This window comes from Berghia stephanieae, chromosome 12 (genome assembly GCF_034508935.2).
Source record: "Berghia stephanieae isolate SIO BIC M18660-M18661 chromosome 12, UCSD_Bste_1.3, whole genome shotgun sequence".
Classification (NCBI taxonomy): Eukaryota; Metazoa; Mollusca; class Gastropoda; order Nudibranchia; family Aeolidiidae; genus Berghia; species Berghia stephanieae.
The window spans coordinates 33883625-34027803 of NC_088371.1; the positions used below are offsets into that span (position 1 = coordinate 33883625).

At 38.2% G+C, this 144179-nt stretch overlaps 3 protein-coding genes and 1 long non-coding RNA gene across 8 annotated transcripts; 1 reads left to right on the plus strand and 3 right to left on the minus strand.

Annotated features, from left to right (window-relative positions):
* Positions 1 to 13047: 13047 nt before the first annotated feature.
* LOC144957640 (uncharacterized) lies at positions 13048 to 13494 on the minus strand. Its single transcript, XM_078888985.1, has one exon. The coding sequence runs from the start codon at positions 13492 to 13494 to the stop codon at positions 13048 to 13050; it is 447 nt and encodes a 148-aa protein (XP_078745111.1).
* Positions 13495 to 31785: 18291 nt separating this feature from the next.
* On the plus strand, positions 31786 to 65362 carry LOC144958384 (condensin-2 complex subunit G2-like). 2 transcript variants are annotated; one of them, XM_078890371.1, is made up of 17 exons: positions 31786 to 31915; positions 33349 to 33454; positions 34680 to 34814; positions 36442 to 36592; positions 40378 to 40535; positions 42995 to 43129; positions 44073 to 44167; positions 45687 to 45756; positions 46161 to 46253; positions 46756 to 46848; positions 48583 to 48708; positions 50662 to 50757; positions 51821 to 51904; positions 53342 to 55764; positions 58446 to 58546; positions 61088 to 61181; positions 65144 to 65362. In XM_078890371.1, the coding sequence occupies exons 2-17, from the start codon at positions 33350 to 33352 to the stop codon at positions 65214 to 65216; spliced, it is 4032 nt and encodes a 1343-aa protein (XP_078746497.1). In that variant the 5' UTR covers positions 31786 to 31915; position 33349; the 3' UTR covers positions 65217 to 65362. The 2 variants fall into 2 exon arrangements, with proteins under 2 accessions (XP_078746497.1, XP_078746496.1); XM_078890370.1 differs by lacking the exon at positions 31786 to 31915 and adding an exon at positions 32573 to 32646.
* Positions 65363 to 73727: 8365 nt separating this feature from the next.
* Positions 73728 to 96106, minus strand: LOC144957715 (xylulose kinase-like). 4 transcript variants are annotated; one of them, XM_078889095.1, is made up of 12 exons: positions 95993 to 96065; positions 93565 to 93643; positions 93066 to 93148; positions 90072 to 90222; positions 87881 to 87967; positions 85508 to 85600; positions 83997 to 84098; positions 83559 to 83690; positions 81911 to 82239; positions 80562 to 80727; positions 78147 to 78302; positions 73728 to 74076 (listed from the first exon to the last, which is right to left on the minus strand). In XM_078889095.1, the coding sequence occupies exons 4-12, from the start codon at positions 90162 to 90164 to the stop codon at positions 73819 to 73821; spliced, it is 1416 nt and encodes a 471-aa protein (XP_078745221.1). In that variant the 5' UTR covers positions 90165 to 90222; positions 93066 to 93148; positions 93565 to 93643; positions 95993 to 96065; the 3' UTR covers positions 73728 to 73818. The 4 variants fall into 4 exon arrangements, with proteins under 4 accessions (XP_078745221.1, XP_078745219.1, XP_078745218.1 ...); XM_078889093.1 differs by having other exon boundaries at positions 93060 to 93148; XM_078889092.1 differs by lacking the exon at positions 93565 to 93643 and having other exon boundaries at positions 95993 to 96106.
* Positions 96107 to 117204: 21098 nt separating this feature from the next.
* LOC144958001 (uncharacterized) lies at positions 117205 to 142440 on the minus strand. The gene is made up of 3 exons (XR_013642287.1): positions 142263 to 142440; positions 123771 to 123848; positions 117205 to 117241 (listed from the first exon to the last, which is right to left on the minus strand). It is a non-coding gene; the product is annotated as an uncharacterized LOC144958001 (long non-coding RNA).
* Positions 142441 to 144179: the final 1739 nt, after the last annotated feature.

Below are 144179 nucleotides of genomic sequence, written 5' to 3' on the forward strand. Positions count from 1 at the left end.
TCGTAAAAAAGTGATTGCTTCTTTATGAAACTAGCTGAATCCCGCCGAAAACCATAGTCTCAGGTTCACTCCCCACTGGTGTACACTTCACTGAGTCTCAGGTTCACTCCCCACGCTTTGCCTACTTTCCACAATTTTGCCGCATATTGTCGGGTTTCGTAAAAAAGTAATCTCCCCCCCCCTATTTTGTTATTGCTTTTTTAAAAAACCCAGAGTCCCAGGTTCACTCCCCACTGGTGTACACTTCCCTGAATCTCAGGTTCATCCCCTCCTCCCCCCCCCCCCTACACACACACGCACACACACACACGCTGCTGCCTACCTCCCATAACTTTGTCGGATATTGCCAGGTGTCGTCGGGTTTCGTAAAAAAGTAATTGCTTTTATTACGAAACCCGCCGAAACCCAGTCCCAGGTTCACTCCCCACTGGTGTACACTTCTCTGAGTCCCATATTCACTCCCACAGCTGCACTCTTCCCATAACTTTGTCAGGTTTCGGAAAAAAAACACCGTATTATAGTGCAAAACCACTATTCAGTGTCAGATACTGAATAGTGCAAAACCGCTATTCAGTATCTGATACTGAATAGTGCAAAACCCCTATTCAGTATCAGATACTGAATAGTGCAAAACCACTATTCAGTATCAGATACTGAATAGTGCTAGCCTTGTTATTACAGTGACCTATATATGTCACTGCTTCCGTGACTTTTTGTGTGCGCCCATGTTATCTATGTAATTAACTGGAATTACAAAATCTGAGTGTTCAGTCCTTCACGTCTTCACTTTTTTAACGACGGTTGAAACGTAAGCATCGTTATGAGTATGAGTAGAAGAAAAGCATATTATTCTCTCTCTCTCTCTCTCTCTCTCTCTCTCTCTCTCTCTCTCTCTCTCTATTTTCCCGCTTTTATCTCTAATTTCTTCTCTCCCTCCACCTGTCTCTTCCTTTGTATTTTCCTCTCTTTATCTCGCTATCATCCGCTTTCATTTCTTCACACACTCTCTCTCTCTCTCTCTCTCTCTCTCTCTCTCTCTCTCGCTCTCTCTCTTTCTCTCTCTCTCACTCTCTCGCTCTGTCTGTCTTTCTTTCCCTCTGTATTTCTCTTACTCTCACATACTCTCTTCTCTCTCTCTCTCCCTCCCCCCCCCCCCCACTCTCTCTCTCTCTCTCTGTTTTTCTTTCCCTCCGTATTTCTCTTTCTCTCACATACTCTCCTCTCTCTCTCTCTCTCTCTCTCTCTCTCTCTCTCTCTCTCTCTCTTTCTGTCATATTTTCCCCCTTTTATCTCTAATTTCTTCTCTCCCTCCACCTGTCTCTTCTTGTATTTTCCTCTCCTTATCTCGCTATCATCCGCTTTCATTTCTTCACTCTCTCTCTCTCTCTCTCTCTCTCTCTCTCACTCTGTCTTTCTTTCCCTCTGTATTTCTCTTTCTCTCACATACTCTCTTCTCTCTCTCTCTCTCTCTCTCTCTCTCTCTCTCTCTGTTTTTCCTCTCTGTATTTCTCTTTCTCTCACATACTCTCTTCTCTCTCTCTCTCTGTCATATTTTCCTCCTTTTATCTCTAATTTCTTCTATCCCTCCACCTGTCTCTTCCTTTGTATTTCCTCTCTTTATCTCGCTATCATCCGCTTTCATTTTTCTCTCTCTCTCTCTCTCTCTCTCTCTCTCTCTCTCTCTCTCTCTCTCTCTCTCTCTTTCTGTCATATTTCCCCCCTTTTATCTCTAATTTCTTCTCTCCCTCCACCTGTCTCTTCCTTTGTATTTTCCTCTCTTTATCTCGCTATCATCCGCTTTCATTTCTTCACACACTCTTTCTCTCTCACTCACTCTCTCTCTTTTTTTCTCTCTCTCTCTCTCTCTCTCTCTCTCTCGCTCTGTCTGTCTTTCTTTCCCTCTGTATTTCTCTTACTCTCACATACTCTCTTCTCTCTCTCTCTTCCTCCCCCCCCCCTCTCTCTCTCTCTCTCTCTCTCTGTTTTTCTTTCCCTCCGTATTTCTCTTTCTCTCACATACTCTCTCCTCTCTCTCTCTCTCTCTCTCTCTCTCTCTCTCTCTCTCTCTCTCTCTATCTCTCTTTCTTTCTTTCTTTCTTTCTTTCCATGTTAAAAAAATTGAGCTTTTGTATAGCTCAATAGCCACTAAATGTGCTCAAAGCGCTTTACAGGGGGTCCCTGACCAACAGCAACAACATGTAGAACGAAACATGACGCCTGTTAGGCGATATTTTTTTTTCTGACAACGCTGTCAAATCATTTTACACCTGAGTACGGTGAGAAGTGAGTAAAGAGTCTTTTCCAAGGACTCAACTATTTTCTTCTTTTTTACTGTCATTGATATGACCTAAATAAATGTGTCGCAATCGCCGTTATATTTGTATCTATGTGTATGTACGTATTTATGTATGTATGTGCGTGTATGTTTTCGTATGTTCTATGTATAATTATGGCACGATTACAGAAGATGTAAACTCGTAGCCTACTCGCCTATATCATTTAAAGAAAAAAAAAGGTACTGAGAGAGAGAAAAAAAAACCCACACAAATACACCAAACCAAAAAACATTGCAGATAATGTTAAGGCATAAGTCAACTTATCTGTCTGTAATTATACTTTTTAGTATCAAATCTTAAATTGAATCTTCCTTTCAAACTAAGAAAACAATATAATTTCTGTTTGTCAATAATATTGATCAAAATATTAATAACTGCCACTCTTGATTAGCTTTTAAATTCAGATCTACGAAATATTTGAAACGGGACATCAACAATATTTCATTCAACTTTTTTCATCTCTTTGTAAAACGAAGTACCACAAGTGTTGGAACGGTCAATTCAGATTTTACAAATTTCCACGAAGTAACCTAATGACACTATAAGCGCTGGTAAACTAACCTAGATCCCAGTGGAGGGAACTTCCTTTCGAGACAGCAATACCTGTCTCGGGTTCATCGTAGTGCTGGGTCGAGTTTGAAACGATCAAATCGAGCGGGTTTTCGATCGAGTCCTCTAAAATCGAGCGGGTTTCGAGTCAGTGACGTCATCGAGCAGTGATTCGTTTGAAAAAAAAAACACGAGCAACTCGTTTGCCACAGGAAACTTCACATACCCCTCCCTCTCTTATGTCTGTGGCTGGCTTGACTGCAGCTGGTTATGATGGGGGCTGCCAGATGGCCAAGTTCAAAATTGGTTACTAAGAAACGCTTTTCTATTATTATTCATTTTAAAAAAATCTTTTATTTAAAAAAAATGAAAAGATAAGTTTATCCAACTGTAGTCGATTGTTTTGTTAATCAAAACCAATGAGTTTTTCAAGGGAGTCAGAATGCTTGTGGTGTTTGGCTATTTGGGGTCTATTTGACTACTTGGGCAAGAAGAAATCTGGCTGTCTGGCAGCCTTAATTATGATCGTTCGTCGCATCACACACACATACACACACACACACACACACCCACACACCCACACCCACACATCCACACACACACGCCATCAAACAGTTGTTGATGGTGAAGGGTTGAGACCCCCCCCCCCCCCTCCCACCACCATCATCCCGCTGTCACCTTAACATTTCATATTTATGTCGCGCCAAAAGTTGTCGGCCGCCCCCACCTCCCATAATTTGTCACTGGTCGTCATCGCCTCTTGTGTGTGCGGGAAAGGTCGTGCCTTTCATTTCATTATTTGAAAAATAAATGAACAAGAATGGTGTGTTTTTATTAGGTAGGTAGATAATAATAATATTTAGCAGGTTCCACACCCAGACACACACGGATTGCCCGGACACGATGATAACGATGCCGACGACAATGGATGACGATGATGATGATGATGATGATTATCGTGTTTCTGTTTAAAAATTGAAATACTTTAGCAGGTTCCACCCCCACCCCCCCACACGGATAGACCGGACCCGAAGATGATGATTGTGGTTTTGCTGGCTGTTACGGCTGTGATGAGGATGATGATAAATGATGATGATGATGATGACGATGGCGCAGATGGTGATTATTTGTTCGGTCGCTCAGTGGTACGGTGTCTCTTGTCACAAAATCAAGCCTTGTCAATGGCCGGATGAGTGACAGTGATTGTTGAAAATTGTGATCCAGACGTTAAGTCCGGGTGTCAGGCACTTGACTCAGGTGTGAATGTATTCTTATCTTATAAGCAATGACGGGTATTGTAAAGAGCTTTAATACAAAAAGACTCCAAACAGCGATCGGTACCTACTGTACGAAATGGATGTATGGTCGATATGGCGTGCCGGAGGAATAAATTAAATTAAATATTGTGAAGTTCATTGAGCATGGTAAATCCTTGGAAATGCGCTTTGAACTAATACACCTGCTAGACAACTCCGATTCCAATATAAACGACTGATTAATATTCCCATATATAAACTACAGTTAGCTGAAAATCTTTCTTTGTCGGGACTCCAAAAGTATGGAACGAATTAGACAAAGAAATCAAAGGGTCTTTTAGGAGCACTGATTGATTTTAGATTGATTATTACATTGAAATGTGTTGATATTTATTTTATCCATTATTATTAGGGTGGTGGTGGTGGTGGTGATGATGATGATGATCCCGCTGATATGATGGTGATGATAAATAAATTAAACATAATTCCCTTTATTCAGCCCATAGGGGAGATTCGTCTTTCGGGTCTATTCTAAGGGAAGACTGGAATAACCCAAGCGATAGCCGCAGTGCAGCGCCGCAAATTTAGTTAGGGCAAGGTGACTTGCTCAAGACCACTCAGCGGCGGGTGATCGAACTCGGTACCTTTCGGGTGCCAACCAAAGACCGTACCGCTGCCCCTGATGATGATGATGATGATGATGATGATGATGATGATGATGATGATGATGATGATGATGATGATGATGATGATGATGATGATGATGATGATGATGGGAACTAACAAAGAATACACAGGCATCTAAAATTGAAACATTCCATATTCAAAGCTAATGTTTTACTTTAAAAAATTGAGCTTTACAATATCCACTAAATGTGATCAAAGCGCTTTGTAAAGGGGGTCCCCGGTCAACAGCAACATTTAATATGTAGGACGGGACATGCCGCCTGTTAGGCGATATTACAATTTTTCAGACAAAGACAACGCTGTTAACGGCCAGGTACTCATTTTACACCTGAGTACGGTGAGAGAATGTGAGTAAAGAGCCTTGTCCAAAGACTCAACTATGCACCGAGCGCGAGGCTCGAACCCAGGACTTTCCGATCCCAAAGCGGGTGTCATACCACTAGACCATTATAATGCACGAGACCCATGGTCGACTCGAGTACTACCTATAGTTACGTCATGACTAGACCACATAGCCGCACTACTGTAGGAGTGTTCATTGATAGATGGATGCGTGTGTGTCATAGAAATAGCCTTAGTGTGTGTGTGGTGTGTGTGTGTGTGTATGTGTGTGTGTGTGTGTGTGATAGTCAAACTTTAGTAGGTTTAATGAAGTCTTGTCACACACGCGTGATACACCTATACGAATTTCCCTGCCACTGCCACCCAGACCGTGACCTTCGTTATATCACGAAGGCCACGCCCAGACACACTAACATCTGACAAGGAGTGAGGGCTGTGGAAGAACCACAGACTACCGTGTGCAAACATTGGCGATTGGTATCGGATGGCAAACTGTGATCGTTTGAATTTGAAATGATTCGAAACACTCGTTACCCCTCCGCTCGCTCGAATCCTGATCGTCTCAAGCTCGTCTCACGTGTCAAGATCGTCTCAAGCTCACAACCCGCCTGATCGTTTTACGATCGAGTGATCGTTTTACTAACTCGCTCTTCCGGCATTGAGATCGAGCACTGACTCGTGGCTTGGCGCTCGATCGTCGATCGAGTAAAAGCGATCAAATAACCCAACACTAGTTCATCGTAGACACAATTAAATAGGGAGGGTTGGACACGCCAAAGGATTGAACCACCCAACTTCCTCTCCCACCCAACGTCCTCCCACTCTGTACTCTTTCTTTTTCTTTTTCAATGGGGACGATCTACATTAATTTTCCACGTGCTTGAGTCATTGGTCACATTGCAGATGTGCTCAAAATGGCCTCGATAATAAAACGTTCACAGTTCTTGAAATATCTAACGTCACAATATGATACTTTTCCAGTTTGACCGATGAGTATGTTTACAACTTTCATAGACAGAGCAGCGTGTTTACTTTTATTAAGAAAAGATCAACCGTTAGACAGACCTAATCATGTGACTCAGTTGGACTAAAACTTGATTATAGATCGCTCTCATTTGGATTAAAATCTTAAATCTATGAGAGACCTAGATCAGAGTAGAAATCAGGTATCCAGATCAAATTTGGTTTTATTTTAATTTCATATATACGAAAGCTAAATTAATTATGAAAGTATAATCGACAGAATGTGATGTAACAAAATGAGACTCGTTTCATTTTTATAAACACACTTGTAATATCTAACCTTCCACATATCTATATTCAGCCGCTTCATAAAATATGTTTTTTCATGAAATACAATGAGATAAAATTAATTTCTGAAATTAGACAAATATACAAACACACACAAACACACTCGCACGCACGCACACACACACACACACACACACACACTTAATTTATTATTATTATTATCAACTTTTTCTGTCCTTTAAATGCTGCTAAAGATAGATATTTAAATAATATTACAAAGTTAAAATCTTTTATCCTCCCCCCCCCTCTCTCTCTCTCTCTCTCTCCTCTCTCTCTCTCTCTCTCTCTGCACCTACAGAAACCACAACCACCATCCCCGTTCGTTAAATGCTCTCCCCCTGTGACTGTGACAATGATTAACGATGTTTTAGTTCACGCTCATTATCAAGTCTTGTCAACCGCCCCCTCCCCCCCCCCCCCCCACACCTTCTTACCAAGCTGTATAGTCTACGGTCTATACGATATCTTCTTTTCTTTCTTTCTTTTTTTTTAACCTATGGCGGGACGGAAAAAAAATTGAAAAAAACATCAAATAGCAGCATTGAGTTTTTCAATAATAAATGGGTCACAGTATTCGTTATTCCCCTTCGCAAAAATTATTCGTACGTAAGTCTAAGCCGTTTGTAAATTTTAGAACTGCCAACTTCAACGAATAAAAAAAAATATTCGGAAGTTTGCAATTAAACAAATATGTGATGGTGGTGACCTTGTTACTTGTTATGGTGATGATGGCGATAATGACGCTCTGGGCCCGTTTTTTTTTAACGTGGACTAGCGCTTAGTCTTTGATTTTAGCCAAGGACTTGAAAAAATCGAATTATATGTGAGCTGACCAAGTATTTCCCAGACTAAAATCACGTCACCTTCAGACTAAGTTTGATTAAGTTTTAGTCATTTATTGCTGAGGCCGGACTTTAAGCTTAGTCTGAGACTAGTTACTCGGATACGTAATATCGTCGATAAGCTATTTTTAGATAGAGAGAGCTTCGATTCGGAAGGAAAATACTTCGGTTACGAATGACAGAGGCAAAAGGTGTCCTGCTGGTATTGTCACTACTTTTTAAAAAATGTAAGAGTAAGATATGCGCAGACCGTCGAAAGTACAAATTTTTGTGAGTAAAAACTAGGGAAAAAACCCGGAATCTAATCGGTTAGCAGGTTGCAAATGAACGGAGACTCGAAGTGGAAGGGTTCGCTTCAAAGAACAACCAAAAAAAACAACAAACAAACAAAAAAAAAACAAAAAAAAAACAAACAAAAAAACTAACGACTAGAAAGTATAGTGGAGACAAAAGTTATTCTGTTGGCATGACACTGACTGAAATAATGTGATTCGTCAGAACACATTTTCCGTTGTTTTTTGCTGTTTTTATTAAAAAGTTCAATTCGTTTGATGTTCACTGACACTTTCATTGGCCTAAATATATAATTGACAGTCGACCATGAGCATCATTGTTGTCTGATCAGTCGACAGTCAATATCACGTGATTTCATTAATCACGGCAAAAAGTAAGTTCAAATATGAAACGGAACGGAGGTGTTGCTAATTTCTTCTTTGGAAATCTTTTGCGTTGAAAATATCAAGGCTGGTGTCTTACTTGCCATTGTGTAGTAGAAAGCTTGATGTTACAAGCACAAAATAACTGAATTAGGCACTGTCCTAACAACGCCCACTTCTCGACAAGAGCCTCGCTAGTCAGAGACTAGAAAACGTTCATGAGATCCCACTTTTTAGTCACTTGTTCCGCCTCGGCTTAAGGCTAGCAAATCATTTACTAGACTAGTAAATAACTAAATCTAGTCTGCTTACATAAAATTGGGCCCTGGTGGTGGTAGTCGATGTTGAGGTGATAGTAGTTAGTAGTGCTAGTGGTGGTGGTAGCAGTGATGATGCTGTTAATTTTGTTGTTTTTGTGATGGTCGTGATTGAAATGATGATTCCTGATTGAAATGATGATGATGATGATGATGATGATGATGGTGGTGGTGGTGGTGGTGGTGGTGGTAGTTACAAAGCTGATGCATTGGTGATGTTGATAGTGATAATAAGAATAATGTGGTGGGGACGATAACGACCATAATTTACTTGTAGTGGTGGTGTCAATGATCAAGAAGCTGAAGTGATAAAGTTGAAGGCAATGGTGACGCTATACCTGTATACGCCTGTGATATTGGTATTTAAAATAATTGTTTTCTGGAGTGGTGGTGGCTGACATGATAGTTATGCTTTTGCTAGTGGTGGCAATAGTTGATATGACCATGGTAATGGTAGGTATAATGCTGTGGTAGTGATATTGATGGTGGTGCTGATACGTATGATATTGTGCAAATGATGGTGGTATCGATTCTGATGGTAATGAGGCTGTTGTAAAAGTGCTTGTGGTACCTAGTGATTATTGTCTGTGATGGTGATGGTTTTTAAATTGATATGGATCGACGTGCACTTATTTTCAGGTCTGATAACCCATTTCTTTATTGGCTCATTGTTGTAATGGAAATCTAAAAAAAAGACGTAAAATACTGCCCATTATACAACAATGTTAAACTAGGCCGAAAAGTGGGTTCGGATGTCAGACCTGCGTATTTGTACACGTCGATGGGGATGATTTGTTAACCTACAACGCAGCACAAATCCCTTTCGAAATGGTATTCTGCCATCCAATACAATAAGTCGAATGCTTGGCAGGTCTGTATCACTGCGTACATAGACACAAGTTAGTATTAGTAATATCTATTGAATTACCATCTTGAGTGGTGATAAGCCAAATTACACATCTGGAATACAACATTTGCATACAAAGTTGTTTGAATACAGAATTATTGAGAAAAATCGTGTATTTTTTCTTGTAACCATTTTTTAAAATATATAAAGCTTATTATGTATATATTTCCGTGTTTTTATTTTTCAAATTTGAACTAAAGTTAGAAATATATTTTTGGCCAGTAATCTTACCTTTATCAGACGTTAGAGACGTTTCTAATATTGATGTTGTTATCTATAGACCCCTACCCAGATCAAAAATATTAATCCCAACACCCCTGATGACATTACCCCTTGTTTTGATTTTAAGAACATAGGCAAATTATTGTTCTTAGGCCGAACTGGGCTTTTATGTTCTGTATCATCCTATTTCATCCAGTTTCAACCCGTAGACATTTTAAAGCCCAGCCCGTTGACATTCTAACTTCTCGTCAGGGCAAAAGTGGATACCAAATACTTAATAGTATTAGCTAACGAATGGAGTACTGAAAATATTGAGGACTTGGTATTAGTGTCCTTTATTAATCTTTAATATATTTGACATCGTATATGGAGATTAGATTAAATGCAACGTTGTGCTTTCGGCTTTGGAATTAATTTGCGTGTTGTAAAGCCGCCAATATCCATACCGTCTACAGTGCACTCTGGATACGTCGACGTTGCCTAAGTCGATTTTTACCCAAAGTCGATTTTTTTTCTTGGTCCCTCCCCCTTCTTCCTATATAACATTATTAAAAAAAAAAAAAACTCCACATAAGTCGATGTCGCTTAAGTCGATGTTCTTATCACTCATGACTACAAAAAAAATCACAAATAAACAAGTATTTCCTTTGGTTAAAAAAGCTACCAGTAAGAATTTTAAGTGGTTAAGAATATCCGCGAACGATTGGCGCACATCGATGTGATGTCGGTGATTTGCCTGACGTCCGTGTTCAATGTACATGAGCAGTATTGAATAACTTTAATTTCTCCATCTCAAATTTTACATTGTCGCAATTTCAAGTTCAAGATTTTCTTGGTTCTAATCCCAGGCCATCCTATGTAATGGCCCTCTTAATTAGTATCAATTTTATCAAGAGGAATTCAAGTCAAGTCTACAACTACAATGGCAAACCTATCGCGGAAAAGGAAGATTCGATGCATTTGGAAAGTTTGGTATGCGACAGAAAATCATCGCATAGGAAATTGGCATACCAGCTATTTCTGTCTCAACGATTTACAAGAAGCATGACCTTGACCTAGAGGCTCCTACCCTTCCGCTTTTCGCGGAATAATTTCACTTAATTGGTATACATTCCACATTCTCATCGAGGAAAATTTTAAAAAAAAATCTCTAGCTAAAAAAAAGTGAGCTCTGGCTTATTTCGTCATCTCCTATGGTCAATCAACACACATTTTGTATGTCTGATTAGTCTCTTCAAAGTGTGTGCTGCTGATGTCGGGGGGGGGGGGGGGCGAAGTATTATTATTATTATTGTGACTCCAATTCGTGAGGTCAATGACCTTGGTAATATTATATGTTGGCTTCAATCGGTAATAACATTATTTGAGTACGGTCAGCTTCTTTCCCTATTTAATTTTAGACCTGTGTCCGCGCGTGTGTGTGTCTGTGTATGTGTGGGTACCGGCACGCGCGTTTGCTTGATTAGGTGTGTGGGGGGGGGGCGGAGGGGGGTCCTGACAAGGTTAAATCCATCCATTCAATGCTTTGCTCTCAGACGGCCAGGACCTGTGTGTTCTCTATTATTATTTGACCCCATTCTTAGTCTTTACACAATCTGTACATTTTTACACATTTTTTATTTTTAATCATTTGAGTACTTTTGGATTGTCTATTACATTTTCTGTTGCAAAGTATGTCATAGTCAATAACAGTAAGTTGATTCCGCTTTTTTTAATCTCAAATTCCGATTTTTATGTATTCTGATTCCTCTACGGGACTATTGGGGGGTAGGAGCCTCTCATGACCACTACAGAGACCGCGCGATATGAAGGGACATACTTATTCTAGATTGGTTTGCTTTGTTCAAATGAGTTTTTGCTCATTTGGTTACACTCCGGTTAAGTTGATTTTCGGATAAGTCGATTTTTTTCTCGGTTCCCCTCGGCATCGTCTTATCCGGAGTCCACTGTATACCATTACCTCGTTCACTGCCACTAACTCATTGAATTCTCCGTGGATTAAATCTAAAATTCTGTTATACAGCTCGTCTACTCAAGACGGTACAACTTATAACAAAATTTTCTGAAGTTAAAGGACATGTATCGACATTGTTCAAATAAATGAAAAATGTTGGCTAAATTCAAACCAATATTGATGGCCCTCGCTGAATTATCAAGATTTTTTAAAAACTGCTTCTTAAGAGATACGTTGATGTTATTGGGCTGCTTATATTACTATGACTAATATAATATTTTGACAATTTTAATACTAGTCATTTAAAACAAATAGTTATTGATTGTTAAACCACTATCATAGATAGAAAAAATGTAATAAAGGCACCCCCCCCCCCCCACACACACACAGACACATACACAACCAAAAAAAAAAAAATTTTTAAAGAAGAAGAAGAAAGAAATATTTAAAAATCAACCCCCCCCTACCCCCCACCACCAAAAAAAGAAAGAAAAGAAAAAAAGAAAAGAATACCTGACGAATCTTCCTCTGTGCCCAACCAACCCAAACTTTCGAGCAGGCATTTGAATAGGATACTTGCCAAAAGGAGAACACGAAAATAGTTCCTAATAGGAAACGATCACCATTCTGGAGAAGAAAAATCCCAGAAGAAAACCAAAAAAAAAAAAAAAAACAACCCCCCCCCCCTCCCCCCAAAAACAGAAAACAAAAAACACCCCCCCCACACACACACACACGAAACTAACGCATACACGCGCACACACACACACACACACACACACACATACACTCAACTGATTATTTGACTCGCTAACAAAAAAATTTAAGACGATACGGATATGTCATGTAATTACGTAGAATCGAATCTAGCTCAGTACAAACAGAAACGGAATAGTGCCCAGCTGTGGTGTGAAGTACGAATAGTGCAAGCAACACTATTTGTCCTTACGGACGGCAATGGCGGTTGATGCTATTCGACCTTAAGGACGAATAGGGCTACCCTAAATCAGTTGCAATATGTAATATGGTGTTTTCTTCGCACATAGAGGACAGGGATATAAATTAGAAAAATAATACTAAATGATTTTTGAGTTTTAAGTAACATAAAATGAAAGTCATTTAATTCTTGAGCGCCTCTCAGGTAGCTGGTCCGTTTCCTTCAGGCCAGGCTTGTTGTATGGCTGGAGGGCCATCAAAGCGCGGGGCAAGCGAGCTGTCCTAGGAGGTGGAGTTCCTCCTGCATCACCGGCTGGTATGTTAGGTTGTTCAGCTGGGACGATAATTTCGTCAGTAGGACCGTTGCTGGGTGGCTCTTCGAGCGGTGGAGCATCGGGTTGTACTGTCTCTGGAGTTGCTTTCTGGCCTGCTGAGTTGGAGACCATCTTGGGTGTTGCAGGCGTTGAATTATTGCTCTTTGCCACTGTTGTGGTGGGTGTAGGCAGTGTGGCTAGAGGGGCCCTGACAATCACTGGGTGGTGGAGGCGCAGGAATTTTCTGTTTCTTAGTGTTATTCTGCCCGATCCATCAACTCTGACGACATACTGGTCGAACTGACGGACTTCAATAACGATTCCTGTTTTGTCCCATTTCGTGGGAAATGGCCCTGTCTGATTTTGTATCCTGACGCAGTCTCCAACAGTAAGGGGGGGGGGGGGGAAGGGTAGAATGCTAGTATGGGCAGAGAGTCTTTCTGTCTGGCGTGTTACGATACTGAAGGATGACGCATTGGAAGGAGTCTGTGTCAAGGTTCCCGTCACGACCGATGTTGTCCATGATCATTCGTGTGATGGTCTTGACGCCAATCTCTGCCCTGCTGTTGCTGTGGAGGAATGCCACTGATGAGAGACGGTGCTGGCCCCCCCCCCCCCCCCAGTTGCGCAGGAACGTTGTTGTGGCTGTAGAGGTGAATTTTGGGCCACCGTCAGATGAGAGTTCATCACTGATGCCGTAAGTAGTGAAAGTGCTTCTTAGGCTGGTAATGAGGCCTGTGGATCCACCATGTGCTCTTTCCACGATGGGCCAATTGCTATATCTGTCGACAATTACTAAGTAGTTATGTCCTGCATATTGGAAAAAGTCTGCACAGATACACTGGAAGGGGTATTGGGGTTGCATTGGCGGGGTAGGGGGAGCACTTGAGTTGGGGCTATGCCGTTGCAAGACTGGCACTTCGTTCGCATTTCACTTATTGCAGCAGTCATCCCAGGCCAGAAAAATGAGGCGTCAGCGTGGGAGAACATTTGGGACACACCTTGATGAGCTGAGTGGAGGGCTCGGAGGGCTTTGTCGCGCATCCTAGGAGGAATAATTATGCGGTCATTGGACAAAGCCACACCGCCGAAACTTGTAAGTTTGTCTCTGAATTGAAAGTAAGGTCTTAGTTATGTTGGCAAATTGTCTTTTGCATCCGGGAAGCCATTTTCTATCAGGTCAATTAATTCAACCATTGAGTGGTCAATGCTGGTGGCAACACGAACATCGTTCCTAGTGATTGAGCTGATCCCTCCAAGGGATATTTCTTCATCTGTGTGTAAATTGGGGTTTGCAGGTTGTGCTCTGATGGCCATGAGGAAGTCATGAGGCAGAGTAGGGTGGCTGAAGTCAGTGGAGATGGGGGTTGCATCGTCGGGTAGATGGAGGTGTTCGGCTTCGCCCACTGCTTTGCGTGAGATGGTGTCTGCAGCAACATGATGGACACCGGGGATATGAATGATCTGGAACCGATATTTCAGTGTCTTTTCTTTTAAGTTCCTGAGTCGTGGGTTTGGGATGGCATCCAAGTTCCTGTCACCGAACACCTTAAGGAGGGGTTTGTGATCAACTGCGATAATCAGGTTGGGACAGCCTAGCACGAAATGACGAGTTTTGTTGAGGGCATCTATCACAGCCAGGGCCTCTCCTTCAATTGGGGCGTATCTTGCCTCTGCTGGTGATGTAAAGCGGCTGCCCACTAATGTCACTTTCCACCCTGTTCGGCAGCAGAATGGTTTGTTTGATGCGCATGTGCAATGCTTTTGTAGTAGCCAGAATCCAATGCCATCTTTGCTGAAATCAGTGGCTAGACATGTCGGTTTGTTTTTGTCAAATATCTCCACGCATCTCTGAATTTCTTGGACGATGATGGCCTTAGTTTCTTCAAAGAGCTTGTCTAGATCTTCAGTCCACATGAATGGTGTCTTGGGTTGAAGCAGTGTGCGGAATGGTTGCATTCTTTCTGCTGACGCAAAGGCATATGCGACCTGCCTGGTTTACAAGGCCAAGCCAGCTTCTCACGTCGGTGATTGTGCGGGGTTTGGGAAATTTCTGAATTGCTTCTAAGACTTGCGGGCATGGACGAACAGTTGTTGGCGTAATTTCAAACCCTGCGAACTGGACTGTTTATTTAGCAAAGGAGAACTTTGACGGGTTAAGAATGACCCCATTCCTTCCATATGTATCCAGGAACTTGGCTGTTTGGAAGAAACTGTCTTCTATGGATTGGGACCACATGATAGTGTCATCAATTACTTTTGTCTTGTTGCCGATGTCACTAATAATCTCGTCGAATCGTCTGGTGTAGGCATCGCCAGATGAAATGTACCCTTGAGGGCAAACGTGATATCTGTATCGACCCCAAGGGGTTATGAAGGTAGTCAGGTGTCTGTCCTCGGGGTCTAGTGCTATGCTGTGATAGCCATTCCAGGCGTCGAAGGTACTCTTTCTGGTGTTGTGTGGAACCATGCGGGCCTGGTGGAATGGCGACTGAGTGTGGTGCGTCTCTCTAGTGGCATAGCGATTAAGGGCTTGGAAGTCCACGGTTCGGCGAGGTTTTCCCAATTTCTTAGCGCAGACAACCATCCGATGACACCATGACACTGGGGTCCCGATTGGAACTGGTTCCAGTACGTCAAGTTGATTGTCCTGATCAAGGCCAGCCTTAACCTGTTCCTGCCAGTAGATGGGTACTGGGATAGGGGTGTGGTGTGCAACGGGTGTGGCCTCATGGTCGATAAGGAGTCTCATTGGGGGTCCAGACATCATTGGCAGCCCTTGGTGCTCACAGACATTGAAAGTGCTACTTTTGTAGTAGTCTAAGAGCCATTGTTCAAGCTTTTCTCTGTTTTCTTCCATGGCTGGGAAGGGCAGGATTGTTGGGAGGGGTGGTGGTTTCTGGCGAGGGGGACAATCGCAAGGGTCTTTGTCAGCGGTATTATCAGATTCACTATGTAGGACAGATTGGATTGTCTTCATAGAGTCTGTTATTATGGCTGATTCTATTGAAGGGAATGAGTGGTGTATGATACCAAGGTCTTTGCAGGCTTCCATTGATAAGAAAAATGTGTCAGTTGCTTGCGAGATGTAAACAATTTGACGCGTTGTTTTCCGTTGCATGGATTGTGTGAAGCCTGTTATTCGAAGGGCTAGGGCACCCACGATCTCGATGGGGTTTTGATTTGCAGCTCTCATCTTCATTGAAGTAGGGGTGAGGTGGGCAGTGGTTAAACCTAGCTGTGTAAGGAGTGAGGTACCAGTACCAGCAAGACATGATTGGCAGCCGGTGTCTGCAATGGCCAGGGCTTTTGCCGTACTGGTTGGGTTGCACAGGGTGGAATCGATTCCAAGGTCGTTAGAATCTGACGGGAGGGCTTGAATCTCAATTTGGACTGTCGGCTGTTGTGCAGATGGGCGCTATTCCCATGACTCGCGTGCAGAATTGTAGACGTGATGGTCAAGACGATCGATTGAGCATAGTGCTTCAAATCACTGCTGTTGCAGAGTTGCCTTGCCTTTTCTGTTTTGGTTTTCTGCAGACATTTTCAAAGTGGTGCGGAATGTCACAATTGGTGCATATATGACCATATGCAGGGCAATGGTTGACTGTCTTGTTTCTTAGTGCCATGTCCATCTCTACCACAATAGCCGCATTTCCTTTCAGGGGGTCGGTTTTGCCCAGTGAGATGTTTTCTTTCCATTTGCTGCGTTGACTGATGTAGGGGTGAGCGTTAGAGGAAGGGGGTTAATCCTGCCAGCCGAGCGCTTCCCGCTTTCCTTAGCCTCAATAAAAACGGATGGTGTTGTCGAGTGACATGTCTTGGTCAGCCTGCCCCAGCACATTGAGGCGAATGTCGTCGTCTGCTAAGCCGATTATCAAAGTGTCCCGAATCATCTGATCACTGTAGGAGACATTGACTCCACATGTGCACTTCAAATCGTACGGACAGACACCAGCTTGACCATTGATGCGTGCGGCAAATGTCCGGGCTGGTTCATCTCTGTCTTGTCGCATCTGCTGGAGTTGTAACCTAGCCACCATGACGTTTTCTTGGCGAATTGCGAGTTTTTTTAATATTATCGAGGAGAGTATTTTCATCACATGACGTGAGGTTAGTGAAACTCCTTGATAAGTCTCTACGGAGGGCCTTGTCGCAGCATTCAAGGAGTTGAAAACTGATGTCCTGGCCGCTAAGTCGCATGGCGAGCTTATATTCCGACCACCTCTGCTTGAAGTATGTCCATTCCTCGCTTGTTCTTGACACAGAGATGATTGGCCGCTTGACTTTTTCAGCTTTGACCCCTGTGGCCGTGGGCGCTGTTGCAGGGGATGTAGTCGGATGAGCAGTCCTCTCGTGGATATCGAGGAGTCTGAGGAGGACGTCTGAAGGGATGTTTGATGTCCATGATTCTAGACAGCCTGGGGCAGGACATCTTATTGCAGTGATCTCCGCGAGATCTCTAGCGTCCGTCATAGCTATTGAACTTTCTTACTTTTAGTTTCTTCGATATAAATGAATAAGGCCTTGTCCTTTTTCAATCTCAATTTTATTTCAGAGATACAGAATATCGAAGAAAGACAATTACATCATCTGTGAACAATAAATACATAACAGTGAAACGTAACAATAACTGATATCGTAAGGCTTCTATAATTCTCTACCTTCATCTCTAGCTCTTGGTTACAATATTTTTCCATGTATAAAATATTCCGTTTTGACCCTGTCTCAATCTCACTATTTCGATCGTTAGTGTTATCCATAATCCATCACAATTTAATATCGTCTTTTCGTCGTGTCTTTAATTTTAAGTGCAATCAAAAACAGAACATTTTCGAGGCATTTTCGGTAATAATAAATGATAAAATTTATAATTTATTATTTGCTTAAAGTTAAAAATACATTGTTGAATCCACTGTACAAGGATAATGAGCAATAAACAACGGCGATCCACAACTACAACAAAACTTAATGGTCACTCCAAGAAAATGAACTATAAGATAACACAACTACAAGTGGTCAAAAAAAGCAAGACTGAATTCTGAAAAGTGCCACATACGGAACTACTCAACTCTCGTATGATGATGCTATGTGTGTATGTATGTATGTATGTGTGTGTGTGTGTGTGTGTGTGTGTGTACGCGTGCGTCTTAGTCTCAAAACTCTAGATTGCTTCGGTATACGAGGGTGTGTTTGAGTCATGTAATTTAATTACTGCCATACCATACTTGTAACCGGAGTAACTCAACTTCATCCCTTCCCTCAGCTAAAAAAAAACAAAACATGGGCCTTCCAGATTTTTTTTGGCCACTGTCGCTCGAACTGCACGTCTCTCGATTGCTATGGTCTCGGCCTTACAAGCACTACTGCCAACCTGTCACCCACCCCCAAAGTCTGACTCATGGCAAACTGAGTAAAACTGAAGCATGTGTTCTATGTATAAAACATCCCTAAACAAATCATTGTTTTATTATTGAACACTCTAAACCAATTAAAAGTAAAAGAGCATAGGTAGTTCAAGATTAATAATAACAATAATATGTCCGTAAAAGGGTAAATGAATGTACGTAGAACGGATGCACATCATGAGGTATAAAATGTGAAATACTCTGCAAGGTTGGAGAGACAGATATATAGAAAGAAAGAACGAAAGAAAGAAAGAAAAGAGAGAGAGAGAGAGAGAGAGAGAGAGAGAGAGAGAGAGAGAGAGAGAGAGAGATAGAGAGAGAGAGAGAAAGTGAAAGTGAATGTGCGAAGTGTGACTGAGAACTGGTCCTTGCTTCGTATCCGAAAGGTATCGAGTTCGATCACCCGCCGCTGCGCTGTGTGGCCTAGATCAAGTCACCTCGCCCTAGCTAAATTTGCGGCGCTGCACTGCGGCTGACGTCTTCCCTTGGAATAGACCCTAGTGACAAATTTCCCTTATTTAATGGATTTTTAATTATTTATTGTTCAATTCCTGGCGAGGCAATCCAAATTTTTCTGTACGTCATCATTCTTTTGCTCACTCAAAATCTTCAATTTATTAGGACAGCTCTCAGAAACTATAAATATTAATATTAGGCCTTGGCCGCATTATAACACTTAACATTTATATCCTAAAGTATAGATCATCTTCATAATTAATATGCACAATCACTCCACCAACTACCAACTACGATGTCAAGCAATGGCGTTTTAAAAATTCGCAGCGTTTAAAATTTACAAACTTCTGACTTGCTTTATTCATCATCATATCTTGTCGCGCCAGTGAGTCAGCCAGTCCCGGGCAGTCTGGTTGCATTCCCTCAGGTCAGCATTGGTGCAGTGAGGTCCCAGCGAGCATTCGGACAGGATGTGGTCCATGGTCTGTCTGGGTGACCGCATGGGCATTCAGTGCCCGGTGAGATTTTCCATTTAAAGAGGTTGGTGGCGGTGTTTCCCACCTTTGCTCTAGCTCTGTTCAGCGCCACCCATTCTTTTCTTTTGAGGTCTGTGCCTGCTGGGAGCTTTTCTGTTGGGGGCTGGGGGGCATCGTTTGCTGTCTTGTCCCATTCTACCCATTTGTCCAGGCGGAAGAATGCTGAGTGGTCTGGGTGAAGGCTCTCTACTGTGAGGAAGCTTTTTCTTGATTTGAGCCTGCTTTTGGGGCAATTGTGGTCATGAAGGGGGTGTCTCTGGTCCATTTCCTGTTTGCTTTATTAAAACAAAATAATACTGAACATGTCTATATTAAGACTAATGATTCCCAAGATATACTAACACTGCTTTTATTAACAGTTACCACATAAATTAAATCACAATGAAAAAGTTCAAGTATAATTCAGTAAGAAATATCAGATGAAAACAACGTGAGAGTCAAACAATGAACAATTAAACAATGCTTTCAATTAGGTCATGCATGCAATGAATGATAACATTGCCAGACTACTGTTATCCTTAAAGTTAAACTACCTATGGAAAAGGCCAGTTTTGTTGATCGAGACCAGACCCTTAACTTGGCCGAAAATTTGTAAAATAAAATTAAAGATTCTTCTTTCTATTTTTTAAAGAAGTGATTTATTAGGAATTTGACTGAAATCCTGAAAAAAAGTTCCAGAGTTTATCCCTAAATTGTCAGCAAAAAGTCGATTTGGACATCCGCGGCCAAACTGGTAACTTCGGTCATCTCGAGTTGACCACACGCTTACACACAACACACACGCACACATGCAGAATACACAAAACGAAAAACTCGTCAGCCTATCAAAAGTGGGGGATAGAAAGCGGTGGCCAGACCTGTAATAGAGGATACTGTCCTCTTCGCTTGACCGATGATTTGAATCCAATCAAATCAAAGTGATTTATTTATCATCTCTCTCTCTCTCTCTCTCTCTCTCTCTCTCTCTCTCTCTCTCTCTCTCTCTCTCTCTCTCTCTCTCTCTCTCTCTCTCTCTCTCTTCTTCATCTATCTATCTATCTATCTATCTACCTATCTATCTATCTAAATATCTGTCTGTTTGTCTATTTATCTGTCTCTCTAAGAACACATTTTACCGCCCAGAAGAAGCCAAAGATGGCAAAAATAAATTTGTCTGCCAGAAAATTTTAAAAAAGGTGAAATAATGGATAAACTTGCGCTCCTTAAATTGTTGTCGAGCACTCCAGATGATTCGTGTATATCAACTTCTATAGATAGTTCGAAGTTGACGTCACTCATGTCTTTGTTATTGGTTTGTTTATTTATTTATTTTTTTTTTTGCCATCCACGTTTGTGAGTAATTCTCACTTAACACAGAGTTTTGTATGTTGGCCCGTTAGACTTCCGGATGGCAATGACGCTAAGCGAATACCATCTATATATGGCTAAGAAGCTCAAAACATTGCCATTTCAGAGTGTTGCATGCCACATGGTTTGTCTTTCCTTCTAGAACAACATGACAATATTTAATAGATCTTTTCCCCCTTTTTAAAATCGACATTTAGCTATTGGATATTAAGAATATACAATAGTATTTTAGGAACCTTTGTAAAATGTGTGTGTGTGTGTGTGTGTGTGTGTGTTTGCTAGCGCGCCCTGCGCGTGTGAATTATACTTATACTAATAACAATCAGTGGACTGGATTCAACGAGTGTAATGATATAAACATATTATAAGATATACTCCGTAGGCGGACTGAATACACACTTCTTTGACAGTTTACTACGGAAACTAGTGCTGGGTCGAGTTTGAAACGATCAAATCGAGCGGGTTTTCGATTGAGTCCTCTAAAATCGAGCGGGTTTCGAGTCAGTGACGTCATCGAGCAGTGATTCGTTTGAAAAAAAAAAACACGAGCAACTCGTTTGCCACAGGAAACTTCACATACCCCTCCCTCTCTTATGTCTGTGGCTGGCTTGACTGCAGCTGGTTATGATGGGGGCTGCCAGATGGCCAAGTTCAAAATTGGTTACTAAGAAACGCTTTTCTATTATTATTCATTTAAAAAAAATCTTTTATTTAAAAAAAAATGAAAAGCTAAGTTTATCCAACTGTAGTCGATTGTTTTGTTAATCAAAACCAATGAGTTTTTCAAGGGAGTCAGAATGCTTGTGGTGTTTGGCTATTTGGGGTCTATTTGACTACTTGGGCAAGAAGAAATCTGGCTGTCTGGCAGCCTTAATTATGATCGTTCGTCGCATCACACACACATACACACACACACACACCCACACACCCACACCCACACACCCACACCCACACACCCACACACACACGCCATCAAACAGTTGTTGATGGTGAAGGGTTGAGACCCCCCCCCCCCTCCCACCACCATCATCCCGCTGTCACCTTAACATTTCATATTTATGTCGCGCCAAAAGTTGTCGGCCGCCCCCACCTCCCATAATACCGAGTTATAGTTGCTCACCGAACGGACACCGAACGAACGACTTACCGATCACGTGATCAGTTTTTTCTCGCGTCCTCTCGTCTAATCTCGTCACTCCGGAATAGAAAGAGGAGGCGGAGCTTATATGATATAACGCAATGAAAGTTCTGTCCGATGACGGGTGGGGGGATATCACCTCTCCAAAACTTACCTTATTATATGAGATCTTGAGATTCTTATCCAATCATCGATTGCTCGTTTGACAGTTCGCTTGTGAACAGTTAGGAGACCATCTCTTGATTTATGGGCAGGCGGCTTTGCGTAAAGGCGGTGAGTGTTGTATACATCAAAGAGTACCGCTGACCGATGGGTAAATAGTGATTGTGTAACCCAAAAGCCCTGCCGACTCGACTGCAAGGTCTTGTATGTAATAGTTGCGTCACCATATCAACGCTCAGGAGGACTCTCAGTATATATATATTTAAAAAACAAACAACGCTTTTGAATCACACGAGATACATCAGTGTGCTCGTCGCATTGAGAATTGAAAAATGAGATATAAATCAAGAAAACCGACCGGAAAATAAAGAAACTATCATTAAATTTAAAAAAATTGAGCAATATTTTTTTCAAAATCAATCTACTAGAAAAAATTTTAATTTCTAAACCTATTTTTGTGAAACAAAGATAAATGTTCTCCTTTTTGCAAGCTGATTCAACAATGTGGTTTTCAAATTTATCGTATACGTAATCATTTGGAAGCTCCCGAGAAAGGTATTTTTGTGTAATCTCTTTCACACACACACGCGCGCACACACACACACACAAACACACACACACATATACAAACAATACACAAACAATACACATCCCTGGTCATCTATTGCCTATATTATTAATGTTAATATATACATCCCATGCTGATTGTCACTACCCCCCCCCCCCCACCCCCCAACCATTTCCACCATCCAAGTACCAGCTGCCTTTTCTCTTTGATTTCGTATCATGGTCTACCCGAAGCCCAACACCTCGATCGTTTGTGGGTCAACCCCCCCCCCCCTCCCCCCACCTTCGCCCGTAATCAATTTATAATTTTCTCTCTGTATAGAGGGCCACGTGCACAATTATATACTATTGAATGACACTGACCTTGCCCTTCCCCTAACACAAGCCAACAGCAACCCAAGCTATCCTCTATCACGTGACCTTAGATCCGATGCTGCATACCGCTTGAGAGTCTTCACTATCCAGATCTCGTTCATGGTCACGTGAGAAGGCTATATCCGTTCGGGTTCGGCGTTCGGCGTCTCGTTCGACCCGATTTCGTTAAAAGCCTAATTTGTCACTGGTCGTCATCGCCTCTTGTGTGTGCGGGAAAGGTCGTGCCTTTCATTTCATTATTTGAAAAATAAATGAACAAGAATGGTGTGTTTTTATTAGGTAGGTAGATAATAATAATATTTAGCAGGTTCCACACCCAGACACACACGGATTGCCCGGACACGATGATAACGATGCCGACGACAATGGATGACGATGATGATGATGATGATGATGATTATCGTGTTTCTGTTTAAAAAATGAAATACTTTAGCAGGTTCACCACCCCCCCCCCCCCCCCCCCCCCCACACACACACGGATAGACCGGACCCGAAGATGATGATTGTGGTTTTGCTGGCTGTTACGGCTGTGATGAGGATGATGATAATGATGATGATGATGATGATGACGATGGCGCAGATGGTGATTATTTGTTCGGTCGCTCAGTGGTACGGTGTCTCTTGTCACAAAATCAAGCCTTGTCAATGGCCGGATGAGTGACAGTGATTGTTGAAAATTGTGATCCAGACGTTAAGTCCGGGTGTCAGGCACTTGACTCAGGTGTGAATGTATTCTTATCTTATAAGCAATGACGGGTATTGTAAAGAGCTTTAATACAAAAAGACTCCAAACAGCGATCGGTACCTACTGTACGAAATGGATGTATGGTCGATATGGCGTGCCGGAGGAATAAATTAAATTAAATATTGTGAAGTTCATTGAGCATGGTAAATCCTTGGAAATGCGCTTTGAACTAATACACCTGCTAGACAACTCCGATTCCAATATAAACGACTGATTAATATTCCCATATATAAACTATAGTTAGCTGAAAATCTTTCTTTGTCGGGACTCCAAAAGTATGGAACGAATTAGACAAAGAAATCAAAGGGTCTTTTAGGAGCACTGATTGATTTTAGATTGATTATTACATTGAAATGTGTTGATATTTATTTCATCCATTATTATTAGGGTGGTGGTGGTGGTGGTGGTGATGATGATGATCCCGCTGATATGATGGTGATGATAAATAAATTAAACATAATTCCCTTTATTCATCCCATAGGGGAATTCGTCTTTCGGGTCTATTCTAAGGGAAGACTGGAATAACCCAAGCGATAGCCGCAGTGCAGCGCCGCAAATTTAGTTAGGGCAAGGTGACTTGCTCAAGACCACTCAGCGGCGGGTGATCGAACTCGGTACCTTTCGGGTGCCAACCAAAGACCGTACCGCTGCCCCTGATGTATGATGATGATGATGATGATGATGATGATGATGATGATGATGATTATGATGATGATAATGATGGGAACTAACAAAGAATACACAGGCATCTAAAATTGAAACATTCCATATTCAAAGCTAATGTTTTACTTTAAAAAATTGAGCTTTACAATATCCACTAAATGTGATCAAAGCGCTTTGTAAAGGGGGTCCCCGGTCAACAGCAACATTTAATATGTAGGACGGGACATGCCGCCTGTTAGGCGATATTACAATTTTTCAGACAAAGACAACGCTGTTAACGGCCAGGTACTCATTTTACACCTGAGTACGGTGAGAGAATGTGAGTAAAGAGCCTTGTCCAAAGACTCAACTATGCACCGAGCGCGAGGCTCGAACCCAGGACTTTCCGATCCCAAAGCGGGTGTCATACCACTAGACCATTATAATGCACGAGACCCATGGTCGACTCGAGTACTACCTATAGTTACGTCATGACTAGACCACATAGCCGCACTACTGTAGGAGTGTTCATTGATAGATGGATGCGTGTGTGTCATAGAAATAGCCTTAGTGTGTGTGTGTGTGTGTGTGTATGTGTGTGTGTGTGTGTGATAGTCAAACTTTAGTAGGTTTAATGAAGTCTTGTCACACACGCGTGATACACCTATACGAATTTCCCTGCCACTGCCACCCAGACCAACAAGATATGAAGTGAATAGAAAAGTGCCAGAAGACAATAGAGAATAAAATTTTTTTCGCGGCGGTGGTGGGGTTTGAACCTGCGACCTTATTGGTACGACAACTCCGCCTGGCAGGTGAGAGCGTGGCTCTACCGTGTGAGCTATCCACGAACACAAAAATATTCGTTTCAAACTCAAAGTCATTACTAGATCCCTCTCTCACCCACTTCTTGAGACCGCCGATTCGTTCGTACACCACCATCGCGAATAATTTTGACCAGCAGTTAAGCTTAATAGCCAATATTCTCAACACAAACATATAACATAGAAACGATTGAGACATTGAGTATGCTCCGGTGTATGGGGTGAATTTTTAATTCAGAAAAGTGAGTGGAGCAGGCACTTATGTTGGTAACAACAAGATATGAAGTGAATAGAAAAGTGCCAGAAGACAATAGAGAATAAAATTTTTTTCGCGGCGGTGGTGGGGTTTGAACCTGCGACCTTATTGGTACGACAACTCCGCCTGGCAGGTGAGAGCGTGGCTCTACCGTGTGAGCTATCCACGAACACAAAAATATTCGTTTCAAACTCAAAGTCATTACTAGATCCCTCTCTCACCCACTTCTTGAGACCGCCGATTCGTTCGTACACCACCATCGCGAATAATTTTGACCAGCAGTTAAGCTTAATAGCCAATATTCTCAACACAAACATATAACATAGAAACGATTGAGACATTGAGTATGCTCCGGTGTATGGGGTGAATTTTTAATTCAGAAAAGTGAGTGGAGCAGGCACTTATGTTGGTAACAACAAGATATGAAGTGAATAGAAAAGTGCCAGAAGACAATAGAGAATAAAATTTTTTTCGCGGCGGTGGTGGGGTTTGAACCTGCGACCTTATTGGTACGACAACTCCGCCTGGCAGGTGAGAGCGTGGCTCTACCGTGTGAGCTATCCACGAACACAAAAATATTCGTTTCAAACTCAAAGTCATTACTAGATCCCTCTCTCACCCACTTCTTGAGACCGCCGATTCGTTCGTACACCACCATCGCGAATAATTTTGACCAGCAGTTAAGCTTAATAGCCAATATTCTCAACACAAACATATAACATAGAAACGATTGAGACATTGAGTATGCTCCGGTGTATGGGGTGAATTTTTAATTCAGAAAGTGAGTGGAGCAGGCACTTATGTTGGTAACAACAAGATATGAAGTGAATAGAAAAGTGCCAGAAGACAATAGAGAATAAAATTTTTTTCGCGGCGGTGGTGGGGTTTGAACCTGCGACCTTATTGGTACGACAACTCCGCCTGGCAGGTGAGAGCGTGGCTCTACCGTGTGAGCTATCCACGAACACAAAAATATTCGTTTCAAACTCAAAGTCATTACTAGATCCCTCTCTCACCCACTTCTTGAGACCGCCGATTCGTTCGTACACCACCATCGCGAATAATTTTGACCAGCAGTTAAGCTTAATAGCCAATATTCTCAACACAAACATATAACATAGAAACGATTGAGACATTGAGTATGCTCCGGTGTATGGGGTGAATTTTTAATTCAGAAAAGTGAGTGGAGCAGGCACTTATGTTGGTAACAACAAGATATGAAGTGAATAGAAAAGTGCCAGAAGACAAAGAGAATAAATTTTTTTCGCGGCGGTGGTGGGGTTTGAACCTGCGACCTTATTGGTACGACAACTCCGCCTGGCAGGTGAGAGCGTGGCTCTACCGTGTGAGCTATCCACGAACACAAAAATATTCGTTTCAAACTCAAAGTCATTACTAGATCCCTCTCTCACCCACTTCTTGAGACCGCCGATTCGTTCGTACACCACCATCGCGAATAATTTTGACCAGCAGTTAAGCTTAATAGCCAATATTCTCAACACAAACATATAACATAGAAACGATTGAGACATTGAGTATGCTCCGGTGTATGGGGTGAATTTTTAATTCAGAAAAGTGAGTGGAGCAGGCACTTATGTTGGTAACAACAAGATATGAAGTGAATAGAAAAGTGCCAGAAGACAATAGAGAATAATTTTTTTTTCGCGGCGGCGGTGGGGTTTGAACCTGCGACCTTATTGGTACGACAACTCCGCCTGGCAGGTGAGAGCGTGGCTCTACCGTGTGAGCTATCCACGAACACATGATGATTGTGTCTTTTGCATGGTCTGTTACCGGCTGTAAGAGGAAGATGACAATGATGAGTGAGTGAATGAGTTATGACGATGGCGCAGCATTGGTGATTATATGTTCGGGGTCGCTCAGTGCGCTCACGGTGTCTCCTCTGTCAGAACAAATTCACGCGGGGGGTGGGGGGGGGGGTCAATGGCGCCGGACACATGGAGTGACACACACACACACACAGTATGACATTGTTGAAAATTGTGATCCAGACGTTAAAGTTCCGTGTCAGGGGCACTTGAACTGCAGGTGTGATGATATTCCTTAGCTATAAGCAATGGAACGGGTATTGTAAGAGCGCTTCTGAATACAAAAATGACCCAAACAGGATCGGTACCTAACTGTACGAAATGGATGTATGGTCGATATAAGGCGTTGCCGAGGGGCAATAAAATTAAATTAACATTGTGAAGTTTCATTGAGCATGGTAAAATATCCTTGGAAATGCGCCTATTGAACTAATACACCCATGGCTAGACATCTTGGACTTTTCGATCCAATATTAAACGACTGATTAATATAGGTTCCACATATATACAACTTATATCTTACTGAAAATCTTTCTTTTCGTTGTGTCGGGAACTCGCAAAGAGTTGGCACGAAATTAGAGACAAAGTGAAATTCAACGGGTCTTTTTAGAGAGCACTGATTGATTTTAGATTGATTATACATTGAAATGTGTTGATATTTATTCTATCCATTATTTATTAGGGTGTGGTGGTGGTGGTGGTGATGATGATGATCCGCTGATATGATGGTGATGATAATAAATAAACATAATTCCTTTATCATCCCATAGGGGAGATTCGTCTTTCGGGTCTATTCTAAGGGAAGACTGGAATAACCCAAGCGATAGCGCAGTGCAGCGCCGCAAATTTAGTTAGGGCAAGGTGACTTGCTCAAGACCACTCAGCGGCGGGTGATCGAAACTCGGTACCTTTCGGGTGCCAACCAAAGACCGTACCGCTGCCCCTGATGATGATGATGATGATGATGATGATGATGATGATGATGATGATGATTATGATGATGATAATGATGGAACTAACAAAGAATACACAGGCATCTAAAATTGAAACATTCCATATTCAAAGCTAATGTTTTACTTTAAAAAATGAGCTTTACAATATCCACTAAATGTGATCAAAGCGCTTTGTAAAGGGGGTCCCCGGTCAACAGCAACATTTAATTATGTAGGACGGGACATGCGCCTGTTAGGCGATATTACAATTTTTCAGACAAAGACAACGCTGTTAACGCCAGGTACTCATTTTACACCTGAGTACGGTGAGAGAATGTGAGTAAGAGCCTTGTCCAAAGACTCAACTATGCACCGAGCGCGAGGCTCGAACCCAGGACTTTCCGATCCCAAAGCGGTGTCATACCACTAGACCATTATAATGCACGAGACCCATGGTCGACTCGAGTACTACCTATAGTTACGTCATGACTAGACCACATAGCCGCACTACTGTAGGAGTGTTCATTGATAGATGGATGCGTGTGTGTCATAGAAATAGCCTTAGTGTGTGTGTGTGTGTGTGTGTATGTGTGTGTGTGTGTGTGATAGTCAAACTTTAGTAGGTTTAATGAAGTCTTGTCACACACGCGTGATACACCTATACGAATTTCCCCGCCACTGCCACCCAGACCAACAAGATATGAAGTGAATAGAAAAGTGCCAGAAGACAATAGAGAATAAAATTTTTTTCGCGGCGGTGGTGGGGTTTGAACCTGCGACCTTATTGGTACGACAACTCCGCCTGCAGGTGAGAGCGTGGCTCTACCGTGTGAGCTATCCACGAACACAAAATATTCGTTTCAAACTCAAAGTCATTACTAGATCCCTCTCCACCACTTCTTGAGACCGCCGATTCGTTCGTACACCACCATCGCGAATAATTTGACCAGCAGTTAAGCTTAATAGCCAATATTCTCAACACAAACATATAACATAGAAACGATTGGGGACATTGAGTATGCTCCGGTGTATGGGGTGAATTTTTAATTCGAAAAGTGAGTGGAGCAGGCACTTATGTTGGTAACAACAAGATATGAAGTGAATAGAAAAGTGCCAGAAGACAAATAGAGAATAAAATTTTTTTCGCGGCGGTGGTGGGGTTTGAACCTGCGACCTTATTGGTACGACAAATCCGCCTGGCAGGTGAGAGCGTGGCTCTACCGTGTGAGCTATCCACGAACACAAAAATATTCGTTTCAAACTCAAAGTCATTACTAGATCCCTCTCTCACCCACTTCTTGAGACCGCCGATTCGTTCGTACACCACCATCGCGAAAAATTTTGACCAGCAGTTAAGCTTAATAGCCAATATTCTCAACACAAACATATAACATAGAAACGATTGAGACATTGAGTATGCTCCGGTGTATGGGGTGAATTTTTAATTCAGAAAAGTGATGGAGCAGGCACTTATGTTGGTAAAACAAGATATGAAGTGAATAGAAAAAATGCCAGAAGACAATAGAGAATAAAATTTTTTTCCGGCGGTGGTGGGGTTTGAACCTGCGACCTTATTGGTACGACAACTCCGCCTGGCAGGTGAGAGCGTGGCTCTACCGTGTGAGCTATCCACGAACACAAAAATATTCGTTTCAAACTCAAAGTCATTACTAGATCCCTCTCTCACCCACTTCTTGAGACCGCCGATTCGTTCGTACACCACCATCGCGAATATTTTGACCAGCAGTTAAGCTTAATAGCCAATATTCTCACACAAACATATAACATAGAAACGATTGAGACATTGAGTATGCTCCGGTGTAGGGGTGAATTTTTAATTCAGAAAAGTGAGTGGAGCAGGCACTATGTTGGTAACAACAAGATATGAAGTGAATAGAAAAGTGCCAGAAGACAATAGAGAATAAAATTTTTTTCGCGGCGGTTGGTGGGGTTTGAACTGCGACCTTATTGGTACGACAACTCCGCCTGGCAGGTGAGAGCGTGGCTCTACCGTGTGAGCTATCCACGAACACAAAATATTCGTTTCAAACTCAAAGTCATTACTAGATCCCTCTCTCACCCCCTTCTTGAGACCGCCGATTCGTTCGTTTCACCACCATCGCGAATAATTTTGACCAGCAGTTAAGCTTAATAGCCAATATTCTCAACACAAACATATAAATAGAAACGATTGAGACATTGAGTATGCTCCGTGTATGGGGTGAAATTTTAATTCAGAAAAGTGAGTGGAGCAGGCACTTATGTTGGTAACAACAAGTATGAAGTGAATAGAAAAGTGCAGAAGACAATAGAGAAAAAAAATTTTTTTCGCGGCGGTGGTGGGGTTTGAACCTGCGACCTTATTGGTACGACAACTCCGCCTGGCAGGTGAGAGCGTGGCTCTACCGTGTGAGCTATCCACGAACACAAAAATATTCGTTTCAAACTCAAAGTCATTACTAGATCCCTCTCTCACCCACTTCTTGAGACCGCCGATTCGTTCGTACACCACCATCGCGAATAATTTTGACCAGCAGTTAAGCTTAATAGCCAATATTCTCAACACAAACATATAACATAGAAACGATTGAGACATTGAGTATGCTCCGGTGTATGGGGTGAATTTTTAATTCAGAAAAGTGAGTGGAGCAGGCACTTATGTTGGTAACAACAAGATATGAAGTGAATAGAAAAGTGCCAGAAGACAATAGAGAATAAAATTTTTTTCGCGGCGGTGGTGGGGTTTGAACCTGCGACCTTATTGGTACGAATTTTATTCTCTATTGTCTTCTGGCACTTTTCTATTCACTTCATATCTTGTTGTTACCAACATAAGTGCCTGCTCCACTCACTTTTCTGAATTAAAAATTCACCCCATACACCGGAGCATACTCAATGTCTCAATCGTTTCTATGTTATATGTTTGTGTTGAGAATATTGGCTATTAAGCTTAACTGCTGGTCAAAATTATTCGCGATGGTGGTGTACGAACGAATCGGCGGTCTCAAGAAGTGGGTGAGAGAGGGATCTAGTAATGACTTTGAGTTTGAAACGAATATTTTTGTGTTCGTGGATAGCTCACACGGTAGAGCCACGCTCTCACCTGCCAGGCGGAGTTGTCGTACCAATAAGGTCGCAGGTTCAAACCCCACCACCGCCGCGAAATAAATTTTATTCTCTATTGTCTTCTGGCACTTTTCTATTCACTTCATATCTTGTTGTTACCAACATAAGTGCCTGCTCCACTCACTTTTCTGAATTAAAAATTCACCCCATACACCGGAGCATACTCAATGTCTCAATCGTTTCTATGTTATATGTTTGTGTTGAGAATATTGGCTATTAAGCTTAACTGCTGGTCAAAATTATTCGCGATGGTGGTGTACGAACGAATCGGCGGTCTCAAGAAGTGGGTGAGAGAGGGATCTAGTAATGACTTTGAGTTTGAAACGAATATTTTTGTGTTCGTGGATAGCTCACACGGTAGAGCCACGCTCTCACCTGCCAGGCGGAGTTGTCGTACCAATAAGGTCGCAGGTTCAAACCCCACCACCGCCGCGAAAAAAATTTTATTCTCTATTGTCTTCTGGCACTTTTCTATTCACTTCATATCTTGTTGTTACCAACATAAGTGCCTGCTCCACTCACTTTTCTGAATTAAAAATGCCACCCAGACCGTGACCTTCGTTATATCACGAAGGCCACGCCCAGACACACTAACATCTGACAAGGAGTGAGGGCTGTGGAAGAACCACAGACTACCGTGTGCAAACATTGGCGATTGGTATCGGATGGCAAACTGTGATCGTTTGAATTTGAAATGATTCGAAACACTCGTTACCCCTCCGCTCGCTCGAATCCTGATCGTCTCAAGCTCGTCTCACGTGTCAAGATCGTCTCAAAAAGCGATCAAATAACCCAACACTAACGGAAACGGAAGTAAACAAACGGCGCCGAAAACGAAAGCATTTTTCGTTTTGGAGCTTTTGTTTTTGTCCTTTGTTTTTCTTTGCGTGTCAAATTTGAATTGGAGACATTTGAGCGAAATTGCGGTTGGGAATCAATGAAGGTATGAACAATATTGTATCGTTTTCCACTAAGTCAATTTTGAAACAGTAAAACTAATTCAGCTTCATTTATTTCACGAATTATAATAATAATGTTCATCATAACTCATTCACATTCCCACCCCTTCAGTCACCACAGCGTCTCAGTTCTCAGTCACACTTCGCACATTCACTTTCACTTTCACTCTCACCGTCTTTCTTTTTGACATTTTTATTGTAATTGATTTTCCATTTATTTTTATTCTTTCTGCCATAACGAGATCTATATCTCAATTATCATTGTGATTGTGACTTCTACTTTTACTTCTGACTCTTACTCTTCTTACTCTTAATTCTTGATTTTAATTTTAATGGTGGGTTTGAAAATAAAAAAAAAGTGACCGAAGAAGCCGTTGCCGTTGTGGGTGTTTGTATTGTTATTGTTACTTTACTCAATAGGTACTTTGGTAAAAAATTCAAATTGGATTGAGCTCAATCATTTTAAAATGCTTTTCAACACGATTCTAGTGATACCAAAATTGTGAAAATCAGATAAGCAGAAAAAAAGTTATGTTAGTTTAAAGGCTGAAAAATGGTCTTCTATTTGCCTTTGACTTTGTTATTTACTGACGGACTTTGTGACCTGAAAATTGTTTCATTTCCGGTAGTAACCACCATTTGGATTTCAAAACTGGTCTAAAATGGTCGCTAAGATTTGAGTAAGGATTTTACTGGAACGAATTTCATGGATGCGGTATACAACTTTGCTCTGAATTTAATTTTATAAAAAAGTTAAGATGTTAAATAAACGTGCCAGCATAAAATTTTGATTTACCAAGTTCTAATCTTTTAATTATCCAAAGCTAAATTATACCCTATTTTATCCATAATCAAAAGTTATACTAAATTGTCATTGATTTTAAAATAAACTACACCAAATGATAGAGTAATTTCTCCTGAAGAAAATAAGACATCAATCATTAAAATCCATCCATAAACAAAAAATCTATGGAACTTTTTCTGAGACCCATCACTCAAAAGTCAAAAAAATCGGGTCACAGCCACTAGGCCATTTATCGGCTCCCTGCTGGAGGGCCAAATGGACGTTTACCAAAGTACCTAGTGATGACACCAGCAATTTTTAAAATATAAAACTAAAACTGTTATAATAATTGAAATAAAATAGAAAGTTGATCTGATACTTGAGTATGGTGGAATAGTGAAAATATAAGAGACTTTGAATTTGAATGTTTTAGTTTTAGTTTGTTTGACATCATCATTGATCAACCGTTTACGTTGCACTACTGAGACTACTGGACTCCAGGTATGCTTGGGAGCAGGGCCTAATACTGATAAATTAGTAGAAATAACACTCATTCTGAATCAACGGAATCTAATTCTTGTAATTGTTGTAATCTAAAATTAAAATTTTTTGTTTTTTGTTTTTTGCTTTCAGAATGTCGGGTCAGAGGCAGAGGGGCGTGATCAATACCCGCAAAAGGGATGAGTTGATGTCCTCTGTAGAAGAGCGTAACATTGATCTGTTGATTGGAATCGTCAGGGTATGGAAAGCAAACACTTATCATCTTTGCTGCAGCTGCTGCCATCAATATTATTGCTTCTACAGTTGAAGACACACAATATAAAAACTTTCCATTTTCCTAAATCATTTGAATTAATCAATTTACAACCGGTACCTTCAGATCCTCCGTAATTGTTACGGAAATTTTATGATAATGATAATCACAGACTTATGGAAATGGTTGAAATATTAGGGATTTTTGGGTTCACAGAAATTTTGTCGCAGTTAGAGTTAGAGTAAATAATTATTTTTCTTTCTTAAGTTACCACATTTTTAAGGAGAAAATAAATTCTCTATAAAATTTTCTTAAAACTTTTATAGTCTACAGCTCAGTTTCAAACTCATGATAGCTATGTCGATTGCTAACTTGTAATGGTGGCTGTCAACAATAACGTTTATTTTATGTGTATAAAATTTTGCATGCAGCATTTAAAAAAAATTGTTCTTTGGTATTTCTAAAATTTTACCATTTGTGTGCTGGTTTGGCAAAATGTGTTGGATGTCAGAATAACTTTGAAACCCACGTTAAAAAATATTTGAATAGAGGCACCAATTCTGGACATAATGTGCAATGCTAAGGAAATTTTTGTCAAATCACACTCATTTTTGACTGATGAATTTTGTGTTGGTTACTGATTTTGAAATTTTCAATTAGGCAATTATGAGTTTAGCACATTGCCTTAATTATTGAAAAATTCTATCGAAGACTAGATTAATCCCTTGTGGTGCTTATCATATTTGTGATACAGATACTTCTCAGTTATTTTTTATATCGCATCGTCATAGTGCCTACCTGTCCCGATAAAATTGTGATGATTTGGGAAGCTGGAAGGGAGGAAAAGGGGGAAATATTAATGACTAATAATGTGAATTTGATTGTTTATATTATTATTATTATATGTCCTTATCTACGATTTAAGGGTGATGCCATTTGATAAAGAGAACCTGTGCGCAAAATATTGTCATGGTCTTTACAATAACTTTCAGGGTTTTCTGATTTTAGCAAAGGGCATATCTGATTTATTTATATTAAGATATTTTTTTTTTCTTTCTTTACTTTATACTTTTGAACATAGAATTCTTTTTATTTCTTTCTGTGTCATTCTAGGGTAGAATTAGAATGTGAAAATATAGATGAAGTCTTTGTCTTTATCAACTTTGACCAAGGTAATAGTCATAAATTTCTATATTCTGTATTTTGACAGTCGGCTACGACTTGTGAATTGACTGATACTGTAGCTGAATTGAGCAATGCCAAGTTGGAAGATTTCTGGCAGTGTGTGTATGGAATGTGCACATCGTCATTATTAAGTGACGAGAGTGACCTGGACGACAGCGAGGTTGGTGGTAATTTTGCTTTTTAGATTAATAAGTCTTATTCCAGTCTCGAGGCAGATGCCAATTTTCCATTGGAAAAGCAAAGCAAGTTATGCTTTATTGTTGCAATATCTTTTTTTACCATTTTATTGCAATATCTTTTTTTTTATCGTGTTATTGCAATATCTTTTTTTACCATCTTATTGCAATATCTTTTTTTTATCGTGTTATTGCAATATCTTTTTTTACCATTTTATTGCAATATCTTTTTTTTTTATCGTGTTATTGCAATATCTTTTTTTACCATTTTATTGCAATATCTTTTTTTCACTGTTATTGCAATATCTTATTTTACCGTGTTATTGCAATATCTTTTTTTACCATTTTATTGCAATACTTTAGTACGAGGTGACTGGGCAAGATCTTTTTGGTGGAAATTTGCATTTTTTTATATTTATTTAACCATTTTATTGGGGCAATATCTTTTTTTACCATTTTATTGCAATATCTTTTTTTTATCGTGTTATTGCAATATCTTTTTTTTATCGTGTTATTGCAATATCTTTTTTTACATTTATTGCAATATCTTTTTTTTATCGTGTTATTGCAATATCTTTTTTTACTGTTTTATTGCAATATCTTTTTTTATCGTGTTATTGCAATATCTTTTTTTACCATTTTATTGCAATATCTTTTTTTTATCGTGTTATTGCAATATCTTTTTTTACCATTTTATTGCAATATCGTTTTTTACCATTTTATTGCAATATCTTTTTTTACTGTTTTATTGCAATATCTTTTTTTTATCGTGTTATTGCAATATCTTTTTTTACTGTTTTATTGCAATATCTTTTTTTACCATTTTATTGCAATATCTTTTTTTTATCGTGTTATTGCAATATCTTTTTTTACCATTTTATTGCAATATCTTTTTTTTTTACTGTGTTATTGCAATATCTTTTTTTAATTGTGTTATTGCAATATCTTTTAAAACCATTTTATTGCAATATCTTTTTTTTACCGTGTTGTTGTTTACTGTGCCCCAGTGGATCTGATATCATTTTAAAGAGCAGAGATAAAATCTCTTTTGGAGTGATTTGTCTGAATGGCTTCTTCTACTTCGTCTTTTAGCTTATCTCGTCTTTTGCAGGGTTGCCATAATGAATGCCACATCTCCATGCATCTCGGTTCATTGCATCATCTTCCATGCCCAGTTCTTTTCATTTCGTCCTTTACCCTATCCATCCATCTAGTCTTTGTATATCTAATATTTTCTTTCCCTACGTACTCCGTCTCTCGTCTCTTGACATGGCCAAACCATTTCAATTAAATGGGTACATTCTCTCAACAGTTTTTGTAGATGACAAAAGTGTACCATTTAATAATTTTTCTAATTTTTTGTCAGGCAGCGAGAGACTCAATGTGTGGTCGAACAAATAGGTGCAGTTTCCAACTATCCACAAGTTAGCCAGAGTTTTGTCTCTAAAAGTAGGGGTTTATGCAGTGAAAATGGGGCTTAAATGCAATTGTTCAAAATGTTTTACTTTCTGTAACCATCAGCTTCGATTATTATTATTGTTTGTGTGTGTGTATGTTTGTGTTTTATTATCATGTTTGTTTATTATATTTTTTTCTTTTTCATCTTTTCAGTATGGCAAAAGAGTGCATCTCATTTTTAAAGCCATCACTGATTTGGCCCAGGCAACCGTCACGGCTCTTCTGGCACAAAGGTCGATTGATGGAGATGGAGATGTTTTGGGAGTTCCGCAGTCCTTAAAGGAAACTGCCATTTTATTGCACGGTAACGTATCGTCAGTTTACACTTCTAGACACTTTTCTTTGTCTCTCTATTATCAGGAAATACTAAACCAGACCTTGCCATTTGTGCAGATTTAATCTGTATATGGTGGGCAAGAGGTCACTTGCTAAGTCTTCTATCCTCCTCTATCTGTTTTCCAAGTTGCTTTCTGTCTTTGTCTTGGAATGGGATTGCTTGGTTTTGTCCTGGCTCTTGCTGGAGTCCTTCGCTAGTAGTTTTGGGAGATGATATTTTTTCCCCCTTGTAAATTATCCCTTTGTTATGTATTGTTAGTTATCTGTATATATATTCTTTAACCATAGCTGCCAACCCTTCACATTCCAAAAGTGGAATCAAAATATCAAAAAATCGGAATTTGAGACAAAAAATCGGAATTTGTAATTTTATTTACCACAATCACTGCATCACCATGGTCAAGCTATTTAGTCGCCTTCTACGACACGCAAGCAAAGCGGCAGTTCTATTCTTATTCCGGGAACTGCACAGAAAAGATGGTAATCTACTGCTTTAATTGTTCCTGGCCATCTTTCTTCATACAGAGGACGGTATTTCTGCATGATTCTAGGTTTCTTTGGATTAGACATGCTTTTAGATCGTTCCCACAAATACAAAGACACAAATCACAACAGAGTCCAAAGTCAACGAAGTCGAGTAATTGTAACTGAAATATTAATATCTACACAAAATTGTCCGATTGTTCTCAAACCTGATTAAATAAAAACACAATCTACTGATGAATGTCACAAAATGCTAAGTCAATAAACTCCAAGAGAAATAATGAATTTGAAAGAAGAGAAAAGAATCAACAAATTAATCCAGCGATGATTGCATGTGTGCGACTTTGAATCAACTGACAACTGACCAACAGCTGAAGACTGAAGAAGACAATGAAAGGGCGCCGGAATCAAGCATGTGCCAAAACCTAGCACTATAAACCGCCAAATTTTACTAATGGATAATTCTCTCTCAAAATTACCACCAACTTTGCCACTTAACACATGAAAACGGGATTCTTGCACAGCTGGCAACACAATCACGTGTGTTAGAGGTGGAAGTGGGGTGTGTGTGTGTGGGGGGGGGGGGTGATTAATTTTCCTACTTACCTCCCTTTTGAAACTCGTTAAACGTATAGTTTTATTTTCACCTTTTCCTTATGAGTGTTTTTTTTTTTTTTTTTTTTTTTTTTATAAATGTTCCTTTTGGTTGTCATTATTTTTGAAAATCGGAATTTTAGAGACTTTGGCGGAAATGAAGGGTGAAAATCGGAATGATTCCGCCAAAAGCGGAAGGGTTGGCAGGTATGTTTAACTATTTGAGTGTATTCCTCTCAGTGAGATCCTGTGCTGGTGTGTGGTTGAGGATTTTAGTTGATCTCAAACTAAGTACACTGATTGACAGCATGCTCTCGGAATCTACATTTGTTCCCTATTTGAACCATTCACCTTTGTCTTACTTTATCTCGTAATTCTAGAATTTTTGACTGTTCTATTTTCCTTTGCTGAAATGACCTAAATGTTTTGCAAGGGCTGTAAAACCTTTAAAACAAATAATTCATAGATATGTAAAGATGGTTTTCGTTAGATTCCTTACAAAAATTCTCCATTATTAATAAATTTAGAAAAAGTATGTTAAAAAAATTTGTTTATCAGTTTCTCTGGTTCGATTAAAAAAAAAAAACAGAAAAAAGTGGGGCTTTTATATAGCGCAATATCCACTAAACATGCTCCAATCGCTTTGCAGAGGTCCCTGACAAATAGCAACACGTAGTATGTAGAATGAGGCATGCTGTCTGTTAGGCGATATTACATTTTTTTCTGTTAACAGCCAGGTACTCGTTTTACACCTGAGTGTGCTGAGAGAATGTGAATAAAGAGCCTTTTCCAATATCTCAGATATGCGTCGAGCGAGGCTCGAACCCAGGACTTTTGGAGTGTCATACCACAAGACCACATAGAATCACATTATATAAATAATGAAAAGGAAACCAAAAATTGTTGATCTGGCTGCCTTAAAATGAGCAGAAATGGTTTTTGCAAGTCTCAAAAAAATGTGTTGACAAATTTACTGCTTTGTGACATTTCACACAACAAAAACTTCTATAATTTTGATGATAGATTGTCAGTTTTTGCCTTATTTTTCATTATTTAACTCAGAGAAATTGATGAAAACGAATTTTGTCCTTGGTTATTCAAAGCAATTTGGTATCTGGGTTATTTTAGTAGTGATTGTTATGAATACGACCTGTTGACAGTGCTTTGTGCGCCGATTAAATTGGTATGTACAGATTTTTTGGGGAGGACAATTTGGTCAAATTCAGATTTGATTTCATCCAGATTGGGATTTTCATACATGCCGAATTTTTCGTAATTTTACGAATTTTAGACAAATTTCATGGCCAAATACTAAATTTTATGGAAAATTACGAATTTTTAATTCTTAGTAATACTTAAATGATAATAAAAATAATAATAATGATAATGATAAGAAGACGAAGAAGAACTACTACTACTACTATTACTACAACTACTACTATAATAATGATGATGATAATAATAATAATAATATTGTGGTTGTTCATACACAATTTCAGAAATTACGCATTTCCTTGTCAAATTACTAAAAATTGACATTAAAATTACTAAATTTGAAGTTTTCAATTTGGCAAGTCTGGATTTTTAGCTCTCTCCTTGCCAGCCCTTTACAATATTTCCCACAAAATATCATCCAAAACCAACACTAAAATTGTTTTTGTTTTTTTAATTCAAACCTAAAAGCATACCAAACATAATTTTGTTCTACATTTTTTCTTCATTAACTAAACAAAGATTTTTCTTCCAATTTTTTGATGTACAAAATAAATATCTGGGTAATGTAAATGTTGCTGCTCGATGTGAAATTGAATGTAAGCTTTAATTTAATGTATGAAAACAGATAGAATGGACATTTCGGGTTTCCCCTTTATCAACAAAACAGGATGAATGAATGAAACACTACAGTTGAATTAGATAATGTGGTAGTGGCTCTGTTCAGATTCATCTCTATTTGTGCCTCGCTCATGTTGTGTTGAATATTGATATTATGTGAAAAAGTAGACATTATTTTACACAAGCAACTGAAAGTAACTCCGATAGTGGGCAGGGGGGTACATACGGTGTCTTCTAACTCCTTATATCTGTTTTCCAACGGCCTTTCTGTCTTTGTCTTGGAGCAAGATTACTTAGTTTTGTCATGGCCCTAGCTCAGAGGGAAACAGTCAAATGCATAGTTATTGTTTTGGGAGATTATATTTTTTTCTTGTAAATCATCTCTCTGTTATGTATTATTATATTTGTGATTTTAAATGTATAATGTAAGCATTTGAGTGTATTCCTCTTTGTTGGATCTTTCGCTTGTGTCCGGATGAGACTTATAGGTGATCTCAAACTAAGTACATTGGTGGTATGCTCTTGGGATCTACATCTGGTCCCTATTTGTTCCCAGTTTCCCCGTGTCTTACTTTTTCTTGGGTGCTTTAATTGTAATCCTAGAACTTTTTATTATACCATTTTCTTCCTTTTTACTGGCGCTGATATAACCTAAATGTGTTGCAAGCGCCGTAAAACTCTTAAAAACAAAAACAATCTGAAAGTAAACTCTGCTATAGTTGTCCTTAGGAGGAGATCTAACTATAACTTATACTTGCATCTCTTTAGGACAACTACGGTACTTTTGAACTTTCTTCTTAAGACACAATCGTAGTTTTAATTTGAACTATTTTGTTTGTCCAGATATGTTGCCAAACATTGAAGAATCCCACACAACCTTGAAGAATCAGATGTGTCGCCTGTTTGAGACTTGGTGGCTCAATAACTTGGAAGGAAGACAAGAGGTGGCTGTGAACACCATGCTGTTCCTGCTGGACAAAAGCACACAGTCAAAGTCTTTCGTAGGTTTCTTTTCATCAGTAATAATGATACATTTGCTAGTTTTTTCTAGTTTAGAAGAGAGTATGTGGCCATGGGCAGACCTGCCTAGTACTAAAAAGAATTTGTAGAAATACACATTTTTGGCTCCAGCTACAGAACAACATTCTCCTCTTTGACTCAATAAATCTTGTTGAAAAGGAAAGTTTAATTCCTTAGAACCTATATATTCAGGATTTTGGAGCTTTTTTGGGCGTAGTGTTTTTATGCACCTCCATTGACGGTGTATCTTAACGGATCGTTTTTATACACCTCCGTCACGCATGCGCATTCCACCCAATTTCATTAGCGATATTGTGTTTCTTCATTTGGACATGGCGAAAGTTATATTGTGACATCTGTAGGATGTTTTTGTTAATAAATTTATATTAAAAATATTAATAATTTTAAAAATCGAAATATAAAACCAGAAAATAGAAGTTGCATTGAAGGTAAAATGTTTTAGAAAGACCTTATCAAATGTGATGAACAGTCACGTGGCTCCGTAGCGCAGTGGACAAGCTGTCAGACTCCAACCTTGAAAGTACCGGGTTCGATTCCCAATGATGACTTTTTTTCTTTTTTTTGATTTACTTTGTTTTTGTTTGCTTTTTTTTCTTTCTTTTTTTTTTCAAAAACTTTTTATCATGTTTTTAAAAAACTTCGACTTTAATTTTCTAAAATTATTTATTTATTTGAGATCAGTATTTGTGTGCCATGTTTCTTTTTACTTCTGATTTTTTAAATTATTGTTATTATTCTTTAATTTATGATCATTGTACATCGGTAATCACTAAGCAGCGTGCTAAACTACAATCTAAAACTATTTAAACCTCATGGACGTATGCAGCAACAACTTTACCATCACCGCCAATGGAGGTGCATAAAAACGGTGCGTTTTTGTACACCTCCAATGGAGGTGTATAAAAACTGTGCGTATTTGTACACCTCCAACGGAGGTGTATAAAAACGCCACCTTTTTTGGGTCATGATGATGGCAAATTATTTATTTCTAAAGCTATTTTAAGTGACTTTTCTTTTTCTTTTTTTTTCTTTGGAAGCTACGAATTTTTGAAATTTCAAGTTGGCAGCTCTGCATGTGGTCTTGTGATATTATTCTCGCCTTCGGATCAGAAGGTCCTGGGTTTGAATCCCACTCTGAGCAATGCGTATAGCTGAGTCCTTGGGAAAGGCACTATACTCACATTCTTATTCTACCCAGGTGTAAAATGAGTACTTGGCCGTTAACAGCATTTTTTTTTTGTTTTTTTTTTCTGAATAAATATGCAATATGGCCTAACAGGCCGTTGGCTAGGGAACCCTTGTAAGGATGAGAAAGACAGAAAAGAAACACCAACATAACTGTCACAGACCTGTCTACGATTGTGGAGAATTCGAAGTACGAAATTTTGACTAAAAGTTCAGCACTTCATGAGCATCTCTAAGTCATTAAAACTTATTGAATTGAATTGAATTAATGTAGATGGTTCAGGCAAAGTATTCAGTTTGGCCAATTCATGTTTCAAGGGTTTAGTCTGTGTGGTAGCACTGTGGATCATAGATTGTTGGCAAATCTTTACAGAATCTGTCCAACTCAGCTTTGAAGGCGTTTACACTTTCAGCATTCACAACTCTCTCTGGCAAGTTATTCCAAGTATTAATTGTTCTAACAGAAAAGTAATTGCTTCTTGTCCTAAGTCTGCTGTGATGATGCCTGACAACATAATTTTCAGGATTTTGAAGTGTTCTTTCATCTTTATGAAGGTAAATTTGTTGATTTTTAAAGCTACTATATCGTCAAAAAATTTTTTAGCTCCTTTAATTGATGAATTTTTATATTTTCAAGTAGGCAGGTCTGCTGTCACTCATTTTTCTCCTGTGTTAGTCTCTCTTTTTTGTAGGTTTCTGTAACAACAGAGGGTTGCAGACTCTGTCCAAACCCCTTGAAAGTTTAATTGTCCCTGAGTTGTCTAGTCTTTCTTTTCCCTGGGGGCTATTATGACTTTATTGGGGTCCTGATAGCTCAGTTGGTAGAGCACTCGCTTTACACACAAAGAGACTGAGATTGATTCTGGGTGTTTGTTTTTTTGTTTTTTTTCGACCCCTTCCCCCGGGGTCTGTTAGATCTGGTGGGGAGTACTTTGCGATATACTAGCGTCTCCTGTCCAAAGTGTTGAAGACAATTGCTATTGTCTCTCGTGCCATAGAAACCAGTATAAACTGCCGTTCCATAGGCCTACTAGCTCTAAAGGTCGACTTTTACTTCTGATTTACGGTCTTGCAAATGCTATTTAAATTCTAAGACAAGACTTCGTCAAACTACTTTGACTTTTTGAGGTTGATACTATTTCTAGATACACCCGTAAAATCTGCTCCTCACGAACGTGTCTATTGAGAAGCCGAGAAATTTGCATAGAAATAATTCCTCATTTTTTCCCCCCAGCAAACGGACGTGTCAAGAGTGTGGACCATGCGAAGTATATTGCCGTGTGTGGACCTGGAAGACCAAGACGGCCAGTCAATTGTCTCCCATTTACAGCGTTGTATGCATCATTACCAGTTTGTATCCAGCGGTCATGTGAGTTGGGTCAAGTCAATAATTAGAAATTAATAATCAGGGTCCCCACCGGGTTGTGAAATCGGGGAAAAAGTCTGGAATTTTGTGATGGGTCGTGAAGTCGGGGAAATGTCGGGAATTTTTGTGATGGGTTTTAGGATTTTTTAAATTTGTTAGAATTAGATTTCAAGATTTTTTGGATTTGTTAGAATTGGATTTCAGGATTTTTTGGATTTGTTAGAATTAGATTTCAGGAGTTTTTGGATTTGTTAGAATTAGATTTCAGGAGTTTTTGGATTTGTTAGAGTTGAATTTCAGGATATTTTGGCCTGACCTACTTGCACTCATGCAAATACATATACATGGAAACAAAAAGAAAGTGAGGAAAAATAAAATCATGTGCCATTGAAATAGGAGCTCGCCGAAACTTGACAGAGAAAGATGAGTTTTCAGTTTCTTTTCGAATGTTTCCATAGATGTTGATTCTTATTTCTAAAGGCAATTTATTCCAAATTCTAGGGCCGGACAGAACAAAGTTTTTCTCCTCATCTTTAAGTCCAGTTTTAGGGAGTTTTTGAATTGTAAGGGGAACAAAGACATCTTTTTGGTTCATATATCTCATTGAGCCCTGTCAGACAAGAAAGGGCGCTGTTTTCTAGACATTTAAAAGTTAACGTTACTTTTCATTATTTTCTTATAATAAAGCTGTGTTACACGTCTGTCACTTATACTTCAGGGTCAGTTTCAAATTCTAATACTTTGTCCCTTTTCTGATTTTTACAAACTGGTGCAAATATAAACATTTCTTCCTGACGTGATTATGTATTTTAATTGAATTACACTTCATAGATTTTAAAATATTTTAAACTGAAAATTTATTAATTTTTTTTTTTTACCAGCTTGCCCTAACACATGAAACTTTCAAATTTTTATAATTTTTTTTCCTCTTGGTTTTGATTTTCAGGGCTCCCGGTTTTTGGCTTTCGTCATGTGTCTGAATTCAGATTTGATGGACAAATTTCATAAAGCCATCAAAAACGTCATAGCGACCACACCGAGGTATTTTACTATTATTATACAGTGCTCTTAGTTTTCTGTGGATCCGTGAAAATCTGAGATTTTTGTGTCAGAAGAGGAATTTTCTCCTTTTAAAAAATTACATTCCCCCCATCAGAATGTACTGGCAGTGACAGACTTGATGTGCGGTGGAACAAATAGGTGCAGTTTCCTGGGTGGGGATCCTGACCTCCCATAGTGGGCAGGGAGGTACATGCTGTGTCTTCTATCCCCCCCATACCCATTTCCAATTGTTTCCTGTCGTTGACTTGGAATGAGATTACTTAGTTTTATCCTGACCCTGGCCGGAGTTCCTTGGCTAGGAGGGAAACAGTTGAATGTATAGTTATAGTTTTGGGAGATGATATTTTTTTCCTTGTAAATTATCTCTCTGTTATGCATTGTATTATGTTTAGTTTACATATTATATTATATGATTAGTAATCATTTGAGTGTGTTCCTCTTGGCGGGGACCTGTGCTTGTGTCTGGATGAAACTTTTAGGTGATCTCAAACTAAGTACTTTGACGATGTGCTCTTGGAATCTACATCTGTTCCCTATTTGAACCAATTCCCCTTAGTCTCACCTTTTCTTTTGTGCTTTAATTGTAATTCTAGAACTTTTTACTATCCCATTTTCTTCCTTTTTACTTGCGCCGATATGACCTTAGTGTGTTGCAAGCGCTGTAAAACTCTTAAAAAACAAAACAAATGAAACAGGTGCAGTTTCCTACTCCACAATTAGCTCGAGTACCGCTGATGGTTTAATATCATCTCAAATGCTCTAAAATTGAGGTTGTTAGTGCAGTATAAATATGACTTAAAAGCAAATGTAAAAAAAAGTTCACCTTTTTTACTTTTTGTCGCCATCAGCTCTGGTTATAACTTAAGATTTTTATGTTTGTCACTTTAAAAAATTTTATTTTGTGATTATTGTTCTAAACTTGTGCGGCTATGTGGTCTCGTGGCATGACACTCACTTTCGGATCAGAAGATCCAGGGTTCGAGCCTCGCGCTCGGCGTATAGTTGAGTCCTTGGAAAAGGCTCTTTACTCACATTCTCTCACCGTACTCAGGTCTAAAATGAGTACCTGGCCGTTAACAGCGTTGTCTTTGTCCGAAAAATTGAAATTTCGCCTAACAGGCGTTATGTCCTGTCCTACATGTTAAATGTTGACCAGGGACCCTTTGTAAAGCGCTTTGAGCATGTTTAGTGGATATTTCACTATATAAAAGCTCACTTCTATTTTTTTAAAAACGATTGACAACCAATAAATACTCTGTTGACAGCTGCCAACTTCTCATTTTTTTCATGGTAATATCCTGGTTTTTTGGAGGGTGTTTTTTTTTTTCTCTAGTGCTTGAAATGAACAATAACAATTGCTTGCTAGCCTTTGGATAGGATTCTAAGTGTGTTTAGAGCTATAATACAATTTCAAATATAGAGAATTTATGACCATGATTGATCTTGTTCTTTGATTTTGAATGTAAACACATGCCTCCTCCATCATTTTCACCCCCAGTTCGTGGCATGCCAAATATGGAGAAATTTATCTTCGGAGCTGGTTGGAAGCAGACGAGTACATGCGTCAGGTTTGTACACATATTTTACACAATGAAACATTTGTCTTATTCTTATTTTATATAACTATTATTCTAATGAGGAATGTTATGATTATTCGTTATTATTATTTTTACTATAATTAAGGGGTGGTTTTTTTCTATTTTTCTCTGTCCCATTCTCTGTTCTCTATCTATTGCAAAAATCTTGAAAAAGTTTATACCCGTTTGCAAGGACTTCATGAACTGTTGACCAGTTAGGTTTGAATTTGTTCTAACCTGTTCTCATCTTATAGTTTCAAGAGAGCAGTCTGGCAAAAATTGTCTCTGTGAAAATGGTTAGCATTGTAGTTTGTTTATTTTTTTTTTTTAAGGTAGAAAATTCTGATTCTATCAATATTCAATCTCAGAGTGTGATTTATTGTTAAATTTTACAGAAAATGGAAGAGATTTGCATTCAAGACTTGATGTATCAAGCCGTCCACTCCTCCAGACAAGGCCCACTCAATCCTGCTGCCGCTTATTACAAGGTGTGTAATACTTCCAATAAGCATGAGAAACGGAGCTGAAATGCTGGGGAAAATATAATAAATCTTTTGAAATCGATAGTTGGAGAGTGTGGGTTTGGAATATTTGATGTTTACACTTTTCCATTGTTATCTCATACATTCAGAATTTTAGACACATTTCGTGGCCAAATACGAAATTTTATGGAAAATTACGAATTTTTAATTCTTAGTAATACTTAAATGATAATAAAAATAATAATAATGATAAGAAGAAGAAGAACAACAACAACAACTACTCAACTACTACACTACTACTACTACTACTACTACTACTATACTACTACTACTACTACTACTACTACTATTACTACTATTATAATAATGATAATAATAATAATAATATTGTGGTTGTTCATACGCAATTTCAGAAATTACGAATTTCCTTGTCAAATTACTAAAAATTGACATTAAAATTACTAAATTTGAAGTTTTCAATTTGGCAAGTCTGTTATCTCCTGAGCAGGTGATGGGTTATATACACAGACAAAAGACTCAACGAGGAGTAGAGTCCATGTTGGTTCGTCTTTACGCTCCAATCCTCTGGAGGTCCCTGAAAGTAAGTAGTTGTTTAATTTTTTCCGAGGATTGAAAAAAAGAAAATATATGCTTGCCTACTTTTACGGATTGTCCGTAATTAATATGCTTCAACAGTTGTGTCGTGACATCACTTCCCCCGTAATGACGCAGAGTAACTTTGTAACACTGGCTATTGGAACAATGGCTGACGCCCTTATGAAATATGTCTCCGACGAGCATAAAAGTGTATCCGGAGGAGAAGAACATAAATCTGATCATTTTTTGACTTTTATACATTCTGATCACATGACATGTGAAAAAGTTCTAGCTAGCATGAAGAATAAAAAGTACCGATTTTCTTCGTTGCTCATTGCTGGGTGGTGTGACATCAGACTATCGAATTTAGTGACAATTACGGACTTATGGAAATGGAAGAAATGTTACTTTTTAAATTTTATTTTACAGCAATTTGGTTGCAGTGTTAGAGAAAACAATTAATTTTTGTCTTAAGTTGTTGCAATAAGAGAATGAAAGTGATTAACGTTATATAGGCTGCTGTTTATTACCACGATTGCTAACAGTGGCTGTCGACAATAAAGTATATTTTATAATAGGTTGTGTGGAGATTTCTTGTTTTTTGGATTTGTGTAACTGAAATTTTACAATTATTTTCCGATGAATTTTGTGTTGGTTATTGATTATTTTCAAGTAGTGAAGCGGACAACGTCAATTACTTGCCACTCTTCGGATAGGATGTTAGTCTATTGCAAAGTACTTTCCGCCAAATCTTACAGACCCAGCTCCACCCCAATAGCTCAGTTGGTATAGCAATTGCTTCACAAGCAAAAGGGACTGATATTTATTCTGGGTGCCGTCGAGATTTATATACATTTTTTTTTTTTTTTTGGACTCCCTGTCCACCTACCCCCCGTGTGGTGTCCGGGGTCCCTCAACTGAGAGGGTCAAGAATAGCCCAACGTCAAGCCAGCGTGTCGTAAAAGGCGACTAATGGTGTGTGATTCCCCCATCTTTGAGTCACCTGGTCCTCCAGGTTGGGGGTTGGCAAAGGTTAACACCCCTTTCCGTTAAACTCAAACCGTTACAGAAACACAGACAGACAAAACAAATCCTTTTTTTAGCTTGGGCGACCGAAGAGTTTCTGGAATTACAGAATTTATGAAGGAACATGGAGAAGAATTAAAGAAGCTGATATACAGAGAAGTGGTAAGACCTGGAATGAGATAAAAAAGTTGGCTCAGGATAGAGAAGGATGGAAACTGTTTGTCTGTGGCCTATACCCTGACCCAGGGTGAAAAAGGCAATGATGATGATGATGTCCACCCTACAGTGATAGGAGAGCTGGGTCTGCTAGATCTGTAAGAGTACTAGGACATTAAGAGTTTTTTTTCTCCATTTTATAACGTATGTCTCAATTTTCTGCTATATAGAGGGAATTCACCATCCCCATTTCTCGACTATGGCTCCGCTAAAAGAGTTGCTTGGAGAGGGGGGGGGGGTTGTCTCCTAGTAACTCTTCCCCTACCTTCTCAACCTCTGGTGTTCTGTAATAGTTTGGTGTCTTTTTATTTTACATTTTTTTTTCAAATTTTATGTAAACATTGTAAACATATAGGGTTTCCATTTGTTTAAACTTGTTATAACAACTGTTCAGTCGGCATCACGTGTAAAGTTCCTCTTTTTTCAAAATTTTGACCTATGATATAATGATTTGTAGATTGTATTTTAAAAGCTTAATTGTGCTTTGTCTCATCAGGCCCCTAACAGTGAAGTTCGTCACAATGCTGCCTGTCTAATGTTCAACGCATTCCCTCTTCAAGACCCAAATCATCTGCGGGAGGAAGCAGATGCATCGTTGCAACGACAGTTTGATATTATGACAGTAAGCCGAGTTTAATTGAATATGATGCGTGCCAAACAACCCCCCCCCCCCCCCCCAAAAAAAAAAAAAACCCCTCTCTGAGCAGGTTTAATGAATATTACGCTTTATAAATCAGTGCGGATGGTTTTCCTCAGATCTGGGATTTTTGGAGTCAGGGGAGGAATTTCCTCCTTTAAAATAACATTTGACCCCAATGAAATATGATGGCAGTGAGAGACTTGATGCGGCAAGAGTAGTTCTTAAGCGCAGCAAGAAACATCACGTGTCCCCTCTGCTAAAAGAGCTTCATTGGCTTCCTGTTAAAGAGCGAATGTTGTACAAAGTTCTGACATTGTATTTTAAATGCCGCAATACATATTAACTAACTTATCTTTATGATAAATTGGAGTTCTATACACCAACCCGATCCCTTTGCTCGTTATCCGATGGAAAAGTGCTTGTCACTTAAGGAGAGAACACTTACGTGTAATATGGAGCATGATCATTTTCCAGAAACATGCCAACCCTCTAGAACAAACTTCCAAAAAAAATAGGCATTCTTCATCCTTTGTTATTTTTCAAATTGAATTGTTGATTCCCCTAGTAATAATAATAATAATGATAGGAAGAATACAACTACTACTACTACTACTACTACTACTACTACTACTGCTGCTGCTACTACTACTACTACTACTACTACTACTACTACTACTACTACTACTACTACTACTACTACTACTACTACTACTACTACTACTACTACTACTACTACTACTACTACTGCTGCTACTACTACTGCTGCTACTACTACTACTACTACTAGTACTACTATGTCTAAAAATCTCAATATTCTAAAAAAATAGCACCTTTAAAACAGCCTGTCCTTGTTTCATAAAGTCTATTAATTACTATTAAAACACTTTTACCATTCTCTGTTTCCTCATTATGCGGGGTAACATTTTATTGCGAGTTGAAAATAAGAATAAAAAGTTTCGGGTGTATTTTTATCAAAACGTTAATATTGGACATAGTCACTTCTGCCAATAATAATAAATGGCATTTATATAGAGCTTTGCCCCATTGTCACAGGCTTGAAGTGCTTTACAGTGATATAAAATGAAACATTACAGTAAGACAAGTGTTGATGGAAAAGTGATATGAATTCAATTTAATAACCAAACATGATAATAGTTTAGCACCTTATGACAGAAAAAGATAAAATCAGGTCAGGATTGATCCAAGTCCCATATTTAATACTCTGGGTGGGGTTCCTGACCTCCCATAGTGGGCAGGGAGGTCCATACTATGTCTTCCATCCCCCTATATCTGTTTCCCAACATGCTTTTTGTCTTTGTCTTGGAATGAGATTACTTGGTTTTGTCCTGGCCCTGGCTGGGAGGGAAACAGTCAAATGTTAGTTTTTGGGAGATGATATTTTTTTCCTTGTAAATCATCTCTCTGTTATGCACTGTATTATGTATTATATATGATTTGTAACCATTTGAGTGTGTTCCTCTTAGTGGGGACCTGTGCTTGTGTCTGGATGAGAATTTTGGTGATCTCAAAATAAGCACACTGATAGTGTGCTCTTGGAATCTACATCTGTTCCCTATTTGAACCAATTCCCCTTTGTCTGCCTTATTCTTGGATGCTTTAATTGTTATTCTAGAACTTATTTTATTTACTATCCCATTTTCTTCCTTTTTACTGGCGCTGATATGACCTTAATGTGTTGCAAGCGCCGTAAATCTCTTAAAATCAAAACAAAAACATATTTAATACTCTATCCTTGATCTGAATTTCAGAGCCTGCTGACCGATCCGGTTGTGGACATTAGAACGACAAAACAAAAACATATTTAATACTCTATCTTTGATCTGAATTTCAGAGCCTGCTGACCGATCCGGTTGTGGACGTTAGAGTGACAAAACAAAAACATATTTAATACTCTATCCTTGATCTGAATTTCAGAGCCTGCTGACCGATCCGGTTGTGGACATTAGAGTGACAGCGGTGTCAGGAATTGGACGGATACTCTCTTTGTATTGGGAGCTCATTCCTGTCCAGGTATGTTTAAAATTGGAGAGAGTGGCTGAGGTCTTCTGACCTCCCATGGTGGACAGAGAGGTTTCTTGCTCTGTCATCTATCCACCATATCTGTTTTCTCTTTTCATCTGCTTTCTGTATTTGTTGTGGATTTTGATTGCTCAGGGTTTGTTTTTTTTTCCTCTGGTCCTGATGAGAGGATTTTAGCTGGGAGGGAGACAGTCAAGTATATGATACATTGTTTTTGAGAGATGATGTTTATTCCCCTATAAACCATCTCTATGTTATAATGGGCTTTTATAGTTATTATTTTTTAATATGGAATTGTTTGAGTGTATCCTTGGTACCAAAATGATGTGGTTTTATTTTTGAAAGAGTCTCCTTTGTATTTTTGTTGGGCCTGAAGAATGCGGCATTTTTGATGTTTTTCCCATGGTAGTCAGATTTTTTGTTTTGAATAAATATTATCTTCACATGTGTATTGGATTTTTGTCTGGATGGAAATTTAAAATTTACACATTGATCGATTGCTTGTGAAATCTTCTGTTCCCCATTTGAACCAGTTCCCTTTGTCTTGCTTTTTCTTTTTTCTTTTTTTTTTTTTGGTGCTTTTAACTTCATAGAAATGACCGAATAGCAAAGCCACCAACTGACCCGATAATATTGGGACTGGTCCAGATTTGGCAATATGAGAAAAAGTTTCGACTGTTTATATGTTTAGAAATGACCCTTGCATGTCCCAGGATTATGTTTATTTTTACTAACAAGGAACAGAAAAGAAGACGAAATCTAGATGATATTCTATAGAATAGTCTTATTAAATTTTTAAAAAATCAGTGCAAGAGGGAAAAGTACCTGACATAAAGGCATGGGGCAAACCAAGGAAGTCCTGGATAAGAATGTGGAGGCAACAACTGGCAAAAGATAATCGACTGCTCGATAATGGCCCTTGAGCGTGAAGAACGGCGTTCCATGACATTCAACCTCTGTTGGGAGACGGAACTCCGATGTAAAGTCTTAATAATTTTCCTTCTTTTTTCACTTTTTTGTCATCGGCACTGGTTTTTATTTCTTTTGTTTCCAGGTGATACAGAGCTTGATCACCACTTTGGTACAAGATATGATCTACGACACGGCAGCTCCTAGTGTCAGAGAAGCTGTCATCAAGGTAAAGACCTGCTTAAGCTTTACCAGACTTGTCGCAGGCTTGCCAACCAATCAGTGTTATAACTCGTTTTTTAATACGCTTTGAGGCCAAAAATATATTAATATGGGAATCATGGGTGAAAGTTCGCCAGAAAAATCCGGCATGGCCGGATTTTTATTTTTGAAAAAGAGGTCTCGCCGTTTTTTTTTTGTCTGGCCGGAATTCGAAAATGAAAAAAACCGGCAACTGTATAATAATATAATTAACCGCACTTCTGTTTTTTCCTCTTATTGGTAGTTGCAGGATTTTTTTTCTGAGCACCTGCCTTTGCAGGATTAATATCATTGAGTAACTTTCACCCATGATGGGAATGTTAATTACACAGTGCTGAAGGTTTTCCTCGGATCCGAGGAAATCCGCGATTTTGGAGTCCAGAGGAGGAATTTCCTCCCTTTTAAAAATTACATTTTCTCGAAACAATGTGCTAGCAATGAGAGAGTTGATGTGTGGTGGAACACACAGGTGCAGTTTCCCACTCTCCAGAAAGTAGCTAGAGTTTAGTGCAGTGGAATGGGGCTTAAAGGCAATCGTTTTCCTACTATTTCACTTTTTGTCACCATCAGCACTGATTACATTATGATAATGTAAAAGTCAACAAAAAGTCAACAGTTTGTACTGAAAGGGGGAAAAAAAAGTGGAATAGTTGAAGGTCATTGAATATCGTATCCACCTCCATGAGAATCTGAGCAGCCAGACACCTGATTCCCATTGGAATTGCAGGAGTTTCCTACCCAGTATACTACTAGTACCAGCTTGATGTCTCCATAAATTCAGCAAATGTAAAAAAAAAACAAATTTAATTTTGGACGGTTGCACGTGTTGAAAATTTGATTTTTTTTAGGGAAATATGAGAAAATGAGCATAAATATTGGCGAAAATATGATAAATCTTTTCAAATGGTTGAGTTGGTTGGCAAGTGTGCTGCTGACAATTACAAAATTTTTTATAAATTACGAAAATTTGCATCAAATTTCAGGACTTCATGAGCATCTCTAAGTCATTAAAACTTATTGAAAATGAAAGTTGATGCCAGACTACATAGTTTTAAGAATTTTGAAGTGGTATTTAATTCTTGTGAGGGTAATTTATTGATTTTTAAAGTTAACAATAACGACGACATTTATTATCTCTTAAAAATTCCTCTTTTTCTCACTTTTTTCTTGCGAGCTTTAGATTGTAATTCTAGAATTTTTAGGTTTTCCTTTTTACTTTCTATTTACTGGCACTGTTAATGATCTGGGCATGTCACAAGTGCTGTAAACACCATTAAAGACAAAAATCTAATTTATATCTGTGGTTGGACTATGGTAACCCACTGAGGTTGAAATGAAATTTTCTTCCTTTTTTTTTTCTCTTCTTTTTCTCATTATATCATAAATGTTTTACTGGATTTTGTAGGTGATGTTCCTATTATGCGACAACCATCTTTGTATACCCATGCTGAAAAAAGTCTTGCCAGAGCTGAAGAATTTGATTCATGACAATTCGGAGAAAGTGCGTATGGCCATGTTGAATTTTCTGCACAAGGTCAAGGGCCTAAGAGCCATCAAATACTGGAACATCGTTCCCATGGACCACATCCTGTCCCGCCTTGAAACAGACTCCAGCTGTGTGGTGCGTAAGATAATGAATCTCATCTACACGTCCTTTGTTCCGATCAACCATCCCCCGTCCCAGCAAATCGAGAGATGCCTCACCCTGATCAACAGCAATCGTGCTGCAGCCAGAGAGTTTTACTTAAATCTGTCATCGTGTTTGGGCATCGAGGATACGGCTAAGTATATTTTGGTCTTGTGTAGATACGCCCTGGAAAGCACTAGGCTATGGAGTCAGAATTCTGTCGGTGGCCATTTGCAATCCGGAGATGTAAACGAAGACACGGATAGTAGAGATGAAAGTGACATTGTTAGTAGCGGAACTAAAAAGACAAAGTCGGAGAACAGCAGTGGGAAGAGGAGGAGGTCTTCGAGATCGCGGGAAAGGAATGACCTTGAAAATGAGGATGAGGATGATAGCAGTGCAGACAGAAGTTTAGCTGGGACGAGTGGAAGCGGTGAAACGGTTTTTGATATGAATGCACTCTCGGGTTTGATGGAAGCCGTTTACCTGATGTTTACTTCCATTGTATCACAGTTGAATTCTCTGGAACATGCTGGAATGAAAGAAGGTCTAATGAAAAAATTGAGCGTGACTGTCCGAGAACTCATAAAAATATCCGATGACGGGTTGCTTGAAGATGCTTTGGTCGGATTAGCTGGGCATTTGCCGAGTAGAACTATGCCTCTGCTGAGTCAGAATTTATTTAACAAGTTGAAACAGAGGTGCTGCTCAGAAAAGATTGTGGACTCCAGTTCCAGTTCTAATGACTTGATAAGCAACATGGTCAAAACACTGGTCCAGTGGGGGAGGGCAGATGATTTGTTTGACCTGGTCGAAGATTCCATCTCGACTTTCTTGAAAAGAGACGCAGGAAGTCCAGCAAAGGGAGTGAAGCACAGCCCCAAGGGGAAAAAGAAAGTAGTCGGATTTGTGACCGAGGAGTCCACTGTTGACCTGGAGAAAGCGCAGCATATTTTAAATGCTATGCTTTCCCACGCTGAGTGTCGTCTTGTTTTGATTTCGAAGCATTCGGCCAAGACAGCTGCCTTGATCAAAGGTTTAGAAAAGGCCCTATATACAAATATAGAAGCACTTTTGAAATTTTTATACGATTCCAGCAATGATGAAGAAGAGGCTGAGATCACCGGTAACCGGAAAAAATCGAGTAAAACGGACTGTGATATGGAGGCTGAGATAGGGTCGAGTTTGTCAGTGTTCAAGCTATTCATGAGAGTGGCAACTTTCCTTTGTTTGAAGCCCGAATCGATGGAGGACGACAAAGAAAAGGATAAAAGTTTTGGTTACGATTACATCACCAATTGTCTGTCATGGCTTCTTCAAGTGATTTTGCCAAAGCTTTCATCTTTTCATCGAAAATTTGCGACCCCGTCACAACTTCAGCACCAGGATTTCATTTATCAACTGGCCTGGATGACTGTTAAGGCATGCGGCAGTCTCCTGATGGTGGGCATCAATGATGAGATAGTTACGGATAAAGCTGGAGAGTTCTGCATGGCATTGTTAAGGCTTCCGCTTTCATTGTTGCCCACTTGTCTGGTTCAAGGGGTCCTCATCTTTACCTATCAGCTAACACAGCTACGACAAGGGGAGGATTGTGGCAAGGAGAATCAAGAGCCAGTAGGAAATGAAAATAGGGTCGGACAAAAAGATGGAAATGGCAAGGAGAAGACTTGCAGCCCGTCGAAGAATCCATTAGAATTTGCACTATTAGTTCTGGAGTTATCTTTCAAGGTCATCGCTCCCATGAACGAATTGGAGGACCAACTAAACAGCAAGACTCATGGGAGTAAGAGTAGAATGAAAGGCAAAACCACGACAACGAGTACAAGCGCAGGTGCTTATCCCTGCCCGACTTTACCTACCGCGTCCAAGAGCATTTTACAGTCGACTGTCAGTTCCCTCCTTCTCGCCTTATTGAAGCCCGGGGTGTGCACAGCAGATTTGTTCGACAGGACGATTAAGATCGCATCCTCTCAAGTCATTCAAGACATGGAGAGGCTGTGTCGGCTGGAGCTGCTTGGAGGGATGATTACGACGACCACCACCACCACTGCTGCTGCTCCCTCTTCTACAACTGCTGATGATGATCGGGATAATAATAATGATGATGTGGCTACAGAAGGCAGTGAGATCAGCACTGGCCTGACTGGCTTGAATCAAATCATCATCAACTGTTTGGTAAAGCGGCCTAAAACAATGAGGTGAGTAAATAAATTCCATTTGAATGTGTTATGTTTATTTATTTTTAAATAATAACAAAATAAACTTGAGTTTTTATTTCACTAAACATGCTCAAAGCACTTTACAAGGGGTCCCTAGCCAACAGCAACACGGTATATAGGACAAGAAATGACGCATGTTTGGCAATATTACAATTTTTCAGATAGAGACCTAACTGTTAATGGCCATTTACTCCTTTTACACAGGATTTCGGTGAGAGAATGTGAGTGAAGAGCCTTTTCCAGGACTCAACTATGCGCTACTCATAGCGGGGTTCGAACCGAGGACCTTCCGATCCGAAGGCGATTCTCATACCACAAGACCACACAGCTGCCAGTTGTCCCGATGATATCGAGGACTGGCCCAATTTGACAGTCTGGAAGAAAAGGAAAAGCTGCAATTGATGCAGCGTTGGACTGTATATCAACGATTCTGTTTTTTTCCGGCTAAAGTTGATTTTAAAAAAAAAAAGAAAAAAAAGATTAAAGCATTGGTTGTTTAAAGGCAACAGTTAAGGGGAAGATAGATCAGTGCTGATGGTTTTCCTCGGATCCGCGGAAATCCGCGATTTTGGAGTCCAGAGGAGGAATTTCCTCCTTTTTAAAATTACATTTTCTCGAAACAATGTGCTAGCAATGAGAGAATTGATGTGTGGTGGAACACACAGGTGCAGTTTCCCACTCTCCAGAAGTTAGCTCGAGTATCAATGATAGTCTATCATCTCAATTGCTCTAAAAGTGGGGTTTAGTGCAGTAGAAATGGGGCTTAAAGGCAATCGTTCAACATTTTCCTACTTTTTCACTTTTTGTCACCATCAGCACTGGATAGATAGCACCTGGGATAAACTCCAGCTCCATGGGGCTAATGGCTGACAGACCATGTTTGTCAGAACCACACGACCACATAGTTGCATGTATAGCATTAATAGCATGTAGTTTTTCGATTTTAAAATGGATTTTTTCCTTACCTCCCATAGCGGCAGGGAGGCACCCACTGTGTCTTCTATCCCCCTATATCTATTTTCCAACATGCTTTCTGTCTTTGTCTTGGTTTTGTCCAGGCCCTGGCTGAGAGGGAAACAGTCAAATGTTTAGTTTTGAGAGATGATATTTTTTTTCCTTGTAAACCATCTCTCTGTTATGCACTGTATTATATAGATTTGTAAACATTTGAGTGTATCCCTCTTAGTTGGGACCTGTGCTTGTGTCTGGATGAGACTTAGGTGATCTCAAACTAAGTACTTTGATAGTGTGCTCTTGGAATCTACATCTGTTTCCTACTTGAACCAATTCCCCTTTGTCTTACCTTTTCTTGGGTGCTTTAAATGTAATTCTATAACTTTTTACTGTCCCATTTTCTTCCTTTTTACTGGTGCTGATATGACCTTAATGTGTGGTAAGCGCCATAAAACCCCTAAAAACAATAAAAATGGATTTTACACATTCAATGTCTGATGTGTCACATTCAATGTCTGGTGTGTCACATTCAATCTCTGATGTGTCACATTCAATGTCTGATGTGTCACATTCAATGTCTGATGTGTCGCATTCAATGTCTGGTGTGTCACATTCAATGTCTGGTGTGTCACATTCAATGTCTGGTGTGTCACATTCAATGTCTGATGTGTCACATTCAATGTCTGATGTGTCGCATTCAATTTCTGGTGTGTCACATTCAATGTCTGGTGTGTCACATTCAATGTCTGATGTGTCACATTCAATGTCTGGTGTGTCACATTCAATGTCTGATGTGTCACATTCAATGTCTGGTGTGTCACATTCAATGTCTGGTGTGTCACATTCAATGTCTGATGTGTCACATTCAATGTCTGATGTGTCACATTCAATGTCTGATGTGTCTGGATGACATGTCAGTCAACAGAGTGGCCAACTACTTGACAATACTTTCTCACTAAATCTATTGAGTACCTTCATCTTCGAAACAGGACTCCAAGTATTAAGGCATACGAGAAGAAGAAGAACTAAATCTCTTTGTGCAGCTATGTTGTCTTGTGGTATGACACTCGCATTCGGATTGGAAGGTCCTGGGTTCGAGCCTTGTTCAGCGCATACTTGAGTCCTTGGAAAAAGCTTTTTTATTCACATTCTCTCCCGTACTTAGGTGTAAAATGAGTACCAGGACATTAACAGTGTTGTTCTGTACAAAAAAACAAAATGTAATATCGCCTAACAGGCACCATATCTCGTCCTACATGTTAAGTGTTGCTGTTGGTCTAGGACCCCTTGTAAAGTACTTTGATGAGTTGATATTGCATTATATTAAAAAAATACTTTTTTTTTTGTAAGTTCATCATCATCTATGGGATTTAGTGTCATGTTTTTAAAAAAATTATATTTTTGACATGATTTATAGAATTTGAGTAGCTTTCTGGCGTAGGCAAAGATATCATAGTTTAAAATGTTTTCGTAGAAGTAGCAGAGTTAAGATGCCTTCTGAATCTGGACCTTTTTTTTGGGTTTTTCAGAGGGGGGAAGATGGATTGAGACTTCTTGACGATTTGGGGGTTGTCACATTCTAAACTCTTTATCAAATTTAAACGAGAGGAAACTTTTACAACCAAAATTTTAAATAAATAATTTAATTTTACTTTTCTTGTCTTTTCATATTTGAATTTGTTATGCATTATTATTCTCCCCCTCAGCTATTTCACGGATGAAATTATCAGCCATCTGGAGTCGTCGGATCAAGTCAATGTTTACTCACTGCAAGGGATCGCGTTCCTGACCGACGTTTTTAAGAGCAGTAAGTCTGGGGAATTTGTCTTGAAACAGTCATTAAGGGGGGAGCGACACTTAAAATGATGAATTTTGACCCAGTTTGCTAAAATTAGATTTTGGTGGGATGTTGTCAAGTGACCATTTGTCTGCATAAAAAATTGCATGAGAACTTCATCTTCAGTTTTTTAATACTCAAAATAACGTATTTTGTGACCCATAGTATGGTTAAGTCCTGCCCATTTTTAGTTTCAGTGGACTGATTTCATGAAAGAATATTTACTAAGTAAAGGCAAAAACATATCAATGAAAAGTAAAAACTCTCCTCTATCTTCAACAACCAATCACTTTGTTCTTAATTATGTCATGTGGTCACAATCCAATTAGAGAGCGAGAGGAGAGTTTTTCCCTAAACTCGTTTACTTTGACTTTTAAATGCGTTTTACTCAAAACTGCAATTTTCTCCTCCCTCAGTTTTCAACTCTTCAAACTTTCTACAAATAAGTGTCATACAAATACGCAGGTCCTCTAGGGGCCGGATTTTTGAAAAATAAAATTAATTTATGAGTAATTCTGTCATCTGCATTTTTTGCGGCCGCAAATATCAGGGCGATCCGCAAATTTTGGGAAAATTGGTAAATCGCGTGGCAAATTTTTGGGGAAAAAAAAGAAGCGAAAACAAAATAACGGAAAAAAAAAGTGTGAAACTTGAAAAATGTTGCAGCTTTGCCTGGGCCCAAATCAAGGGAAGCTACTCTCTACGGATAATGATCCTTTAAAATCTTTGTAACAACACTATTGTGTAAATTAATAAATGTAGCCTCCTTAAATATAATAAATTGTCTTTTATATATATATTTTTCTGTATCGCATGTTAATTTTTACTGAAACGCTTAGTTCTCCTCGGCAAATTTTGGTCTTTTTGGCAAATTTTGGGGGGTTTTTTTGGCAAATTTTGGCAAATTTTAGGTCCCAATTTGGCAAAAAATGCAGATGACAGGTAATTTGAAATTATGTAACTTTCTTCAAGGGGAATAATCGAGTAATAACTTTGAATTTAATTTTTAAAGTTTCTAATTAAAAAAATTAAAAATCGGGCTTCTAGAGCCTCTTTATTTTCCTTTTTTCTACCTCTGACCAAAAAATTATGGCAATGGGTTGATAAACAAAAAAGGCTTTGCCTGTTTAAGATTTGTTGTTTATTTTCCAATATGGCATCGTTTCCATAGCAACGGGCAACTTTTTTTGAAAAGAAATTATATGCAATCATCCTTCCCAAACATATACATTATGACTGTGCATAGAAGTTTAGGATTTTTCATCAAATGAAAAAAATGACCCTTTAGTGTCGCTCCCCTCCTTAAGTCAGTCCTGGCTACTTATCATTCTAAAAAATTGTAGTTTTCAAAGGGAAACATTGAGTTCTGTATTCTGTATACAGTATTATAGATAGAAGTTAACATCACTGTTTCTTATTGTTTTTAGCCAGTTATTTTGATGAGTAGTTCTCAGTAAATTGCATCAATCAGACTAGAGACCGAACAAAATTGACTCCGCTCAGCTCTTTAATGTTTTCAGCCAACCATTTTTATGAGTACTTCTCACTATATTCTATCAGAATAAACGTTTAAGGTTACACATGGTCTTGCTGGCAGATGTTGTCTAAATGTGTAGCAGTCAATAAACGACCAATCTGTCCCAGCAAAGCCTTGAAATTTGTTGCCAAAAGTTTTTGATTAGTAAATAATGGCACCAAAATAATATTTTCCCCATGTTCTATTGAATTCATGATACTAATGCTGCTCTGCAGTTACAGGAAAATAAAATGATGGTAATTCTAATATTTTGTAATCGTTGGCAAGCTTGATTAAGCTCACACACCCGCCAACTACTATGAAAAATTAGACAACATAATTTAAAAGATTTGAAGTGTTATCTGAACCTTGTAAGGGTAAATAGTTGATTTTTAATGTTAATTATACAATGATTACAATTTTTACAATGAATTTTTAAATTTTCAAGTTGGCAGGTCTGACGAAGCTTTGGCTGGGTTGGAGATGTCATTTTGATATCAGTTTACATTGTCGTTTTTTAGTTTTCTCTACCTTGAGTCTGTTTAAAATGAGTACCCATCCGTTAACAGCGTTGTTTCTGTCAGAAAAAGTTGTCATTTGGCCTAACAGGTGTCAGGTCTTGTCCTACAATGTTAAGAGTTGCTGTTGGCTAGGGGCCCCCTTGTAAAGTGCTTTGAGCACGTTTAGTGGATATTGCGCTATATAAAAAGTCTGTTTAAAATTAGTACCTATCCGTTAACAGCGTTGTTTCTGTCAGAAAAAGTTGTCATTTTGCCTAACAGGTGTCAGGTCTTGTCCTACAATGTTAAGAGTTGCTGTTGGCTAGGGGCCCCTTGTAAAGTGCTTTGAGCACGTTTAGTGGATATTGCGCCATATAAAACTCAAGGTTTACCCACCCCCCCCCCCAAAAAAAAAGCCCTCAAGGTGTAAAGATATAGCATCAATTAAATTGCTTACAATACAATAATGTAATTTATAAAAATCTCTTTGTCCAGAGTTTTCAAACACGGCATTTGAGGACCTGAAGGATGCCATCAAGGGATGCGTCAAAACAGTTGGTTCGAATGGAATGGATTACGATGCATTTAGGTCAGTACGAAGAACTCTGATTTTGCTTTTTGAGTTTTGTTTAATTTTTTGTGGGTTTTCCTCATGGTATGATATGATAAGTGATATTCAATTCAGAGTTTTAATTTAGGCAGATGCCGATATTAATCATATATTTATGTAGAATACTCTTCAACAGTCGTAACGTCACTTCCTTCCTAATGAAGCATGGTAACTTAGTAACACTGGCTCTAAACTATCGGAACAATGGCGGATGCCCGTATGAAATATTTCTCCGGCGAGCATAAAAGCGTTTCCAGAGGAAAAACCCCCCCATAAATTTGATCATGTTTTGACTTTTACACATTCTGATCACAAGGGATATGAAAAGGGAATGAAAAGTTCTAGCCAGCATGAAGAATAAAAAGTGATGATTTTCTTTGTTTAGAACCAATATGGCCGCTGTTGCTGGGCGACATGACATCAGGCTATTGAATAATGTACAAATCAAATCGGGTAAAATCAATAATTGACCAAAGGGAACAATATAAAATATTTTGCTGAAAAAAAAAATAGTATACAAACATTATAGTCGTCACGGTGTAAAATGGATTGTGGAAAAGTGGGGTTTTTATGCAGATTTCAAGTTTGAGATATTCTCGTTTTCTCTAATGGCTTGCTTTAGGCTTTACAGTTAGGAACTCAGGTAGTCAAGTTAAACATGGAGACAAAGATTATATTGCTGAAAAAAATATAGTATACAAACATTAGACCTGTAAATTCTCAGTCAATTAACTGAAATCAGTCAATTTGTCCAATTCAAATATTTAAAAAAAGGAAAGAAAGAAAGAAATAAAAAAAGAAAGAATTCACAAATCGGAGTCCATGACCGTAAAGTAATTAGGAGTGTTCCACAGCGCTACGCATAGCTCATGGGGACCGTTTATATTAACGATGTATATATTGCCAAGACTAAGCGATGCTTTTTATAAAAGGCGTGTCTGAACACTTCCCTGGGTATTTTCACACATCCTTCGTTAAATTATTTTTTCACTTTCCAAACCCGTCGTGATCCCAACTGTAGCCAATTTTAACTGAGCCACGGAGCGATAAATTTCACTGTTTCATCTAAGCCAAAATTGACCACATTTGCCTGGCGAGTCTCAAAACTATGATAAAGTAAATTGCGAATGCCGGAAGTCCGTTATGTAGACACCTTCAAATCGAAAGTTAGGATAGATTGCTACAAGCACATTTCGATTGCCTCACGTTGTAAACAAACTGGTTGACCGTTTCTTCACTGATTGAGTACCTGATTATAAGGAACAATGGTAAGTAGCTTAATTAATTCCCGTGCAAATCAGGACGTTTTCTGCCATTGTTTTGCTCAAGCCCAAGCGAGCTTGCTGTTTTGTGGCGATTTACCTTCATTTAGATTCTTTGAATTTTTCCGCTACGCCTGCCGAAGTTTCTTCTTGATAATTCACTTCTACTTAATAATTCAGTGTATTGGCCTGAAGTCATATTTATTTAAGTTTTTTTTCTTCTGTCATTTACTGATTGAAAATTAAGTTTGCTCATTGCTACATTATTCTAATGTTCTCACAATGGCTGAGCTGTTCGTGGATCGCAGTTCAGACTTGTCGAGCATCGATAAAGATGCGAGGAATAAATTCAATTGGTCATGGCACTAGAAGTTAAAGATGATAATGGTGATTATTTTTCTGACTATGTCAAAAAAATTCCAGAGGCAGGAATATGACTTTGATGAAGTCATCTTTACCTATATGAATGACATGCTTATTTAGCATTCCTTCTACATCAAATTATGACAGTCATACTTCCAGTAAGAAATAACACCCACTATTTTAATATATTTTATTTATCACTCTGCTCTCCAATGATGCCCTTATTTTTTAAAAAATAATTGAATCTTCAGTTTGTCGAAGAGTTTCAGTCAATTTTTATAGAGCTCATTTCCAGGTCTAAAACATTATAGTCGTCATGGTGTAAAATGGATTGTGGAAAAGTGGGGTTTTTAGGCAGATTTCAAGTTCGAGATATTCTCGATTTCTCGAATGGCTTGCATTGGGGTATTCATACCTGCTGAATCTTATGAGTTTTTCGTAATTTTACGAATTTTAGACAAATTTGATGGCCAAATACGAAATTTTATGGAAAATTACGAATTTTTAATTCTTAGTAATACTCAAATGATAATAAAAATAATAGTAATAATAATGAGAAGAAGAAGAAGAACAGCAATAACAACAAAACAACAACCACTACTACTGCTACTACTACTACTATAACTACTACCATATAATAATGATGATAATGATAGTAATAATATTGCGGTTGTTCATACACAATTTCAGAAATTACGAATTTCCTTGTCAAATTACTAAAAATTGCCATTAAAATTACTAAATTTGAAGTTTTCAATTTGGCAAGTCTTGGTATTCTAGAGTTTAGGGCCATAATATTGAAAATAAATTTTGTCAAGTCTCAATAATAATAATAATTATAATATCTTTATTGTCCATGAAGGCAATTTTTCATTTGGTTACAGCATAGATATTATATACGCAAAGACGTACATGAAACAAAAGTGCGAAACCACACACACACACACACACACACTTCCATAAGGCTTCGTGTAACTTGGCACATCATCATGATGGCAAACATTAACACATTTGCCCATTTAATATGAAATAATTTTTTTCTGTCCTGTGTATCTATCGTCTATCAATTCTGATGGTTTTCCTCAGATCCGCGGAAATCTGTGATTTTAGAGCCAGATGAGGAATTTCCTCCTTTTAAAATCAGCAAATGTACTGGCAGTGAGAGTCTTGGTGTGTGTAGGAACAAATAGGTGCAGTTTCCCTCTATCCAGTGTCAGTAGCAGTTTATCACCTCAATTTCTCTTAAAGTTGGGGTTAGTGCAGTATAAATGAGGCTTAAGGGAGGACCTGTACTACCAGGTACCACCTAAAAAGTAACATGGGAATAGCAATATTAGCATAACAATCAATAATGGATTTTTGAAGACAGGTCCTGTAGTCAAAAATCCATTTTTGATTGTAATGCTAATATTGCTATTCCCATGTTACTTTTAGGTGGTAGGTCTAATTTGATGATTAACACCAAAAAAAAAGCAGAATTTTTTTTTTTTTTGGGGGTGACTTAAGGGCCAATATAGGCTAAAATAAGACCGAAAAACCCAAAATTTCTTACAGTGATGCACCAAACACCAATAAATAGATCTCTTCCAAATGTACACACAATGTCTCTTACAATAAAAGCTACATCATGACAGAAGGGCTTTGCAATAGACTTGAAAATAATTTTTTAAAGGCAGTCGTTGAAAATTTCCTCCTTTTTCACTTTTTGTGACCATCAGCACTGATCAATTAACACGAAACACAGTTTGAGTTTAAAAGGATTAACGGGTTAGATGACTGCAAAATCAATTGGAATTGTGGCCTGGGATACCTAGTAATACCTTGTGCGGCTATGTGGTCAAGTGGTATGACACTCGCTTTCGGATCGGAAGGTCCTGGGCTCGAGCCTCGCGCTTGGCGCATAGTTGAGTCCTTGGAAAAGGCTCTTTACTCACATTCTCTCACCGTACTCAGGTGTAAAATGAGTACCTGGCCTTTAACAGCAGTGTCTTTGTCCAAATAATTGTAATATCGCCTTACAGGCGGCATGTCTCGTCCTACATGTTAAATGTTGCTATTGACTAGAGACCCCTTGTAAAGCGCTTTGAGCACATTTAGTGGATATTGCGCTATATAAAGCTCAATTATTTTGTATTGGTAATAGAATGGTAGAATGCGATACGTTTTGACTGAAATACAGAAGCACTGATATAAAGAACTTCTTACATACTGCCTGGGGTCGTTCTTTACGTCTGTGATCGAATGTGGAAAGCTTAGAAGAACGGGTAATTTTTACACCGAAATGTAATCACAGATAACTCTTCTTGTTTCCACCAGGGATGCCAGGAAACCAGTGGAGCAAATTGTGAGAGGCTGGAATGAGACGACGAGTTCTTCTGCCACGACATAGACAGATGATTTTGTGTTTCAAGACGGAATCATGATTATTATGTGTAGAAATTGTATTTGCCGACTAACTTAGATGTACATGAATTATTATTATTATTATTATTTTTTTCTTGTTGTATTCATTCAGGCTCTCCAGGGAAAGTAAGATTTGGTCATTGTTGTGATGGGGGGGGGGGGGGTTGGACATGCAGGTTTTGGTTCGTCATATAGGGAATGAGATTAGCGAAAAAGTAGCGCCCCTTGATTGGACATCACCTTACAGAGAGAACGTCAATATGGTTTTGCGCATGCGTCTCTCTCGTCTCGTTGCTGTGAAGTGTCTCATGCCGCTTTCACCGGAAGCGAGGACGAGAGAACCAACATGACGTTCTCTCTCTAATAACTTCTCCGCCGGTCACGTCCAAGCAAGGGACGCTACTCTTCCACTAATCTCATTCCCTATAGAATGGGACAGTTTTTTTCTGCCACAACATAGACCAATGATTTTTTGTTTCAAGACGAAATCATGATTATTATATATAGAAATTGTGTTTGCTGATTAACTTAGATTTTCATGAATTTTTTTTTTTTTTTTTTTTGTATTCACTCAGGCTGTCCGGGGAAGTAAGATTTGGGCATTGTAGTGATGGGGGTCCATCATATAGATTGGTGGCAGGATCTAGGAGTTTTCCAAAAGAAAATATGTATATTTATTTTTTAAAAAGTGCAAACTGGGCAACAATAAGTACCGTCAACTGGGGCTACTTAGGCCACCCGGGGTAACTTAGGCCACTTACTGAAAACAAGATTGCTTATTTTAAAAGATAAATTACATGTAGCTTTTATCTTTTAAATAATTAGAACCCAATAGATCTAATAAGCACTCATGCATTTAACTTTTTTAAAAGCAACCTTTTTTATTCTACTCGGCCTAAGTAACCCAGGTTGACAGTAGTGAACAAAAATGAAAATAACAGCAAACTACAAAAAAAATGCAGAATGTTTCGAGCTTAAAATCCTTCAGTAGAAAAAATTATACATCACTTAAAATCCAGGTAGATGGCAGAGAAATATTTGCCACGTCTTATATTATCCGTAAGTTAAAAAAAATCTTAAATTTTCACAGTGTACAGTGTTGGGATAGGGGACGATGGTGGATGTATTTGCATGAATCCTTGGCCATAGAATCGACATCCTTGACATTGTTTTTGTCAAAATTCTATTGTTTTTTTTTTTTGTTCGGCTCCCGATTCCTGTTGTTAGAGTTAAGTCCTTGATTAAAATTAGCGAAAATATCATTATTTTACTTAGAACTGTACATATGTATAAATGTATATATTGAACTTCGCTGAATTGTATATAATGTGAAAAGTATCTTATTGAAAAGTATCCAGCTTGATGTGATTTTGAGTCGCCAAACAGATGATTGTTAAAGGAACTACACAGCTTTTCTTTATAGATTCAGTGAAAATTAAATTTGGAGAGTTGCTGATGTTGAAAATATGTGACCCTTCGTCTCAAAACGGTATTAAGTCAGGATGATTAAGATGCTTAAAAGGGAATTTGTAACCAAAAATATCATGCTTAAGTTGAGTTTATATGCTTTATAGAGGAGAAGGAATATCATAATTTACTGTGGTAAATACCAACGTTTCATATTTTTGACCGGTTTAACTATAATTTGACTTTTTAGCATCTGGTCCAACCCGACATAATACCGTTTTGAGACGAAGGGTCACATATGATATTTAGTGGGGTAAATATGAGTATTTGTTGTCCAAAATATTTGGGAAAATAGGATAAATCTTTTGAAATGGTCGAGGTTGGTTGGCAAGGCTGTGCAAGTAGGTAGATGTGAATTGTGGGATGACAGCAAGATTACACTCACAGTTAAGTGTATAACACAGACAATACTCGCTGATCCCTAGCACTCTCTAGGAGGAAGCCAAAAAGCTCGCTAAAATCCAAGCATGCTGAAATCCGATCCTCATGACAGGAAATGACTTATTATTTGTGTTGATGGTTCTCCTCGGATCTGCCGAAATCCACAATTTCGGAGTCGGGGGAGGAATTCCATCCTTTAAAAAAAAAAGATATTTCCCCCAATGAAATGTACTGACATCTGACAGTGACAAACTTGATGTGTGGGATGGAACAAATCTCTTCTTCCTTTTTAGCCTGTAACGTCAAATTTTGAAGATTCCACAGACCACAGTATTTTTCTTTCATTGGAGACGTGAGACTATTCCATTGTCTTAATGTCGATGGTATGAACGAGTACAAGTGGGCATCAACTCTTCCTGGGTGGGGTTCCTGACCTCCCATAGTGGGCAGGGGGGTACATACTGTGTCTTCTCTCCCTCTATATCTGTTTTCCAACTTGCTTTCTCTCTTTGTCGTGGAATAAGATTACTTGGTTTTGTCCGGGCCCTAGCTGGGAGGGAATCAGTCAAATTTATAGTTCGTTTTGGGAGATGATATTTTTTTCCTTGTAAATGATCTCTCTGTTATGGACTGTATTATGTTTTGGTGTCTGGATGAGACTTTTAGGTGATCTCAAACTAAATACACTGATAGTGTGCTCTTGGAATCTACCTCTGTTCCATATTTGAACCCTTTTCCCTTTGTTTTACTTTTTCCTGGGTACCTTTACTTGTAACTCTAGAATCACATTATCTTCCCTTTTACTGACGCTGATATGACCTCACTGTGTTGAGATACAGAGCATGTTAAGATTTTAAAATAATACATTTCCCTGGACCCTGATATTATTTTTATAAAATTACCTGTTGTCTTTCGATTAAAAGAAAAAAAATATACACAGGCATGCCAACCTATCTGCTTTTGGTTGAATTTTCACGATGCACGAATTACATTTCTGCCTTTGCCTTATAATATAAAATAATTTTTAACAAATTATTGCTGCATGAATGAATTTTTGTTTTTTGGAATTTTACTTCTTTATTTTTACACAGTTTTGAGTTAGAAAGTTATCGAGTTAAGTAAGCAATTTATATGCGCATATATCATTAATTGTGATAAATTTTGGTAAACGTGTAAATAAATTGAAAGAGGTTCATTTGAATTTTTATAAATATGTTTGTATTACAGACTACAGTTTGAAAGAGGCGATTGTATTACCAAAGGGAGACAATTCATTTAATAATAAACAAGATTATTTGCTTATTTCTTGATGTAAAAAAAAAAATTTACAGGGATTAAAATTTATTTATTTATTTATTCTTTTCATTAAAATTTATTTATTTATTTATTCTTTTCATTAAAATTTTTTATTTATTTTGGATATAATCACGCGACATTTGATAGTTAAAGTTAAAGCCTTAGTTTTCCGTTTTTTGTGTCAAATTCATATTTTCATGTCTCTGATTCCACATGGTTGGCATGTCTGATTTATGGATGTTTAATATTCTATAAGTTTCAATAAATCATTGTAAAAAAATACTATTGTTGAAAAGAGTTATCTTGATTGTAAATTTTTACAGTGAAATCCTGATATCGCCAACACTGCCAGGCCAGAAATATATTGGTTGATTTTAAGCAAAGCTGGCTTTATCCATTATCAATGGAACCGTGGCCTTCGTAAAGTTATGGCCTGACACTGACCAAAAAATGACGTCAAAATGCCAGTCTTTTGCCACAAAAGAAAACAAATTGTGAGTTGTATTCAATAGTTCAACCAATGAAATAACTTGTTTCCATAAGCACTACTAACGACAATTCACTAGGAGGTGCAAAAACCAAATAATGACGTCAAACTGCCAGTTCTTTTGGATTTCAGTGTCAGGCTATAACATAACGATGGCTACGATGGAACACACTTGAGGAAAGAACAGAAAATCTGGGACCAACAAAGGGTGTTGTCGACTGAATGCAGATTCCACTGTACAATGTCATATCCACTAAATACTTGAGCATTTGTTATGTATCCCAATATCCAATAAACAAGCTCAAAGCTCTTTACAGGGTTCCCAAACCAACAGCAACATTTAACGTGTACGACGAGACAAAATGTCTGTTGGGCAATATTAGAAATTTCCTTCTTCGACCGAGACAAATGTTGACAACCAGACACTCATTTTACACCTGAGAGAATGCGAGTAAAGAACCTTTTTCAAGGACTCAACTCAACTATGCTCCGCTTTACTTTGAGTGGTACTCGAACCTAGGAACTTACAATCTTAAGGCGATTGTCGTACCACTAGACCACATGGCTGCACTAATGTATGCAAAATCCTTTTCCAAGAGTCCGAAGTAAACTGCAATATTTTATTCTCGAAGGACAAAATCATGATGCCAATGCCATTATTTATTCTTTTAATTTTAAGGCTTTACTGTCACTGTCACATGACGCTATAATGTGACACAGATATAGTCTGCTAGACGCGACTCGACGCATTATTCTGACATCTTTTATTTAGTTATGGAAGGATTTGACTAAAGCAACCAATTACCATTCATGCGCCTGCCCACTTCAAGGCACTCAAACAAAAAATTGGTGCTGTCGGGACAGTTTGTGAGGACAATAAAAAGGAAATGCGATTAGTGGAAGAGTAGCGTCCCTTGATTGGACGTCACCGGCGGAAAAGTTATTAGAGAGAGAACGTCATGTTGGTTGTGCGCATGCGTCTCGTTCTCGCTTCCGGTGAAAGCGGAATGAAACACTTCACCGAAAGCGAGGACGAGAGAGACGTATGCGCAAAACCATTTTGACGTTCTCTCTGTAAGGTGACGTCCAATCAAGGGACGCTACTCTTCCGCTAATCTCATTCCCTATATGAAAAATCTGTGCCTGAAGAAATCGGGCCCACCAAATTTTTAATGCAGTGACAATCTTGTTTGTCTGACGTGGCACGATACCAAGTGCTGTAACTGTAACCTCTTCAGCACAGTTCATGGGAATCAAACAGTGTCTTCCGCTAATCTCATTCCCTATATGAAAAATCTGTGCCTGAAGAAATCGGGCCCACCAAAATTTTAATGCAGTGACAATCTTGTTTGTCTGACGTGGCATGATACCAAGTGCTGTAACTGTAACCTCTTTAGCACAGTTCATGGGAATCAAACAGTGGAAAAACGGGTATTGGCTGAAAAAACCACAACAGGATATAGTTTTGTCCAAAAGATGGTAATTGTCGATATGTACAAGTACATTGCCGGTCCCAAGCCCGAATGAGAAAGGAGGAGGGTTAGGCGTAGGGCCAGCAACTCCACCCTGGAAAACACAAGCCGCTACAGAAACGTCGACGAAAGAAAACCCAATTACTACTGTTCTGGGAGAGGAAGGGTCAATGCGACACATGACGCTTTGCAGTGAAAGCCGAGAGGAAGCTACAAGGCCAACTTTCCTTCTTTCGACCAGAACCATCAACGTCGGAACAAGTACATGGGTGGTGTCGCCCACTTTAACCAACTCATGATAAACTATTACTACCCTCATCCTGAGAACGTGTGAGTGATGAGCTTCTGGGTGGGGTCCTTTGACCTCCCATGGTGGGCAGGAGGTAACTAGGTATGCATGTATTTGTATCTACGCATGCCTGCACACACGCACCTTTTTGGGATGCTATTATAAAGTATTATTATTAGTATGGATGGATGGATGTGAAAAGAGCTTGCTTCCAAGGACTGGACTATGCCCTGCTCAGAGCGGGCTCGAACCAAGGACCTTTTGATCCGCAAACGAGTGTCATAACACAAGACCGCATAGCCGCACAAGCTGTAGAAAGAGAGCAATCAGTTTTTTGTCTCTCTTCCCATTTTAAAATCTTTTCTCACACCCTCACATTATTCGTGGTTTGAGCTTTTAAACCTTTTACTATTTGACAATGATTGTGTTGTCATAGACATAGATGACAATCATTTATTCTCTAAAAAATAAAGATTTGAAAAGATGTTTATGAAAAACGAAACAGTGTCAGGCAAAGCAGAGAGAACAAAACACGAGAAAAAAAAAATCTGCCAGCTCAGAAAGTGGTTTTTTTTTTGTTTTTGAGGTTTTACGGCGCTTGCAACACATTTGGGTCATTTCAGCGCCAGTAAAAAGGAAGAAAATGGGATAGTCAAAAAGTTTTATGTAAAATTGAAAGCACACAAGAAAAAGTAAGAAGGGGAAGGGTTGAAATCGGGTACAGATGTAGATTCCAGCAGCATACCTTCAATATATTATAGTTTGAGATCACCTAAGTCTCATCCAGACACAAGCAGATCCAACTAAGAGGAATACACTCAAATGCGTACATTTTACATTCAAAACAACATACATAACAATAACATGTACATAATACAGAGATAATTTGCATGGGAAAAATATCATCTCTCAAAAACTATACATTTGACTTTTTCCTTTTCAGCCAAGGACTCAGACTAGGGAAATGACTAAACCAAACATAATCTCACTCCAAGACAAAGAGAGAAAGCATTTTGGAAAACATATAGGGAATATAGAAGACACAGAAAGTGACCGCCCTGCCCACTATGGGAGGTCGGGAACCCCACCCAGTATTCTCTAAAAATAATAAAGATTTGAAAAGATATGAAAAACGAAAAAGTGTCGGATAAAGCACACAGAGAGAAAACAAAACAGCTAAAAAAATCAGCCTGCAATGGGTTTTATCTTCTTATATTTGTCTCTCTACTTAGTCATGCAAGTGTCACTGCTTGAGCTCGTAGAATTAAATAACAATGGATGGGTGGGGTTCCTGACCTCCCATAGTGGGCAGGGAGGTACTTGCTGTGTCTTCTATCCCCTGTTTTCTAACATGTTTTCTGTCTTTGTCTCGGAATGAGATTACTTGGTTTTGTCCTGGCACTGGCCGGAATCCTAGCTGGGAGGGAAACAGTCAAATGCATAGTTATTGTTTTGGGAGATGATATTTTTTTTCTTGTAAATCATCTCTCTGTTACTGTTATGTATTATTTTTATTTTGAATGTATAATGTAAGCATTTGAGTGTGTTCCTCTTTGTTGGAGTTTGTGCTTGTGTCTGGATGAGACTTGTAGGTGATTTCAAACTAAGTACATTGGTGGTATGCTCTTGGAATCTACATCTTATCCCTATTTGTTCTCAGTTCTCCTTTGTCTTACTTTCTCTTGGGTGCTTTAATTGTAATTCTAGAACTTTTTACTATCCCATTTTCTTCCTTTTTACTGGCGCTGATATAACCTAAATGTGTTGCAAGCGCCGTAAAACCCTTAAAAACAAAAAAAAAAAAAAAAAATAAATATAACAATGGCCAAATGGAATGGAAGCTTCAATAAAATCAAGGGAGCGAGATACTGTTTCCCCTTTGTCAACAAAACACGATGAATGAAACACTAAAGTCGTCTGAATTGTGTTTGTTTTGAATACCGTATTTTAAAGGGATTTACTTTTACGGATGGTTCCGATTTTTCTGCTCTAAATCATTTGTAAATTAAAATGTTTAAGATAAAACTCTTTCCCTGAGTTAGTCCAGATAAGATAAACTCATCAATCTGGATTGATTTTCACGAGTGGGTGGGATGACAGGGAGTCTCTCAATCATCCCTCTCCCCCCAACCTCCCACCCCACCCTGTCCTTCCACTATTTATCCCATCTCCCCATCGTGCAATATATTAAATTGTCACATTCATGAAACAACACAGCTAAATCTATACAAAGGTGTAGTGTGCCCAGAGGGCGTACATTCATAGGTGTGCAAGTCCTCTGGATTCACTAAAACACACAAGCTGTCGCCACATGACGCATATGAACATGAGCTTGTGCTATTGCCCCCATTGAACTCAATTTCAATTGAAAAGTGCACTACGGATCCGTTGTTCACCGAGGATATGGAAACCCACTGAAACGATTGTTTTGACAAAAATGTGAGTGTATCATATATATATATCGAACCCAGGACCTTCCGACCCGAAAGCGAGTGTCATACTACTGGACCACATAGCCGCACAAGGGCAATAACTTTTCAGCAATACAAACTTTTGTTGTCCCCCTTTAATGAATACATTATATCCCCAGAAAAGCGCACCCAGCTTTATGTTAAGCTAGGCTAAACAATAAGTGACTTTTTAAAATATGTACTTAATTTTTCATGAGAGCTATCTGTCACAATGCAACATACTTACTGTGATCTACAGGCTCAGAAAGGCAGAATGAAAATGGAAAGAAAAAATGGTGGGAGAGTTGAGATGCTATCATAACTGGTCATCTGTGTAGTCTAATTGTGTGATGAGTGTCAGTCTCGTTCTGAGTATTCTGACTGGTGGTGTGCATGGATGACACAATGAGAAGGGAAGGGCAGGGATGATAGACAAACCATTTTATTATAATAATAATATAATAATAATAATAATAATAATAATAATAATAATAATAATAATAATAATAATAATAATAATAATAATAATAATAATAATAATAAACTTTATTCATCCAAAAAATGGAAATTCGTTTACAGACAGTGGCATGCATAAAAATGTATAAATATAAAGTTAAGAATTTATGGCGACAATGTATATATATACATTGTCGCCATAAATCCTTAACTTTATATTTATACATTTAGATATGGGTTATGGTTGGTAGCACTGATACATAAATGCTTCTGAACAAAAAATCGTTTTCCTAATTATTATCACATAAATACTTCTGCGCAATTTTTTCTTCAATTTCTTTATATCGTTGGTAGAGTTTGTCATAGACGCCATCTTGTCCATGCTGTGGAGAGGCTATGAGGGTGGGAGGGTCATAGGAAGATACCACTTGATCAAAGGGGGTGTCAGACCCTAACCAACTGTGCTTGGCTCTGATCGCACATCCCAGGCAGGCAGAATTGGGTACATCTTTTATGTAAACGGGAGAGTTGAAAACATCGGACAAAACCTGAGGAATAAAAGAAGCAAAAATATTATTATATATTTGGCAAATTCGATCTTTAGTAAAACTAAAGCTTCGAAAGCAATGGACCAATCACCACCAAATTTTGCATGGTGTTTACAACTGACATGAAAATTTTGCGTGTATTATGAGATTGATTAGACATCATGATGATTTTATCGAAAAATCAAATTTGTTTTGTCAAATCTCACTGAAAACAGACACCATCATTTTTAGCACGTGGGTAGTGTGTCAACCATCTGGTTAGCGAGTATGACAATGAGGTGGGAGTACTTACATTGAATTGATACCAGTTAGTGGTTCCTCTCATTATTTTGAATAAAATCTAATTCAAAAAATTGATATCAAGCATTTTCCGCTCTTAACATTGGGAAGGAATTCCACGATAAGTGAACGAAATATATAAGATATTAAATGCAGAAAATATATCTCCGTGCCCAAATAAAAATTCTGTGGCATTCAATCACAAAATGAAAAAAAGTATTGTCTATAATGTTCAAATTTTATTAAACACTTGAATCTTGAATGAATTTTCAGTTAATCGACTTATCATCACGTTCATTGAACGGACGGCTATTCTTGTGCGATAATAAATTAGAAGCAGAAGTCATGAGGTCACACCTTCTTCTCTTCAATTTCTAAACTCCTTGAATGTGTATAACTAGTCTGCAATAAATGGGAAATAACTGCGTAATTAGTATGGTTGTGTAGTAATGACAGATTTATGTATAATAGAGTCAGACAACCGGGTAGCTGAAGCCGGCGAGTGTAGTTACTGATAGAGACAACCGGGTAGTTGATGCCGGTGAGTGGTAGTAGTAGTATTGGCAGAGTGTAGAGGCCGTGGTAGTGGATGGATTCGGTCCCGGGGTCGACTTAGGAGTTCCAGACTGTAACTGCGGCGGTGGTGCTCAATTGAGGAAGATAGATCGAGACAATGAAGTGACAGTTTAGTACTACTGTTAGTGATAGTAGCATGACTTCATGTGTCAGAAGTAGAAGTAGGCAGTTGATTTCATGAGCGAAGAGCACACACCACAGTCAAGTCCGGAGACACCATAGTCTACCCGAGTCCTAGCCCATCCACTCCAGAGTAGTGGAGGCGATCAAACAACAAAGGCCAGGATGTATAATGACGAAGTCTTTATTCAGGAACAATGGAACAGATCATTCTTTTGTATCGTATTCTATAGGCACGTAATGAATGAATGAATGAATGAATCAATCAATGAGTCAATATAATATTAGCTGTAGCAGTTAAAAATAGATTTAGCGCGAACCTCAGGGAGAGCACCTACGTCACTGGTCCAGGTAAAGTGATGCGTAGACTGAAGTGAGTAAACTCGATCGAGTGGTGTGCATCTTCATGATTTAAACAAATTAATGCAAATAACATAGGACGTGTTTGAAGGAACGAATTAGTCCAAACTCAAGAGTTATGCTACAGAATCAATCATAGAAAATTGCAGAGATAAAGAGTAAATGTTTAGCTCGTAATTAGTAATCAAAGGCGTTAACGTTATGGCTGTATGAAATATTTAAGTAACAATTATTAAGTAAACAGAAGAACAAAGTAGATTTAGATGACTCAAGTTATGTGGCGGCTAAAAAGCCAGAATTTGCCAGAATTAGTGATATAAATTTGTAAATGATCATAGTTGTTAAAATGAAGTTATAGCAATGTGAAGTGGTGAAAGAAAGCACACAAAAATATATTATCAGGCCAGAAGTCACACCCAGACGAGGGTAAAAATAGTCCATCGAGAGGCTACCTGTGTAAGGGCTTAACACACAACACACAGCGTACTATTGGTCATAGTAACACACACGAGTAAAGGAATGTTGACATCAACCAGAGGCACACAGTCTTGCATACAATTAAAAAGTGATGGTAGTGACAAGTAGTAAAGAGCAATAGAGTACAAAATCAAATAACATTAGATAGAATGGGCATTCTATTACACATGTCCCATGTATTGTTACCTTGTCTTGAAGAGTGAAAGCCCTTGTTTAGTCGTATATATAACTTCCTTCCTGTTCTAGTTGTTGTTATCAATAATGGCGATACCGGACATGTGATAAAATGACACTATACTACTCTATACTATCATCTGTCGTTACAACATAGATTAAAATGAATGGAAAAGTGTACGTAAACTAGGCAATTTGATCAACGAAATTGGAGATATCAGATAACGAAAGCAGCTGGCTACCAATGCATTCAACCAACTCCATAATTTATGGAATAGAAATAACATAATCAGTGAAAATAAACAAATACAGATTTATGGGGCACTGATTATTCCGACATTGACATATAATTGTGGAACCTGGGGCCTCACAAAAAGGAACTTAGAAAGTCTCGATTCATACCACCGCAAATAATTATGGGGCGTAATTTATATGTATATATAATATATACAGCACACAAGAATGAAAAGATTACATATTGAATCATAAGGTGGAATAAAGATTTTAGTAGCAGGATGTATAGGCAGATTCTTAGGTTAACGGGATGCAAAAGAGTGAGGATGGATGATCTTTATTGAGGACAAGCATTTATTTAGGCTAGAAAATAAATAAGATACCACCACTCTGCAAGGTCACCGTTTTGAACAGGCGGTCTTCTAGTTCTCTACCTGCGTCGTGGTCAAGAGGTAATTCCCTCCATCAATATCCTGACCACTGCAGCGGGTTATCTCCCGTGATACTTAACAGATTTGTTACTGATATCTGGTTAAATTACAATCGCTTTTGCACAACCACAGTCAATGTTACCAAAATAAACAAATTGGCAACACTTTGAACTTTATGTTGGTACCAAACATTCTATCAATAAAATCACTGTCTTTTAGATGTCTCGCATTTTGACATGAGCATAATTTCGATTATAGTTTGTTGAACTTAATTTATTAATTGCATTATTATAAGCAAACAAAACGATAGAAACTCTCAAAACTTACTCTAACCGATGGAGGAATAAAGTAACCTTTCATTCATTCCCTTACATTTTGGGTGTCACACACCGTTCTTTCATGTTATGCGATAACATTTCGGTGCAGCTGTCCAATTTCTTACGCTTTGAACATTGCTGGTTTAGAGGGTTATGAACTTTGGTCAAGGTACCTTCATCGTACAAGTTATATTCAACACGTGGTCACAAGAGTTTAGCTTCATATTATATGAACACAATTATACCGGCTTTTAGTTCCACTAGTTACAAACATGGTCAATAAAGAACACTAGAATAACGTCCCGAGTCATTTCAGGTGTATATTGTTTGAAATTGATACTTCCCAGTTTTAAATATTGATTCATCACTTTGTGGGTAAAACAGAACCATTGTATAGTTTGTAATTATTATGATGCAATGATCAATATATAATTAATTAAGGGTGATCATTCTCACCACTCGCGATACTAACACGACTCAATAACGAAGGGAGAAAGGATAAATAGTAACCATTTCATAAAGGAAAAAAAAAATATATATATATATATATATACACACACATATAGTGTGTATGTGGGAGAGAGAGAGAGAGAGAGAGAGAGAGAGAGAGAGAGAGAGAGAGAGAGAGAGAGAGAGAGAGAGAGAGAGAGACAGAGAAAGAGAGAGAGAAAAAGAGAGAGAGAGAGAAAGAAATAAAGTGAGAGAAAGAGGGGGGGAGAGAGAGAGAGAGAGAGAGAGAGAGAGAGAGAGAGAGAGAGAGAAAAGAAGAGAGAGAGAAAAAAGAGAGAGAAAAGAGAGAGAGAGAGAGAGAGAGAGAAGAAAAGAAGAGAAGAAAGAGAGAGAGAGAGAGAGAGAGAGAGAGAGAGAGAGAGAAGAAAGAAGAGAGAGAGAGAGAGAGAGAGAGAGAGAGAGAGAGAGAGAGAGAGAGAGAGAGAGAGAGAGAGAGAGAGAGAGAGAGAGAGAGAGAGAGAGAGGGAGAGAGAGAGAGAGATATGGTCCGACCCGATGGATGGATAGATAGTTTAATGTATGGACAGATGGGGGTATGGATGAATATATGTCAAAATATTAATATTATGATTTATTGTTATAATTTCCATACCTGTAAGATTTCCTGGTTCTTGGATCCACCCCCTGTGGCGATCACCTGTGTATTGGGCCCAAGCTTAAACCCTACAGCTTCGGCATGCATTCGTCTTGCCATGAACTGACCTTCAATCACTGCACGAACTTCGACCTCTGGCCTGAATGAAGGAACCTATGGTAGACAGTTCAAAAACAGTTGATGATATTTTTTCTTTTAAAATTCCTGCAACAATGACATATATTATTTATATATTATGCTGACATGGCGATTTTTTTGCAAAAAAAAAAATCCCAAATTTTGCAAGCTAAAAACAGCAAAATTTGCTCCATCCCCTTCCCTTTCGATCATCTCATTCATGACCACCATGTGTCTTGTGCTACTTTTGACATTTGGCGCCAGTGTGTCTAGACTAACGTCATAAATAAAGGAGTGTCACCAAAATTCATGCAACTGAGCAGAGGTGACAGCTGGTTTCAAATTTTCTCATTATTTTGATAACCTTGCATATTACAGTGGAATCCGCATATAGGCAACACTCTTACAGTCAACATATTTTGTTGGTTTCAAATTTTCTCATTATTTTGATAACCTTGCCTGTCATCTGCATTTTTTGCGGCCGCAAATATCAGGGTGATCCGCAAATTTCCCAAAATTGGCAAATTGTGCAAATTTTGGGAAAAAAAAAGAAGCGAAAACAAAATAACGAAAAAAAAAGGTGCGAAACTTGAGAAATGTTGCAGCTTTGCCTGGGCCCAAATCAAGGGAAGCTACTCTCTACGGATAATGATCCTTTAAAATCTTTGTAACAACGCTATTCACAGTAAATGTAATAAATTGTCTTTTATATATATATTTTTCTGTATCGCGTGTTAATTTTTCCTAAACGCTTAGTTCTCCTCGGCAAATTTTTTGGCAAATTTTGTTGTTTTTTTGCAAATTTCTTGGCAAATTTTTGGGGTTTTTTTTGCAAATTTTAGGTCCCAATTTGGCAAAAAATGCAGATGACAGCCTTGAATATTACAGTGGAATCCGCATAAAGGCAACACTCTCAAAGTCAATATCTCTGATTAATGGAGAACTTTATTAATAATGGATAAAGTCAACCAAGGAGAACTTTATTAATAATGGATAAAGTCAACCAAGGAGAACTTTATTAATAATGGATAAAGTCAACCAAGGAGAACTTTATTAATAATGGATAAAGTCAACCAAGGAGAACTTTATTAATAATGGATAAAGTCAACCAAGGAGAACTTTATTAATAATGGATAAAGTCAACCAAGGAGCACTTTATTAATAATGGATAAAGTCAACCAAGGAGAACTTTATTAATACTGGATAAAGTCAACCAAGGAGAACTTTATTAAAAATGGATAAAGTCAACCAAGGAGAACTTTATTAATAATGGATAAAGTCAACCAAGGAGAACTTTATTAATAATGGATAAAGTCAACCAAGGAGAACTTTATTAATAATGGATAAAGTCAACCAAGGAGAACTTTATTAATAATGGATAAAGTCAACCAAGGAGAACTTTATTAATAATGGATAAAGTCAACCAACTCTCCTGGATGAACTTTATTATTATGGTATAAGTTACAGCCTTAGGACACATTTATCATTAAATATAGGAGAATAAAGTCCAATTCAAGAGAAGCTATAAAAGAAAAGTCAACAAGAAATTTAATTAAAATGAGATTCAAGCACACCATAGAGAACTTTAATTAATAATGGATAAAGTCAACCAAGGAGAACTTTATTAATAATGGATAAAGTCAACCAAGGAGAACTTTATTAATAATGGATAAAGTCAACCAAGGAGAACTTTATTAATAATGGATAAAGTCAACCAATCTTTCTGGTCCGCTGGTGATGACTTTATTGTTTGTTTGTATTTAAGGGTTTTACAGCGCTTGTGACACATTTAGGTCATTTCAGCGACAATATATAGGAAGAATAAAATTCCAGATTTACAACTGAAAGCATACAAAAGAAAAAGTACGACAAAATGAAATGGTTCAAATAGGGAACAGATGTAGATTCCGAGAGCACACCATCAAGATACTCTGTTTGAGATCATCTAAAAGTCTCATCATCCATACACTAGCACAGGATCCCACTAAGAGGAATGCACTCAAATGTTTACAGAATATATCCAAAACAGAAACCATAAATAACAAAACATAACAGAGAGATGATGAAAAAGAAATCATCTACCAAAACTAATCCTAAACATTTGATTGATTCCGTCTCAGCTAAGGACTCATGAAGGGCCAGGACAAAACCAAGCAAGCCTATTCCAAGACAAAGACAGGCAGCAACTTGGAAAACATCTATAGAGGGATAGAAAGTGATCTCTGGCCCACCATGGAGGTCAAAGGACCCCACCCAGGTGTTGACTGTATGAGGATTCCAAAGGTTACTGATTACCTCCATTCCATTAGCGTCAAACCGAAAACAGCCTTTGACAAATGGCTGTATCTCCGTAGCATCAAAATAAATCCCAATGTTCCCATCATTGCCAGCTCGTGTTGATCTCAAGACTTGGCTGAAATCTTCCCATGAGCCTTTGGTGTTTTCATCACGAATACGTTCCCTGTGAGAATACAGTGGAATATCAAGTTATACAACGGTGTAATACAAAACACATAATTAATAACGAAAGATTTTAAAATCCTTATCAATTATCATTAATCTTTGAATTTCATTTTCTATGAATCACAGCTTCAAAATTAGAGATTATGGGTAAAATAGCCAACGATGGATATTTAACTTTGTTACTGTTTGCTGTTGTTTTTGTTGTTGCTGAGGTATTTGTTGTTTTCTTTTAACAAATAAATTGGAAACGTTTTTTAAAAAAAGACAGAGATACAGTGAGCTTAGCCACAACTGTGAAGAGACGCCGATGGAAATGTCAAGGACATGTTGCCAGAATGGCGCCAACTGCTCTGCCAAGAAAAAAAAAAAAAAAAAAAAATATTGAGCTTTTATATAGCGCAATATCCACTAAATGTGCTCAAAGCGCTTTACAAGGGGTCCCTGGTCAACAGCAACATTTAACATGTAGGATGGGACATACTGCCTGTTAGGCGATATTACAATTTTTCGGACAAAGACAACGCTGTTAACGGTTTTACACCTGAGTAAGGTGAGAGAATGTGAATAAAGAGTCTTTTCCAAGGACTCAACTATGCGCAGAGCGAGGCTCGAACCCAGGACCTTCTGATCCGAAAGCGAGTGTCATACCACTAGACCACATAGCCGCACAAGAACTGTACTCTGCTGGACAGCTGATGGCAAAAGATGAAGAGGCAGGCGCAAATAAACCTGGAGAAGATCCCCGTAATAAAGAGCTTAAACTTAAAGGGTCTGGCCTAGTCTGGGACAACAACTGTATCCATGCAGAAAAGAAACATAAATAGAAGTCTTTAGTAGACGCCTAGACGCCCCAAGGGTCGATGAGGATTATTAAGTAAGTTAAGTAAGCCAGACCTGCCAACTTGAAAATGTAAAAATTTGGAATTCTTAGGAGATAAAAATTGTAGTTTCTATAGTTAACTTTAAAAATAAAAAAATGTATTCGAACAAGGATTAAATAACACTTTAAAATCCTTACAATTATGTAGTTTGGCATCAACTTTCATTTTCCATAAGTTCTAATGATTTACAGATATTCATAAAGCTCTGAAAATGGATACAAAATTTCGTAACTCTACGAATGTGTCGTACTAGTAGGGAGGCGTAGTATGATGAGTGACAAAAAGAAAATAATGACTCGCCTTGTAAGAGACCCATTTTTGAAACAGGTCAATGACATGAAATCCTTTTCAGCCACAGGGTTATCAAACACGTGTCCGTTAACACCAGGGGTCGGGTTGGTTAGCCACAAAAAGACTGTGTCGCTTGTCCCGAGACTAACGATGACGTCACCTTGCTTTGGGGCCAGACCTGCAAGGGAGGCCGGGTTGTCTCCTACGAAGGCTACAACGTCACAGTCTGGCTTGAAGCCGTACCTGGACACAAAATACTTGGATATTTTGCCAACTACCTGAGTGGAGTGAACCACTTCCTGCCCGAGCTTTGTGGCAAGATTATTGTCACCGCATGCCTGGGAATGTATCAAAGTGACAAATTAGAGAGCAGGCAATCGTGTAAGATAAAGATCTGAAATAGAAGGGTATGTGAAACAGTGCCAGACAAAGCAAGATCAAGTTTTGGGATGGTTTTCATTTCATTGTATTTTTCTTTCTTGCTTTGTCTCGCACTGTTTCACACAGACTTTTTCAGATCAGAAACAATAGAAGTCTCTTTGATTGTAAGTCAAATACTTTTTTCTCGAGCTGTCGGAGTCCCTTCTATTTTATCCTTATCTTACCCAAATTCTTTCCTCAATTATCATTATTAGAACTTAATATACTTCAGAACAAGACTATGGCCATTTGTGTATTGAGATGTCCCACAAGTACATCACCCAAAACAAGACTATGGCCATTTGTGTGTTGAGATGTCCCACAAGTACATCACCCAAAACAAGACTATGGCCATTTGTGTGTTGAAATGTCCCATAAGTACATAACCCAAAACAAGACTATGGCCATTTGTGTGTTGAGATGTCCCATAAGTACATCACCCAAAACAAGACTATGGCCATTTGTGTGTTGAGATGTCCCACAAGTACATAACCCAAAACAAGACTATGGCCATTTGTGTGTTGAGATGTTCCACAAGTACATCACCCAAAACAAGACTATGGCCATTTGTGTGTTGAGATATCCCACAAGTACATCACCCAAAACAAAGCTATGGCCATTTGGGTGTTGAGATATCACATAAGTACATCACCCAAAACAAAGCTATGGCCATTTGTGTGTTGAGATATCCCACAAGTACATCACCAAAAACAAGACTATGGTCATTTGTGTGTTGAGATGTCACCCCACAAGATACAATACACCCAAAACAAGACTATGGCCATTTGTGTGTTGAGATGTCCCACAAGTACATAACCCAAAACAAGACTATGGCCATTTGTGTGTTGAGATGTCCCACAAGTACATCACCCAAAACAAGACTATGGCCATTTGCAAGTCTAGGTGTACAGCTCTACACCTCTAAACTAGCTTCATGTCATAGTTTTTTTTTTTTTACAAAACGTCCTATGGGCCCATCATACAATATTCACAAACCCATCATGAAATAAACATTGAATATTTGTGTTGATCTGAATCATGTTTGGGACCATTTGTGTATTTAGATTTCCCACAAGTTCACAACCCAAAACAAGACTATGGCCATTTACGGTCCTAGATGTCCACCTGTACTTCCTCTAAACAAGATTAGGACCATTTGGGTGTCTATATGTCAGAAGTACATAACCCAAAACAAGATTTTGGTTGTTTACGAGCCCATATGTTCAACTGTACTTACCTCCAAACAAGGCTTGGACCATTTGCGAGTCCAGATGTCCAAAAGATTCATGCCAGTACCGTCACTGCCATCAATCGGAGCATAGTCACTCAAAAACAGGCTGGCCCCAAAACTGCTTACTAGGGAAATTCTCTGACGAAAATTGGTGGAGAAAGGGGTGGGAAATAAGAAAGACAAAAATGTGACTGCAAATGATAAAAACATATGAAGTAAATTTTATACTAACTCATTTGAACATGAAAACAAATTTTTAAAAACCCAACAAAATTTGAGTAAGTAAAAAAGAAGTCCTTCAAGGCCATAAAGCAGATGGAGCCGGAGCTTATCCCAGTTTCTATAGCTTGATATGTGAAACTTGTCAGTTACGATAATACGTGAAATCAACAATGAAACATGAATCAGATTAATTGTATTGTTTAAAGTTTAAACAGTTCTCACCTCCGTTTCATCATAAGCCTTCCTGTTGGTCTGGTAGAGTTTCATGATCTGGGACCCTGTGAACCTCTCAAAAGCCTTGGAGCCTGTAATACTTGAAAGGGCCTTGAGAAGACAAACGATTCATTATATATTTATCATAAACATAAGTTTTGTATTCCTTAGAGCTGGATTTTATCCCGGTTTCTATAGCGTAAATGGGACAATAGCAATTTCTTGCCACCCACTGGATAAGACCACCCTTGTGAAGAATATATGAATTTTAATTGTCCCAACTATCGGGTAACCTCTGTAGTGTAATGGTAAACTAGAGCTTTTTATATAGCGCAATATCCACTAAATGTGCTCAAAGTGCTTTACAAAGGGTCCCTGACCAACAGCAACACGTTACATTAGAACGAGACAAAATGCCTGTTAGGCGATATTACAATTTTTTCCAACAGCCAATGCTGTTGACGGTCAGGTACTCATTTTACACCAGAGTACGGTGAGTGAATGAGAGTAAAGAGTCTTTTCCAAAGACTCAACTATGTGCCGAGCGAGGCCTGAACCCAGGACCTTTCGATCCGAAAGCGAGAGTCATACCACAAGACCACATAGCACAAATGTGGTAGTATCATGTCTGACTGGTAATCAGGAGGTCTGAGGTTCGATCCCCAGTTGAGGCAGGCTGACTTATTGAGATCATCAGTTTTCTTGTATTTTTCCTTTTTTTCATACACACACTTTTTCAGATCTTCATACTATCATAAAACACAGACAGGAATTGATTGCACGGTTTTAGAATGAAATAGGGGAAGGGAATTTATGGAGAGATATAAAGGAACAGGCAGAATCAGAGGGAATTTTTTTCGTTTCATTTTGTTTTTAGGTGTTTTAAATCACTCAATCTTAGAGATTTTGCTACTTTTCAAAATTGGAAAAAATGTATTAAAAATGAGCATGTACATAGTTAGTTTTATTCAACTATCATTAACATGTAAAAACTAAAAACATTAGCTTTGATACTACTTCTATAACTTGTCTCAGAAAAATGTAATAAATAGGCATGGGGTAAAAGTAACCCGGGTAAACTACCGATATAGTCGTTGTTAGGGTTGAGTGAGTTAACGATCATTCTCAGCTATAGTATCATTTACCCACAAAAAGAGTAAAATAGCCCTTGAGAAAAGCTTCAGAGATTGAAGTTTCTCTCATTTTTAGTAGAATGAACTGCAAATTACCCAGCTCTCTTAGGATAGGAAGTTGTTCTATAGATAAATACATTCAGCCAAACCTGAGATACATCCAGTTACCAAGGATGGACAAGGAAGTCCTATTTTTTCTTTTTTTTTTGACTTAACGCTGGGTGCAATGAAACTAGCTTCCTTTGTGGTGAATCATTTGAAACATTTACGTATTGATCCACAGCGCCCTTCGGTTGAAAAATTTACTAATTGAGCAATGGGGCCCCTCTGGTATTCTTCATGAAATTTTAAATTATGAAAAAAATATTGAAAAGCCCAATCTCCTACCCGTGGTCCTCCGACCTTTTCCTCCAGCTGTCGGCACTGACTGGTCGTACTGGAATCCATCCACACGGGGGAGTCTGCCACACTGAAACAGTCCTGGAACAAATTTCAAACTAACTTCCTCAGGTAAGAAATTGGTGATACAAAGCTGCTAAAAGTTGTCGACTCCAAAAAGTGATGAACAAAAATAAATATAACAGTAACAGCTTAGAAAAAGAACAAAAATGCTGAATGTGGAACGTTTTGGGCCAAAAAAACATTTCTTCAGCCCATAATAATCAAAACATTAATATATCATTTAACATCCAAGAAAAAAAACAAAAAAAACGAGGTAGACTTAACTCACTCAATCCTAGAGAATTTTGCTACTTTTCAAAATTGGAAAAAAAAAGTATTAAAAATGAGTTGGCTAGGTGGATAGATAGTTTTATTAAACTATCCTTAAAATGTAAAAATGGAAACATTAGCTTTGATACTACGCCTATAATTTGTATCATAAAAATGTAATAAAGGGCATGGGGTAAAAGTAACCCTGGGTAAACAACGGATATAGTCGGTGTTAGGGTTGAGTGAGTTAAGGAATCCAGGAGATGATTTGTACACAAAGACCAGGACCTGCAGACTGCAACTCATGCAGCACAAAACAGAGAACACTGGCAATCATTTGCTGTTGCCTCAAGCACCCAACGGTGCAGAGAAGATTGAGTGAGTACATTCCAAACAGACAGCATATAAATACTTTTATCCATGTATTTGTCATGCATTGTCCGCAAGTCTTGTAAGTGAAAGTGATGAGTGATGTATTAAGGTTTTTATTTCGTATTGTTTTTGGTTTTGTCTGAAGAAGGGTTTTGAGACCAAAACGTTCTGTGTTTGGCACATATTTTTTCTTTTTGGGTGCTGTTTTATCAATCTTTGTTCACTGCTTTTTTTTTTGGAAATAGATAAACTGAGAAAAATTACATGATGAAAATTATATGACCCATCCTCTAAATTTGGTATTAAAATGGGGTGAACTTAACGCTTGAAATTAGTTCTTCTTACTTTATAGTTATGGCAGCCAACGCCATCCATCATGGCTCATGAGGCAGTGTGGCTCAGCAGTATGGTCTTTGCTTCATACCTGAAAGGTACAGCGTTCAACTATCACAGCACTGTCTGGCCTTGAGCAAGCTATCTCACCCTAGCTCACTTTGCAACGCTGCACTGTGGCTGAAGTCTGGGTTATTCCAGTCTTTCCTTGGAATAAGACAAATTTTCCCTTGGGGATGAATGAAGGGTAATTTTCATTTTTCATTTTCATGTTAGTGACAAGTGATGCATCATATTGTATGAGCTCAGAACAGCTGGGAACTGTTGATGACTTGGTGCAAACCTACCTACCATTCACATTCCAAAAGTGGAATCAGAACGCCTGAAAATAGGAATTTGAGACAAAAAATAGGAATTTCACCTCTTTCACCCCCCCCCCCCCTCCCCTGCTCTTTTTTTATTCTTACCATTATCATAATTTTTGAAAATCGGAATTTTAGAGACAATGGTGGAATAGTACAAAAAGGAAGAGTGAAAATAGGAATGATTCCGCCAAAAGCAGAAGGGTTGGCAGGGATGCTTGGTGATGCTCTCACTATTTCGTCTGGTAGATTATTCCTTTTCTTTGAGGTTTGTGTAAAAAAAAAAAAAAAGCTCTGTTAGTTGCTTATACTATTTTGTGTTTGCTCTGTTGATTGTATTAAAAATCTTAAAATTCATTGGTGTCCAGTGGCCGAACATGTCCTTGAAAGACAATAATATGAATGAATTTGTGCTCAATGAAATAACAACACTTTTAAAAAAAATTTATTTCAAATACAGAACTTGGAGATATGAACACCTTTTTTCTTTATCAATGTTTTAAAATAAAGATTAGTTCTAGAATCTAGAAATACAGACCAACACAATATCATACGCATGATAATTTAAAATATAGATACATATATAGACCTACCCCCACGAGCCAAAATAGTAAAGTGCCGTTGTTTTCCCCATTAAAAAAAAAACAACAAACAACCAAACTAGAGCATTTATATAGGGCAATATCCACTAAACATGCTCAAAGCTCTCTACAAGTGCCCAGAGCAACATTTAACGTGTAGGACGAGACATGAAGCCTGTTAGGCGGTATTACAATATTTTTCAGACAGAGAGAACACTGTTAACGGCCAGATACTCATTTTACACCTGAGTATGGTGAGAAAATGTGAATAAAGAGCCTTTTCCAAGGACTCAACTATGCACTGCTCAGGGTGGTTTTGAACACTGGACCTTCCAATCCGAAGGCAAGAGTCATACCACATGACAATATAGCTACACAACACATTTAAACTTCATTTCTACCTGTAGTTGTTCAAACAACGTCTTGTCCTCAGAAATCCCATTCACCACAGCTTTGCTGCCACCTTTCCAGTACACGCTTCCGTGTTGCTGTTAAAATAAAGAGAAAAAACAAAGAATTTGTGATATTAAAAAAAAAAAAAAAAAAAATCCCTTTATTCATCCCATATATGGGAAATTTGTCTCTAGGGTCCATTCCAAGAAAGACTGGAATAACCCAGGAATCAGCTGCAGTGCAACACCGCAAACAGAGCTAAGGCAAGGTGACTGGCTCAAGGCCACACAGTGCAGGGGGTAATCGAACTAGGTACCTTTTGGGTACAAAAGCAAAGACAGTACAGCTAAGCCACACTGCCCCATTACCATAAAGTATTGAAAATAATCTTGTCATTTTTCTTAACATTTTTACTGGATATTAGAAAAGCTTATGCTATAAGTGAACTTGGACAGTAAATAAACAATCAGTTTATACTTATACTTACTTACTTACTTACTTATCCGAACCAGCGACCACCTGAGCTCTAGCCCTTCGGTCTTGTGCCATGACGTAGAAGTTAGATGTCTTTTGTAGTTGTTCCAGGTGACTATAAAGTGTGTTACTGATGCTTGGATTTGGTGGGAGGAATGTGCATCTCAGATCTTCAAGAGGTTGACATTCAAGCAAGTGGTGTGTTACTGTTTCATTGGGGTGTTGACATAGGGGGCAGGAAGGGGATGTGTCTTTTGTAATTTTGCTTAAATGGTTGTTGAGCAGTATGTGTTGTGTTCTTAGTTGAAAGATGATGCTTTGCTGGTGTCTTCTGAGCTTATTTAGGCAATCATTATACTTATACATAGAAGTCCTTCAGAGCTTGAGATTTTATATGGCACAATATCCACTAAACATGCTCAAAAGCGCTTTACAGGGGGTACCTGGCCAACAGCAACATGTAACATGTAGAACGAGACATGGCGCCTGTTGGGCGATATTACATTTTTTTCCGACATAGACAACACTGTTAACAGCTAGGTACTCATTGTACACCTGAGTACAGAGATAGAATGTGTCATACCACAAGACCACATAGCCGCACAGAGCCAGAGTTTATCCAGTTTTCTGTAGTGTCAAATAAACAGTTAAAAATTGCTTGCAACCCTTTGAAAAGGATGCAGAAAAGTTGAAGGAAACCTTAGTCCGAGAAAAATATGTACAACGAATGATCAGGAATTTTTATTTTTTATTTTGACATTTGAATGAATTTCAGGAAACCGTGCTGGAGTCTATGTAATTTCTTTTCATTATAACAAATAAACTTAACACTTGTTTGAAATCGTTTTTTTTTTAATAAAAAAAATTGAGCAATTATATAGCGCAGTATCCACTAAATGTGCTCAAAACCCTTTACAAAGGATCCCTAGCCAACAGCAACACTTAACATGGAGGATGAGAGAAGACACTTGTCCATTTTCTTTTTCTTTTTTTACAAAGTCCGGCTGTTAACAGCCTGGTACTCATTTTACACCAGAGTACGATGAGAGACTGTGAATAAAGTACTTTCTCTAAAGATTCTACTATGCACTGCTCAGAGCAAGACTAGAACCCTGGACCATTGAATCTGAAGGCAAGTGTCATGCCACAAGACCACATAGTATGAACACAAGACAATCATTCAGGATCAAAATCACCCGCCGTAATACAGAATTGGGGTCCTGATAGCTCAGTTGGTAGAGCACTCACTTCACATACAAAGGGACTGTGATCGATCCCAGGTGCAGTCGAGATTTTTTTCTACCCCTCCCCTGTCCATCCAGCAGTGAATGGGTAGTTGAGTATGTTAGATGTGGTGGAAAGTACTTTGCGATAGACGAGCGACCTATCCAGAGGATAAAATCCGGCTCTATGGGCCGAATGGCTCTGAAGGACTACTTAATACAAAATTGAGAGAATGGTTCAGAAATTTGATGAAAACGGCTGAAAACACAGGGTGTAAACGGCTGAAAACGCAGGGTGTATACAGCTGAAAATGCAGGGTGTTAAGAGGTGAAAATGCAGGGTGCAAACAGCTGAAAACGCAAGGTGTAAAGAGGTGAAAATACAGGGTGTAAACAGCTGAAAACGCAGAGTATAAACAGCTGAAAACGCAAAGTATAAACAGCTGAAAATGCAGGGTGTAAACAGCCGAAAATGCAGGGTGTTTTGAATTATAGATCCTACCTGACCAGCACCTGAAAGGGCCACAACTCTGTTGAATGGAAATCCAGAATCCTTCATTCTATCCAGCAAGAGGTCAAGAGCTTTGACCCACATCAGGGTTGGAGCAGTGACGGTCTTCTGGTCCGGATGAAAATGTACCCCTCCTGACGTCCTGTGGTCAATAATAAAACAGATATGGATGCTCAGTGGATCAAATCTCTGAGGTCCCGATTTTCATGATCAGCGGATCAAAACTCTGATGACAATCAGACGTCTGATCTGTCCAAAATTAAGTAAAACAGGGTGTGCAAAGTTCGTATGTAGACTTCAGAGTTTTGATCCACCGATCATGAAAATCGGGACTTCGAAAGTTTGATCCGTCAACCATCGTTATCCAAGTCAAAAATCAAATGTGACCCATCGTGTCAAAATGGTATTATGTCGAGATGAATCAAAAGCTAAAATCTCAAATTTAAATTTAAACGGATCCAAGTTATGACCCCCTTGTTTTTATCACTCTAAAATATACTATGCATATTTTTACTTACTTACTTACTTATCCGAACCAGCGACCACCTGAGCTCTAGCCCTTTGATCTTGTGCTATGACGTAGAAGTTAGATGTCATTTGTAGTTGTTCCAGGTGACTATAAAGTGTGTTACTGATGCTTGGATTTGGTGGGAGGAATGTGCATCTCAGGTCTTCAAGAGGTTGACATTCAAGCAAGTGGTTGGTGTGTTACTGTTTCATTGGGGTGTTGACATATGGGGCAGGAAGGGGATGTGTCTTTTGTCATTTGCTGGTGTCTTTTGAGCTTATTTAGGCAATCAGTCTTTACAGGAGTGGTCATATGGGAAAACATACATCTACCTGTGGTGCTCATTGCCCAACTGTTCATCCATTCTTCTCTCATTTTTAGTTCCTTTGTGGGCAGATCCATCTGTGTAAACATGTATCCAGTTGTCTGGGTATTCTTGTATTGTCTTCATTGCTAATGTTTGTATATCTGATTTGTTTTTATTTCTTTTTGTTTCTTCTACGAGGTTAGTCTTTATCTTTGGAAGTTTTAGTTGGGCGTATGGAGGTTTTTGACTGATTAAAATAGATTTTTCTCTGTTTTCTGGGAGTCTGTGTCTTTCATTCAAGTTGTTAGCAATGTGTAGCAGGGATTTTTGTTTTAATCTTGTTCTTGGTTTCCATTTCTCTGCCAGAATTCTGTTTGGATGGTTTTCCTCTTTTCGTTTGTATCTTTCAACCATTTCAAGCACTGCTGATTCTCTGCGAAGTCCAAGTGGTTCCACATTAGTATGTATTTCACATGCTGCTGTGGGTGTCGATCTCAGGGCACCGGAGATGAAGCGAAGGGCTTGGTTTTGTACTCTGTCCAAGGTTTTGTGTGTGTTTTTACTACCTACATTTTGGAGGGCTAATTTGTAGTCCATGACGGAACGCACATAGCCTAAATAGAGTTGTCGAAGCGAGTTTTTGTCTGCTCCCCAATTAGTACTGGCTAGTCGTTTCAGTAACTGGAGTCTCTTTGTGGCTTTGATTTTTACATTCTGAGTGTGTTTGTTCAGAGATAGTTGTCTGTCTAACTGTATGCCCAAATATGTGGGGTTTTCTTCTTTCGCGAGTCGATGGCCTTGGATGGAGAGTGTTATTTCTTTCTTGGAAACAAGATGGCTCTTAGTAAATATAGAGTAGACTGTTTTATTGCAATTTACTTTTAACTTCCATTTATCACAGTAGGTGTTTAAGCTTTCTAAATCTTCATTTATTCTATTGGAGGCTATTGGTAGGTGCTTCGTAGTATACCACATAACTAAATCGTCAGCATATAGGGCCTTTTCTGTCTGTAATACTTCTGGTAGATCATTTATAAAAATAAGAAAGAGAGTACAGCTGAGGCAGGATCCTTGTGAGAGACCTTCCTCTAATACTTCTCTGTTTGACAGTCCGTTATTAATTTTTGTTTGGATTGTTCTGTTACTGAGAAATTGTTTAATCCAGAAATAGAGATTTCCATCAATTCCGTAGTCCATCATTTTTGATAACAACCCTTTCCTCCATACTTTGTCATAGGCTTGTTGGAGATCAACAAAAACCGTGACTGTATGTTTTCCATCTTGAAAGCCATCAATTATTCTTTGACTTAATCTAAACTTTGCCCTATCCTAAAGCCTGCCTGATATTTATTTAGTAGGCCATGCATATTTTTTACAAAAACCCATTAAACCATTAAAAATAAATCAAATTCTGATATTTTTTGGCTATTAATTCAATTTTTAACACCCTAATTATCCACAGAGAGACAGGCACTCATAGACAAAGATAAACATGATCTGTCAATTTACAACTTTTGCAGAGTTACAAAATTAACAATATGTCCATCTCGATGGTTTATTTCAGCACGCAACAACTGAAGAACGATGTAATAAACTTTTTTTTTTATAACGTTATCTATTTTAACTATTAAAAAAATATTTTATAAAGTAACTTTTGATCGACCGATAAGCTAAATTATACATTATTTAAGTACATCAAAACATTTTAAATAATAACAGTAAGTAAAAAATAAAATAAATAAATAAATAATAATAATTTATTTATCTTGTTATAACAGCAAACCTATTGTAACCAATGGGGAACTAATGGTGAGGCGACTTGGGCTTCACTGGAGGTCCCGATAGCTCAGTTAGCAGCGCACTTGCTTCACAAGCAAATGAGATCGATCCCAGATGCAGTTGAGATTATTTTCTGACTCCATCCCCACTTGTCCACCCAGCAGTGATTAAGTATCTGGATCTGTTAGATATGGTGAGAAGTGGAAGTACTTTGCAATAGACTAATGTCCTATCCAAAGGGTGGCAAACAAGTGATATTGTCAGTTTCACGCTAGAGAAACCGGGATAAAGTCTGGCGCCATGGGTCAAATGGCTCTGAAGGACACCTGAACAAGGATCTAAACAAACTCTACTCTTTATAAGGTGTCTGTAGTTATATGATTACATTTACTTGAACTCTGGCAGATCATCGTCAAACTGTACATGATTCTCATTGGTCACTTCAAGCTTCTCGTTCACAGCCAGGACTTTAATCTGGAATCAAGAGAATAAGATACAGTCAAATTTGTATATCCCATGAGACCCGACAAAAGTGGCCATCGCTGAGATTTGGCCGCCTTATATATCAGAAATATTTAATTTGAAAATATAATGATGTATATTTTCTTAATAAAATCTGGTAAAAAATTGTAAGCCCTTTAAGATTGTTCACCAACATAGGAATTTTGAAAAATATATATACTATACATAAAAATTGACATGTCTCACTGTTTCATTAAATATGAATATCAAATATACGGGAACAGAAAACAGATCTGAACTAGTCTGAGAATCTCATGCCACCTTTGTCATAAGAGTCTCTCTCTGAAAACTTACTACAGAGCAGTGACTAGGTAGCTGTTAGAACAGACAGAAAGCCTCCTGAGTGGCCAACAGCAATGAACACTTACTTCAGTCTATTTCAAAGAGATCCCGGGTGCAGTCGAGATTTTTTTCTTCTGACTAGCATCCTATCCAAAGGCTCTGAAACTGAATGACAACTTTAGATTTTAAAGTGCAAAAATTGGTATAAAATCACTGGACTTCTAATGGGCAACTGCTTATTTTATCTCCTGTCGTGAACGGAATTCTCAATCTAGTTCACGATATGTAAAATAAAGGAAAAAGTTAAGAAAAAGTCTCCACTGAAGTGGGCGTTCTCCATATATGTAAAGGACATATATGGGCGGTTAAAAACGCCATGTATCAAGGCATCACGCGAATAGTCCGGGAATGTCCATCCGGTCAACACTTGACTATCTAATTTCAATCAACAATCCATAGTCAAGTAGTAAGAAGAGCTCTGGAAATGAATGCAACCCCGTTTTTATACTCATTGTGACGTCACAAACCCAGGGAAGAAATAACACATAACAGTGAATTGAACTAACAGTGACACCCAACAGGTTACCCAACATGAAAACAATTCACAACAACAACTCAATAGCCAAACAACATTGAAACAACAATAAATACGTTCCCACACTCCCTCTATAGTTCATTCTTGCCAGAGTACTTTTAAAAAAAAATCCTTAATACCTCTGGCTCAGCTCCTTAAGGGTAGATTATTACTTACCCTCTTTTATTAAATAGCGAGTATTATTGAATATAACCTCATTATTGTATATTATCACTGAATCAAAATGAGATCAGATTAGAGTGAATCCCATCCTCTCGCACCCCCCCCCCCTCTCCTTTCTGTAAAAAGTAAGATGCTGCTGGAAACTTTTCTATGAGTACCTCTTTGTATTATTTTTTTTCTTGCTTTAATAATATTATTAGCCACAAAAATATATTGAGTTGAAAGGAGTACAGTTTGATCAATAAAAGTGAGTCCAAACTAACTTAGAACATCGTAATGTGCTGGGGGGGGGGGGGGGGTGGCATTAATAATGTAGGGGCTCCAATTTTAATGAAAATTAACTTTAACAAAAGAACCGAACCAGTGTGAATGAAAGGTACCAGAAATAGCAAGAAAGAAAAATACAAGAAAAGGAATCCCCGGAAATCAGTCTACCTCGTCTGGGGATCGAACCTCAGGCTTTCTGATTACCGGTCAGAGTCAGACGTGCTACTATTACACCACAGAGGCTCCCGATAGTTCGGACAATTTTAATACCTATAAACATGTCTACCGAGAACGAAAAGGCCAGGCTTTTGATTATTGCCAGACAGGGTCTGCCAATAATCAAAAGTCCAGAGTTCAGATTTTTTAATATTGCCAGACAGTTGTCAGTTGTCTGCTAGATATTCTAAGATGTTCTTTTTTGGCAACATGTCTGGCAATAACGACAGCTGTTGTGAATAGCAGCTAGAGAGAGGATCGCGTACTCTCCTCCATCGCCCACTCCCTCCATGATTTGAGTACCAAGGCCAGACTATAACAATCGAGAGGCAAGATAACAGGCTATCCCAACTCTACAACATGCTTGCTTGAAACAAGAAACCAGCGCAACAACGGAGCGAGATAAGATAATAAGAACGATTACCCAAGACTAGGTACTTTGGTGAAAAATTCAAATTGGATTGAGCTCAATGAAACCTATATCATTTTAAAGTGCTTTTCAACACGATTCTAATGATACCAAAATTGTGAAAATCAGATAAGCAGAAGAAAAGTTATGTTAGTTTAAAGGCTGAAAAATGGTCTTCTATTTGCCTTTGTTATTTACTGACGGACTTTGTGACCTGAAAAGTGTTGCATTTCCGGTAGTAACCACCATTTGGATTTCAAAACTGGTCTAAAATGGCCGCTAATATTTGAGTAAGGATTTTGCTGGAACGAATTTCATGGATGCGGTATACAACTTTCCCCTGAATTTAATTTTATATAAAAGTTAAGATGTTAAATAAACGAGCCAGCATGAAAGTTTGATTTACCAAGTTCTAATCTTTTAATTATCCAAAGCTAAATTATACCCTATTTTATCCATAATCAAAAGTTATACTAAATTGTCATTGATTTTAAAATAAACTACACCAAACGATAGAGTAATTTCTCCTGAAGAAAATAAGACATCAATCATTAAAATCCATCCATAAACAAAAAATCTATGGAACTTTTTCTGAGACCCATCACTCAAAAGTCCAAAAAATCGGGTCACAGCCACTAGCCCATTTATCGGCTCCCTGCTGGAGGGCCAAATGGACGTTTACCAAAGTACCTACCAAGACAAGATCTCTAGACTCTAGGACTGGGACTGGTCATTCACGTATCGCACAAAGCAAAACGTTGTCTTTTATATCTCCATTCATTTCAAGCAATCAGTCATAAATAAAAGAGTCATAAAAATATACTAACAATAAAGTGTGTGTAAAACGTTTTTAATGTAACAGTACCTGCTGTGTACTGAAGTCAAAACCAAGAAATAGCGGTCCGCTCTCTGCCTTGTTCTCCATGTTTGTGTTGATGTGGTCAAAGGTTGAATGTCGATAGCCGAGCCAAAGGTCAATCCTTCATTAACGGCCTTGACACAAGTTGATAAGGCACATTCCTTTGGAACTGTGTTTTCAGTCCACCAGTGGACTGAATACACAGCTGTGTATTCAGTCCACCGGAAGAGATTATAATTATACGGGCTAAACTGTTTGACTGGGCGCGAGAAGGCGAGGTGGCCGGCTGATTTAGCATAGCGTAACTAACCGGGGTGGGGTGGGTTGGGCGTTCAAGCTCCTTTCTAGGCATAATATTTTCTTTCTTTCTCTCTTTTTTTTTCATTTTTTTTGGTACTCCCTTGGCAAACAAATTTTAAATTTTCAACTTCAACACGTTGACACCATTCCTAGTGACTTGAAAAGTTTGTACGACATTTAACATTTTTTATATTTGATATTTATTTACTTTTACTCACTTTTAATATTATTATTTTGATCTAGAACACAGTGAGACGTCAAAATTTATTGCCTTGTGCTTTCCTTGTACGTAACAATACGAGTCGGTTAAAAAACGAAACAAAAACAAACAACCAAAATTAAAAAAAAAAAGAAAGAAAACAAAAAAATGTTAAGAGAACCACTTTATAGTTATAGGGTTTTGGATATGTTTGAGGGATCATCAGAAAGAGAGGGAGAGAGAGAAAGAGAGAGGGTGGGGGTGGTGTGGGAGAGATTAGAGAGAGAGAGAGAGAGAGAGAGAGAGAGAGAGAGAAAGAGAGAGAGAGAGAGAGGGAGAGAGAGAGAGAGAGGGCTAGTAGAAAGGAAGAAATGGGATACCAGTCAAAGAATTCTTAATTTTCAACTTCAAAACGTTGACACCATTCCTGGTGACTTAAGAAGTTTGAACGACATTTAACATTTTTCTTATTTACTTACTTTTACTCACTTTTAATATTATTATTTTAATTTAGAACGAGACTTCAAAATTTATTGCCTTGTGCATTCCTTGTACGTAACAATATGAGCCAGGAGAAAAACGAACAAAAAAAAAAAAAAAAAAAAAAAAGGAAAACAAAAAGTTAACGGAACAACTTTATAATTATAGGGTCTTGAATATGTCTGAGGGAGCGTCAGAGAGAGAGAGAGAGAGAGAGAGAGAGAGAGAGAGAGAGAGAGAGAGAGAGAGAGAGAGAGAGAGAGAGAGAGAGAGATCGGGCTAGTAGAAAGGTAATCACAAAAATTCTAACGGACTCGGAAAAAAATAAAAATAGATATAAATGTTAATTTAAAATTAATTATAGAAACATTATTCTCTGTGTAGTAATTTGTGTCAAATTGGTCAGGCCAATGGCTATCTGGCAGCCACTGTAAGAAACTCGGGCGCCGATTTCGAGCAACTCTCAATCAAGACTTTCCGAGAGTAAATAAAACGATGTAAATGATATTATTAAGCCGTCAAATTGCTATAAATTTTATGCCTGTACATTTATGATGATGCCTAACCTACAATAGGCTCAACATCAATGTCGCCAGTATTGCCCAAGGTAAGTATCAACGATATTTGGTCCTTTTAAAATATTTTTATTTCCGGTGGACTGAAAACACAGTTCCTTTTCAATTTTGCGAAAGAGCAGTATAATTAGGTGCCCCAAACGTAAACAAAGGTCGAGAAGCACGTGGCAAACCACATGTTCCTGTCTTGACAGCTCACGTTCCAATGTAAATAATAGAAAAAAATAACCTTTAAAATTTGGCTGTTAGGTGGCAAAAGAAACACATATTCATAAATACTCGATCATGCATCAAATAATGTCTAGATATGGATATTTTAAGGAACAAAAGGTAAAATTTTCTAAAATTTATCAAAAGTTACAGTCTATTTTTAGACCAGAGCAAATTATTGCGCTGGTGTGAACAAAACGAGAATTATTGGGAGCCTGATTTTCATAATAATTTAGCCTTATATTATTATTTCTGCAACTGGTAGATTTTATGTAAACATATTTTCAATACTGAAAGTGTATTGCCTACAACTCAAACTACAAAATTGGGAGACCTATATTGTGCGTAAATTATTCCGGTCCCTAACGGAAATCACTAGCAACTTGTTATTGTTTACGTTTGGGGCACCTAACTTTACTGCTCTATAGAGCAGTATAATTAGGTGCCCCAAACGTAAACAATAACAAAGTTGCTAGTGATTTTCGTTAGGGGCCGGAAAAATTTACACACAATATAGGTCTCCCAATTTTGTAGTTTGAGTTGTAGGCAATACACTTTCAGTATTGAAAATATGTTTACATAAAATCTAACAGTTGCAGAAATAATAATATAAGACTAAATTATGCTGAAAATCAGGCTCCGAATAATTCTCGTTTTGTTCACACCAACGCAATAATTTGCTCTGGTCTAAAAATAGATAGACTGTAAATTTTGATAAATTTTACCTTTTGTTCCATAAAATATCCATATCTAGACATTATTTGATGCATGATCGAGTATTTATGAATATGTGTTTCTTTTGCCACCTAACAGCCAAATTTTAAAGGTTATTTTTTTCTATAATTTACATTGGAACTTGAGCTGTCAAGACAGGAACATGTGGTTTGCCATGTGCTTCTAGACCTTTGTTTACGTTATGGGCACCTAATTATACTGCTCTATAAATAAAGGAACTGTGTTTTCAGTCCACAGCCGTGTATTCAGTCCACCGGAAATAAAAATCTTAAAAAGGACCAAATATCGTATATAATTGATACCTTAATCGATAATGAAGACATTGATATTGACCCTATTATAGGCATCATCAGAAATGGACAGGCATATAATTTATGGCAATTCAACGGCTTAATAATATCATTTACAGCGTTTTATTTACTCTCGGGAAGTCTTGATTGAGAGTTGTTCGAAATCCGGCTCCTGAAATAGATCTCAATTCTCGATACCGATATATCAATTATTGACGAGATTCTTAGCTTGCTGCCAGATGACCATGGGCCTGGCCAATTTGAACAAAATTGGACACATAGAGAATATTGTTTCTACAATTAATTTAAATTAAGATTTATATATATTTTTAATTTTACCTAGGCGGTTAGAATTTTTGTGATTATGAAAACCGATGAGTTTTCCAAAGAGATCAGTTTAGCATTGCTTGCCCATCTAAGGTTCTATTTGGTCACTTTTTACATTGATCACTGGCCTTGAGCACGCCCGTACCTTGAGGCCTAAGGCCTAAGGCCTTCATCCCCTCCCCCCCCCCCCTCCCACCCGCCCCAGTCTTGACTTTGTCATCTTTCAACATCCTTTCTTTCAAAACCATTCCGTGTCCTTTGTCTTGTAGAGCTAGTCCATTGTTCATTGTCTATCATTTGAACAATGGCTACTCAAACGCATGAACCCTCGAGTTCTTCGCTTGATTTGTATGTTGGAAGAAAGTTTAAAACATTAGATGAATTCCTGAAAGTTCTCGAACTAAGGAAAGGAAGAGGTGAAACGTGGGTAAAAGCAACAGGTGGCAGCACTGTATCCTACGCAAATAAATTCATAAAGAATGATGAGCGGCGTTATCCGGAGGGTCTTAGTCTTAGGATTAAAATAGGCAACTACAAATGTTTGCACAGTGGAACCAGTTCGTCAATCGCCAAGGAAAGATAGTTCCTGCAGCTTTATTATTATTTATATTGCTTTGTTCATGTACTATTTGTTTGTTTTTTTTTGTTGTTTTTTTTCTTGTTTTTTTTTTTTTGTGTTAGAACAGTTTATTTGGTGGAATAGCAAAGTTGATTTGCCAATAAGGAGCTTTCAGTCTAGCTGCTAGGATATTGCTTTGCTCTTGGATCTATGTTATACCTACTTCTTTTCTCTGTCAAATTAGTTTCCCTTTGCTTTAAATTTTCATTTGGTGCGCTAGCAGGTTATTGCAGGCTTGACATCTGAGTGCAATTGGAATGGACTGTTTGAACATTATTATTACGGTATCATTATTATTATTATTATTATTATTATTATTATTATTATTATTATTATTATTATTATTATTATTATTATTATTATTATTATAGTTGTATTTTTTATTACTATGCACTTTTCACTACATTTTGTCTTGCCTTTTGAAATAAGGTCGTTTAATGAATATTGGACTGAAATCAAACTACATACAACCTATTTGTTTAATCTTTTCCCTCATTGTTACTTTGATTTTATGTCACTCGTTGCATCTTTGTATTCTGTTCTCGAATTCATGAACAGCCACTTGAATATAGGGGGATAATTAATTCCAATAGACATGACTGTGAGATTTTGTCCTAGTCCTGGACTACTGTGGGTGGAATTCCCCTTAGGGTAGGGGAAAGCTGACTGTCTTGGGTGGTTGTTGATTGGCCCTTTACTTTGCTGTCTTCTCCATCGCCCTTTTACCATTTATTCTTTCCATGTTCTTGTTCTGGAACAGAATTGAGACCATGTGGCTCCCCCTGCCTGGAATCATATAGTAGGAGAGAGGTAGTTAAATGACTTTGCCCAGCATTTGACATGTCTGTGAGAAGTGATACTTTTATTTTTTTATTTTTGTAAATCATCTCTCTGACTCTGAGTCTTGATAAAATATGAGTATGAATAACCATCTAGTATTTATCTCCATTTGGCGAGAAACCTCGTCTCAGTGTCTGTGTCTGTTGATACTTGGTGGTCATACATTGGGTAGACTGCTGCTGTGACATATTTAGGCTTTATTCTAAGGTGCCTGTGACCCAAGATTGCAGGCATTTTTTAATGTTTTGTGTACATTTTTCTCTTTCATTAAAACGACCGCAAAACGTCATAATCACACCCCCTCTCGGTGGACTCTTCATCGGTCAACATCCTGACTAAACTATCACTTTTCCCCTCTCTATACTAGACCATTTGGATTCCATGTCATTTACTGTCACCTCTATGTGTACAGTTCTTCGGGACCATTTTGTTTAGCCTGGGCCTGGGATCTTGAACGAAACGGTACATATGTTAGCTTTTATGATAATTTGCATTTGCACCCATTTGAGTGTATGATATGCTATCTACGTAGGTCTTTTAAATGGCGAATTTGTCCCCAAGTGGTAATTGATCCCCCCCCCCCCCGCCCCCCCAATCATGAACAGGGAGATCACTTGCCATTTTTCCCATTCCCCCCCGCGCCTATACGTTTTTGCTCCTGTCTTGGAATAAAATTACTTGGTTTTGTTCTGGCCCTGATCGGAGACCTTGGCTGAGAGGAAAGCAGTTATTTGTGTAGTTAGTTTTTGGAGATTATGGGATTTCTCTCCTTGTAAGTCACCTCTTTGTTTTGTAATTTATGTAGGGTTGTATTTTTTGTTGTGTGTGTATAATGATTTGTAATCGAGGCTATCTGTTTCAGTTGTATCATGTGCTTGTGTCTGGTGAGACTTTTGTGTGATCTCAAACTAAGTACACGGATGGTCCGCTATTGGAATCTACATCTGTTCCCTTTTTGAACCATTTCCGTTTGCCTTATTAATTTTTTCTCGTGTGCTAATATAACTTCCTTTCTACTATCCCTAAAATCACCTCAATGTTTTATAACTATTATAAGTGCCATCAAATCTTCAAAAACAAAGTCCTTGAAAGAATGTTTTCCCTGCGGCTCACGCCGATATTGCATAAACCAAAAGTGTCCCAAGCCCGTAACCTTAACTTATAAATAAAAATAGGAGCCAAAATTTTTTTTTTTTTAATCGTGCGGGTACAAGTAGCTACAAAGCAGTCCTTAATCTCTCTCTCTCTCTCTCTCTCTCTCTCTCTCTCTCTCTCTCTCTCTCTCTCTCTCTCTCTCTCTCTCTCTCTCTCTCTCTCCCTCTCTCTCTTTCTGATGCTCCGCTCCCACATATTCAAGACCCTATGACTATAACATTTTGTTCTCTTTCCTTTTTTGTTGTTGTTGTTGTTGTTTTTGTTTCGTTTTTCTCCGGACTCATATTGCCACGTACAAGAAATGCACAAGGCAATAAATTTTGACGTCTCACTGTGTCCTAAATTAGAATAATAAACTTAAAAGTGAGAAAAGTAAATAAATAAAAAATGTTAAAAGTCAATCAAACTTCTCGAGTCACCAGGAATGGTGTCAACGTGTTGAAGTTGAAAATTAAGAAATTTTTTGTTAAGGAAGTACCAAAAAAAAAAAAAAAAATTTAAGGAAGAAAGAAAGAAAATATGCCTAGAAAAGAGCTCGAATCCCTAACTCACCCCACCTGGGTTACAGTTACGCTGTGCTAAGCAGCCGGCCACCTCGATTTCTCGCGTAGGTCAAACAGCCCGTGCCGTAAAATCTCTTCCGGTGGACTGAAAACACACTTCCATAAATAAATATAATATTGATCATAGAATTAAACGAATGAGAATACGTACGGAGCCTAAAAAGTGTCCACCAATGAAAGCATTCAGCGCCATTTTATCATGGGCTGGGAATGTATGCATTACCATTAATTCGGTTTCTATGTCAACAAACAGTTTCAAAATCCACAATAAAATGGTTCAGAACTGTTGCGTATATTTATGCCACAATAAAGCTGTCAAAAATGAATTTAGAGAATGTGTGTAATCATGTATTAAAAAAAAAACTATAATGTGTTTTCCAAACACCACATCACCACTGTCACTACTACTACAACCACCACCACCACTACATCATTATCACTACCACTACACCACCACTCCATCATCATCACTACCACTACTACTACTACACCATCACGACCACCATTATTACAACCACCACCACCACATCATCATCACGACCACTACAACTGTAACAACCACAATCACATCATCATCACTATCTCTACTAGTACAACCACCACCACAATATCATCACTACCACCACCACCACCACCACTACTACTACTACTACTACTACTACTACTACTACTACTACTACTACTACTACTACTACTACTACTACTACTACCACCAGCACCACATCATTATCACTACGACTACTATTACACGACCACCAGCACATCATCATCACTACCACTACTACTGCAACCACCACCACCACCATATCATTATCATTACCACTACTACAACAACCACCACAACCACATCATCATCACTACCACTACTACTGCAACCACCACCACCACCATATCATCATCATTACCACTACTACTACAACCACCACCACATCATCATCAATATCACTACTACTACACCATCACCAGCACCACATCATTATCACTACCACAACTACTATACCACCACCAGCATATCATCATCACTACCACTACTACTGCAACCACCATACCACCACCATATCATCATCATTACCACTACTACTACAACCACCACCACCACATCATCATGACGACTACTACTACTACTACAACCACCACCACCACATCATTACCATTACCACTACTACTACAACCACCACAACCACATCGTCATCACTACCCCTACTACTGCAACCATCACGATATCATCACCATTACAACTACTACTGCAACCACCACCACCACATCACCATCACTACCACTACTACTACAACCACCACCTCATCATCATCACTATCAATCACTACTACTACAGCTACAACCACCACCACATCATCATCACTACCACTACTGCTACAACTACAATCATCACCACCACCACATCATCATCACTATCACTACTACTACAACTACAACCACCACCACCACATCATCATCAATACCACTACTACTACAATCACCAACACCACATCATCCTCACTACCACCAGTACTACAATCACTACCATTGGATTTTGGAGCTTTACTTCATTTGAAATAAGGAAACTTCGGAATTGTATTTGGCATTGTGTTTATATATCATAATATAATTCTAATCAGTTATCTGTTTAGAACTAGATATTATACAATATGTATGCCAAATACCATCCCAATTCCCTTTTCTTGTGTGCGGGAATTCCTCTTTCGGCATAGAAATTCCTACGAGTGGTGTCTGAAGTTCCTGTGAGCCAAATTTAAAGTTGGCGTCTCTTTGCTATGGTGATGCAGTGAGTGTGAGAGAGTCATCACTACACACATAAACAACAGAAACAATTTAAAAACATGACACGCAACCACGAATATACGAAGCTGTACTATTTATCCTTTTCTCTATATAGAACGGACAAGACAAGCAAGAGCTTGACTCTCTCTTCACTTCGCATTGATGTTTGTCGTCTGACGAGTTCAACTCTCGGTTGACCTGTCAATATTCCTTTTTGCCTAGGACGTAATCATTGATAGAATGTTGTGTGGTTTTGACCGTGAATAAAACCTTAAGAAGTCACATTTATATATTTTAGAGACATCGTTTTGAATAATTTTGAGTTAAACGAGCGAGCAGGAAGTTATTTTCTTAGATGTCATGAACGGCCGATCAGCGCTTGTTTACTATAGTAACGTAATTCCCAGCCCATGTCTTAATGGCGGATGGTTTTCTCATCGAGGCCGCTGGTTGGCTAGCCAATAAGAGCACCATACGGTTTCCATTGGGTAAATTCCTTGATATTGACTCATCCGTATTGGTCAGGGTTTGTTTGAAAGTCTAGGATTATTGCTGAATCTGAGCCATTTTTTTGCTTTCTTATAAATATTCAAGAATTGAGCTCAAGACAATATTATTAAACGTGTAATATTTTTTTACCAACGATAGTGAAGATAGAATAATTAAAAAAAAAAAAGTCGATTTATAGTCCGTTTCAAAATTCAAGATCAACTTCTTTGGCTTGTATCTTTGAAATCGTTTGATAAATTTCCTTGTAATTTGGCATGTTGGCTTATAAATTGTACTAGAAGCTACTGATGATTTTTTGTTCATTGGAAAAAACAATTGGTTCAAAAGTTAGCTTATTAACGATCTACTATAACAACTAAAGACGCTGCCTTGCATCATAAAATAGTAGATTTAACGTATATTTAAAAAAAGGACGTGTTTCATATCGTTTAGCGACATAATAACAACACACTACACGTAAGTTAATCACGGGATTTACGGGCGGCATTGAGGGAGATATTCATCTCACTGCAAACAGATGAAAAACAAGGCATTGCGCATTCACCCTCTTCTCTTTTTACTAAAACCCACCCACAATAATGGGAAAATTTCAGGTATGGGAATGTTGTTAGTTGGTTTGTTTTGTGTGGAAAGATGGAGGGGTCAAGAATTTTGCTCTGTGTCCATGCGACGCCCTGTCTGAAAATAGCCCACATAACGTTATGTCAGTTACGGTCTGTCCCTCCAGGAAAATGCAGCCGCATTTTTGCTGTTCCGCATCTCCTTCCGCATTTTTTACAGTTCTTCACAATTTGCCGCATTTTTTAATGATAATAATAATAATAATAATAAAATAATAAATAAATAATAATAATAATAATAATAATAATAATAATAATAATAATATAATAATAATATATAATAATAATAATAATACTTTATTGCATCCCAAAAAGGAATTTTTTTGTACAGACGTGTTATAATTTACACAATAAGATAAAAATACAATGGAAATAGGATGTACTCGTATATATAAAAAAGGAGCAGCTCCATAACCAGAGCTACGCTTTATAATATGAATAATTTCAACACTGTAAAATAGTTAAAACTGTCACTATAAATTCAAAATTGAAAATATTGCAAAACAAATAAATTAATAAATAAATTAATATTTACATTTTTGAAAGTAAAAATGCGAAATAATTATATAAAATGATTATTGCTTGTTGTTATAAAGCCTAATACTTGACGGAAAGAAAAGATTTTCGGTGTCTCTCTGTTTTCGTTGAAATAGAGAAAGGGCGACTACTTCTTTATAATAACTGATGGTCTTAGTGGATGATACTGGTCATTTAATATTTTAGATATTTTATTTATACAAAATTTCTCGTATAAAAGATCTACATCGTCGACATCATTTATATAGCGTTTAAGATTTTTAAATATTTGAATTTATTGTATTCCTTTCCACTGCTAAGCAATTGCCCCCCCAAGCTGTTATACAAAATGACAAAACACTTTCGATTACTGCTCTATAAAATAATGTGCAGAGGGTTTTATCTATTCTAAACTGAGAGAATTTTGATAAAACATATGTACGTCTGCACATCTTATGCCTAATTATTTTCAAGTGTTCATCCCACTTGAGCCTGTCATCAATCGTTACACCAAGGTATTTGTAGTGAGGAACTCGCTGGACGAATTGGTCCTTTAATTATAACGGTTCTATCGGTTCCTTCACTCTCCTAAAGTCAATCACTAGCTCCTTTGTCTTGCTTATGTTAAGCTCTAGGTGGTGGGCATCACACCAAGACACAAATCTATCAATTTCTTTACTATAAGCCACTTCGTTGCCATTTGTTATGAGGCCTTGAAGAGCGGTGTCATCTGCAAACTTTATTAAAGGTACACTCAGGTTTTGACTTCTACAGTCATTCGTGTATATTGTGAATAATACAGGGGACAATACACAACCTTGAGGAGCACCAATATTTGTAGTTATACAGGAAGATATGTTTTGTCCTAATTGAACATATTGTGCTCTCTCCGTAAGAAATTCGATCACCCAAGCAATTATATACTTGTTTAGATTCAGACTAGTCAATTTTTGAACAACCAACTGAGGTTGCATGGTATTGAACGCTGAAGAAAAATCTGCAAAAAACAATATGCAATAGCTCTTAGCGTGATCTAGATGCCTGTTGATGTTGTTTGTAAACAGCAAAATGGCATCCTCTACGTCACGTCCTAGTTTGTAAGCAAATTGATGACTATCACTCAATGGCATAAACTGGTTCCTAATTTTAACAAGAACAAGTTTTTCTAAAGATTTCATGACTATTGAAGTCAGTGCAACCGGTCTGAGATCGTTCATAGATTCAAGTTTTTCTTTTTTTGGAACAGGAATATTACAGACAGAAAAGGCCCTATATGCTGACGATTTAGTTATGTGGTATACTACAAAGCACCTACCAATAGCCTCCAATAGAATAAATGAAGATTTAGAAAGCTTAAACACCTTCTGTGATAAATGGAAATTAAAAGTAAATTGCAATAAAACAGTCTACTCTATATTTACTAAGAGCCATCCTGTTTCCAAGAAAGAAATAACACTCTCCATCCAAGGCCATCGACTCGCGAAAGAAGAAAACCCCACATATTTGGGCATACAGTTAGACAGACAACTATCTCTGAACAAACACACTCAGAATGTAAAAATCAAAGCCACAAGGAGACTCCAGTTACTAAAACGACTAGCCAGTACTAATTGGGGAGCAGACAAAAACTCGCTTCGACAACTCTATTTCAAAACACTGTCATCTTCACAGACTCCAAATCGGTTCTCCAAGCTCTCGATTTAGATAAACTCTCCTCAACGTTCAATAGTTTAAGATCTCAACTAGATGAATTCCTTACAACACACAGAGTAGACTTATCTCTCCAGTGGATACCGGGACATTCAAATATACCAGGAAATGACAATGCAGACAGACTAGCCAGACTCGGATCAACACTTTTACAACCATCATTTCCAGTATCCTTAGACACAGCGAAACAAATAATCAAAACAAATAAGAGAGAAGAATGGATGAACAGTTGGGCAATGAGCACCACGGGTAGATGTATGTTTTCCCATATGACCACTCCTGTAAAGACTGATTGCCTAAATAAGCTCAGAAGACACCAGCAAAGCATCATCTTTCAACTAAGAACACAACACATACCGCTCAACAACCATTTAAGCAAAATTACAAAAGACACATCCCCCTCCTGCCCCCTATGTCAACACCCCAATGAAACAGTAACACACCACTTGCTTGAATGTCAACCTCTTGAAGATCTGAGATGCACATTCCTCCCACCAAATCCAAGCATCAGTAACACACTTTATAGTCACCTGGAACAACTACAAAAGACGTCTAACTTCTACGTCATGGCACAAGACCGAAGGGCTAGAGCTCAGGTGGTCGCTGGTTCGGATAAGTAAGTAAGAACAGGAATAATTTTTGAAGTTTTCCAAATTTCAGGGATCGAAACGAATTGGAGGGACCAGTTAAAAATATGTGTATAAATGGGGGAAAGCTGATGGGCACATTCTTTAAATAATTTTCCTTTCAATCCATTCGGCCCAGCAGCCTTCCTCTCGTTTAGTTTCGAAAATACGAATCTCGTTTTTTCTTCACTGACCTCAATAGTAATTTCATCTTCCAAAGCCCTGTCTAATTTATGTTTTTCATTTCAATATCAAATTTGTTTGCTGTGTCGAAACGTGAATAAAATTTATTTAGAGTTTCAATTTCGATATCTTCTGATATAATCGTGGGCTTTGGATTATAGTTAACAGCTGTTTTAAGCCCCCGCCACGTGTCCCGTATATCCCCAGAAGAAAAGCATTTTTTAATTTTATTTTTGTACTTGTCTCTACAACTAGATATTACTCTCTTTATCTCTTTTTTGTTTTGTTTTCAGATCTTTCTTGTTTCCACTAGTAAAGAGAGTTTTCTTTTGGTTCAATAAAAGTTTTAGATCTTTTGTGATCCAAGGCTTGTTGTTAGGATAGTATTTTATTTCTTTTTTTATAACACACTAGCTGTTCACAAAATTCTAAATACTCACTCACACAGTCATTCAGCTCATCCACACTATCACATGATTCGATAAAAACATTTCAGTCAGTGCATTCAAAACAACCACGCAAATCTTCACACACACACACTTCCGTTCCAGATCTGTACACTTTTCTTTACTGGTTTTACACGTTTAAAAACGGGGCGGTAGGTGGGGAGTAGCAAGAGCATGCAGTGTTCAGATAAACCTAATGGGGCACGGGGTTAACATTTATAACTATTTTTAATATTACACAGGAATAAATCTAATGTTTTTTTGTCCCTTGTCTCGCAGTCTACGTATTGATGAAGTCCTGGGAAAGTGAAATCGTTGCATTGGTTAAAATCGCCAGTGACCATCAATACGGCGTCGGGTGACTTAATTTGAATGTCTTGTATTTCTTTCCTCAAAATATTTCGCTGTGGTGTTGTCTGATGATGGTGGAATGTAGACGTTGATGATGATGACATGAGTATATTCCCGGGGTAGATAATATGGTCGTGACGAAACAGTAATAAATTCAATATAATGGTCGCAATACATTTTCTTTATCTGACAGTTATTGGGGTGGCACCATTTGTTGTTAGTACAACCCCCAGTTCGTTTATTTACATTAGTCCGATCTCCTCGAAATAGTGAATATTGTTCAATATCAAAACATGATGATGGTATATGAGGAGAGAGCGAAGTCTCTGTTAACGCTATTATGGAGGCTTGACGATAGTCACTATTATAACGACACAGTGAAAACAGTTAATCAATTTTATTCTTCAGTGATCTTACATTACCTGTCACTACACAGGGCAAAAATGGACGAAAAGGCCGTCTGTTGAATTTTGTTTTTATTCCTCCTTTTCTCCCCCTCTTTCTTACTTTAATATACGATGTGTCAATAGTGGGTGGTGGGAGTGACACGGGTTGGAGGGATCGGAGAGTCTCTGGAGTATAAGTTATCGATAGGCTTTTGGCAGCAAAATCACAGGCTAAAACACCATTTATGCTTATAAATATACTAATAAATATAAAAATCAGGAACAATATATACTTCACATCCATTTTGAATAAAAATTAGGTTTAAATTCCGGCGATTGAATGATAAATGAATAAAAATATGTGTAGAAAATACGTAAACATTTACAACACGTCTGTTGTCGCCGGAAGCCATTTTGGCTGAAAAAAACCCAAAGAAAATTCTTTTTTTTTAAAGCACAAGGTACATAAAACCCGAGTCCGAATGGTCATAATTTTGTCTTTCTTTATATAATCTTTTATTTTCAGAACGTCGGAGGTCTTTAGGTGAGGATAACCTTAAATCCCTCATCATTTGTATTACAATAGATTCATTTCATATGAACCTTTACTTTAAGTAGGTATGACAAACTAAAATTTCACATTATAAAGTGACATGATCCATCTTAATCGTCCTTTTACTAAGTTGATTCCACGGAACTCCACTGACTTGGACTTTTTTCCGGGGTTTTCCACCTTCTACTGTTGTGGACTCCTAATAATAATAATGTCTGTTGCAAAGAATTTTTTAAATCACCAGAGTATGATGCTGGTCTATTCCGAGTGGATGCATATACATACATTTCCATATTTTTAAAAATAACATGATCCATCTTAATCGTCCTTCTTGCTTACTGTCCGTTTGATCATTTTTTGTTGGCAAATTTTAGTTTGATTATCGTCCGACAATGTGGCCATCAATTAATCACATATGAAGTTTTTTCTCCTTCTCTTCAAATATACTGACTAACTCAGTCAGACTAAGTATTATTGTCAGTGTGCATGTTGCATAGGTTCTACTTTACCTTTAAAAATAGTGGGTAGCTATTACTCCACTACAGTAGCATTACTGTACAATTGGTACTTATGTGAGAATTTCCTCCTTTCGCGTTCTTTGGTGTCAGTTTTCCTCTTCCTTTTCTAATTTAGTTGGTGGCAATTTTGATTTGTTATGATGTATACTTGGAAACATAATATTGTTGTGAGTAGACTTATGACTGAGATTATTGTTGATTCTGTTTGGTATTAGTAGTAATATTGAGGAATTAAATTTATATTCACTTGTCATTTTGTTTCATTTCTATGTAATGTATGCAATGTCAATATCAATGTTATCATTATTACTGTAAATAAGAACATTTTGGTATACGCGCGTATGCTATCATTATTTGGAGCATTTTTGTGGGCATAATTTGGCATTTTTGGCATAATTTGCGGCATAATTTGCCTTTTTTGGGGCATAATTTTGGCATAATTTGGGATGAAAACATCGCAAAACATCAAAGATTATAGCGATCGCGTGATAAAAATGATGATATATTATTCATATTTATGTAGTATGATGGGTTCATACTCATTGTTTTTCTTATAGCACTTTTACTTATGGTTTATTTTCGATGTCTCCTATTGTGGTATGCTGCGCACCGTCAGGAATAGATAGTCTTCTGAGGAACTGGCGGGATCAACTTGGGGGTGCTAACCAAGAGATGATAAGGACGTCCGCCTTGGCACTATGCTATTCCGACGCGGAATATTGCACTCCAGTATGGAGTAGAAGCAGGAACGTTGAGAAGATAGATGTTAAATTTCGCAAGTCGATGCACATAGTGTAAGGAACGCTGGCAACAACGCATAGAGAATTGGGCCCGATAATGGCAGGAATCCAGCCCCCCCCCCCCCCCCCGATGTCCTGAGGGAGCGATCAGGAAGAGCTGGCCTAATTAAGATCAAAGAGAGGGGGAATGGGGATACCCTCTCATGTGCATTATGGACGGTGCCCCCGTTTCGAGCCGAAATAAATCCCGGCAACCCTTGTACACAGATTTCCTGACTACGTTCTATGTTTTAGTACAGGCCCTACGTGCATAATGTGTTTAAATATCTATCTCAGTCTTGATTTTAAACAAATATGCTTAAGTTCTATTTGAGAAGGGGGTGTAACCGTAGTGTAAATAATACGTTCATACCAACCTTTTTGATAAGAACCACATCACATAATAATAAGAACTTTTTATCTCCCTTGTGTTTCTTGCTTTTTTGCTCTAGTTTGTGACCAGCTAGCTTGGAAAATAAAGAGCTGCTTTAAATCGAACCATCCTAATTTTATAACTTTAATACAATAGTGATAGTCGTAGTAGTAGTAGTAGTAGTAGTAGTAGTAGTAGTAGTAGTAGTAGTAGTAGTAGTAGTAGTAGTAGTAGTAGTAGTAGTAGTAGTAGTAGTAGTAGTAGTAGTAGTAGTAGTATAGTAGTAGTATAGTAGTAGTAGTAGTAGTAGTAGTAGTAGTAGTAGGAGTAATAGTAGTAGTAGTAGTAGTAGTAGTAGTAGTAGTAGTAGTAGTAGTAGTAGTAGTAGTAGTAGTAGTAGTAGCAGTAGTAGTAGTTGGTGTTCTTGTTGCTGTTGTAGTAATGTGGTAGTAGTAGTCGCCGTAGTAGTAGTAGTAGTAGGAGCAGGAGGGTGAGGAGGAGCAGTACTAGTATAGTAGTAGTTGTAGTGGGCATAGTAGTAGTAGTAGTAGTAGTAGTAGTAGTAGTAGTAGTAGTAGTAGTAGTAGTAGTAGTAGTAGTAGTAGTAGTAGTAGTAGTATTATTATTATTATTATTATTATTATTATTATTATTATTATTATTATTATTATTATTATTATTATTATTATTATTAGTAGTAGTAGTAGTAGTAGTAGTAGTAGTAGTAGTAGTTGTAGTTGTTCTCATCTCATGTAGTTCCATATCTGAAGCAGACGTCGGAGGTCATCTTCCGCCAAGCTGATCTATCTCTTGCCAATTCTATTAAAGCAGCGCCACCTTTCTCAGCTTCATCTGTCCAAGTTCTTATCCCTTTCAAATACGTTATTCTTTGTCTTCCTCTTATTCTTTTTCCATTCATCTTTCCAGTCAAGGCGAGTATTTCCAAACCAGGGTGGCGGATAATGTGTCCTAAAAATTCCATTTGGCGTTTGATGATTTTTGTTATCAGTGATCTTTTTCTGTTTGCCATTTCTAAAATTTCTTCATTTCTTTTCCTTTCCATCCATGACACCCTCATCATTCTTCTGTAAAACCACATTTGTAGTTGTAGTAGTAAGATTAATAGAAGTAAGAGGAGTAGCAGATGTAGTGGGAATTATTTAACTTTTTGCTGACAGATGCGGAAGGCAAAAGGATGGAGGGGCAGACATACATGATCCGTTGAAAACAGCGATAGTCTGTGTCTACCAATACATACACGATCAGTGGGAAACAGCGATAGTCTGTGTCTACCAACGGATACATGATCAGATAGAAATATCGCTAGTCTGTGTCTACCAATGCATACATGATTCGTTGAAAACAGCGCTAATCTGTGTCTACCAATGCATACATGATTCGTTGAAAACAGCGCTAATCTGTGTCTACCAACGCATACATGATCAGTGGGGAAACAGCGCTAATCTGTGTATGCCAACGCATACATGATCAATTGAATACAGCGCTAGTCTGTGTCTACCTGTGGGAAACATCGCTAGTCTGTGTCTACCAACGCATACATGATCAGTGGGAAATGCGCTAGTCTATGTCTACAAACGCATACATGATCAATTGATGTTTCCAAGTATTATCATTCCTTCAAAGTCAAAGCCATAAGGCCCATGGAGCCGTACTTTATCCTAGTTTCTATAGTAGCAATTGCCACCCGTTGGATTGGACGCTAATCTATCGCTAGGAACTTTCCGCTAGATCTATCAGGTTCAGCTACCCAGCCACTGATGAGTGGACAGAGGGTGGTGGTGGGAGGAGGTAGAAAATAAATCTCGACTTCACCCTGTATTGATCTTCTTTTGTGTGTGAAGCGAGTGATCTACCAGCTGAGCTATTGGGACACTTTCAATAATAAAGAGGCAAACAAAAAAAAAGCACATTTAATTTAGCTTTATTCCCATTGATAGGACAACACAGGATCTTGTGACTTCACACGCATACCCAATCATGGACCTGAAAAAAGATAGATTTAAAAATAAGATGGTGTGTCATATCATATATCATTGAAGACCTCCCCACAACATAATACAATAGAAAATTATTGAATTGATATTTGCATTTGGGGGAGGGGGTTTGGGTGGCTCTTTCTCTCTCTTTATCGCTATCTCTAACTCTTTCTCTCTCTCCCGCCTTCTCTCTCTCTCTCTCTCTCTGTGTGTGTGTGTGTGTGTGTGTGTGTGTGTGTGTCTCCCTCCCTCTGTCTCCAGTCACACATTTATTTACACAATAATTAATAAAACAGCTTCGAATACTAACAAAATACCAAAACAGGAACATTTAGGGGTAAAGCCCTTTCTATAAGCAATAAATATCCCAATAAAACATGAGGTACTACATTTCTTAAATTCCTTACAGATCGCTGGGAAGGAAGTGACACGTCTTTTCGGGAAGTAATGGGATCTTGAAAAGATGATTGACCTCCAACTCAAATGAGTTCTGTCTTGACTCCAATCATTGATAGCCTTTAGTCATTGATGTCCACCATATCTCTTAAGGGCCGTACAGCAGTGATTTGTTCCATGGGCGTGTGAAAAAGCCGTATAAGAAGGCGCCTAGCGTGGCAAAACCGTTTCTTAGCGAGGCGCTCGCCGCTGACAAGTCGGACAACTTTATTTTGGCGGGATAATTATACAGCATTATTATATGGTGAGTCAAGGTCAAATTGTTATGACAGCGTGAAAAAAATGAGGATTTTTTTCTTACATTATATGAATTTTTGCATAAAAAGCGATATCTATAATATTTGTCTTTATTCCAAAACTAGTTTGGCATGTTTTATAAGAATAATCTCACAACCCTGGCATATTTACCCGCCTTATTCAATCTCAAGATGGCGAGTACTGTTGGTATGAAATTGAAATGAGTAAGAATTTTTTTTTGTACTGCCGCTGAGGTTAACATGATATATTATTTATATTGCTATTGTTGCTATTTAAGTCATCCAAGGGTTGATGGGTAACTAACTTATCTTTTAAAAATGTCACTTGCTTTCACTGTGGCGGACTGAATGATGAATGGAATGTGTGATATTTGGTTACGGCTAGTGGGGCTAGGAGATGTTTGGATTGGTGGGATGTTGGTTGGTGTCATATTTCAACTTATAATATAGATAGTCTTGGTATTTCTTTTTAAAAAAAAGGAAACTTAATAATTCGCTTTGCATAGATTAATAGTCCTTTAAAACGTTGATATGATACAAAAGCGGTTGATTCCTTTTCCAGATTCCAAAGTTATGATTAATAAATTGTGATAATGATTATTTACTGGAGTCAGTGCTAATTTCTGGGTGGGGATCCTGACCTCCCATAGCGGGCAGGGAGGTTCATGCTGTGTCTTCTATCCCCTTATATCTGTTTTCCAACATGCTTTCTGTCTTTGTCTTGGAATGAGATTACTGTTTTTTTTCCTGGCCCTGGTCGGAGTCCCAGCCGAGAGGGAAACAGACAAGTGCATAGTTATTGTTTTGGGAGATGATATTTTTTTCCTTGTTAATCATCTCTCTGTTTTGTATTATTATATTTGTTATTCTAAATGTACAATGTAAGCATTTGAGTGTATTCCTCTTTGTTGGATTTTGTGCTTGTGTCCGGATGAGACGTGATCTCAAACTAATTACATTGGTGATATGCACTTGGAATCTACACCTGATCCCTATTTGTTCCCAGTTCTCCTATGTCTTACTTTTTCTTGGGAGCTTTAATTGTAATTCTAGAACTTTTTACTATCCCATTTTCTTCGTTTTTACTAGCGCTGATATAACCTAAATGTGTTGCAAGCGCCGTAAAACCCTTTAAAAAAACCAAAAAAAAAAAAAAACATCAGTGCTAATTTGTTTTATGAAATGACTGGTTACCACAGTAACTTATCGCACCATTCTTGGCACAATGCTTGGTATTGCAATAATCTTTTTAGCAAATTCGAGAGCGGCTTTGATCAGTTCGGTATTCCCAAAAAAAAGGGTTAAGGTTATAAAATTAAAAAGTAAAAAAAGAAAAACGCATCGCATTGTGAATTTGAATGATGAATGCCTATATAAATCTTAAACAAATATTAATGAACAACAGACGTTTAAGACAAAACGAAAATTATTTTCGAGCTAAAAATGAAATATTCTAGAGTCACATTCACATGATTATGTTTGAATATCACCACAGGACAAATGACTGTGGTATTTTACTTTAAGTTTAAGTTGTTCGGCTTATACTCGCTAGCTGGAAAGTCCCAGGTTCAAATCCCACTGAAACTGAGGTCAGGTTTTTTAAAAAAAAACTTTTTTTTTACTACTTTACTCGAAGTGTCTGAGTACACGGTAACCGGCCATCTAGCCTCAGGATCTACGTGCACGGTAACTTTTGGGTGATCTCAAACTAAATACATTGATGGTATGCTCTTGGAATCTACAGCAATTCCCTATTTGTATCATTCCCCTTTTCTTGGGTGCTTTAATTGTAATTCTAGAACTTTTTACTATCCCATATTCTCCCTTTTTACTGGCGCTGATATGACCTAAATGTTTTGCAAGCGCCGTAAAACCCTTAAAAACATTAAAACAAAAACAAACAGGCTTGATTTTGTTTATATATTTTTTGCTTTGTATATTTTATTTTTGTTTTTGTTTTTATTTTCCTCCCTTTTTTTGTTGTCTATTTTTTTCCAAATCATGTTTTATTGACAACAAAATGTGACATTGTTTGTAAGAACAATAATCGTGAGGCTGTGGTTGCTTTCTATTCTGTGCAAGTTGTTTATAAACCTTTGTCTTCAGGGTCGTACAGAAGTATAACCAGAAGTCAATTCAAAATGCCTGGGATCGAACCACTCTTGAAGACATTAGAAAATCAGATTGATCATGGCAAACTGCAGCGCGTTCAAAATCAAGCGGCAAAATTAGTTTTGTAAAGGAAAAAAAGTGATTATGTCACACCTTTGTTTTGGACTCTACATTGACTCCCTGTTAGATTTAAGATTACATATAATTTTGCTGTAATGTGCTATAATCATATTAATGAAACCTCCTGCCTATATATCAGATTTGATAAGTGTTTACATTCCCTCACGCTCTTTAAGATCCAACTCTCAATAACGATTATGCGTTTACATTCCCTCACGCTCTTTAAGATCCAACTCTCAATAACGATTATGCGTTTACATTCCCTCACGCTCTTTAAGATCCAACTCTCAATAACGATGATGCGTTCCTAAAAAAGGATCTAAGAACTATGCTGATCGTACATTTATTCATGCTGCTCCCGCTGTCTGGAATTCTTTAGCATTCAATGTCAGGAGCGGGATTGTGGATTCCCAGTCATCTTTTAAAAAGAAATTAAAATCTCATCTGATGAGAAGCTCACTATATTAAATAAAACATCCTTTTAATAAGATATACTCGACTCAAAATCATCTTATACACGCGACATAACACCAGTTGGAGGCTGTCGAACACGAATAGTATACGAATTTAAATTGATTTGAAGAATTAGAAGAACTTTTAAAAGAAGTGAAGAAATACTTACCATAGAAAATGGTCGCTTAAATACACATGTTTTAGGGGAACGACAGTGCTATAAGATAAAATGATAGAACGAGATAATAGACAGTTATATGAGATAAAAAGATACCACGATATAATAGACAGTTCTATAAGATACAATGTTAGAACGATATAATAGACCGTTCGAAAAGATAAAATGATAGAACGATATTATAAACAGTTCTATGAGATAAAATGATATAACGATATAATACATATTTCTATAAGATAAAATGATAGAACGATATAATAGACCGTTCGAAAAGATAAAATGATACAACAATATAATAGACTGTTCTATAAGATAAAATGATAGAACGATATAATAGATCGTTCGAAAAGATAAAATGATAGAACAATGTAACAGGCAGTTTTATAAGATGTACTGATACAACAATATAATAGACTGTTCTATAAGATGTACTGATACAACAATATAATAGACTGTTCTATAAGACAAAATGATAGAACAATATAATAGACTGTTCTATAAGATAAAATGATAGAACAATATAATAGACCGTTCTATAAGATAAAATGATAGAACAATATAATAGACCGTTCTATAAGACAAAATGATAGAACAATATAATAGACAGTTCTATAAGATAAAATGATAGAACAATATAAATAATAATAATAATAATAATGCTGAAAACTTATATAGCGCTATAACTCCGAGACACCAGACTCTAAGCGCTTAAATTACAAATTACTTTGGCTGAAACATACTCATTCACACACACAAGCACACACACACACACACACACATACACACACACAACACAACACACAACACAAACCAAACCTATCTTGCTTCTCATACCATCTACTAAAATCGAAACAAATATGTTTTAAGCGAACGTTTAAAAATAGACAAAGATTCTTTTTCACGAATGCTCTGCGGTAAGGCGTTCCAAATAGAGGGTCCGAAATGAGAAAAGGATCTCATTCCAGCATTTTTCCGAATTCGAGGGACAACTAGTTTTGTGGAATCACTGGCCGAACGTAAGGGGCGGGGTTTTGAATATCTTTCAATTAGTTCTGAAAGGTAGGAAGGGCAGTACCTTCAAGACAACGATACACTAAAACACAAGCTTTGAATTTAATTCTTTTCTCAACAGGCAGCCAATGCAGGTCATGAAGTAGAGGTCCGGCAGAGTCGCACCTACGCTTCATAAATACTAGTCTGGCAGCGCTGTTTTGGACAATCTGAAGACGTTTCAGATTGTATTGCGAAACGCCAAACAACAGAGCATTACAATAATCCAATTTCGATAGTACGAGGGACACAACCAGGTGCTTGGTCACATCCTCAGATATGAACCGTCTAATGGAAGCAATCTTTTTTAGTTGGAAAAAGAGAGATCTAACCAAATTATTAACCTGATGCTCCATCGACAGTCCAGAGTCTAAGAATGTGCCAAGGTTTTTCACTTTGTCAACAATTTGAATAGAGGCATCCCCTAACTTCAAATCTGTTTCACTTTTCCACTTCCTGTTCCCCACATACAGCACCTCCGTCTTATCATCATTCAGTTTCAGTCTGTTCTCATTCATCCATTTCTTAACACTTTGGATACAATTTTTACTATTGGCTGATACTTCTTGTAAATTTCTCATATTGGAAACGCAGTACAATTGCGTATCATCAGCGTATTGATGGTAAGACAGACCAAAACTTCTGATGATTTTAGACAGAGGGCCAACGTACAAAACAAAAAGAACGGGTCCAAGTACTGAACCCTGGGGAACCCCACAATCAAGAAAGATTTCCTCCGATCTATATTCATCCACCGTAATAATCTGTTTACGATTAAACAAATATGACCTAAACCAATCAAGCGCTGCACCAGACACGCCATAAGTAATTTCAAGACGTTTGAGAAGAAGATTGTGATCAATAGTATCAAAAGCAGACGATAGGTCAAGCAAATTCAGCAAAGAACATGAACCATTGTCTATAACAGAGAGGAGATCATTAACAACCCTAACAAGTGCGGTTTCCGTCGAATGATGTTGCCTATAAGCAGACTGAAATTTTTCTTCAAGACAATTATTTTTAAGATGAGACAGTAATTGTTTCAAAACAAGCTTTTCTAAGATCTTAGAGAGAAAAGGAAGATTAGAGACAGGGCGATAGTTTTTTAAGTTCTCTTTATCGAGATCAGGTTTTTTCAAAAGGGGTTTGACATGAGCAACTTTGTAAATGTCTGGTACAGCACCTGACTGCAACGAATTATTAACAATACATGTAAATGGTGTTAAAATTACATCAATGCATTTTTTTTAAAATGGCAGTATTTAAGGGGTCTAAATCACAAATTTTAGTTGGAGACGACATAATGCAATCACGTAAGTCAGCTTCAGTAATCTTTGAAAAATGTGTTAACGAATCACCATGAAACTTGTCAAATGTTGTAGGGATCGATTCAGACGAGAGTTCCTTCCTGATGGTATCCGTTTTTTCTTTAAAATATTGACCAAAGCGAGTTGGTAGATCTGCACGATCGATTAAAGATGGGAGAGCTGGTTGCGTCTGTTGTCCCAGCAGTTCCTTGGTCAAGGCAAAGAATTGTCTCGAACGTCCCACGTTTTTGAGGCTTTCTTCATAGAATTTCTTTTTGGCCCTGAAATTGACGGCTTTTGCATCATTTCTAGCCGCGATGTATCGCTTCTTATCGACAGCATCTCTGGACTTGAGCCATTTTCTTTCTGCCCGCCTCCTGGCTAATCCATTCAATTTTATTTCGGTATTATACCAGGTATAATATTATTCGGTATTATATTATTGACTATTCAAAAGCCTTTGATAAAGTACAACACGAAAAACTATTCAAAATTCTATCATCGTTGGACATTGATGGTAAAGATTTAAGAATATTACGGAATTTGTACTGGGAACAAGAAGCAGCAATGCGTGTTGACAACGAACTAAGCAGTTTTACACCTATTAGAAGAGGAGTTAGGCAGGGGTGTGTTTTGTCTCCAGATTTATTCAACCTCTATAGTGAAATGATATTAAGAGATATCGAACATAAGAAGGGGGTGTGTATTGGAGGAAAGAATGTAACAAATCTGAGGTATGCAGATGATACGGTTCTACTGGCAGAATCTGAACATGAACTACAAGAATTACTTGATGTTGTAGTCAGGAGTAGTGAAAATATGGGACTGGAACTGAATATATCTAAAACAGAATGTATGACGGTATCTAAAAATAATAACCCACCAGCCTGTGTAATAACAAGCAGAGGACAAACAATACAACAAATTGAATGTTTCAAATATTTAGGCTTCAATGTAACATCCAATGGAAAATCAGATTGTGAAATAAAGAAAAGAATAGGTATGGCGAAGAATGCATTCAACCAGCTGCATACAATTATGAAAAACAGGAATATTAGCATGAAAACAAAAATCAAAGTCCTGGATTGCTATGTACTGTCTGTGCTGCTATATGGTTGTGAGAGCTGGACCATAAACAAGACCATGGTTAAAAGACTGGAGGCAGTGGAAATGTGGTTTTACAGAAGAATGATGAGGGTGTCATGGATGGAAAGGAAAAGAAATGAAGAAATTTTAGAAATGGCAAACAGAAAAAGATCACTGATAACAAAAATCATCAAACGCCAAATGGAATTTTTAGGACACATTATCCGCCACCCTGGTTTGGAAATACTCGCCTTGACTGGAAAGATGAATGGAAAAAGAATAAGAGGAAGACAAAGAATAACGTATTTGAAAGGGATAAGAACTTGGACAGATGAAGCTGAGAAAGGTGGCGCTGCTTTAATAGAATTGGCAAGAGATAGATCAGCTTGGCGGAAGATGACCTCCGACGTCTGCTTCAGATATGGAACTACATGAGATGAGATTATACCAGGGTGCTTGACGTCTCACTTTTACTGCTCTAGTTGTTAAGGGAGCATGCTTGTCCACCGAACCAACAATTGACTCGTGGAGACCATTCGCATCATGTTTATTTTTAACGTTATGGTCAAGGTCTTGTTTAAAAATGTTCATGTTTATATTCTTCAAATTACGAGATGTTATCATCTTTTTTACTTCGTGCTTCATTGGAAATAAAACGCAAAACACAATTAAATGATGGTCAGAGATTAATTTATCAATATTTGAGACAGATGAAGAGAGAGAATGTTCAATGTCTGTAATGACATGATCTATTGTGTGGCCATGGTTGTTTGTAGGACCGCTTACAAGTTGAATATAGTTGTTTGTGTCAATAATCTCCCGAAATACTTTCGATTCATTTTTGTTTCCGAAATAATCAATGTTAAAATCACCCATAAAAATATTATGCTTTTTGTTAATGGATTGCATTTACATAAATTCTCCGAACTCAGATAAAAAATCAATTGTTGATATTTGTTTTGTTGGCTTGGTGGTGGGCGGTAGACACAGTGAAACGACTTTTTAAAATTATTTTCATGAATGGCAAATCCAGCGTATTCAAAACTTCTAAAATTATCATGGTGAAATGATATCTTGTCAAAGAGTGACAAGTTGTAAATAATTGCAATACCACCTCCTTTCCTCCCAATGCGTGGAAATGATTTAATACAAAAGCCTTCGGGTGTAATTGCTTTCATAATTGGATCATCATATGAATGATTAAGCCATGTTTCCAAGATGACAAAAATATTAATTTTATGATCTTCAATAATGTCGATTATGTCTTGAGTTTTATTACGACACGATCTAACATTTAGTAATCCAATTTTTAAACTGGTATGATCACTACGTGCAGGTTGTTGTTGTTGTTGTTGTTGTTGTTGTTGTTGTTGTTGTTGTTGCTCAAGACGGTGCTGTTGCTGCGAGTTGTTGTCATGGTGGTCGTTAATTTCATACTGACTGTCACGGACAGTGTTGACATTTGACAAGGAACGGTGAGGATTACTCATTGAAGTGATTAGATTGGATGGGGGACGAGTGTTGATAAATTGAAGCGAGGATCGAGGTCGTAGGGGGAGCGGGCGTGGGGTTGGCCGATGACCAATGACGGTGGTTATAGGGCGTTGTTTTCGTCTACCCCCTCTGAGTCTGTTCACAAAATTAGTATTATAAATAGATCGATGTACACGGTAGTTGTTAAAAGTTGTAAAATATAGCACAGTGAATAAAGTTTCCAATATGGCTGTAAACAAATAGCAGTTTAAAACTATGTTCGACTTTGGAAAATCCATACTTAAATTTTAAAATTTTAGAAAAATCCTCTGTTAGAAATCGTTAAAATGTATATCAATAAAACCACAAGACTATCACAAATCAGATGGTATTAAAATCCAGGCGAAATGTCAGATAAAAATCACTCAAAACACGTAAATGAAAGAGCCAACAAAAACAAGACTCGCCGGTCAGGCGTGTTACAATACAAATATAATAGACAGTTCTATAAGATACAATAATAGCACAATATAATAGACAGTTCTATAAAATAAAATGATATAACAACATAATAGACTGAATACAGACATGTCCATCTCACCTCTAGTTACTTATTTATTTACTTACTTACTTACATACTTATTTACTTACTTACTCCAGTGTCATCTCACAAAGAGGTCGACTGGAAATGGCTCGCCATTCTTCTCTGTTTAGTACCAGACTGTTGCATTTTTCAATTGTCATCCCAGTCAGTCCATCTCTTGATTTGGTCCAGCCAAAATCTTAGGAAATGGAACGACCTCTCGTTCTATTGCCCTTTACTATTCCAAGGAGGATGTTTTTACAGATGGTGTTTTGTCATTTAGTGTGGGCAAAGTATATATTTCCATTTTCGGTCTTTTGGTTTTGAATAATTCTGGGTGCAGATTGACATTATTGTTGACTGCATCATTGGTCTTCTTTTTCTCTTCTTTTTGTTTCCAGCTTATTTTACCCCCTTTCTAGTTAATTATTTATCGTCCAAGTTTCTCACTCGTGCAAGAGTGCATAATGTTCAGTATTCTGAGTCCTGTTGACATTTACACGTAGTCCGGATTAAGGTTGGAGTTTAGTTCTGCAAAACGTTTCCTTGCCATTGCACTTCTGGTTTGGAGCTCGAGATCATTTCAGCCTTTCGTAACTGCTCAATGTTCAGATATGTGTATGATTCAAGTTGCTCCGGGGCTATTTCTATCAAATTGTATAACACCATTTAGGCCTAGTTTTATCGTAATCACCAATAACTTTCGTCTTTTTGACATACATGACAAGATGTTTTTGACCTGATCTACGGTCTTACTCTACTACGTCCAAATAACTAATACTACTTCTACTTTTGTTTCTACTACTACTACTACTACTACTACTACTACTACTACTACTACTACTACTACTACTACTACTACTACTACTACTACTACTACTTCTTCTTCTTCTTCTTCTTCTTCTTCTTCTTCTACTACTACTATATGTGTGTGTGTGTGTGTGTGGGTGTGTGTGTTTGTGTCTGCATGTGAGTAAGGGTAGGAAAGAATGAGGCAGAGAAAAAGAGAGATAGAGAGATGATTTTCATTCATCATTCATTTAAAAAAGGAAATAAGTCCCTAACTTACCGCCTTGCAATCAGCTTTTTTGCGATAAGTCTTATCATCACCTTCAACAGTGGCAACCAGGATTAAGGCAGTCGTATACTTTTTTACGGATAGAGAGAAAAGTTTAAAAATGTGAATGAAAGATAACAATTGCCTCATATCTCGTTTCTAATGTTAAGTGTTGCCGTTGGCTTGGGAGCCCTTGTATATCGCTTTGAGCACGTTCAGTAGATATAAAGCTTTATAAAGGCTCATGTTTTTTTTACGAAGATAATAAGATATAATTTATTCATCCAAAAAATGAAAATTCGTTTACAGACGTGGCATGCATGAAAATGTATTTAAACACAAAGTTGAGAATCTATGGCGACAATGTATACATATATAATATATGCAAATGTACAAAAATGTAAAAATATACAACAAAGAACCAATAGCAACATTTTGTATATTAATTTGATAAATTGAGACAGGCCATACCTCTGGCCTTTAGTCCGAACTTGTGTGTGTATATTTAAAAGATAGTATTTAATTTAAATCACATTTGCGCGTTAAAAATTCGAACACCATGTGGCAAAAATAAATTAAGGTGAGGTGTTGTCTTTATTTTTATAGATATAAGGACGATCAATCCCCCCCCCCCCCCACTCCGCCTGAAAAAAGCAAACTCTGGTTTATCTCATCCAAATGTCAAGGGGAATAACCCTTCAACAACACAATCATAAATTGTTTAATTTATTTGATGTATCCCTTTACTTAATATGCCCAGAGAAACGGCCTGATGTCTTGTAAAAGATGTCTCCATCCCAACAGCATCTATAGCCACCTTTCAAAATGCAACAGGCAAACGATGATCTAAACGTTAGGAAAGGCAGATTGAGAAATTTTTTTTAAATGTCGGGAGAGTTTAGACGCTATAATCCTTCGCCACATTGGCTAATTGCGCGATGAGTGGCAGTCTAGTTCTGATCATCGGTAGGCGTGCAGCAGCAGCTTCAAATAGCGTTACACTACTTTGTTATGATAATACATACACGCAGTTAATTCCTTGCCTCATTTGTGTGGTCACATCGCAAAGCTCAACTAGATGCTCTGTGGTCGCGGCTCTTTGGCACAACGCGTACATATGAGATGGGTGGAAAGTCCCCACTGATGAAGTGACGCTGATATAAGACAGGTTCACGATCGAAGTCTATTCCCCGCCACCCAGCGCCTCTTCTTGCTGGTACAGAAGCCTGGCAAATTCTCTCCCAATTTCGAGGAGACTACGTCCCCTCCCCCTCGAGAGATTGAATTCGTCCAAACCAACTTTCATCTCGTATGCCCAATCTTGTCCGAAGTAAGAAAGTCAAGTACAAGGGTTGCCCCGACTTAATTTTTAATTGAAACAGGGCTACTTCTCCTCTCTATTTTGTTTGCTAGCATCCTCACTGAGTAAACTCTCGAGACGGGTCCACAACTTACATTTATTAAAGAATGCCCAGCCATTCGCCTTATTGATATAATCTAATAAATGTAACCACTGACAAGCAGAAAGAATGGTGTGAACAAAACTGGCTTTATCATGCGCTACAGTTTTGTTACAACCAGCAGTAATACCTCTGTCATTGAGCAGTAGGTTTAAGGCTATTGTATTCGTTACACATTAGATACCGTGTGTAGTGTGTAGTTATCAATCTAATTTTCCTCATTCTTTGTTTAAACTGACGTTGGTCACAAGTACTTTGTTTTCCCTCGCTTCGTTCAATTTGCTGAATTTTCTAATTTTATATATTAATTAAATGAAATTGTGCTTATCATTGTTGACATACCGGAATTTAATACTAATATGTTATGTATTTAATTAAGTGAAAGGGTGCTTCTCATTGTTGACATTCCGGAATTTAAATATAATTCGTCATTCGTTGTTTCAACCCGCATTGGTCACGACCGCTTTTTTTCTCTCGCTTCGTTCAATTTGCTGGGTTTTTAGATGTTATATATTTAATTAAGTGGAAGTGTGCTTATCAATGGTGACATTCCCGAATTTAGTTTACCATTTCTTTATCGGATTCTTTATTTATTTAGCAACGCATTTAAGGCAAGATAATTCAATCTTCATCATCATCATTGTCATCAAATATCATTATCATCATTGTCATCACCATCATAATGTCTCCCTTCCCCAAACTTTTATTATCTCCCAACCATAGTATCTTTATCATTCTATGACCTACCCCCATCCTTCTCCAACATTATTTCCTGTTATCAATTTTTTGCTCACTATAACATTATCACAACTCACTTCATCATCTCCTATCTAATACAACAACAACAACAACAACAACAACAACAACAACTACTACTACTACTATTACTACTACTACTACTACTACTAATACTACAACTACTACTACTACTACTACTACTACTACTACTACTACTACTACTACTACTACTACTACAACTACTACTACTACTACTACTACTACTACTACTACTACTACTACCTCTACTACTACTACTACCTCTACTACTACTACTACTACTACTACTACTACTACTACTACTACTACTACTACTAGTAGTTTTACTACTACTACTACTACTACTACTACTACTACTACTACTACTACTACTACTACTACTACTACTACTACTACTACTACTACTACTACTACCTCTACTACTACTACTACTACTACTACTACTACTTCTACTACTACTACTACTACTACTAGTAGTAGTTTTACTACTACTACTACTACTACTACTACTACTACTACTACTACTACTACTACTACTACTACTACTTCTTCTTCTTCTTCTACTACTACTACTACTACTACTACTACTACTACTACTACTACTACTACTACTACTACTACTACTAGTATTACTACTACTACTACTACTACTACTACTACTACTACTACTACTACTACTACTACTACTACTACTACTACTACCGCCGATTCATATATGCTGATGACCTATGCCTCGCAACACAGGATGTGTCCTTCCAACCAATTGAGAGCAGACTGACAAATGCCCTAGACACCCTTACAAAGTACTACACTAAAAACTCGCTGAACGCCAACCCAGGGAAAACACAAGTGTGTGCATTTCACCTCAACCACCACCAAGCCCACAAAAAACTTAACATCAAGTGGAATGGCCAGACATTAGAGTACAACTACCACCCAGTGTACCTCGGAGTGACGCTTGATCGGACTCTGTCCTTCAGAGAACACGTGAGAAAGACCAAGGCAAAAGTGTCCACGCGTAATGCCCTCCTTGGAAAGCTGGCAAACATGAACTGGGGAACTGACCCTAAAACTCTAAGGACCACAGCATTGGCCCTCAGCTACTCAACTGCGGAGTACTGCTCAGCTGTATGGGTCCGATCATGCCATGCCTCCAAGCTAGACCCCGAGCTCAACAACGCCTGCCGGATCATAACGGGCCAGCTGAGAGCAACACCATTACCACTGGTCTACCGTGCAGCAGGAATAGCCCCACCACACATCCGGAGGGAAACTCATGCCCAAATACAAAAATACAAACAGGAAATGGACCAGAGACACCCCCTTCATGACCACAATTGCCCCAAAAGCAGGCTCAAATCAAGAAAAAGCTTCCTCACAGTAGAGAGCCTTCACCCAGACCACTCAGCATTCTTCCGCCTGGACAAATGGGTAGAATGGGACAAGACAGCAAACGATGCCCTCCAGCCCCCAACAGAAAAGCTCCCAGCAGGCACAGACCTCAAGAGAAAAGAATGGGTGGCGTTGAACAGAGCTAGAGCAAAGGTGGGAAACACCGCCACCAACCTCTTTAAATGGAAAATCTCACCGGCACTGAATGCCCATGCGGTCACCCCAGACAGACCATGGACCACATCCTGTCCGAATGCTCGCTGGGACCTCACTGCACCAATGCTGACCTGAGGGAATGCAACCAGACTGCCCGGGACTGGCTGACTCACTGGCGCGACAAGATATGATGATGACTACTACTACTACTACTACTACTACTACTACTACTACTACTACTACTACTACTACTACTACTACTACTACTACTACTACTACTCTTCTTCTTCTACTACTACTACTACTACTACTACTACTACTACTACTACTACTACTACTACTACTACTACTACTACTATTGCTACTACTACTACTACTACTACTACTACTACTACTACTACTACTACTACTACTACTACTACTACTACTACTACTACTACTATCACTACTACTACTACTTGTTGTGAAGCTAGAAAGTAATTCGAATGATTGCCATGCAAAATATAGGCTTTATTCAACATTTAAATCGACATGATCTGGAAAGAAATTAAAACACAAAGAGTTAGACAATACAGTACAGACACAGATCAATTACAAACATTAAGTGACAAATAGAACTATCTCTAAACAGTAAACAATATCATGACATTCTTCCCCCCTTACATGTGGCAAGAGATTTCAAATTATGCTTCTCTATTTCGTAAACTGTATGGTCTCGTCCGAATGAAGCCACTCGTTCTGGAGTTTGAACGGGATTCGTTTTGAGTAGAAAGCTCATTAGGATTGTTAGGATCAGAGACTGGTGGTTCGTCCAAGGCAGATTTTTGCACTACACCCGCTTCCACAGTTTGTACATCAAGCTGTTCTAGAACAGTTTCAGGTAAAATATCGTTTCCCACATTCTTTTGAACAGGTTGAAAATGTGGAGTTACGCTCGTGTTGTCAAACGCCATGGATGATTCTTCATTGGAGGGTTGGGCAGTAGTCATTTCACCAGCAGGGGCTAAGTGACGCAAAGCCACAGTAGTTTCTTTACCATCAGGAAGTCGGACGTAGGCATAGAGCGGATTAGCGTCAAACAGTTCCACTTCGTCCACCAATGGTTCGTATTTAGAGGCTCTTACATGACGCCTCATCAAAACAGTTCCTGGAGTAGTCAGCCAGCTAGGAAGTGTTGTACCAGTGCTTGACTTTCTATTGTAGCGGAAGATTCGTTCATGAGGAGTCTCATTTGTCGCAGTGCATAAGAGTGATCTTATTGAATGGAGAGAGTCAAGAAGCACTGACTCCCATTGACTAACATTCAAACCACGTGATTTCAGGGCTAACGTGATAGTTTTCCAAAGGGTTCCATTCAGATGTTCTACCTGTCCATTTCCCCGGGGATTGTATGGGGTCGTTCGGCTTGAGGCGATACCCTTTTTGCACAAGAAATCTTGAAGCTCACTTGACATGAAGTTAGCACCTCTGTCAGAATGTATTGAAATAGGCATTCCAAACAATGAGAACAATTGACACAAGCACTTGATGATAGTTGATGAGCTCATATCAGAGCATGGGAACGCAAAAGGGAAGCGAGAATATTCATCAATAACTGTTAGGAGATACCGATTTTTGGACGATGACGGCAAGGGACCCTTGAAATCCACACTCAAACGCTCGAATGGTTGAGTTGCTTTGACCACTTTGAGGTTCTGCGGTTTGTAGAATGAAGGTTTTAGCTCACGACAAACCCTACAGTTGTTGCAGATTGTTCGTATTTCATCCACGGAATATGGGAGATTCTTTGACCTGACAAAATGGTTCATCCTTGCAATTCCAGGGTGGCAGAGTGAGTCGTGAAGGCTTTTTAAAGTTTCTAAATCTGAACCAGTAGATGAGCAGAACTCCCTTGAAAATGCGTCAGCCGCTACATTGTCTTTTCCAGGTCGATACACAACGTCATAACTGTAGCTTGACAGTTCAATCTTCCATCTTTGGATTTTATCATTTTTGACTTTTCCTTTTGCAGAATTTCCGTACATAAAGGCAACGCTTTTCTGATCTGTCACAAGTTTGAAATGCTTTCCAAGAAGATAGTGCCTCCACTTTCGAAGGGCTTCCACAATAGCGTAAGCCTCTTTTTCAACAGAAGAATGCTTCTTTTCACTGTGGTTCAGAGTTCTTGAAAAGAAAGCCACAGGACGTCCACCTTGATTTAGTGTTGCTGCGATTGCAATTTTAGAAGCGTCGGTTTCTACAACTAGAGGAGCGTTGTGGTCAATTGTCACGACAGCAGCGTTTTCAATCTCCTTTTTCAAAAGATCAAACGAGTCCTTGGCTTTTCCTGACAATGGAAAGGTGGTATTTTGGACCAGTGGGTGTATTTTATCCGAGAAATGAGGTATCCAGGATGAGTAGTATGCAAACATTCCAATCACTCTCTGTTGAGATTTGATATTGTGAGGATCTGAAAGTTCTCTCAGTGGCCGTAATCGGTCAGGGTCTGGCTGAATGCAACCTTTGGACACTTGAAATCCAAGTAACTTGATTTGTCTAACAGTCTTACTTTCATTGAATGTTATATTATGTTCTTTGGCACACCTGAGAAATTTCACAAGGTTTTCATCATGCTCTTGCTGATTTCTGCCACAGATTGTCACATTGTCTAAGTAAGCAAATGTGTCACTCAGTTTCTCATCTCGAATAATGGAATCAATGATGCGCTGAAAGCAAGCCACTCCGTTAGTGACTCCAAAGGGAATTCGCTTGAATTGGTAGAGATTTCCACTGGCCTCAAAAGCCGTATACAGTTTCTCTCCTCGTCTTTTATTGGGATCTGGTGGTAAGCACTTTGCAAATCGAGGGTGCTATAGACACTGTAGTGTGAAATTGTTTCAATCATTTCATTAATGTTTGGAAGTGGATATGCATCGAGTAGAGTGAAGCGATTGATGGTCTGACTATAGTCCACAACCATGCGTTTCTTGTGTCGTTCGTTAGTTGTCACCAATACCTGCGCTCGCCATGGAGAATCAGATGGTTCGATCACATCCTCGTCAAGAAGTTTCTTAACCTCAGAGTCAATGAATTGCTTGTCTGGTAATGAAAATCGTCTTGATTTTGTTTTTGTTGCAATAGGTCTGACTTCTGGAAGGAGATTCTTGAAAAGAGAAACAGGTTCGATTTTTGCAGCAGTGAGACTACAAACGGAGAAAGTAGGCTTTGATCCTTTGAAGGATATTTGAACTCCATCATGCTGTTCAAGAAAGTCATGGCCTAAAATCAAGTCCGAACACAACCCTGACAGGATGGAAAATTTCACACTCTCATAGAAACGTCCCTGGTATTCCAAAGAGACAAAACAATGACCCTTGGTTGTACTGGAAAGATTAGTAGACGCCATGGAGATTTCTTTCTTTGATTTGAAAATCTTCAATTGGAGACTTTGTGCGATCTCTGTTGAAATGAAACTCTCTGAGCTTCCGGTGTCTATCAACGCTTTAACGGGCTTGTTAAACAATTTCACGTCAATAACAGCTCTGTAGAGACTAGCGGGAGCCGCGGCTGAAAAGGCGGAACTGAGTGTATTCGGGTCTGCCGCAGATGCATATTCGTTTTTACTTTTTGACTGGCGTACCTTTTGAAAATGCCCTTTTTTTTCCACAACTTTTACACAGCGCCTCTCTAGCAGGGCATTTTGATCGAGGATGTCGTTGGTATCCGCAGAAAAAGCATTTAGAGTTCGTGACTGAAGCATTGAATGAGTCAAGTTCCTTTTCAGAGGGCGGAGGAGCAGTGCTGCCACATGGCACAGTAGTTGGTGTGCTGTAGTTCTGAGAGTGTTTTTCAGCCATCTCCAAGGATCGAGCCTGTTCATAAGCGGCCATAAGTTCGATTGTCTTATTCTCGAGGAGTCGCTGCCTGATCTGATTAGAAGAGAGACCACAGATGAAAGCATCTCGGATAAAGTCATCCCTGTTCTTATCAGCAGTAACAGCTTTAAAATCACATTCTTTGGCAAGTCTCTTCAACTTTTGAAGGAACTGATCGAGGGATTGATCTGGTTCTTGTTTTGTAGTAGCCAAGACGTGTCTCGCGAATATTTCGTTTTTTGGTTTCACGTATATGTTCTTCAGAACGTCAACAGCTGAATCGAATGTAGTACAATCAGCAATAGTTCGTAGACGACAGGATCGACGAAATTGACGAGCAGATTGAGTTTGTTGTCAGTCGCCTGTTCGGGTAACGAAGAGAGAAAGTTGTTAAATGTACAGAGCCAGTGATTCCATTGCTTTGATGCATCAGGCGTATTGGGTTCAGCGCTGAACCGCTCAGGTCGAAGGAATCGTTCCATGTTAAATGTTGAATAAATTGTTGTGAAGCTAGAAAGTAATTCGAATGATTGCCATGCAAAATATAGGCTTTATTCAACATTTAAATCGACATGATCTGGAAAGAAATTAAAACACAAAGAGTTAGACAATACAGTACAGACACAGATCAATTACAAACATTAAGTGACAAATAGAACTATCTCTAAACAGTAAACAATATCATGACACTACTACTACTACTACTACTACTACTACTACTACTACTACTACTACTACTACTACTACTACTACTACTACTACTACTAGTATTACTACTACTACTACTACTACTACTACTACTACTACTACTACTACTACTACTACTACTACTACTACTACTACTACTAGTAGTAGTAGTAGTAGTAGTATTACCACTACTAATACTACTCAGTGACGCCGACAATAAATATGGCTCACAAGAATTGCGGTGGTAGGGATGATGATGTGGTGTTGGTAGTTGTAGTAGTAGTGATAGTGATGATGATGTGGTGGTGGTGGTTTTAATGGTGGTAATGATGATGATGACGTGATGGTGGTGGTTGTAGTAGTAGTGGTAGTGAAGATGATGTGCTGGTAGTGGTTGTAGTAGTGGTAGTGATGATGATGTTGTGGTGGTTGTAGTGGTAGTGATGATGATGTGGTGGTTGTGGTGGTGGTTGTAGTAGTAGTAGTGGTAATGATGATGATGATGTGCTGGTAGTGGTTGTAGTGCAGTGGTATTGATGATGATGTGGTGGTGGTTGTAGTGGTAGTGATAATGATGTGGTGCTGGTGGTTGTAGATTTGGTTGTAGTGATGATGATGTGAATGAAATTGTGTTAATTCACATGATGTGGCAGTATTGGATTTAAAAGTGGTAGTGGTGGTAATGATGATTATGTGGTGGTGGTTGTTAGTGATGATGATTTGGTATAGGTGGTTCTTCTTCTTCTTCGTCTTGTGGAAACCTCCAATATTGTCGAGGATCACTCCACAGTGATTTACATTTTAAACTTGCTAAAACTCTGCACATAATACTAATATTATAAAAAAAAAAACAAAAAAAAAAAAACAAAAAAAAAAAAAAACAAAAAACAAAAAAAACATAGATTAAAAAGTCACGTTGTGAACTCTAGCAATCGCGTGAAGGCATGTTGCCAACCGTTTTCAGCCACTTCAGCTGGGAGGCTATTCCATAGTCGGGCAGTGGAAGGGAAAAACGAATACATGTGGGCGTCTGTTTTTGATGTTGGGATGGTTACTCTTGCTGTGTGTCCCCTCGTATTTCTTGTGCCGATATCTTTGATGTCGTTTGGAAGTTTAAGGCACGAATTTTTGTAGTAGATCTTGTGGAACAATTTAAGTTTATCTATTTTTCTTCTCTTTTCCAGAGGTTCAAGGCCAATCCGTTGTGATATTTCAGACGCACTTGAGAAAGGATCGAATGTGTTTGTGATGCGTCTTGCTGTTTTTCTTTGGATGTTTTCTAAGGTGTCGATGTTTTTCTTTGTATATGGGTCCCAAATTGAGCTGCCATACTCCAAAATTGAATTGGTCTAACAATAGTTTTAAAAGCAAGGGTTTTAGTTGTGATTGGGCATCTTTTTAAATTGCGGGTGATGTAAGCGCTTGTTTGATTTGCCTTTGAAGCCAGGTGACATATGTGGTCATTCCATTTGAGGTTTTTAGCAAACTCAATGCCAAGGTGTTTTGCTGTCTTTACATGTTCCAGGTTTTGACCATGAAGTTGTTATTCAAATGTAATAGGTGTTTTCTTATTTGTGATGGTTAGAACATTGCACTTTGATAGGTTAAATTCCATTTGATTTATTGTTTCCCATTCTTGTAATTTAGCTAGATCGTCATTTAGTGTTTTGCAGTCGTCTGTTGTTCTTATCTGATTATATAATGCTGTGTCGTCAGCAAAGAGGCGCACTTTTGACCTTATACCTAGTGGAATATCATTTATGTACACTAAAAATAGGACGGGCCCAAGGACTGAGCCCTGAGGTACGCCCGATGTCACCATCCCGATAGTGGAAGTCTCGCCGTCGACAAGAACTTGTTGGGTGCGATTGTCCAGAAAAGTTGCAATCCATTGTAAGGTTTTGTTCCTGATACCAACGTCATACAATTTCTGGATTAACCGATGGTGAGGAACCTTGTCGAAGGCCTTGGCAAAGTCCAATAGTACTAGATCCATTTGACCACCTTTATCAATAGCAGCTGACAGATCATGTGTTAATGATAGAAGTTGAGTTTGACATGAGTGGTGCTTCCTAAATCCGTGCTGTTCATCACAAAAAATACTGTTAGTTTCGAGATATTCAGTTATTGAGGATCTCACTATATGCTCCAACAGTTTGCAGCAAATGCAAGTTAATGAAATTGGACGGTAGTTTTGAACCCTGCTTCTATCACCTTTCTTGTAGATGGGTTGGACAAGAGCGTGCTTCCAAACAATTGGTATGTCTCCCGTTTCAAGAGAGAGTTTGAACAAATGTGTGAGGGCAGGTACAAATTCGTTACTCAATATCTTTAAGAGACGGGATGGTATTTTGTCTGGGCCACATGCTTTCTTTGGATTTAGAGTGGCGAGGAGTTTGGAAACGCCCTCTACTGTCACATTGATTTCGGCCATAGTGTTGGAATCGTTTTCTTCGCCTTGTAGTTGTTGAGTGGTAATTTTGGTATGAGCTTTTGAAGCAAAAACAGAGCAGAATTGGTTATTAAGTATATCTGCTTTTTCCTTTGCATCAGAGTATAATACACGATCATGCTCAAAGGGGCTATACCAACCGAATCGCACCTCCTACTTTTTATAAATTTCCAGAGCCTTTTGTTTGAGTCTTCACTGACAAGTTCCTTAACATGATTATGATAGGCCTTTCTACTCTCTTTTTGTGTTTCTTTTTTCAGTCGGGCGTAATTGTACCAGTCTTACTTACTGTTGGACTTTCTCGCTCTGCTCCATGCCTTTTGTTTCCGTCTAGATAATCGTTTGACGGTGGTGTTTATCCATGGTTGGTGAAATTTCCTTGAGCTTTTCTTCGTTGGTACATGTTTGGTCATCATTTTGTTTAGGTGGTCGTTGATGGCAGTCCAAACATCCTCAGTGCTTTCTAGATGTTGATTAATTATGTTTTCACTAAAAAGACGTGTTTCTGTCCGCATTTCGGCGATATTTGCCTTTTTCCAAATAGTAATAGGGTGTGATTTTTTTGTGATTTTGTTTGCTTTGATAGTGCTTTCCGTGATGAGGATATCATGGTCACTAATGCCTGGAATGGTTGTACACTTGACAATTAAATTTGGTCGATTTGTGATAAATAAGTCGAGGATATTTGTACCCCTTGTTGGATTTTTGTTTATTTGACTAAGGCCAAAATCTTGCAATTTGTTAATAAATGCTTGGTTTATAAATGAAGGATATTGGTAACTGATTATTTTTTCTTGTTCCCAATTGATATCAGGTAGGTTCAGGTCTCCGCTTAACCAGAGTACATTTTTCGGGTCTAGGCAATCAATACAGCGTGTTATCTCAGTCATTTGTTCCATAGTTGAGTTTGAAGGTGTTCTATACATAGCGCCCACAGTGAGTAGGCCTTGTTCTGTTTTGATATTTACGATCACCGATTCTGATTTTGTTTGAATGTCAAGCTTTAATACTGAGAGGTTCGTTGTTGTTGCAACCAACACCCCACCATACCTATCTTCTCGGTCTTTCCTGAACACGTTGAAATGTGTCTCTGGTGGGAATATTTCACTGTCCTTTATTTCGGAATGTAGCCATGTTTCAGTACCTATGATGATGTCTGGTTTTATGTCTGATATCAATTTCCAAAATTCCGGTAGTTTTGGAATTATACTTTGAAAGTTTATGGTCATAGTTCTAAACATGTTTCTCGGTTCACCATTACGGTCACTGTTAGTTTGCTTGTTTGCTATATTAAGCGTTTTATGATTTGAGTTGATTTGGTAATTGATTCTTTTTATTTCATTTGGCCTCATATTGACCCTTCTTCTCCCCTTTGTTGTTATTGTCTTATTTTTACAAGCCACGTTCTCATGATGTTTACTTAAGTCCTGCGTCCCATCAAAATGATCAGGTGTTGTCATTATGTTTTGTTGACATGTTGATGTGTCGTTTACTATTGGCATGTTGTTGTGAGTGTCGTTGAGTGGTATGTTGATCAGAGACCTTGGGCACCGTTGTGTGTTATGTACTTTGAGTGCTCTATTTGTATGAAAGGGCGGTGGTCTGTGACCTATTTGAATATTTATTTTTCTTCGTTTCCGCACACCACCACGACTTGGTCGTAGCCGCTGGCTATTACTGCTATTATTATTACCGTGATACCAAGACGATTCTGTGTCATTCCAATAAATGTTGTCGTAATAAGGATAAAAATAGATATGGCACATCGTGACTAAAATCGTAACGTAAGTGTAAACAATAAACGGCTAGTACAATAGCGACTTCAAACAATGGGATCTACACCACTAAAATGTCAATTTATCTAAAAATCCTCTTATGAATTTCCGAGAAATATATATCACAATGTAGAATAAAACTTTATTAAAACGACTGTATAAAAATATTCCAGACTTTTGTTTTAGAAATCAATAAAAATCACACAATTCGGGAGAGAAATAACAACACGGCTGCCGGTTAGGCGAACTACACACGGGATGGTTGTAGTAGTAGTGATAATGATGATGATGATGATGTGGTGGTGGTTTTAGTAGTGGTAGTCATGACGATGTGGTGGTGGTGGTGTCGTAGTAGTATTGGTAGTGATAACGATGTGGTGTTAGTGGCTGTTGTAGTAGTGGCAATGATGATTATGTGGCGGTGGTAGTTATAGTAGTAGTAGTGATGATGATGTGATTGTGGTTGTAGTAGTCGTGGTAGTGATGATGATGTGGTGCTGTGGTGGTAGCTGATGGTTGTAGTGATGATGATGTGGTTGAAGTGGTATTAGTTGAGATGATGTGGCAGTATTGTATATAAAAGTGGTAGTGGTGGTGGTTGTTTGTGATGATGATGTGGTGGTGGTGGTTATATAAGTGGTGATAGTGATGATGATGTGGTGGTGCAGGTTGTAGTAGTAGTAGTGAAGACGATGTGGTGGTGGTGGTTGTGTAGTAATTGTCGCGGTTGTGATAATGATGTAATGTTGATGGTTGTAGTAGTAGTGGTTAGGATGATGATTTGGTGGTGGTGGTTGTTGTAGTAGTAGTAGTGATGATGATCATGTGATTGTGGTTGTATTATTAGTCGTAGTGATGATTATGTGGTGCTGGTGCTTGTAGCTGTAGTTGTAGTGATGATGATGTCGTGGTGGTGATGGTTGTAGTAGTGTTGGTTCAGATGATGTGGCGATATTGGATGTATAGTGGTAGTGGTGGTACTGATTATTAATTTGGTTCTGATGGTGGGTGTTAGTGATGATGATGATGTAGTGGTGGTTGTAGTACTTGTGGTAGTGATGATGATGTGGTGTTGGTGGTTGCAGTAGCAGAGGTAGTAATAATCATGTGGTGGTAGTGGTGGTGGTGTAGTTGTAGCGGTAATGATAATGATATGGTTTTGTTGGTTGTAGTAGTGGTAGTGATGACGATGTGGTGGTGGTGGTGTAGTAGTAGCGGTAGTGATAATGGTGTGGTGTTGGTGGTTGTAGTAGTAGTGGTAGTGATAATGATGTGGTGATAATTGTGGTGTAGTAGTAGTAGTGGTGATGATGATGATGTGGTGGTGGTTGTAGAAGTTGTGATGATGAATATGTGGTGGTGGTTTTAGTAGTGGTAGTGGTAGTGATGATGATGTGGTGCTGGTGGTTGCATTAGTACTGGTAGTGATGTGGTTGTAGTAGCAGTGGTAATGATGATGATGTGGTGGTGGTGGTTGAAGTGGTAGTGGTGTTAATATTGGTTGGAGCAGTAGTGATTGTGTGGTGGTTGGGGAGGGGGGGGGGTATCATTCGAACAAATTGGCCTCACCGAAATTTGACGGAAGTTGCCCGGAACCCGGAGTTTTGACATCACTGTACTACTACTACTGCTACTATTACTACTACTACTACTATTACTACTACCACTACTACTACTACTACTACTACTACTACTACTACTACTACTACTACTACTACTACTACTACTACTACTACTACTACTACTACACTACTACTAATTATACTACTACTGCTACTACAACTACTGCTACGACTACTACTGCTACTACTACTACTACTACTACTACTACTACTACTACTACTACTACTACTACTACCTCTATTGCCATCACATTGATTTGCACAAAATCTCCCAAAAGTCAGTCTCTCTCTCTCTCTCTCTCTCTCTCTCTCTCTCTCTCTCTCTCTCTCTCTCTCTCTCTCCCCTTCTCTTTTCCCTCTCTCCCCTTGTTTTATTTTTTAAAATCCATCTCAAATAAAGTTTAATGTTCGGTTATTTCTATACTATGCTTAACTTGCCATCTCGTCATGAATTATAATTTGAATATAATACAGGTTTTTTTATTAGCAATTCATCACTCCGACACCTTTAATGAGTTAAATAAATACAACTCGTCTCTTACATCACTACCCCATATCATACCGGTCTTTGCTAACTCTCACTGACACACTGCCTACAAACTACACAGCGTTAGTCAATGGCTTTAACCATCCCGGCCCAAGACGCGTGCGACGAGGTCTTGCCTCTCTTGTAGGTCATGCATTAGACTCTTAACGAAATCGTACCGATCGATGTGATACGAGAAAAAAGTTACCCGGATCTACCCTTCTTACGTCACATCTCGTCGCCATGAACGAGAACTCGGTAGTACCGATGTTGCATATCGTTTGGAGCCTTCATAAAGACGGTACATCTTCAAAGGACACGGTTAAATAAACGTGATGATTGGTTTTGTAACATCAAAAGCCATGTGGCCTGGACCACGAAGTTTTGTATGTAATGGTTACGTCATTCTCTCAACGCTTATAAATTAGTAAGGCTGGACCCACAATCTAAAAACGAAAATTGTATTTTAAACTCTTTTGAATCAAAGTACATCAACGTGTTTGTCTCATTGAGATGTGAAAAATGATATCAAAATCAAGAGAACTGGCTTATAAACAAACAGTTGTATAAAACTGCAAATATTAAGAAAAACAATTTTTAAAATCAAATTTATTCGTAAAACAGTTGGTTTCAACTCTCAATGTTCTTTTTTTTCAAGCTGATTTCAGCAATGCGACATTCCAATTCCAAGAACTATATATATATTTTCTTTTGGATTTTAGGTATTAAGCCTACTCAAAAATGTGTTACATTTTTTGCATAACATTATCGTAATAAATGGAAGGCGAATAGAGTCTTTGTTTCGGCCGGCCGGTTAGAGAGCCCGTGATTGGTCGAAGACTTGGGACACTCAATTCACAATTCTATACGAATAGATCGTGGTGGTAGATCAAAGAATGTGACATTTTTTATTCACTAACTATTTTTCCTGATACTAAATTATACAAAGTAATCATTTCGCATCAGAACAAAATAACTCGGAAGTTCATTTCTCTCTATTACAATAAAATTGATACCACAAATACAAAATCGACCTACAAATAAGGGACTTATACATTATACATATTGAAGTTTTAAGTTACAATAATTGTCATCAAAATCATTATTTATCACCAAAGTCGTATTTTTTGTCCGATTTTTACCAAACAAAGTGAAATGTCAACGATTTAAACCTTGACTTACTTGACTTAGATGCCTTTCGCGTCTCGACCGAAAGATCGGGTCGCCTTGGCTGTTTCCAGTATTTCCTGTGTGAGGTGTCTCCAATATTGCCGGTCCTCTGCTAGGGTTCTCAGATTTTCAAGGTCCCCTGCCGTTATGAGACTAATGCTTTGTCCAAGTGTTGTGAGGTTTTTGTTTAGGATCACAGGGAGTGTTGTGATCGGTCTTCCTCTGAAAAGGTTCCCGTGTTTTGAAAGTATCCCGACATGGCTTGGTTAGCTGGTATGTTTTTGTCCCTGCGTAGTATGTGACCGAAAAGTTGCCATCGTTGTTGTAAAATGTCAAGGGAGATTGGTCTTTCTTGTGTGATCTTATAGAGTAATTCATTTTAGATCTTTTTTGGGTATTTGATGTCCAGTGCCCTTCTTAGCTGTGTGCGATGGAAGGCATCCAGATGTTCTTCTTCGGATTTTGTCAACGCCCAAGTGCCGCAGTTATACAGAAGTACCGGTTTTACAAGAGCACGGTACAGTTTCAGTTTGGTTTTTCTCTTTATTTTGTCATCTCTAATCCATACATTGGTGAGTTTACTGAGTGCGGCGTTTGATAGCTGTTTTCTTCTTTGTACATCCTCGGTGTCTCCAATTAGTGAGCCTACTTTCTTTGTTCTTTTCCATTCCTCTTTGTTCCTCGATATTGTTGTAAATTCGGTTTTATTGGCATTGACTTGGAGGTTATATTTCATGAGGGTATTTTGTATGATGTCTATATTTGCTGGTGTTCATCCAATAAAATCGACATCATCTGCATAGGCGATTTCTCTAGGGATTGCATTCTCAATATGAGTCGTTGGTTTTGGAATGACTTTTCGAACTTCTTTCAGAGCGTGTTCTAAGTATATTGTGAACAGAATCGGGCTCAGACTATCTCCTTGGGGGGTCCCGATGTTACTTTCGAACTGCGTCTGTTTTGTGGCCCCGTATATCCTTGGTTGTATCTTTGTGTTGCTGAGGAGAAATCGGATTATTCGGAGCTCGTCTTCGTCTACTATGTCTGTTAATATCTCCAAAAGTTTTCCTCTGTCGATCGTATCAAAGGCTGCGGACATATCGATTCCGGTTATTGTTATGGATATGTTTTCTTTGAGTGCCTTTGCTGCCAACGATTTAAACCTGCAAATAATAAAAGGATCGCAATTTCTACAACCTATTTTATTATTGTTGGAAAATAATAAATATCAAAGTACAATTATTTCTCACCGTTTTCATCTTCTAACGTGAAAGGCAGGATCTCCATTTTCGTTCTGAATTGTTGTAACGAGAAAAAGGGAGAGAAAATTTGATTACGTGATCGTTCGTAAAACTTTACGAGTGCAATCGTTAACTTGGTATTATCTGTGGAGACCCCACGAGCACGCCCCCCCCCCCTTATTTTTTTTCTGGGTGAGATCTCCCGAACCCACATCAACCCAAACTAACAATAATATAATCTGATGAAATGTTTGCTTTTACTTGCAATATCAAAGCTAGTGGTAAACACAGTAAATAATAATTACGTCGGCCGGAGTCGAATACGACATCCGACTCAGCAAATTGTTTTTGAAATTAGAAAACTAAATGAAAGTCCATAATGACTGAAAGATTAAGTTATATAATAAAAGCGCTGTGACACTACGGAAGTCCACCCTTAAAAGAACCCAATGGCATGATAGAAGGTCGTTTTCTGCGAAAGAAAACACGAAAACCATATCTTAAGCTGGCACGCACATATCTAGGTTAACCGACCCAAATCTAAAAACGAAAATTGTATTTTAAACTCTTTTGAATCAAAGTACATCAACGTGCTCGTCTTATTGGGATGTTAAAAATGATATCAAAATCAAGAGAACTGGCTTATAAACAAACAGTTGTATAAAAATGCAAATATTAAGAAAAACAATTTTTAAAATCAAATTTATTCGTAAAACAGTTGGTTTCAACTCTCAAGGTTCTCCTTTTTTTCAAGCTGATTTCAGCAATGCGACATTCCAATTGTAAACAAACACGAAAGGACCGATTGTAAGTCTACTGCAGCGTGTAGTTGTTCTAATTCTAGGCGAATATCATGCTGTAGAAGTTTTTAAAAACCAATGTCATGATAGAAGGTCGTTTTCTGATGCTAAAGAAAACACGAAAACTCGACACAACAACAATAATATCAGTAAAACACATCCGACCACAAAAGAGACCAGCACACGTAAGTCGTGATCCGTAAGAAATTCCGTCCCCGGTTGAAAATATCAAAACGAATTATCATAGATATCGCTGAGTCAGGTGGGCGATTGACGGTAGGGGTAATTTATAATGTATGTAGAATTCCAAATCCTAATACAAACCAATCACAGCATTCTAAGATGTAGTGAAATAAGAATTTATGTGAAAATTCGTTCGTCGAAATGAGAGTGACAGAACGGTCCCAAGAAATAGTAACGTCACTTGTACATGTTTCTGTACTCATGGAAAATCAACCAAAGTGTTGAGATGGAATTAAGGTTGGGGATAAATAGATAACAATGTGAAATTAAATGTAAGCGTAAGCTTCAATTTAATAAACGAGGAGAAACAGTTTCATTACCAAGGATAAATAGATAAAATCAAACTTACGAGCAACTGGAAGATATTCATCTTGTTTGGTTGAATTATTTCAGAGTGAAGTTTTCTCACGCAAACATAGGTTTATATAGAACATTTTAGTCCACTCCCCGCTAGTCTAAAGTCACGTGTCATTGAATCCATTGGACAACGTATCACACGAGTGAGAGTAGAGTCTGTGATATCCATAGAGTCACCAATCCCTAGTAAATGTTTATAGGTGATATTTCTCCTTAATTTCTCACTGTCATATTTTCTAAATCATACGCTTCTTGAGAAAAATACATCTAAAAAAATACATATAAGTGCCAGCGGGTTGGGGGGGGGGGAGGGGGGTTACAGACCTGCAAATAGGTGGTCACTGACGCAGAACATGTTTGTTACTGCAAATAAATAACATAGGCTAGGAAAGGGTCAATTAAGCATTTCTAGAGTGTAATATCCACTAAACGTTTTCAAAGAGCTCTACAATATGTCATAGGCCAAATGCAAGGACCCAACTGTGAGCCGCTCACACCGGAACTCAAACCTTGAATGGTCCAGACCAAAGGCGAGTGTCATGCGACAAGACCACTAAACCACACGTTATCATAAGTACGTGGGATAAATAATTTTAACACATCCTTAATATTTCATGACTGCCAGCATTACACTATTTTGTAAAGTAGTCCGTCGGAGCCATATGGCCAAAGGAGCGAAATAGAAGTAGTATTTATTATAGTTCTACATTTGTAAAATTAAATTGTTTTATTTGATTCGAACATACCTAGAGAGCCTCGCCTTTGGCCTACCAACCTCCGCTGCACGTCCAACTCGCTTTGAGCATGCATTCACGTAAAATATAAAGATTTTTTTAAAAAACCTACCTCTGTTTCAAAAACTAGCATCTTTCAACTTTCTAAGAAACATTTTGATTTTTCAGAACTTTAGTTTGTTAAAAAATACCGGCCAATCTGACCCGTTGAGTCGAATGAAAACGAAATTTTGTTGTTTACACGGTTCAAAGGAAATGTCGTAAATAAGCTTTCATGGACTTCCTGTGTTGTTTTTACAGTGTCACGTGACCTTTTTGAGAAATTTGTCGTCTGCTACAAATAATTAGACCGGTAGGGGGTAGATATTTTCGTTGGCGAAGAGAAAAAGTGAGTATTATTTCTTGGACTTGTAGAGAGGCCTGGGGTCCACAAGCAGTCAAGCTCAGCTCTCTATATGTCTTTAGTAAAATAAAGATCTAAACAAATGTGTATGAACGGTTTCAAACAAAGCAAGAAAGAAGATTACCAGAAAACAAACATCCCAAAAAACCAGTCAACCTCGACTGGTTCAGACTTTTATCTTCTACCGGTTTTATTTCTTTATTTGATATTTTCAAAAAAATAAAATGGAGCAATTCAAATGTATTCGTTCTCGTCATCGTGTGTTCATTATATGTGTTGTTTGATGCAAGGGAGTGTTCAAAACGCGAAACGCGTACCCTTGTAAAAATATAGGTATTAAAAATGATCCCAACTATCGGGAACCTCTGAGATGTAATGGTAGCACTTCTTTTGTAAAGTGCCGCTGAACACGAGCGCTGGAAATCGAAGCTCTATAAATGTTTTTATTGTGTATTATATTTGTTATCATTTTGACGGGACACCGGATTAATGTTGTGGAATCACTCAAGGCAGAAACGTTAAGTGATTAAATGTGAGAGAACAATTGTATTGCTGAGTATAAGTTAGAGCATATACAAATATATCACAATAACATTGTAAGAAGAAGGACAGAATAATATAACTCAAATATGGAAAGTAAGGAACAAAGTTTTGTTACAAAGAGTGCATCCGTGCCTCTCTGATATTTGTAGGCACAATTACATTTTTAAACAATGGACTTAATGAATAATGACTAATCAAGCTGTAACTAAAGTCAATTATCTTATAACAA

Excerpts from the sequence above, each read along its gene's own strand:
- LOC144957640 (XM_078888985.1), bottom strand. The coding sequence starts at position 13,494 with ATGCAACCCCAATACCCCTTCCAGTGTATCTGTGCAGACTTTTTCCAA.
- LOC144958384 (XM_078890370.1), top strand. Across the intron at positions 50,758-51,820 it reads GGGAGCTCATTCCTGTCCAG|GTGATACAGAGCTTGATCAC; the intron begins GTATGTTTAAAA and ends TTTTGTTTCCAG. Across the intron at positions 61,182-65,143 it reads ATGGATTACGATGCATTTAG|GGATGCCAGGAAACCAGTGG; the intron begins GTCAGTACGAAG and ends TGTTTCCACCAG.
- LOC144957715 (XM_078889092.1), bottom strand. The coding sequence starts at position 96,052 with ATGGAGAACAAGGCAGAGAGCGGACCGCTATTTCTTGGTTTTGACTTC. Across the intron at positions 93,149-95,992 it reads TTGACTTCAGTACACAGCAG|ATTAAAGTCCTGGCTGTGAA; the intron begins GTACTGTTACAT and ends TCTTGATTCCAG. Across the intron at positions 83,691-83,996 it reads AGGCTTATGATGAAACGGAG|AGAATTTCCCTAGTAAGCAG; the intron begins GTGAGAACTGTT and ends AATTTTCGTCAG.